The following is a 139373-nucleotide window of genomic DNA, read 5'->3' on the forward strand; positions in this document are numbered from 1 at the left end:
CGCGTTCTAAGTGAATCAGTGCCCGCGTTCGCTATTAAATCAGCGCGAGGGGGAGGGGGGTTTCGTGCTAAAATGCTTACGGCGGGTGGGGTTTTGTTTGCTGAGGGCGGTTTCAGAACGATTACTCTAGTGGTACCAATGTAGCGTTTAAAGCGCTTCAAAATATTAAAAATAATTCTGCTGGATGCATGAAAATGTTTCTGTGAATTTGAGTAAAACACATTAATAAAATTCAATAAATAATATGTCTTAAGAACGGTTTTACTCAATGAAACATTTTAATTGATCCATTCTTAAAATAAAATATAATATGCTAGTATATCGAATATTACTCATAGCGGCTTCTTAGAATCTGTTTACCACATGTAACGTTAGTAACGTTCTTTCAGTAAATTTTACAAAATAATTTCATGGGCCATTAACTTTATTAAGCCCGTAACAAACCGAAAGCTGCTAAGCTATGTAAGCGCTTTATTATTCAGCCAGTTGATAGCATTGCTTCGCCGTTTTGTACTATAGTAGCTTCAGTCATAAAGTGACGCGTGTATCGTGTAGACGCGTTCAGTACGGGATGTTAGCGCGGTGACCGCGCTCTTTCGTAGTTAGTAAGGCGGGAAAAGTTCCCGCCTACATCACCAAAATATTTTCAGACGCTAATAAGGTAATTCATGCGTTTATGTGAAGTACAATTTAACTCGTATTTTATTAGTAACGTTATCCATAATTTAATGATTTTAAAATCTATTATGGTGTATATAATCTAAACCGGTTCAGTGATTCTTAATCTTCATATAGGTACTTACTACGATTATCTATTTGCGATTTATTTCGTATAATAGTTTATCTACCAAAAAGCAAGGATAAATATTTGGTCCGTAACTGTTTATTCGGTACTGGTACATATTTAAAATGGATGCGATAAATATACCTTTTAATTTCTCAATTATACGAAATTAAAATTACTTACTAACATATTATTTGATTCGAAGTTCTCTTTAATTCGACATAGGTATTTTACATTATACAATTCTAGGTCTGGGAATTCCTATATCCATAAATTTGAATATTATGTATCCATTATTTTTTGGATATTCTTAAAGTATAACTATAAAATGAAACCTTATGCCATAAGTATATAGAAAGAAGTAATTTTTAATTTCGATGCTAACTTGCTAGGAGCACTATAAATAAAATTGAATCGCAACAAATGTTCCTAAGTGCTCGAAGACGGCTGGACCAATTGGAGTAATTTTTTTTTTAATTTAATTTTTAAACTGAGGAAAAACAAATTGAAAAATTTAGTTTTATTTACTGCTATTTCGGAAAAGCCAGCAGTTTGGGGTAGCATAGCAAAAGTTCTAAATGTTGGTATGTAGCTACTTAAAATGTTATGGCGAAACGAAGTTCACGGGGGTGGCTATTTATAACTAAATTATTGTTAAAACAATTTTTAATTCAAAATCACTTTTAATTAGTTCCGGTTTCTTTAATAATTTTAGACAGATTGGATCATTGCACTCCTTGCGCTCATCTTATTTTATTAAATTTAATTTTATTCCTCACAGTGGTTGCCTGACAGAGGTCGTTTAAAAGCGATAAGGCCAGTTGTCCTTCATTTTATTTAATATTTTAATCGTACTTCTTTTGAATTGTAATTCTTACGAACGAAGTGTGAATAAGTAAAAATGATTGTTATTCATAATTTCCGTAGCAAATATTTTTAAAATACTTTGGTTTCATCAAAACAGTTTCATACTTTATCATGTCATGCCATGTCATTTTACATTGCAATATCCCTAATCTTACTTATTGTTTCAAGAATAAGTTGATAATAGAAGTACTTTAAAAACCGTGAATTAAATATAGGTTCATTCGTAGCGTTGATATCGCTTGAAATAAAAACTGGCAATAGTAAACTCATAATTTAAAAAAATCTCATCTTCCGTCGGTTTTGAAGTAGTTTTAAAATCTGTGAAATGTGTGATATATTGCATCTACTAATGCTATATCTCGAATCGGCCAAATTTAAATAATAATTTAAGGAATTTTTATTTCAAAAATTCTTGAGCCGCGGCTTATCTTGAGACTGGCCATTTACGATATTTCACAAATGGGCAGACACACCTCTTCTACATGATACTCCGAGGTCTGACACAGGGAAAAGGAGCAGGCCGGATTTTGCTTTGCCCTAATTTAGGGTATTTTGGGTAAAAAAAATCAAAAGCGCTACTACATATCTCAGATTTTTGTAATCATTTTTTTTATAGACAAATAGATGATCGGCGTTCAATGCCTATACATGACGATTACTAAGGCATGTTTTCCTTACAATGTTTTCATCTTAATTGCGCACATCAAAGTCGATTGGTGATACGAATATCAGCCTTGCTATTCTGTAACTCACTTTTAAACAATAAACTACAAGATCCCTCCTTATCAGAATGCCAAATCGTAAAATGACTGCTTCACGACTGATTTGTGCGTGACCGCCGCTGCAAAAACTGCTGTGCGAGTTCGAAAAGTGAGTTACAGAATCGTAAGGCTGGTTTGAGTTGGTTTGCCCTACAATTTCGCGGTGTATCGGCCTCGATGAACACTTATATATCGGAGACTAGACCAATGCAGGAATCCATATAGGCACGTGCGTTAACCAAGTCTCTGCATGGTCTCAATCAGATGTAATAGAATAAATGCCAATAACACGCCGGCAATATTCTCAATCACAATTGTCTTACATTGATATGCAATCTTGGCGGCGCCGAAGACAATTATACGGTGTTTAGATGATAAAGGGCGGAACCGACCGATTTTTCGAAGAAAGAACGTATTCAATGTTAGACTAATAAATAGTTTATGATATAAGAAATTACTGTTTTAGTAATAATAAAATATATTAAATAGTTAATACGAAATCTATGAAACTGTTTGACAAGATTTTAGAAACTATTATAAGAAACCACAAATTATTTATGAGTATTATAGAACCTCTTTGTCCAAACGGACCGGTCATGGTACAGAATTACGACCACATTAAAAAAAAATAAGCACGATATACAAGTGACATCATTAAACATTTTTTTTATGGCAAGAGCTTTTATCCTACAAGGAATCAATGAAGGTGTAGAATTAGAACGAAAACAAGAAAATACTTAGATCTAAAACAGCATTAAAAAAAATTTAATGTAAGATGTAGGTTTATGGCAAATAACTACAATAGAATTTATTAATTATTTTTAAAAACAGCCGGCGCTCATGACGTTTTTATTATTAGCTTGCAGATATTGACAATGATATGTAATTTAAAACTAATTGATTCAGAGTTGCACACAATTTACTTATTAAAAGATACTTTAATTTCACATATCCAAACAATATAATATTAAATCTTATGACTTAGAATTTCTAGTATATTTTTGTGAATAATTTATATTTAATTCCTGTAGAATGAAAAAGTTTCTACGAAATACAGTTACCTCAATCAGGTAAAAAATACCTGAAGTTAGTCAAGGTCTACATACCCCGGGGTTTTTTATAGTACACGGGGGCAAACGGGCAGGACGCTACCCTTTTGCTGGCGTTTTAGGAATTGGTTCGCTCTTATCTTGAAGGAAGTTTTTTTGGTATGTTGGTAGTGCTACGAACCTCTACTAACATCGTAGCTGCTACGATTTCGTTTGCTAATTTTTCTTCCTCATACTGTAGGATTCGTAGTTATTACGAGTGGTGTTTTAGATTCCAAGTATTAGTACTATTACTAAATTAATCGGACGTCAAATTAAATAATTTTTAAAGAGATCAACATTTATTACTTCATCTTGAGTAGAATAATTTTTATATATTTTTTTCCTTTTGTAATTATGTATTCCATCTTTGGATATATATTTAGCTGTAAAATTACGAAATAAATAAACAGTAGTAAAAGGTTTTGTAAACACGCTTTATATTTTGACAAATTCAGATATAATTGTTTAATCACATCAATCGAATAATCCCAGCATAGAGATCAGTAGATTATGATAGCAAACCGCTGATATTTTGGCCTTAGTAAATATTTCCAATCGCAACTTCTCCAGAAAGAATAGCTTGTTATGTACAAAACTCTGCTGCAACCAGTACTCACTGGTCCTGAAACCTAGACTCTTAGCAAGAAGGACGACCTTGCTCTCCTTATTTTCGAGTGGAAGAATGAAGTGATTGTGCACCGAATGGCGGACGACAGAACCCCAAGGTCTTTACTGAACTCACATCCTGGTGGCAAGAGAAATGTCGGTAGAAAAACAATAGGTGTTCGTAGCTTGACGCAAGAATAACAAAATAGTTTTCAATGGCGAAATATAGTTGAGGCATACATAAGCTGTACACATTGATGAAGAGCACATCAAGCTTGTATTCGTTCTTCTTTACCAATTTCGTGGGTTAAATATTATTACGCCAGTGTATAAAATTGAGTATGGCTCGCAATTAGTTTAGCAAAAGTTGTGAGTGGTAAGGACGGGTTGTATTTAACTAATCCTAACTCGATTCGGGTAACTCTGACGGAATTATACCTCGCTTTGAAACTACTACGCTGTAGGCTTTTGTGAATAGAGGAGTAACGTAAATTGAGTTGTTTGCGCGTTTTACATTTTCTTATACTACATTTAATAAAAGACGCAGTGTTGACGGCTTCAGCGTGCGACTCTCTTCCCTGAGGTCGTAGGTTCTATCTTCGGCTGTGCACCAATGGACTTTCTTTCTATGTGCGCATTTAACATTCGCTCTAACGGTGAAGGAAAACATCGTAAGGCTTGACTTAGACCCAAAAAGTCGACGGCGTGTGTCAGGCACAGAAGGCTGATGACATGACTTGCCTATTAGATTGACAAATGATAATGAAACATATACAGCAATCTGAAACCCAGACCTAAAAAGGTTGTAGCGCCACTGATTTATTTTAAAGAGGGATTGATTGTCTGTCACTTTGTTATATAAACGAATTTCTAGGATGTATTCGTGGAGGTACATAAAATACGTGCACACATTATTTCTATATTAATAAAACTTATGAATATAGAATATAATTGTCCTTAAGTACAAAAGCAGATAACATAACATTTATTACTAACACACACATAAACACTCAAAATAATACCTAATCAAAACAGCAAAAATAACAAATAATTATGGAAAGAAAAAAAAAGGTACATTTTACGTGTGTAATGTGTGTGTGTTGTGGTTGTAACTGGCCCTGGCTCAGCATTATGCTGTAGAGCAGACGTGTTCCACAGCGCTGGTCATTCTGCCAGAGACCACAACAGTTAGTTTGCGCCTCAGACGCAAAAAAAGAATGTAAAAAAATAAGAATAATTGTTACTAAAACTATAAGAAATATATAAATAAATATATTTGAAATTTTTTATGACGCTTAAAAAATATATTTTAAGAATTTAGCCCTTTGCTCGCCGCAACTATAGGAATGGTTACTGGATGACGAGATATATTTTAAAAGCACATTAGTAAACGTTAATTTTCTACTTAAAACCCAGCCATTATTCCTAATAAGAATGAACGAATTACCATCTTTAATTGGTCCCTGAAAACAGAGAGTATCCGGAGTTTATTCGATAAACTAACATCAATTGCGTCGCGACATGCATCCGCATTATAATTGATTATAATTGCTCACGTTGAACGTTATACTGGCAACATTCATGTCCAGAATATTTCACATTTTATTCCAACATTATTCTTTCATAATTAAAATCAGTAATACAATCAATAGTTAGAGTAAAAATGTTATAAACGCATATAAGAAACTCATTCGATTTTAGAAAAAATAACCACACTTACTTTCACACGTGTTAGTTTATGTAGATTTTAAATTAGGAATTTGACAGTTGACACAACGCGCACAGAGTAGCGTTATTTCTATAAAATTACCAGCCAGCTTCAAGTTAACACAATAAAAAAATAAACTTTATATTCAACAGGATAAGTTACAAATTAATTTTGTCAATATAAATATTTAAAATGTACTTTGCGATTGTATCGTTGTATAAACCGATTAAAGGCCACAGAGTCCCGTTTACGCAAATTATGAGTGACAGCTCGGCAGAAGTGTAGGGTCATAGCGAATATTAAATCCTCTTTTTATTGAAATATATTTTTTATAAGACAAATTAAACATTTGCTTGAATACATTATATATATGTTTTGTTCATTTGTGTACGTACGTAAATAGAAATTGAATTACTATTTTATTTCCGATCTTTAGTAACAGGATATATATAGGTATATATTAAGAAAAAAAAAAACTGTTTTTAACGGATTAAAGTTATGTATTATTATAAATTTACAATTATTTAACATAATTTTCAATTTATCCGACGTTTCGCGTGCTTTACAGGGTGCGTGGTCACCGTGACCACGCACGCTATAAAGCACGGTGGTCACGGTTTAAAATTATGTTAAATAATTGTAAATTTGTAATAATACATAACTTTAATCCGTTTAAAACAGTTTTTTCTTTAAATGTGTAAAGGTTATGTCAATCAAAGACAATATTAGGATATATATAATTATATATATATGATTTGAAATACATAATTTCCAATGATTTCCAAAATCAATGTGTTCCATTTGAAATATATAAAAAAAAAAACTAAAAATTATGACATCTATTTTGAATACTTAAAATGTAAAAAAATCCACGAATTAAAATTGTATGAGCATTTCACTGCGTCGGATTGTCGTTCGATTGAACCATTAATAGTTAATTTAAAAGCTTCAATTGATCTCCATTACACTTATAAAAGTCTGATATTAAATGAGCGAGCCGTTGTGATCAAATATTATTGATTGTTTGGACCAAAGCGGGTTCTATCGTAAAATAATTTGTTTCAATTTCAATTGAATGAATTTTCATACAATTGATACGATCTTGTTCTAGTTAGTTTGATTGGGACAATTAATTTAGTAGTCAGTGATTTTTTGATTTGAATTCGATATACATTTTCCAGAGGGGACTACAAACGAAAACTTATAACTCATATTGTTTTGCATTTACTTTATTATTAGTGTTTTTGTACGGATATTCCGCTCCGCCATCTTCATAGTATTGCAAATAAACAAAAGAAAACAAATGAATCGTAAATCGATAAACACAGATTATTAATTGATGCAAGATGCACAGATAAAAGATGGACTTTAAAAGCAACTACATGTATATGGAAAGAACCAAAGGAAAGAAGAAGAGGACGCTCTAGAAAAAGGTCGATAGATATATAAGATATAGAAAATAATGATATTTAAACATTAGTAGGATCAAAGGTATTAAAAGCAGTTACGATAGCGAGTAACAAGAAAAAATTAAACAAATTTAAAGTATATTTTGTTAGCTTTTGTAAAAAATTTAATTAAACGGGCTTTATAATAATAATTATTATTATTTCATCTTTATAGTTATTACCACCTGACCGTAAGAATCCTAAATAGGACTAATAAAGCCAGCTATTTTGAGAATAAATAGAATCGGGACAAAAGCAGACACACTCCATTCTTGTAACGGGGGAATTCATTTTATTTTTAACATGAAACTGTATAGGGCTCACACCATTGAATTCGAGTGTTCTGTTCTGTGTTCTATCATTGTAACAAAAACTTTAATAATATATTAGTGTGTCTTGTGTATCAATCCCAAAAGTCGTGAGTTCGTTTCTTGGCTTGAATAGATTTTTCTATGAGTATAGTGCTCGTTGAAGGAAAAAACAGTAAAACCGGACTGAGAATTTCACTCATTTAACATCTATATAATGAAAAATGACCAAGCGAACTTAAATTGTCGAAAAGGGTAGGAAAATCGAAATGAAATCTTCGTTGATCAAACATATCTCGCTCCGCAAACACAATTTACTTTGAAAATTATATTTGTACCAATCGGTTTTCGATGCGACTCGCAGAAATTCGATTAACGATCAACTAATTATGAATATCGCTTTCATGTTGTTTTAATTAATCAATTAACATTAAATATGATTTAATTGTATTATTTGTGTTTCGTTATGATTATATTTTGTGCAAGAATTGACTTTATTGTTTATTTGAGAAGTGTTTTAGAAGCTTGAGCGTTCGAACCCTTCTCAAATCTAAGGCCGTCCATTCGAATCACGGCTGTGCCTTAGACTCAAACATCGACGGTATTTGTCAGGCATCGAAGGTGGATCACCTACTTATAAAAACAAATCAGATCTGAGGTCAAGACCTAAAAGTGCAATGCTACTGATATTTTTTAAGTTATACTTCTGGCGCGTTAGGAAAAAATGATGAGAGTAAATTTTTACGATGCGCGCGCACACCGTCACAAAAAACCGACACCCTGAAATTAGCTATAGTCAAAATTTTAGTTTTTTCTATTGTAAGTGTCGTTTTTTGTGCAAAAAATTTTTTTTTATCTTGTTACGCCAAAGAAGTATAACTTCTAACGCGTGTACATAAGTACACACACTTTTTTTGATAAGTTGTTGATTGATGGTGATGAAACTGTTGATGTTAGTTGATGAGACAATTAACAAATTGGAGAAGATTTAACCAACAATATTTTTTATGTTCAATCACCGGCTTCTGCTCAAATCTTTATTTACAAAAAATATTTTTGGTGGTAAAACGCATTTGATCCAATGAAGTGTTTCACCTTCCATACCAGAGGGCTCGCTAGTTCATTGCCTGCCGGAATTGGTGCGCTTTTCAAGATGGACCCTAGGTCGGAATAAACTCCACGGGCAGCTGGTTCCACATAGTGGTGGTGCACGGCAAAAGATTCCTTAAAAAACGCTTATAAATGTTTTTCAATAAAATTTTATTTAAAATGAACGTATGTGAGCGTTTTTTTGATTGATTGCAATCTTTAATCTTATTAGTTTAATTCAGTTAAGGAACAATTTATCTTAGAAGTAAATCTTTTAAAAAATATATCACTAAACACTTTTCATTACTTTATCTTTATTATTCGCGAATTCTTAATTAATTAATTACATCAAATGTTTTTCAATAAAATTTAATTTAAAATGCACATTTGTGAGTGTTTTTTGATTGATTGCAATTTTTAATCTTATTAGTTTAATTCAGTTAAGGAACAAATAATCTTTGAAGTAAATCTTTAAAAAAATATAATACTAAACACTTTTCATTACTCCTATCTTTATTATTCCCGAATTCTTCATATGTTCCCACACTTAAATCAGAGATAACAAAAATGGCGACGACAATCTCGCCTTTAGTGCTACAAGCATAATAAACATTGTTTTTTTAAACCCAATTCTATAGAACATTCCAGTGTTTAATGAAATAAGTGGCTGAATAAGATTTTATCTTCATTTAGCAGTAGTGAATAGAGGTTGAATAGATTTTTAAAGATAATCCAAATAATTAAATTCTCTGTGGTGTATGGGAACGTGTCTATGGTTTTCTAGATCCGTTTTATTGAACATAGACACAGCTTTTTTGCTAATTATATTAGATATATAGATTTTATCGCGCTTTAGTGTAGTATAAGTTACTCACACACTAAGCCAATTTGATAATGTCGAAATTGAAAATAAAATATTGAATACATAGTATACACAATATCGCTACTGTCACGCAGCGACATACATAATACATATATGTGTAGTCTCAGTAATTTATTTTACATACAAAAGCTTGCCAACGCTCGGCATTTATTCATATGGTACATAAAGAATAATAAAAAAATACATTGATTCATGAATTATAAAAATTAAATATAATTGATTTCAAAGTGTGGATATCCAACTATGGATATGGACTATGGAGTTTCGGCCAAAACGCGTTCTTCTGAAAGGGAATGGGATGCTAATGGGAGCCAAATGGGATGCCTGGGTTATATATTCACAAGAAAATTTAAAATTTAGTTAAAAGGTTGGGGCAATGTATATCTTAAACGCAAACGATATATCTATAAACTTTCTACGATTTTCCAACGACAACATCTCAGAAATTTTGACATTAAAAATAGCAACACCGGTGTCAAGGTTGATGCAGTCGGATGCCGGCGATGGGTGGGTGTAATGTAATGGGCAATACAAATAGGATTAGCGGTTAGGGCCCCACGCGTGCAGACAGGACGAACCAATACAATGCATTGGACAGTTAGATACATGTACGTGCCAATTTTTTAGCTAATCTAACATTAATACTTACTGGGTAAGAGAGCTGAAAGCTCAAAGTTTCGTTAAACTCAAAAACATTTACAGATACCTGCAAACTTCTTGAGCATTAAACAAGGGAGTGGGGGAAAGTTTGCGCATCGCGGGACACAAACGTCAACTGATTTACCAATCACGTGATCGACACGTCACTCTAACGTCACATTTTTACAATCTTCGCGCAAAAATCCTATACTCTGTGGCTCATAATTCCATAGTATATAAGCGGTTTTATAGTCTGTGACTGTGACTGTCAGAATAAAAAACACAGTGAATAAACAATGATTTTCATACATTTCATCCAATGCTCCATACATTTTTGATGAAAAAGCTATATGAATCTTATAAATTAGACGTGGTATATGGGTATTTTTATTATTAATTTTAGGACATTATTTATAAGAAACAGTTTCTGAAAAAAAAATTACAGCTCTGTTTTTTTTACTCACTGGTATTTTCGAGTTGTTTAGCTAGAAATTTTACATATGTATTAATTATAAATTAACAATTAATACCCTCGTGCGAGTAGTGAGCTAAATATGTTTGATATAACAATTGCGTCAAAAATAAAAACAAAAATATCACGGAATTATATAACGGCGTCCCTATACGCTGACGTCAGAAGCATCGTATGCGCCCGCGCATCGTTTAGCCGATTCATAGCTCCATTAATGTCATTTACACGGACAAATCGCCGTCGATCCGCACGTGGGTCACTAATATGTGCAATTGAATTTCATTGCCATTTTCCTCTTAAACATGTGGTTACACTTATTTAAATTCTTATTGCCTACGCAAAATTAAGTCACAATTTGAATGTCAAGAAAAAACACATAAAAAAGAGAATGCTATACTTAGTATAAAGATTTGTATTTTTGTGTATTTGTCACGAAAATATTTAAAACTACTCGACCTATTTAAAACAAATTTGCATTTAGATGGTATCCCAGAGTAACAAAGCTGTATTGATGTTCAAAATAAAAAAAAGGCAGCAGCGTTCCCGAGACTGGCCGGGGTAGTCCTATATACAGATATAGCATAATTAATAACAGCTGATATTGTTTAAAAGCAAATAAAAAGTTTTAAGATAAGCGTACCAATACTTGAAAGGCCGGCAACGCAATCGCTAGTATCAATTAATCGGATGAGCCTTCTGCCTATGTAAAACTTTGTTTGTTTAGTTTAGTATACATGTTTCATGTTTTTGGAGATATTTTTTATTTGCCATTTTCATTACATCAAATGATTAATTTGGTAACGATTGTTGGTAAATTGGTAACATAAAACATTCAATGAAACATCTTAAATAAAAGATTTTCTACAGTTTAAGATACAATGTAAAGTTCTAATCTATGACAATTACGGTAGACGGAAAAAAATGTTACATTTCCTATAAAAAAGAGAAAAAAAATCTTCAACTTAATAATTACGTATGTGGAATCGACTCCCGGTAGGGTCCCCTTGAAGATACGACCTCCAAGTGTATAAATAAACAAAATACTTATTTAAATATTACATGCATTTATTCACCTAATGCTGATAAATACCTAGCGGGTGCCTAACTACGCATTTATAAAATTTATCAGCCCACAACCAAACCAAACCAACTAACCTACAAATATATGAGGAGCATCCATTCTACTCACAGAGAGAAATCCCAGAAATTAAGAAATCTAATAATCTGATGATTTTTAAACATGGGATTGAATGTTAATATTCTTTAAGACGTTATTTGCGGCTAAAATAACGTCTAGATTCCCGAATGACATAGACATAGACATATCATTTACTAGCCGTTTCGCGCCCGCTTTGCTGGACGAATTAAAATAAATTTTATGTTTCATTATTTTATTTTTTTTTCATATTTTTATTATTCTTCTTTTTAACTTCCCGCTAAGAAAATTGAAATATTTCGAAAATCGAGTTTTTAACAGATGTTGACGTTTAGAGGTTCTAGGAAGCCTCCCCGAATGTTTCCGCGGTGAAGTCCGTATGGATAAATTTTCATAAAAGTAAAACAGCAATAAAAAAATGAAGGAACGTTGGAATTTAATAAATAAATAGCCATAAACCATCTCATCTAAAAATTTCGCATCGAATGGTGGTAGTTTCATGTCGATACGATCAGTGGTTTAGGCGTGATTGAGCCTCAAACGAAGACCATTTTCATTATATATATATAGATTACTAACAAAAACACGCATACATAAACACACAAAATAACAATAATCAAAGAAAAATATAAAATAAAAATTATAATGAGAGATATAAAAAAAATCAATATTCCTTAAAAAAAGAAAGAAAAGGAATGTAATAATACTTAGTAGAAAATAATACTATTAGTTAAAGTTAGTAGTGTAAGTCATGAAGTCTTGTGTAAAGGTGTGTAGTAAATAAAATAAAATTAAGAATAATTGTTAAGAAGTAGATTAATAAAACATTTTTTTGATTGTTTTTATCCGTTTTAATATCCTGAGGCGGGCTGATACAGGTTAAAATGTAAGGTATACATAACAGTATTGACAAGAGACAACAATCATCCCGCTGTATAATTTCCTTGCACAATTATTGTCTATTTAGGACCTTGATATAAGAAAGTCACAATACAATTGACAATCAAACCGCGAATTAAATATATGATTACTAGATCCTAGCCGACAAACGGCTGTACATTAGGATTCAAAATGCATTTCGCCTTTGTTATTTGTTGTTTGCTTTGTCGGTCTAATATAAACGTTTTGTTTTTGATACATGTTATTTTTAACTTTCATAATAATAATTAATAATGGATTAATAGAAAATAAAACCAATTTAAATTGTTGGCGCTCTTTTTTTTCTTTTTGCTGGCATTTCCTCGCTGTATTATGATTATTCGTTGAGCGAGGAAAGCACCAGCTAAACTACAAGCCTTATCAGAATGTCAAATCATAAAATGACTGCTTCACGACTGATTTGAGCGCGACCGCCGCTGTGAAAAGCGCTGTGTGAGTTCGAAAAGTGAGTTACAGAATCGCAAGGCAGCTATGGAGTCATCGGTACTACCAGGCGCCAACTTAAATCTTTAATTAGCGCCTGTGCACTTAAACCCCACGGCCCAAGAGTCTCTACTTCAAAGCTATTTTAGCTTTTGTATAGACGATAAATGTTGTATATTATAGATGATTTTTATGTGATATTGAGGACAGTAGTGTTTATTGAATACGGCTATTCAAGGGCGACGTTAGCCGATTGTCAAGGGGTTAATATAGACCAAGGGATGGAAGCTGCATAAAGTATACTAAAATGCTCTAAACTGTGCAAAACATTTTATAAACATAGTGACTAATAAATGTACTATATAATTTTGAGAAAGTAATTAATATAACGTTTTTCTATTCTCTGACAACGGTTTTAGGAACTTACAACAAGATAACTTTAATCGATATCATAACTAAACATACTCCATGTAATAATTATTAGTTTTTTATTAATTTTTATTAACAAAAGAGTTTCATGTTTATCTAACAATGCCAGTTATGATGTAATAATAATAAATTTATTATTAATCATTCATAGCCTCATTTATTCCTTGAAATATTATTCATCTATCTTTACAAAATACACTAAAATTTCATACAGAAATAATATATTATTTTTCCATGGACCTCTTATAGAATATAGGCCTCCTCCAACTGTAGTTAAGATGTATATATAATAATTTGCATTGAATTTGACACAAGGAAAAGTATGAACCAGGTTTGGATGGGATTAGAATAGGATACGGATAGGATGAGATTGGAAGTATGTGAGTATAAATTCTGTATTCTTGCAGCTGGCGAGCGGTGGCGGCGGCGGTCGCGGGCTGTTCTGCTACCACTGCCCGCCGAGCTTGCCGCCGCACCAGCACCGCCTGCCAACCCTGGAGTATCCCTTCACGGCCTCACACCCCTGTGAGTACTGTTACTTTTTGAATATTTGAAATAAACTTTTCGTGTTATAAAGGCAACCCAACCTACAAAAATATTTTGAGACAGCCCTGATCTAATATAATACAAATGTTATTAATCACGTGATCATTTCCATACAAGTATACGTTATTGAAGGTGTCGCAAAATGCTTTTGTCTACGGCCCTTGTTGAATACTTAGAATAGTTGAAGGACAGTCGTAACAAGCTGCCGCATGTTTTGGATATAGTCCCCCAATTTCGGGAAGGACTATAGTAAAACGTTTTATAGTCACCCAAATTCGTTAGATACGTTCACAAGCCACTTTATTCATTCACTCACTCACACATTTGCACCCACACACTCACTCATGCACTCAGGCGTGTTGATAACAGTTGAAATATAAAAAAAAACAAATTAAATAAAAGATGTAATTAAATTATATATAATATTTTAAGGAATTTATAATTAAGTTTGTTATGGAATATCTGGGAACCCAATTTTTTTACTTAAAGGGGTTCCCAAATCTTACACATTGTACTGCATATGTACTTAAAATGAATAAACAAATCAAATCAAATAATAGAATCTAAATAGATTCATTGCCGGGGCTTGAACACACGAACTTAGGGTTGAGAATCTCACGCAACCAATACGCTATTGCTGATATTTCAATATTCAAATATTGTTATAATAAAAAACACTTTATTTAGTATAACATTTGCTTAGTATGACAAACATAATGTTTCTCTTACATAAATATGAACTCTAAAACTAGGAATTGTAACTAGAGTAGCGAATTAGTCTAATCGAGACCTAACCATATCAAGTAGCCGGCTGGCACAAACTTCGCTAATAGCATTGCAGAAGCCGCAAACGACGTTATTGCCTGTTAAGCCATGTTTCGATTGCTAACTCGATTCCATTGTTATTTTGATTCGATTTTAGTATAAAAAGTATTTATAATGCGTTAATAGATAATAAAAATACCACTAAACAGAATGGCTAGATTGTGCGATCTACTGCAGGGCTTAGTTTTGATATTTTTTAAAGAGCTCATCCTATTACAGGAAGGGTATTCTATTCTGTTATCATTATCTTATGTTGCTTTGCTATAAGCATAAGCATAATACGTATAATAGACGGCTCAAATATAAGAGTCTTTCCTCCAACTTTGATTTTGTTCCCTTTGGAGTGGGACTCAAGGGCAGAGGCGCTAATTACAGATTTAAGTTAGCGCCTGGTAGATAGTGCCAGTGACCGCAGAGCTGGTGCTTTCCTTGCTCAACGAATATACACAATACAGCGAGGAAATTCTGCCATTAAAGGTTCTTGAACTTGCTATTTATCAATTTTTAATTATTATTATTCCTATGTAGCTTAAGGATATTATTTGTGCAGCGCACCGCCCCGATTACAGAGGCCACACATTGGTTCTAGTTTTTTATGTGTGGCCTTCTTGGTTGGCCTATAAATAACTAAGTAAGTGAAATGATATGTTCGCGTTTATTATAGGCAACTATGTATTATACATATTTATAATAGTTACTATTTTTTTATTTTTTATCCTACAACTTTGATAAACCTTAAATAGTTTTATAATTTGTTTTGTTAATAATTTATAATGTAGTATTTATTTCCGAATAAATGTAAATCTAATACGTAAGTTATTTTTTATGGAACCCCCTGCAAAGGAGGCTCATCTGATGTTAAGTGATACCTGGACACTCTCAATGCCAGAAGTCTCGCGTATGCGTTGCCGGGCTTTTAAGATATGGTATGGTTCGGAAGTAGTTCAGTGGAAAGAAAACTGAAAAAAAAATTGATAACAATTATTTATTACCAAACAAGATAACAATTTTTATTCGGACTTTATTATATTACCTTCAGTAATAAAAGTTATGAAACACTTTTGAAGGTAGTACCCATGTATTAACTAGATTTCTAAATAAGATCTTCGTAATAAACGGCGTTTAAAATCAGTTTCTTTCGTTATCCCGTTCACGTGTTCGGGGGGTGGTAATGTGCTAATGAATAGAAGGCAAGGGTGGGTTGGGTGGATGGGCGGGGCACCCCAGCTCCCTGGGGATTGGTCGCCGGCGGCGCCATCTATTATTCATAAAATAGTTTTTGAGTCGCGCCGCTGCTCGCTTTAACTCTGTTATCCAAACTAACTTAATAAGGATCATGTCACTTTAGATTAGACACATTTTTTTACGAAACCTCTGATCAAAGAGTAAGTGAATTAAGGTTTTATTTTATTAGTCTAATGCTTATATCAATTTAGTTGGATCTAGCAATATTTTAAATATACAGTTCTTGTATACGTTTTCACATTGTTTTTGACGTGACAACGTCTTATAATTCGATGGAGCCGGCTGCACGCACGAAAAAACATGACTCATGCGGCGTTACCTCGCTCTGAGGCGTTCCATTTAAAATTGACATAATTGTATTTATGCGTACAAATAAATGTAACTTGATCAATTCAATTGTGATTTCCATTTACCTCCTTCTCTATATCCATACAAAGTACCTATCAAACAAATATTTTTTTTTTAAAAATGCAACCATCCCATTAATATTTTTTTATGGCGTTGTCACGTTCAACTATCGTCAGTAAACCGACTTTACAGACAACCGATTTTTTAATTAAGTTTTGGATTTACTTAATCAAGTGGCTTGGACCTACGGGTAGTAGATTTAAATTAAACAGCATTTAATTTTATTTTTACGTTCATAAGTGTACATTGTGTTACTAATATGATACCCGCCGGTATATGGAACCAGCTGCCCATTGAGGTATTTCCGAAGCAATACGACTTTGGGTCCTTCAAGAAAAGAGCGTTCCTATTCTGAAAAGGCCCGCGACGCACTGGTGAGCGCTCTCGTATTGAGAGTGCTCATGGGTATCAATTAACATCAGGTGTGGGCCAGTGGGCCTCCTCAATCACGATGAGGCCTCCAGCCCGTTTGTTCTATTAAATTAATGATAAATGATTTGATTTACTATAATAATTAATACATACAGATTGGTACAATTTGTAAATGAAAAGTATAAAAAATTCCAAAGTACTAAATTTGAATTTCGAACCTTGTCTTTGTAAACGAAGACCAATGTAGCCACAGACTAGTGTAGTGTAATTCATACAAATTTATCGTATTCATTATCTATTTAATAAACAACATAACCATAGAGCATAAAAAAGTAGATACATTTTTACTAAAGCAATAATGCAGTCGCGGCTAGCCGTTTAAACTTTTTCTCGCTGCACTTAAGCCGGCCACTTCCGGCGGATGTTGAACACTTTTTAATTTCCGCCGCCGAGGGATTTTTCTACAGCCTTGATGAACTCTCAATTATTAATATTCAATTATTGCATATTTATAATGCTAAGTAAGAGGCTTAAGTAAACTGTAAAAGTCGATTTCAACAGAAGTTCTTAATATTTCATAAAGTAACCACAGAGCGCTATATTTCAATTATTTTATAACTAGAATTTCATTTAATGTTATTATAATTTTATTTGGGCTTTATTATCATGAAGTTATATCTATGTATATAAAAATGAAACCCGTTTTCCGTTGTCACGACATCACATGAAAACGGCTCGACCGATTTGTCTGATTTTTTTTTTGTTGTGTTTGTAATTGTCAGGAGAAGGTTCTTATAAAAGAAAAAAAGAAAAACTTTGCGCGGAAAATTAGAAAATTCAAGAATACTTAACCACCATACAATTCGAACATTTTGGTGTAACCTTATGGCGTTTAACATAACACAACATTGACAGAATGCGTGCTGCAAATATCGTCAGAGGATGTAAGAAAAATGAATATCGTTCAAAACAAATGCTTCGATCGGAGTTATTATATTGATAATATAATGATATGGGAGCCAGAAAAACAAACAAAGAATGTTGTATAACATAAAGCATTAGAGTAATAAACACTTTGTTTCTGAAATATTTTTTAATTCATTATACCAATTTAAAATCAATATTCATAGTTAAGACAGTTACGTTAATAATAATAATGCCTTTATTGATGTCATATCATAAGTACCTATCAGGCTTATTTAATAGCAAAAATAAATATTTAATTTACAATATATATTTTGTTAAGTATCGCAATAAAGCGAGATAATGATGCCAGCATTGCACACATGCACCAAACTTTTAATTTTTTTATTTTAATTTTTTTTATTAGATATTATTATTACGTAAGTTAAGAATATTGTAAATACAGTTTGCGGTCTTAATTCGACAATTATATATTTCTATTTAGTAAATTATGTATGTATAAACACCCCGTAGAAGATGAAGTTTTAATAGTGGAGTATCGTAATGTCATGAAACGTTTCAATTAATTCATCCCATTAGCGGCGTTTTCCGCTCAACGACGCTTTGATAGCGAAACATCGTTATAGTTAATTATTTTTAATTTAAATATTTATGTTTTTTTATTGAAATACTCGAACGAAATTTATTTAAAATTATTACTAAATAAGACATTTCCGCTACGTTCACACTTTTAGGTGATTTAGCCTATTTCCCTATTTCTTTGTTTTTTGTTGTTGTGTTGGCCTAGTGGCTGCAGCGTGCGACTCTCAGCCCTGAGGTCGTGGGTTCGATCCCTGGCTGTGCACCAATGGACTTTATATGTGCGCATTTAACATTCGCTCGAACGGTGAAGGAAAACATCGTGAGGAAACCAGCTTGCCTTAGACCAAAAAGTCGATGGCGTGTCTCGGGCACAGGAGGCTGATCACCTACTTGCCTATTAGATTGACAAATGATCATGAAGCAGATACACAGAGAAAAGGTTGTAGCGCCACTGATTAATTTAATGAATAATATAAACTAACATATAATATATATAATAGCTGGCCTGGCGAACATCGTACCGCCTAACAGTCGATTTTTTTAATACTTATTCTTCTATTCGGGACACCGGTCTAGCTAGTAAGATAAAAAAAAGAAAGTTTATAATACAACAAATACATTATGTCAAAAAATAAAAATTTACCTTCCCGGAACCCCTCCACTAACACTTGAACTTTATGATATGGTATTAAAGTTCAAATTGCCTTTAAATATTATTACGAATTTTTTGTATGGGAATATAGAAAAGTGTTGTTTTTAGACGTTTTCACTCAATTTTTTTTATTTTTCTCTCCGTAAGAACCATCCTCGTACTTTAAGGTATATTATAAAAAAAGAATCAGACAAATCGGTCAAGCCGTTTTCATGTTATGTCGTGACAACGGAAAATGGGTTTCATTTTTATATATATAGATAACTAAAAATAATTTAAACTAATTGGAGCAACCTCCAATTAGTTTAAATTATTTAATCCAAGTAATCTAACCTATCGACCTCCTAATATCAACATATTAGGAGGTCGATAAGTTAGATTACTTCGTCTAATTCGAATCCAGAACCTTCCATACACCATGATTAATCCAGAGATTTCCAACCAAAAATCAATTTGTCTCAGACAATGTGGGGCGCTAAAGACCGAAAGTTATAAATGTAACGCCATTATTGCCGAAGACAGCTGTAATCCCAAATGTTGAGGGCAATTTTGTCCTATAATGTCCGGAATGATATTATCGACAAGAATAATAGAGAAAGAGTCACCCTCAAGTCATTGATTCTGCTAGGGTCCATATGATTTAAGGTCTGGGATTATAAAGCAAACATTAATTCATAATGTTTAGTAAATATAAAAAATCCAAATAGCCTTTATTCATGTTCAGGCCTTTATTCAAAAACTTTTTTGTTTTTGTTTTCAGCCAGTTCTTAAACCAAGGTAGTCAAGAACTGGCAATGAACTCTCGGTCACTCTTAAATCGCTTAGTTTTTTAAATGTTTGCAACTATTACATCGCTTTATTACATCTTGAAGCGATAAATTATAAAAAAACTGTTGAACTATAATGAGGTACGTAATCACACGGAAAAAAACTAACAGCTAATCTTAGGACTTATGAATCACAATGCTAGGTACTAACATTCATTAAAAAAAAAAACAAGATTAAACAGATGGTAAAGATATGGTTAAGAGGTGTTTATAGGTAGAAGGCTTTTAAAATACCTAATCGGGATCTAATCGGGGAGCGAACTCCATAACTTTTGGCGGATATCCTAAGAGACTTGCCTACGAATGATGAGATGCTGTGAGATGGAATTTGCAAAATTCATCTATCAGAGGAGCTATATATATATATATATATATATATAGGTATATATAGTTACAAGGATATGCCCTGTATATAAAAGAAATATCAAAGCAATAAAAAAACATTTAAGCCACTCAAGTGGTTAAACAGTAACATATTCACCCTACGGGGGTGCCACCTCATCAATTCCCATACTCAAAGAGAAATATATAATAATGTCTGTTAGGGCGGCGATTTAGCACTCCAACGTAATGGGCTGATGTTTCCGGGCTCAATGCTACTTTATTGCCACCCTACATCGGCATTGATATTTTAATTTCGTGTTTTTTTCGGATAAAATGCTTTTGTTTTCAATAAATTACTAAACGTTTAATGTATAAGTAAAAAGTAGTGATATTTACGCAACTCAGAGGTTGTTCGAATCCTGGCTGTGCGACATTGCAACATTATCTAGGGATAAGTACAGAATACTTGCCTATATAGGGCTTAATAACACTTATTGTAATATAAAAAAAGCTCTTTATTGCGTGAAACTCTTACGGGTGTTTAGAATAAACTTGTACAATGTCAAACTCGTTTTTAACTGAATAGAAAATCTAGTATTAACCAATTTCAAATAAAAAGGAGGTTCTCAATTCGAGCGTATTTTTTTAATGTGTGTTTACGGTTAACATCGTGGTTTATGAAGCGATTTCGTTGATTCGTTGGAATGGAGTCAGGAGAACAAGGAGAAATCGAAGCTTCGAAAATATGTTCCAAGTCAAAAAAAATTTTTTTTAATTTGAACCTCATTGATTAAATGTGGAACGTATTTGGTTTAGTAACAGGATTCTCAACAACTAATAAAACTATTTCGTTTTTACTTTCTCACACTGGCAAGCGATCGCTGGCTGCGATAAGGTTGCCCTCCTTTTTGTTTAATTATTTGAATTGTATTGTTTTTTCTGTATTACTGCAACGAACTGTAAATAAATAATGTTAAATTAATGAAAAAAAATTTTATATGGTTTCATTAACATTTTAAAAACTTAATTTATCTTTACAGATACAAGCTATTCTTACCATCCGGCGATACACGATGACACATTCGTGCGACGGAAACAAAGAAGAAATCGGACAACGTTCACCCTACAACAGGTAAATTAATATTTTTTTAATAATAAGAAAGTTTCTTCTAATAAATGGCGGCACTTTGGTCTAATTTCTTTGATTGTTTTTACGATTCTGTAAAATGATTTATATTATAGCCGCTATTATCTTTTTTCTATGAATTAGAATCTTATAATTGTATCAACAAAGGCTTCTTTTCTACAAAGGCAAAGATATTTTTCATTTTTAAATAAACCTTAATACAAAGCGATAAGCGCCATAACAACTCGTTATGATTCTAAGTAATAACCGGCAAAGTGAATAACTATAATTCTCATTTATTAAGAAATGTATATATTTTTTTTTGGGTTAAGTATCAAGTAATTACTGTTGTCTATATTACTATGACATGTGTTGTCAACTTATTAACAAAAGTAATTTAGCGATCTTAAATCCAAGACAATAATCTTTTAGCACAAATTATAATAGTGATCTTGGTATTGAACCCAGTCAAAATATCTTGTGTCTAAAATTTTGGTTTAGAAGGTTTCAGCTATGATATCGAATTGTTGTTCAGAAACTAATACCAAATTCGTCATAACCTTTTGAAGTCTAAGGCAATTGTATTTCTCACAATGTTTTTCTTCCCTGTACGACCGATTTAAAGGCGCACTTAAAAAATAAACCATTGGTGCCGGGTTCAAATCTACGACCATTCGGAAGAGAGTCTCTGATGCCACTAGACCTGTTCCACTACTCTATAACTGTTCTTGATATAGAGGTAATACATTTCTTTACAGTTGGAAGAGCTGGAGACGGCGTTTGCCCAAACGCATTACCCTGACGTGTTTACTAGAGAGGACCTCGCTCTCAAAATTAATCTCACTGAAGCTAGAGTACAGGTAAGAATATCCTTACAATTTGTCAATGTCTTACATAACTTCCAGGGCAGAATGGATAGGATGATGGTTCACACTAACGTCAACTGCTTTTTGAAAACAATTTTGCCACAGCTATCATCTACAGGCATGTTAACTCCGTTGTTCCAATGCTGTCAAAACACACCTAGAGCTGCCCTATCTATAGCGTTGAACTATTAGATTGCACACAAGGTATGAAAGCATACGCAAGTTACAGCATATGCCAAATATAACGCAAACAATTTGTTAATGTAAAGGGACCGTGTACTTCATATTAATAATAAGGAAAGCAATCCGGCAGTACTCCAGTGTCTAAGTCTTGGGGTGCCTGATGCGTTGCGACATCGAGCCGTTTCTATTCGTGTTCTCATCTAGAACTAACCTTAAGATCTTGACACATTCATACATATGTACAGCACACTTCAAATTTTATACAAAATTTACTTTGTAAGGACCTCTCAAAGTGTATAGACTCCGATTGGCTCCACCTCTCTATCTTGAGCATTTTCCTGACGATGTTCTCCACCAACTTCTTTAAGCCCGTCCGCCCACCATGCAAGAGGTTGACCTGGTGGGCTTTTCCATATTACCACCAACTATTTAAGACAAATAATATTTTATGTTAAATTATAAATTTTCGGACACATGAACATAGTGTCAAAATTTTATAGAACACTTAAGACTGTTAATGAACAGGTAAGGTACCTAACCTTAGTTTAAAATGTAGTATTGTAGAAAATTAGGTCAAAATATTATTAGCCATATTTATTGTATAGGCAAGGTTATTCATGTAAAGTCGCACTCTTTTTTTGTGAACTTTATTGTAAGAAAAAAAAAATGTTATGTAGAAATCATAGTGTAAAATACAGTTACAATGTCAAAAGGAAGAGCCTGGCTGCCCACAACACAGGGAATCCTAGTGTGGGGGCTAGTGCACTTTATTTCACCTAAATTTCCTATTATAGTGTATAATAAAGATTTTGCTTTTGTTTAAAATAGAAAAAAAATTAAAATGATTTCGTTAGTTGTCAAATAAAAATTGCATATTTAAAACCCATATTTAATATATAATCACATTGTTCATATGTATGGGAACTGAACTCCACTTTATAGCTTAGTCTCGCGACGTTAAATTATGTAATTTTATGTATCACGTAGTGAAATATAAGGTTCTTGAGTCGTGTAACGTCTCACCTGGTTTTAGGCAAATTGCTCGACGCAACCGTCCATGTTTTATTTATATTGAGGTAAAAATTGCTACATTCCAACGTCAGGGCACGCAGGAAGAGAATTTAGTATCACCGGCTCGGTCGCTGCTTTGAAGGTTTTATGGATGCACGAACTGAAATACGACCATGCATTAATGCATTTTCTAAATAGTTAATTCATTCTTAAATTTGATATACATAGAAAATATAGCAAGACTAATCAATCGAATCTTTTATTACAGTAATAAAAAAAAATGTTATTAATTAAATTCGGATTTAATCACAGTAAAAAAAGTATCACTATCTAAAATCGGTTTTTTATTATGATTATATTTTATATAAATTGTGCACAGTATAACGTCGTTAAGAAATATAATCAAAAGTGGCCAAATTGTAAAAACTCAAATAGCAAGTCAGACACAGCCGTCTCCATAGACAAAAGATAAAACTTGTATTCTGAAATAAAAAACAACATAATATTTTTTTGTTATATAAAGATCTCGCCTTCGATTCTAATGTATAGTCAATTTGATTAATTTTAATTTCATATGTATTGCTTCCGTGGCTTATGTTAGAAAAAATGACGGGTTCGATTTCCGAGCAAATAAAAATAGCTTCGTCTATACTCTGAAATATAGTGTAATAGATATATATAGTTTATTATACCCTAAGTTTCATATATCTTTGAGGTGCCTTAAGTGACGTTTAAATTAAAATAATGTTTCTAAAACGGCATTTTTCATAACCATTCCTCAAAGTTAGCTCCATTTCCTTAATTCGTTAGCAATAAAAGTCAATTTCTCAAACTGTTCTCACAAAAATACCACGATATTTCGGGTTAAATGCACTCAGCGAAACTAACGCCGAGTCCCAGATCAAATTGTCGATCGGGCTTCCATTAGTTAACTAGCATTGTCAAAATACACATTCCATCAGACATTGCTGTCCAGTGAATATGGTTTGATCGGTGTCCTTTTAGGGGTGAGGCAATCGTATGGGTATAATTGGTAGTATTAAAGGATTTTGCTTGAGTTCCTCGTTACGGAATGATTTTGTTTTTCTATGTATTCAATACGGAATGATTTTAACTTTTGAACTAGAACTTACTATTGACCATAAAATACGTGTTATTATATATCAAAAGACAATATACAAAGGCAAACAAATTTAGATAGACAACATGATATATTATTTGAAACAGAAAACATAAGTAAGTACATTAATACACAAACATTTAAATTTAAAAAAACTTAAAGAAATCTGAAATTTAACATTAAACAAAGGACAATTAATACTTAATATTTCAAAGATAAAACTAGATTGTTACTGCTAAATATAATCAAAGTCTACCTGTCTCTTGAAATATTTATTTTCTTTGGTGATATGGAAAATTATTTATTACTTAAGGTGTCATGTGGACACCATGTTCCACATGACACCTTAAGTAATAAATAATTTTCCATTTTAATTGTTGCATCTCCTTACAAACGTTTTGTAAAACAAAAAAAACTTGGCGATGAAAAAGAGTGTCGGAGAGTTTATTGCCAGTTCTTCTCTTCCGTTCTACGCCCTTGATTTGAGGACTGGCAGTAAATGTAAAATTAGAAGCATTTCATATATATTTTTTTTACATTCACAAGTGTACATTGCGTTACCTATCTGAATAAATGATTTTGACTTTTGAGTCCTTAGTAGAGGTGAACTTATACTAGTAACGTGTTTAAGTCCCTCATCTCGAAATTGTATTACAATATACATCTACCCCCTTGTGGATTAAGGGGTGCCACGTTTTACTTGTGGTAGCTTAGCTTGGGTATTAGCTTACAATTGTCATTTTTTTTTAATAAAACATGGAGATTTGACAATAAGGTGTAAAATAAATTTTACTCAACATTTAAAATTCAATTATGTACCTCAAGTATGATGTAACTAATGCTTAAAAAACGTTGTATAAGAAAAGTTGCATAGTGTGGGCTGGAGTGTTCAGAGGATTTCGGATAATACCAGCAGCTGAGGTGGAATTTTGTATTCTGTCACGTGCTAAAACTGAGCGTTTTTTAAGGCAGATTTTGCCGCGAACTACCCACGTGGAACCAACTACCCACTGAAGTATTTCCGAACCAATTCGACTTAGGGTCCGCAAGAAAACAGCGTACAAAATCTTAAAATCATTGCACTTGCGAGCCTTCTGGCAATGTGAGTGACCATGACCGGATCACTAAAGATCAGATGAAAGATCTGGCCGTTTGCCCCTGTTATTAAAAAAAAGGACTACAGGCCTTTTTCTTTTTACATCCATTACAATGTAATTTTCATTCCGTCATAGAGAAACATAGCGACATAATAAACATAGATAGAAAAAGATATCACTAAACACAAAAATTTTCAGAAACGGATCAATCTGAGGCCAAAACCTATTTAGGGTTGTTGCTACTAGATTATTATCAGTTATAATACCACAAGAGCTTCAAAATTATCGGGTATTTCCCGATAGGTTCGTTGCAAACAAATATAGTCTAAACCAAGTCAAACTTTATAGTCGTCATGACGACTATATTTGTTTGCAGGGAACCTTGAGGGAAATGCCCGATAATTTTGAAGCTCGTGTGGTATTCGGGGGATTATTTTTCCGACCCAAATGTCGGCCAATAGAATTGCACCATGATACGAAATGTACAGTTAACAAATAAGAATTTCATAATGAATAAAACAACTACTTAATACTTTTCTTGAAGCAACGACCAGAGAAAATTTTCACAAAAAATTATCAGTATAATACCATGTAGGTTGTACCACGTGACGTCGAATGGTGCAATTCTATTGGCCGATATTTGGGTCGGAAAAATAATCTAATTATATTATGTTCTCTCGCAACGAATTGATATCGCAATACAACGAGGAAATGCATTAAAGGTACACTAAGACACACTGGTACAGGAACCAAACATTTATTTATATTATTTCATTAATTATTATTATTAGTACTATTTAGGTTAAGAATATTGTAAATACTGTATATTATTTGTGTGTTGAAAATAAATATAACTAAGTTGTATTATATTAATATTAAAGTATGCTGTCCATGTCTTCATAATTTTGTTTACTATTGCGTACTACACGGATAAAACAAAATGTTTTTTTACCATCTGCAATCAGCTTCTTGGCTTTTATCTGATTTTATGATATGATTTTGAGGCAATTAGGCAAATCCAATCATTTGTTATCCCTCCGTAATTCGCAAACTATCAAACTGCGGCAAGTCTCACCCTTTTCAGCCGAAACACGCAGTCCGCCGTTTCCAAGACGCCCGAAGCTAGGGCTTTGACGTGTTGCTGAAGTCTTCTTTTGTATTGTTCGGTTGATCTTTTAATGGTTCGACAGTGGTAATTCCCAAATATTTACGGACCACGGCTCACCGCTAATATTTCGCAGTGTTTTGTTTTGTAGCCGCTGTGGGATCGCAAAATATGCAGGAAATAAATTTAAAATAACATATCGTAAATACGATAGCTACGTAGTAATATAATTGAGTCGGCTTTCAATTTGATTCCCTTCCCCGTCGTGCGAGTGTCAGTGGTAATTCGCCCGAAAAATATAAAAAGGCGGGAGCACCTGTCCGCCATATTGGATTACTAGCCATACGAAACATTTCTATAACGAATTGATTTGATATTACGTCTGGGTCTTTAAGCTTATTAGGAGATTGACATTTTGATTAGATATCGATAAATTCAGAACTGGAAAACTGTTTACACAATGGGACAGTTGACTTATAATAAATAGTTATAAATAATTTATTTATTTAGAACACAAAAAAAAAAAAAAATACGATTAATAAAAAAAATAATCACACATATACGCAAGAGAACCATACACAGTGGGGCAATCCAGTCTTTCCGTTATTATTAACACTAGCATGCTGTTAGGTTAAAGCAGTGTTGGCCTAATGGCTTCAGCGTGTGACTCTCACCCCTGAGGTCGTAGGTTCAAACCCCGGCTGTGCACCAATGGACTTTCTTTCTACGTGTGCATTTAAAATTCACTCTAACGGTGAAAGAAAACATCGTGAGGAAACCTTAGACCCAAAAAGTCGAATACGTGTGTCAGGCACAGGGGACTGATCACCCAATTGTCTATTATATTTTAAACTGTCTATTATATGAAACAGATACAGAAATCTGAGGCCCAGACCTAAAACGGTTGTAGCGCCGTTTTTTTATGCTACTATTATGGATCATCTACCACCATGGAAAATGTTAAGCTTATAAAACGAGTCATATTTAATATTTTATACTTTTTTTAATACTATAAATTATTATAAATTGCCATTGAAAATAAAATACAACCAAAATCGGATACATTGACATCTCTGTATTCCAAAGACAATAAACCCTCCACGTAAGCACAGATCTCCAAAACGCTCACCCAATTAGCGCGGAATGAAAAGAAACTCAAATTAAAACAGCGTTACACTCAATTCAGTCTCAATGACATTGACACAACACTCAGCTCAGTTCAAATGCCGAGTAAACACGTAACAAAAACCCGAGGTAACAAAGACTTGCTGGGGTAACACTGATTTGTACTTGAGCTAAACTCGTTATTCTTTACTATTGTTTTGAACAATTGTTTTATAATGATGTTTAAGATAATTATTGTACAGCTTGCCAGCCAGTGGTGAAATATCTAATTTATTTGTAATAAATGTATGTATAGCTTCACTAGATAACACTAATATAAAAATGAAGAAGGCATTTTTAAACACTTTAAATACAGCTCATAACAGAAAAAGTAATTAGTACAAAAGTACAAAGTAATTAATAGAATAGTAGTGATTTAAACGGTTATTAGCTATGTTTATAACAAGTTTTCTATACGAAAAAGGATTTTATGCAAGTTAATCGCAAAGTAAGCGAAGATGTTACTCTATCTACGCAAGTACTACGTGCTACGCGCCGTGGCTGTTTCTAAGCGCCTCACAGAGCGGTTTTCGCAGCGGCGGTCGCGCTCAAATCAGTCGTGAAGCAGTCATTTTATGATTTGGCATTCTGATAAGGACGGAGCTTGTAGTTTATTTTTTATTAGAATGCCAAATCGTAAAATGACTGATTTGAGCGCGACCGCCACTGCGAAAACTGCTGTGAGTTCGAAAAGTGAGTTACAGAATCGCAAGGCAGGACGAGATTTCTGAGCGGTTTCGTGATCTCTTTTTCTAATAGGCAAGTAGTAGTAGGTGATAAGACTTCTGTGCCAGTAACACGGCGATTTTTGGATCTAAGGCAGGCAAATCTTTACGAGGTTTTCCTTCACCGTACGAACGAGTTCTAAATGCGCACATACAAAGTCCATAGGGGTTCGAAATTACGACCTAAGGGATGAAAGAGATGAAACTCACTAGGCCAACACTGCTTTATAAGTTATGACATAAAGAGATATATGAGTCACCTGTCACTTTAAATGCCTTTGTTTTCCAGCACACACTTGAGTTACGCGTGAAGCGCCATCTTTATCAATCAGACACACAGATTATGGGAAATGGGGGAGAGAATGACACTCTAAAACTCTGACGTCTTTATTTATTGGAGTAAATAATAAAATGTATTCTAATTTTTGTGATATATAAAATGTAGTATAATTAGAATTTACACAGTATTAAATATTCTTAACCTACAAGGTTATAATAGATTTTAGGTTTACAGTTCAGAAACAAATTATATCTCTTTAAATAAAAATTAATCGAAAAATAAGTTGCTAGACGCAAAACTCGAAGACGGCTGGACCAATTCGAGTATTTTTTATTTATTCCTTGAGGAAGGTTTCTATGGAAAACAAATTTGAATAAATATAAAAAAAAAAACGGTTTATTTTGCATAGGTTTTTATTTTGGAAAAGCGAATACGGTATATGGGGTAGCATAGCGTAATGTTTCATATGTTGGTGTACTAAAAAGGAAGTCTAAGTAAAAAAGAACATATTATTAAAGAAATTCAAGGCAGCAAAATCAATATAAAAATTCGTAGATTTGACACACAAAAATTTAGATATAAAGTGCGAGTGTAGGAACCTTATTGAAGTACAGATTAAGTAATGAGTATAATAATTAATATTAAATCAAATACGTTTGCAAGGTAATTAGCAAGTAAATACCATAACTACACGTTCCATTTTACGCGAATTACACCACTCTCAACACAGAATCTAATTACTTGGTGGTTGTTCTCAACACGCGAGTGTGTTTAATGGATCTGGTATACGTATAACGTAATAGAGCGGTATAAGTCAAGATTTTATAAGTAAGATGTGTGTGTAATCAACTCTTGTTGTTTAATCGTAGCGACACCCCCAATCTGCTTACAAATTACTAAGATGACTTTATATCCTAAGAACTCCGGCCGCTAATATATATATGATATCAGTGACGCTACCTCTTAAGGTCTGGGCCTCAGATTTCTGAATCTGTTTCATGATCATTTTTCAATCTAATACGCAAGTAGGTGATCAACCTCCAGTGCCTGACACACGCCGTCGACTTTTTGGGTCTAAGACATGTCGGTTTCCTCACGATGTTTTCCTTCACCGTTCAAGCGAATGTTAAATGCGAGCATAGAAAGTCCATTGGTGCACAGCTGAGGATCCAACCTACGACCTCAGGAATGAGTCGCTCGCTGAAGCCACTGCACTGGGCCAACACTGCTCTATATATATATCACGATCTTTACCACTGGGACCTTCGGCCAGTCAGTGGTTAGACTGGTGATCCTCCCTTTAGGTTGGAGGAACAGTACACCTGTACACCATCCTCCCTCCACAGTCAAATGGACGTAATGACATGTCGCATCATATCGTGTGTCTAGGCGGATTAGACTAAAGACGCTATTGACCAATCAGATCAGCCTTGCGATTCTGCAACTCACTTTTCGAACTCTCACAGCGGTTTTCACAGCGGCGGTCGCGCTCAAATGGCATTCTGATAAGGAGGTAGCTTATAGTTTATTGTTTATCAGAATGCCAAATCGTAAAATGACTGCTTTACGACTCATTTGAGCGCGACCGCCGTTGTGAAAACCGCTGTGTGAGTTCGAAAAGTGAGTTACAGAATCGCAAGGCTGGTGTGAAATCGTTTCGAACATTTTCACCCGGGGCCTGAATACTTTGAGACAGGCGTGTACCACCATATCCAGACAAATTTGAATGGTCACGTGGTCCGCGTTAGTGCTTTAACCGCAACAAAAACATCGCTTTTAACAACGCATCCAAACTTTATACATCAGCTCATAAGAGTAACTTAAGCTATAAGTCGAGATCAAGTAGATTTGCGATGTTGCGATGGGATGCTGTGGGATCAATTTGCCCCTAATCACGTGATGAAAAACTTAGAGCAGCTTCATGTTCGTACTAATTATTTATGTACCCGGCTTACAAGTTAGCGAGTTAATAAGCTCCGTATATGTATTGAAGATGCTGAATAATCTTATTAACTTCTACTTATCTCCTACGGGTTATACTTAATATTTTAATAAGTTTTAAATCATCTACTATACAAAATCATCAAGAAACGCAAACATTCTTAGAAAAAATCTATAGGTACCAGTTTATTTATTTTACAGAATAACATAATACAAAGCTCTCGTTAAACGTAAATTAATCAATAAAGCTTTTTATAAATTTGACGAATATTTAAATGATCCTCATCATTGGGATTTGCTCCAGTTCAATCAATTTGTATGTCTCAAAACTTAGCGATTAAAAAAAGGGTCGAAGAGTTTCTTGCCAATTTTTCTTGCCCGTTCTACGCCCTTGACTTGAGAACTGGTAGTAAATGTAAATTTAGAATCTATTTAACGTCTTTTCTGTTGACGTTCATATGTACATGTTTATATGAATAAAGTTATTTTGAGTTTGAAACAATCATAAAATGTTACATTAGAAAACCGCTGTGGTTTGTATAAATGTTCCCATAGCTGTCTTGTTTAGGAATGCGACAAATGCATATAAAAGTAGTTTTTCAACTTCCTTTTTTTTTATGTTGGTTAACGTTAGGCTATCTAAGAACTGATTAGGTAGTCCATTTATTAGCCGCAGTAGCAAATATCTCCGGCAAAATACACAAGTCTACCTCCTAAAGAAGGCGCTTAGCGCTTCGAAACAGCTACGCCGAGTAGCACGTAGCACTTGCGTAGATAGAGTAACATCTTCGCTTAATTCGCGATTAGCTTGCATAAAATCCTTTTTCGTATAGAAAACATGTTTAATTTCAAAATAACATAGCTAATAACTAAAACAAGAAACACTGTCACAAATATAACATTCATTTATAGTAAAATCATTACGTTTTCAAATATGGAACAGACTTATGTTCGCTGTTTAGAGGTATTTTTTTGGAGTTCCAAATTCAAAATATTTCACAACCATTGTGTAGATGATGGATCTACCCTAACTAAAAACCTTTTTATAAATGTTTTATTACTTAGATATTTTTGTTTATTAAAATATTATTTCTATTAAATAAGAAAATTACATTAATACGTCATTAACGTTTCACGTCACATCGCGTCAAACATACGTCGCATTTAACCCGTCGAAGCGACAACCGTTGGTTTTAATACATCACTCGCTTGAGTTGTCACTTACGTGTCTCCTTCGTAATATTATCACGCGGTGTTTTCTTATAGAAATATTATAAAAGCATTTAATATTTTATATTAAACTAGCGGACCCGACAGACGTTGTCCTGTCTTAACTATGAATATTGATTTCAAATTGGTATAATTAATTAAAAAATATTTCAGAAACAAAGTGTTTATTATTCTAATGCTTTATGTTATACAACATTCTTTGTTTGTTTTTCTGGCTCGCATATTATTATATTATCAATATAATAACTCCGATCGAAGCATTTATTTTAAACGATATTCATTTTTCTTACATCCTCTTTGACGATATTTGCAGCACGCATTCTGTCAATGTTATATCAAACGCAAGGTTACATCAAAAAGTTCGAATTGTATGGTGGTTAAGTATTCTTAAATTGTCTAATTTTCCGCGCAATTTTTTTCGTTTTTTCTTTTATAAGAACCTTCTCCTGACAATTACAAACACAACAAAATAAAAATCAGACAAATCGGTCAAGCCGTTTTCATGTTATGTCGTGACAACGAAAAACGGGTTTCATTTTTTATATATATAGATAAAACCACCATTTGTAATGTGCCGTCAAAGAAATTGTAAAGGTGTATTGCGGGTTGTAATGTTGATCAAATAATTACGATATAAATCCAAAAAAAATTTTTGCACTTCCAAACCTTGTACCGAAAAGTTTTGTTTACTTTTTCCCAAAAGTCGGCAACACATCCAGTGTTGGAACTGCGCGACGCTTAGGTACTTAGTTAGTTAAAAATGAGACACACTCGGAATTGTATGTATGTATATACCATCTCCCATTAAATTATTCGAAAGCAATATTTTTTACTTTCCATTTATTTTTAATCATTGCTTATGTGTATAATATGTTTTTTGGATTTTATATACAAACACAAATATTTAAGATCTCCTCCTGTCTTTGACGGTCATCAACTCTCCAGAAATTTTGTCTATGTCAAAAGGTCATAATTGCAGTCAGTATCAGAGTTATTTTCAGCATTTTAAAGCATTCTTATTTTACAAATAAGAAAAATAAAATATATTTAGTACAAAAATAAGCAGTGTACACAAAGCTTATACTAACTTTCAAAGCTCGTATGAGTTTTTAAACATTACATAATTAACTCCAAGACGTTTTCGCTAATGTGTTCGCGACTTTGCGAACACGCTTCAACTGAATTACCGGTAAATTGTTTTTAATGGTAACGTTTAATGTATGTTTTAAAGGGGCGAAAGTGTCGTTCTTAAACATTTCTTAAGGGTTATGAAGGGTGGCAAATTTAGCCATATTAATGTGTATTTAATTTTTTATTTTCGTTAGTATTCACGAGTTACGTAATAAACTATAGAACCTTCTTTTGATTTCTGAGCAAATAAATTGCGTCCATTTAGAAATTTATTTATTTACAAAAAACATTTTTTTTTTTATTGACCCTAAATCAACAGAAATGAACATTCAATAAAAATCACATACACAATAAAGCAAAAAATTGATTAGGAAAAATAAGATTATTTACAAAATGAAAACATTAATTAACGATTATAGTACTAACTAATAAATAGTAGAAATTTTGTTTGTTTTGTAATTGATTGACTAGTCTTGTCTAGGTTAGTCCTAGCTGTGGGCAAATATATATGAAATGTGTTTCCAGGGTTCAGCTATCTATAAAATAAATTTTCAATAAATCCCTAACATTGCTCTCAACTAAAACGATAGCTCTCCAAACATTGTATCGCACAAAAGATCATTATTTCACGATCTATTGTGCATCACAAAAGATGCAATTAACCGTTTCAATTGGTCCTTCACTGAACAATATTTGTTATTATTTAACACTACTAACAAACGCAAACAATCAACTTTTACCGAACAGTAGGTAATTGCACCCTCGTACCCCTGTTATATACAAGATTCAACTGTAACACTCAGACAATTAGATTGATATTTGATTGAGTGCCGTTTACTTAATACGTCCAGTTTAGAAAGACCCCCAATGCTTCGTTAGCCCCCTGCGTTTACGTGCTTTAAGTGGTGGGTTGTAGGGTCGAAGGGTTCATGTTACGATGGTTGATGGGAATCAAATGCGACAGGGCTGTGTTGTGACATGTGTTGTGGAGGTAGGTATTTGTCAGATTTAAGTGGTCTTTTGATACAAGTGGAATTTTTTAAAAATATTCTAAGTTGGAAGAAAATTTTAACATAGATTACGCTTCTGTATTTTAAACAATATTATTATAGTTAAGTTATATATCTTTTAGATTTTCAATGCTTTTCCAATTTATAAAAACGTATCCTTAAATAATATATAGTAAGCAATATCTATATATATCTAGATTATCTTAATAGTAAGATAATCTAGATATATATAGATATTGCATTAATATTACATTAAGGAAAAATGTAATCAAAAAACGACATTACTATCTACTTTCGTGTCAAATTATGTTGTAAAAATTTGACTGTTATAGCAAGGGTAGCTAATATTAATTCTACCCTCGAAACATAAAAATTACTAGGGCGGACATCGGATTATGGTGGGATTATTATTTTAAGTAAATTAGCTTACTGCCGTTAAGGGACTCTTATTCTAGGCCAAAGATTAACTATCAAGAGAGGTGGCATTTGCAACTCAATTTGTTTATAAAACATTTAATTTTAATTAAAAAAATTACTACACTGATAATGAATATTTTTTCCATACTTATGACTGATATAAACAATTGATATTCAGTAAGAAACTGAAATAAAATATAATTTCCTTTATTTTTTTTCGCAAACGAGCTATTTTCTGAAAAATATAGTTCCACCAAATTTATACAGTTATTAATTTTTTAATTTTACTTTGTTAATTCGAGTTTTAATAGAATTTATAATTTTATAAAATCTTGCATTAATAATTCAAACTGTGATATCTCCAACCGACTTGTATCTCTTAGAACATATATATTTTCTTCAATTCCTTAAAATTTGTTAAAAAAAATTACATCACATCTAGAACAATTTCCTTAATCTTTGAAGATCTCCTAGCACTCTAACCTAATAGAGTAACAGAGGGCTTATTAAAAGTAAATTGCGAAAATTGCAGCGCAAATGTGGCCCGCCTCGCCGCATTTAGCAAACCAGCTTATCCACCAGACACATTGAACCCGCGTAGCCTATATCCTACATGTAAACAGAGCTCATTACAAATGGACACTGTTAAAACAACCACTTTATAAATACCTAGTCTCACATTATCGGATTATGTGAGGAAAGGTCACGTAAAATTGGATGGGGTAAGCCGTAAGGTCCCTTATGGAATGGTGTATAATCTTTTGAGTTATAATACGGCAAAATAGGGTTGCAATGCATTATTAACGACTTGTAGTGTTGACAGGATCGTTAGAGAGGATTACGTTTATAGGTTTTGAGATATTGGCCAAATGTAGTTGTTGTATTTAGGCCTAATGGGATTTTAATGGAATACAAACTCATCGGGCGTTATATATCCTATTTAGGGCATCTATCATACGCCTGTCCGATTCAGATATATCTATCTATCAACTTGTATGTACGATTTTGTTATGTTATGAAGACAAACGCGTTTTTTTTTGTTCGAAAGTTCGAAATAGTTTAAAACATACCATTTAGTCATATAATATAGCTTCTTCTAGGAATAATCACATCCAATAAACAAATACTTCAAAAACTTCTTATAGGGAATAGTGGTCCATACAGAAAACTTTAACAAAGTATTCTTATTCTTAAAGGTATGGTTTCAAAACCGCCGTGCGAAGTGGCGGAAAGCGGAGCGATTAAAGGAAGAACAGAGGAAGCGAGAAGGAGTTGATGTTATGGCGAAAAGGGATCCTAATGATGATAAGGTACGTCTTCAAAACATTATAGTCTATAAATAGACTCCATATTTTAACTATATATAACTATGTATGTAGAACATAACAAGTTTAGCTAAAAGTACTGCTTGTCAATATTCCTTCCATTTGATTTGTTTGTGAATTCACGAATCAGGGGTTTGAGTATAAAGTATGTATATAAAAAAAACATATCAATCAAAAATAAGTAAATATAAGCTATATTTTATCCCGACAAAGAATTTTACCTTAATAACACTTTTATTACCGCGTATTTTCATGAGATTATAAAATGATTATTTTGTTAGCAAAACATAAATAACGGCTTAAATTTTAAGGTTATTTATCTTCAGGGATCCTCGGAGTGCGGTATGTCTAGAGGGTCAGGAGAAGTGTCGCCTATGTCAGGTGCAGGTTCCCCCCGCGCCTCACCTCCGGTATCTCCTGGATCTCCGCGTCGCTCGCCGCTCCGTTCACCGCGCCGCTCACCTAATAGGTCCCCACGTTTAGAAAGGTTAGATTCCGATTCAGCCTCTCAAAATTTAGTTTATCGATAAACGCGTAATTTTTTTTTTATAATTAAATATATAGTTTCTTATGATTTTCAATTATCTAATTCAATTAATATACTTTGTCTATGACTTACTTTAAACCCATAACTGATCCAAAACGTAATTTAAGCTTTTGAAAAGTTTCAATGAAAATTTACTATCATTGATTGATAAAAACCCTTTATCTTGAGACTTTAATCATGTTATACGGTATAACGGGACAATTAAACCCTAATCATATAATAAAGCTAGTTAAATTTGCATACAGATCAGAAGCAAGTCCTTCACCAGCTCCATCAGTAGGTAGCGCTGGATCAAGGGAAGCGCCGCCCGAACACAGACCACCGCATCACATCTTTTCCCCTTTTGACCAGTAAGTTCTTTTATTATATAGCATAGTAAGTAATTGCAAAGAGTTATAGCAATTTTACGGTGTTTGTTTACATGCATTTTTCCGGTGTAAAATTTGGTTCAACATTTTCTTTACTATAAGTATAGCACACGGTACAGCACTTAGTCTTGGATTTGACTTAAATTGAATGTATAAAGCAGCCGAATTAATCTTCTAAAGCCACATCAATTGGTTTATTTGCAGCCCAGCTTCAAATAACTTCATCAAAGAATAAAGATACTCAAGTATGATTTTAAGAATTTGTATGTTGCGTGTATTACCATACAGTCTCTTTTGTAGCAGGATATTGTATGTACTTAGTTTAGTAATAAGTTTCTGATGGTGATATAAGCAATAAATTAATACTTGTCATTAAAGTAAAACATTTGACCATGCACAAACTTATAACTAGAGAAACAATAAATGAAAAGAGCCTGCGTGAACACATCGACACGAACTGTCATTTTCATACAAATTTAGTTTTCGACTTTCTACATACACTACTGTTAAGGCATCTTGACTGATGTACATTAACTCAATTATTGAATACTATATTTCTACCGGACTTTTTCGTTATAATACTCTCTTAGATACTTCGAAAATGAAACGATTGTTCATATAGCTAGAATGATTTTGACTAATTATATTCTATAAATAATACTAACAATTGTAGGAAACATCCCTAACAAGGGATTCCTCACACCTATGTGTTAAGCAAGCGTCATAATCTCGGATCTCGAGATCCGGTCAACGAATACTACGTTTTGCTCTCATAGTCTGTGGAATATTGCGGGTTTATTTAACTATATACATGATTATTAAGAAATTTAATAGCAAAAACATACTTTTCTTCTTGGCATTTTATTTATTTTATATAGTTATTGTTTTTCTTAATCTACGGGCAAAGGCCTCCCCCATTGGCCCCCATTTTTCCTTATTGTATACCAATCTAGTCCAGGTCTTAATCTTTTCAGCCATTTACATGATTTCATCGGCCCCCCTTTTTAATTATCTGTTTCTTTTATAGCATGGCATTCTTCTTGGCATTAGATTTTTAGAATTAACTTCTTTTCTGACGTTCATAAGTGTACTTGTTTACCTATATGAATACAGTTATTTTGACTTGACTAGAATAAAGCAAAGTATTATTAATTAATTCTTTAGCGGAGCTGTCATAACTAACACACAGCAACAGTTATGTAAGCATGTAACATAACATGCTTTCAGAACTGCCCTGCGATTCTGTAACTCACTTCACGAACTCACACAGCGGTTTTCGCATCGGCGGTCGCTCTCAAATCAGTCGTGAAGCAGTCATTTTATGATTTGGCATTCTGAAAAGGTGGGAGCTTGTACTTTATTGTTTATCAGAATGCCAAATCATAAAATGACTGCTTCACGACTGATTTGAGAGCGACCGCCGATGCGAAAACCGCTGTGTGAGTTCGTGAAGTGAGTTACAGAATCGCAGGGCTGAAGTGCAAGTTAGTGTATCATCCCAGCTGATGAAAATATCATAATGTTACCCGCTCGACACTGTGAACAAATAGTGCCTATAATTTAGAGATATAGTTTCCTTTCGATTCAGTACTCCCTACATCACATCATTATATTAGTATAGGTAATTTATTATTCATAATTAATAGTAATTTGTTAAACTATTAGCGATCTCAACTTCGAAGTTAAGTGGAACAGAATTAACCCTAACTTATTATTGGTAATTAAGACGAAAATTATATTACAACAATCTTCGGACGAAGTAAGTTGTCTGTAATTGAGTTTGATAAAGAAACTTGATCCTTATTGAAACGGTATACTTATTGTTTGTATAATTTTCTCGTTAGTAAATGAAAATACTTATTTATACAAAAGTAATTTATTCATATTGGTATATATTAATGTCAATATTTAAAAAAATGCAGATCAATATTTACGTGGCGTAACCATTGATATATAAAAAACCCAAGATGCACAATCAACGTCTAAAAAACGTCCTCAAAAAATGAGCGCAACATTCTAAATTGTGCACTCATTTCAAATAGTCTCGCGTCTAATAAGTGGAGTCGATGTTATTTATTTGTGTTTTTTTTTTATAAATAAATTTATGTACTTTTGAACTTTTTTGTGTGTAGTTTTTGACAAATATATTTACTAACAAATTATTTTTTAATTTAAAGAAAAAACTTTTTAACCGGATTAAAGTTATGTATTATTATAAATTTCCAACTATTTAACATCCAACACCTTTTGTCTTTAGTCACCGTGACCACGCACGCTGTAAAGCACCCGAAAAGTCGGATAAATTTAAAATTATGTTAAATAGTTGTAAATAAAAAAGTAATGTTCGACTCCACTCAATACCTTGTCCTACCGACCACGGTCGGTCGTAAAATTTTATTGCTTTAAGTACGTATACACTGCGTTGTAATAACAACTTTAAGAAATTCGCGTAAGGTTGATTTTGCAATAATATATGCTTGTAACATATACTGTTATAGACATACTGTTATAGAAAATGACAGAAATAGTGTTTCGGGACACTTTCGAGCGTTACTTTTATTCGAGACTGTGCATCTTGGGTTTTTTATATATCAATGGGCGTAACTATACCATCTGGGGCTCGTGGCAAATCTTCTTTTTTTTGATGGGGCCCTATTAATATAAATCGTCACGTTGTACTCAGTTTAATTTTAAAAGACTTCGAGATTTTCAGCGTACTCATTTACACGTTGTATATGTCCCACTAATGGCAATAGGCCTCCTCTCTTAAGCGAGAGGGAATGGTCTGTAGTCCCCACGCTAGCCCAATGCGTATTGGAGACTTCACATTCATCCAAGCCGGTATCAAGTATGCCGATTTCCTCATGATGTTTTGCTTTACTGTATGAGCTAGTGTTAAGTGCAAAAATAGAAAGTTTATTGGTGTACAGCTGGGAATCGAACCTACTAACTCAAAAATGAGAGACGCACACTAACAAATCTATAATGAAAAAAATCTATGACAATTGACATAGCGCCAAAACTTTTAGAAATGGTAGAATATAAATTACATACTGAATATTTTTTTTATTGGATATTAAATATGATATTAATAAAGCACTGATGTCTCTCATCACAGCGTTAATTCGTACAAAGAAACAAATATGTTTTAGCTAAAACAATGTAATTCAATTTCTATAATGATAAAATAATAAAGGCAAAGATACAATATTTTCAATTCTACATTTAAAACCTCATAGAGGTAATTATCAAAAATCTAATTTATTGACAGGAGAAATTTAGAATTAATCATTTTTCATTAATCAATTCGTTCACTTGTCTACAAAAGATAAATCTTGTTGAATAAACTAATACGTCATAGATTTAATTCTTCTGCCCTTTAAATTGAATTGGACCACCACGATATTGACACCTCAATTGAGAGCTTTAATAGATACATCTGACCCAAATATTTTTATTAAGTATACAAAAGAATTCATTGCTTTGTTGATGGAATTATGGATCATAAATTCTATCGCACAGCCCTGCGCTTCTGTAACTCACTTCACGAACTCACACAGCGGTTTTCGCATCGGCGGTCTCTCTCAAATCAGTCGTGAAGCAGTCATTTTATGATTTGGCATTCTGATAAACAATAAAGTACAAGCTCCCACCTTTTCAGAATGCCAAATCATAAAATGACTGCTTCACGACTGATTTGAGAGCGACCGCCGATGCGAAAACCGCTGTGTGAGTTCGTGAAGTGAGTTACAGAATCACAGGGCTGCTCTGCTTAGTTACACAGTTATAACTCAGATTTTTATTTTTTTCTTCCTGATTCACCTTGAATGTGTGAAATTCACAGTGAAACGCGAAACCGCAGTGGTTTTCAAATGTAATATACAATGATTTAGATTGTATTATTCTATAAAATAAATAAATAAAAGAAAATTGCTTTAAATGTGATGAGAAAAATCAGTGGCGCTACAACATTTTTAGGTCTATGCCTCAGATTTCTGTATCTGTTTCATGATCACTTGTCTATCTAAAGGATAATGGAAAGTAGGTGATCAGCCTCCTGTGCCTGACACACGCCATCGACTAAGGCAAGCCGCTTTCCTCACGATGTATTCCTTCACCGTTCGAATGTAAAATGCGCACATAGCAAGAAAGCCCATTGGCCGGGATTCGACCATTGCTCAAATGTGATGAGAAGCATGATGTAATGCTTGCAGGTGCTTACAAATATTTTGAAATTACTATACTACTATTACTATGGCAGTTCTTATCGTCCGTTCTACGTCCTTTGAGAACTGGCAGTAAATGTAAATTTAGAACAATTTATTAGTGACGTTCATATATCTTAAGTTACGTACATGAATAAATTATATTTAGTATCGAGTAAGTGGGATGCAGATAATATCGCATTCTAAAGAGCCGAAAAAGAATATAATAGAATTTATTTAATGAATATTTAGTTAACTAAACAGTTTAACGGCGAGATTGAATTAAAGGCGACAATTAAACACTGCAAGTGTTCACCAATTGTAAAGTGTAACGAACCGGTCGATAGGGTTGTGACACGATACTTAAATCACTAAATATGTGTAACAATCAATTTTTATGAATCTTGTGAATAACATTTGTTTGATGTAATGTGGGCAAACTTTTATTTAAAACATTTGATTGTCAATCTAATCCTTGAAACCCATACTAATAAAACTAAATTCTATCACTATTCCTTTACTATGCAAAGTATCCTGCCTTGGAACTCCTTACCTCTTGATATCAGACGAGCTCAGTCTTATAATTTATTTAAAAATCTTCTTTTTCATCATTTATCTTCTGCCTCGTAATTTAACTACTTATATATATTAATTGTGACTCATTAACCAATGGATTAGCTTTTACATTTATTATTATTATTATTATTTTTTATATTTTACTTTATTTTAGCTATAGTTAGTGTTACATGTTATTTTTTTGTTCATTATTTATGCACTTCTTCTAGTTTACCCTCTGTAGGTATTTCTTTTTTATTGTTCCATACTAGGGTTGCCTGGAAGACATCGCTTGTTAGCGATAAGGCTGCCCCTAATAACATGTTTATATATGTTTTTGTATAAGGTAACCAAGTGTAAAGAAATATAATAAGTAATGTTTTAGTAGTATTTGTACATATTATATTAACACTTATGACAGCGCCCTACACTTATGGGGCCGCTTATATTTTTAGGATTTTTTCATGGTACAACAATAACCTTTAGACTAGACTAATAAGACCAAAAACTAAAACTAAGAGTCTAGACTTCTAGACTAATAAGGCAGTAAACTTTCTTTCTATATTTGCAATTTTTTAAGCAATAAACTTTTGTAAAACTATACCGAACGTTCTTCTAAAAACCCGTGCAGTAGGTACTTGTAATGTAACCTTTTATTAAAAAATATTTTTTGTAGTTGGTAACCCTATCCTCTTTTGCGTCAACCCTTGCCCGCATGCCGGTATAATTGGCCACATTAATATGACAAATAGATTTACATCGGCCGGTTTCACCCGCACTCCGATGGCCAAAATTTGATCTTTTCGAATTAAATATACAGTAATTAAGATAGCTTTAATACTTATATTTCGTATTCACATGTGACTGACAGTTTTCATATACAATTGACTTTTAAGTTAATCAAAAATTAGCCTTTGGTATAATAATATATAGTAATAGTAATCTTTGTGGTACCAGCTACCCACTGATGTATTTCCGAACCAATTTATACAACAGTGGGCAAACGGGCAGGAGGCTCACCTGATGGTAAGTGATACCGCCGCCCATGGACACTCTCAATGCCAGTGGGCTCGCGAGTGCGTTGCCGGCCTTTTAATAATTTATTTAGGTTCCTTCAAAAGCGTACCTATTCTTAAAAGCCCGGCAACGCACTCGCGATTTGGCAAATAGAGGTTGTCCATTGGCGGTATCACTTAACATCAGGTGAGCCGTTTAATCTCTGTTCTATAAAAACCACTTTAAAAAGTCAAACACATGCCTAAAGCGCTAGGCTGACACATAAACTATGTCACTCAATAAGTATATGTGTGTGTATATAGTCAACTACAAAAACCCAACTCCAGAGATAATTAAGGACACAAAATGTGCGCACGCCGCTAACGGGTTAAATTCGTTAAGTCCATTTGTCGACGAACGCGCTCGCTAATTCAACCAACGTACCTAATCCTATTGGGCGGCATTCAATGCTGTGTATAATTACGTCTATAGCAAATGTTCTATCACTTTATACAAGTAATTATAAATTCTTCTAAGCGCAATATACCCGTCGATATTTGAAGAAAATGTCTTGAAGATTGTGTCACTAAAAATAGTGTTGATGTCCTCATACTGACTCATTTAAAGAGAAATCTAAGTAATAGAGTTATTTTCCTGTCATAAAAGAACGTCGTGAAAAGAACAAATGTATTAATAATACTGTTGTTAAGACGAGATAAGTATCATTAATTTCTTCTCATCTCTATAAAACTAAGCTAAAATATACTTTTATGTTTGACTTGATTTAAAGTTTTTCGTAAATATAAACATTTAAAAAAATCAAAATGTACATTTACTAGTTCTCAGAACGAGCGTAGAACGGACAAGAAGATCTGGCATCTCTCCGCCACTCTTTGTAAACTCAAAGATTCTATTATATCCATTATAAATAATTCATACTCTTCTATTACTAAACTTAAGTAATACGTGAGGACGACAATGTATACTTTTATACGCATTATGTCTAATGGTCGCTACTTACAAGCATGTCGTAAAACAAAAAAATACATTTTCTGTATGTTTTTTGATAGCGAACTGAACATTGGATAGATATGTCAACGCCCAGTTTTCCGATGCTGTGGCTGTAAGGAGAGTGTCTTCAAAGAAAAAAGTAGCGAAAGGGTGCTTTTAAGCGGAAAACACGTAAACTTTAGGCGACCCCAGTCCGAGACTCGACGTAGCAAAGCTACTCCAGACTCGAGATATTCCTGAATGGCCAATATATAGTCCCCAGTGCATCGTCCGCATAGCAATGAATGTTACTAAGTTTCAATATTAATTACGCTTTTTCCGCTATATACAATATTATCAAAATATTTCTTAAGAATCAATTAATTCATCTTACAACATTATATTCTGTCATTCCTAACTAAAAACAATGTAATTCAAGTAAAGACACCAAGTTCACTGTAGTATCAAATATATAACAGTGTCTTCATAACGTGTAACTCCTCTATCTAATTGTTGACTATTTAAGTCAATCAAGCGTAATGTCGTTAATGAAACAGTGTACCAAGAAAGACGCACTTTATTCATTCAACAAAGGTCTAATAAAACAAGTAATGATCGTTATGGTGACGTCAGCGTATGGATTCTGTTTGAGTTCTATGACGGGACTACTTTAGAATGTTTTCCCTTGAATTTTTAATATTGTTTAACCGGTTTATTTTCATAAAAGTATTTATCTTTATATATATAATACTCGTTCTGCGGCTGGAGCGATTTTGATAAAAAATTTCAAGTTCAAGTGTTCCATTCATAATTCTGGTTCTCTAAACAGAGCAAGAAAATACTTAATACAAGTTTTTTTTATTTGGAAAACACTCAACAATGTACTGACATGATTACCTAAAATAATGTCAAGTAGGTACATTGGGATAAATTAATTATTGTACTTTTGAAAATAATTTGAAATTCTTTCTTTAAATTTTTATTATTTTTAACCTAACATTGTATGTATAATTTATAATGTGTTTGTTATTAAATTAATCTAATTACAATATTGAAATATTTTTTTCATCTCATAAATAAATAAATCTCATGGCAAGACAAGCCACTACGTAGAACCAGCTGCCCACTGAAGTATTTCCGAATCATTTCGACTTAGGGTCCTTCAAGAAAAGATCCTACCAATTCTTAAAAGGCCGGCAACGCACTCGCGATTCCTGTGGCATTTGAAGCGTCCATGGGCAGCGGTATCACTTAATATCTGTTCTTATAATAAAACTAGCGTCAACTCATAATTTATTATAATATATTTAAAAAATTGCCAAACGAGCATGTTCCTTTAAAAGTCAGTCAATATACATAATAATTAAATTTTAATAAATTCTGATTTAAACAAATAAAAATATTTTCCAAATTCACAGAGCAGAGTGATATGTCATGAACAGTAGAGCGGCTCGATGTTCATTAGTGGCATTAATTAATGTTTAATTGAGCCAAATAGAGTATCAATTTAGCGGACGACAATTGGATCATGCATCCCGACACGCTATAGCTAGTATTCAACTTCAATAGATGTATGTGTTTAAGTAGTGTTTCGCTATTATTCGTAAATTTTATTAAAGTATCATTAGTTTATTATATATATTTTTTTAATTTCTATTAGTATTAAGTTGCTGTAAGAATAAGGAAATAAATAAATTTTTCATACTTTTTACACAGCTTCCATACGAGGTGGGTATGTTAGTCCAAAATACGGTAACGAATTGAAACTATTGTATTGATTGAGAAGTGTTAGCCACCACTCTCATCACTGAGGTATTAGGTTCTTACTTGTACCAATCGACTTTCTATGTGCATTTAACACTTGCTCGTACGGTAACGGAATCCAGGAAGGAAAACCGGCATGGCTTAAACCCAAAAGTCATGGGATGTTATCATTGATCTCTAAAATAGATACAGAAATTTAAGACCCAGACCTAAAAGGTTGTAAGCGCCACTGGTTTATGAAACATTGTATGCAATAGTTGAAATTCAATGGTTTATTTATTTATAAGGCATATTTAGAAACTTAAATTGTGTTTTTAATGTATATTAAATAAAAATAACAAACATGCATCGATAAAAAGTATGCACAATACATTACAAAATCAGAAAAAAAAACATATTTTTTTTAACTTTAAAAGAAAACGTTTTTACAACTTACTTAAACGTTTTTTACAATTTAGCTTTTTCGTTTGCGCTACAAACAACGTATATTAATATTGTGTTGCATTCGATAAAAACACTTGTTCAATTCATCTTTCACCATCTTACTTATGCGTTAATGATGTCTACAGAAACCCTTATAATATAAAGTTAATAACAAAAATCACAGTATTAAATAGCCACCGTAACAGATTCCAATCGGACAAAGGCGCTTCCACACTGGCCGTAAATAACGCGACCCGTGGCGTTCAAAACAGCGGAAAGCTTGTCATTAAATCGCTAGGGTGTCGCCCCAATCGGCAATCACTTAACGCTAAATTGAGCCGGTGAATAAACAAAGCTAGAATGCCACGTGACTGCACGAGTGGTACTATTGAAGCTAAATGTACCGTAATTAAATCTTGGATTTGTCTTTAAGTCATTTGAAGTGAATTAGAGCGTTTTGTTTACATGTTTGACATTTGCAGTCCGTTTTGAATGGAATATTTTGACGTGCTGTTCCGGGTAAAGTCAAATGTCAATATGAAAGTGATGTATACTGGCTTGCTTACTAGATTTCTACAACTTTTTGATTTATAATCTATAAGTATTTAAGGCCCGCATTCTGGAACGTCAATTAAATCTAGTTTGCAAGAGAGGTCCTAGCATTTCTGTACGAATTTTGACATATTTTACAGTACTCAAGACAGGATTGAGACTTGATATACGAGTTAGAATTATGTTAGTGTTGTACACGTACGAGTAGATATGTCTGTGATGAATCCTCAATATTCGACTATTTATATTATACAAATACTTCTCCTTATTGTCATAGATTGGTTTGTTGGCATCAGCCATTTAATATCGACATTGAGAGTCTACTGTTTAAAGGCTTCTGCTTAGTTAGACCGCTCAATCGAACTGAGGGCCACACCAACCAGTTCCTGTATTTAAGCAACCAGCATTTGTAATTAAACAGTTTCGTGACATTTCGTGTACTCGTTCCACGACCGAACCCGAATCGACCACAGAGTCGAACGGCAGTCATAGGAACGAGTGTCAAAGATTACTTTAATATTTATAGTCATTGATTTAATATTTAAAATTATGATAAATAACGTTTAATAATAATAATGACTATGGAGTCATTATTATTATCGACCATTGAATAGTCATTTCGAAATTAACCATTCCTATTAACGGTTTTACACTAATTTGACTTGACGTTATTCATTTATTGATGTGCCTCCGGAAAACATACAGCATTGTATAATGAAGAAGCAATGTATACTTAGCCATGAAGTGCGATACATACCGAGTGAAATAGTTCCGCTTAGATAGAATAGATGGCGCTGTAATCGCCTCAACTTCATACTTATCTTAACCAGCTAGGACGGTGTCATTTCTACAGTCATAGCGTTGTGTACTTTCGCCGCGTGCGGTCGAAACCGAAACAACTCAATAACGACTTAAAACCTTATAGTCTTTCTTAGTGTTAATTATTAGCAAAACGCATTATTTATACATCACAAGTGCGTAATGGACTCACGATGCCGATAAGGCCGCCGCCGGGGCCGATTAGGCAAGTAGTCTAAAAAAGTGTCGAGCAAGGTCGCGAACATGACAAAGAGGACTCCACGTGCACCAGCAGCGCGTCTGATAGCGACTCGGAGCGCGTGGGACCGCCACGAAAGAAAAGGAAACGAGTAGCACAGGTAACGGTCGATCCCATGATCGACGCGTTATATAATCAGGTGAGTTTCCTCACAAATTTTATAATGCATTAACGATATTATGTACCAAATGTCAACGCCAGTGCGTCCAATGACGAGGGTACCCACTGACCGACCAACTACTATAGCCATTTTTTATTAATCCGTCGACCCGAAAATCGAAATCTCTGGGCTTGGTATCACAAATATTGACGATAAAAAGATTATTAAGAAGGCCGATAAAAAAGAAAAAAATTACAAAATAAATATAAATATAATAATATATTAAGCTTTTAAAACTCCTATGTCAAAGGGAATTACTACAATCTGGATTACAAAAAATCATAAACTGGACTCGTAATAACCCAACGGAATTAAAACCCGCGATTAAATCTTATCACAAAAATATCCTATATTGTTGGTAATGAATCACCTTCTTACAAATTGCATGAACAAACCCTGCAAATTGTATGAGGAATTTTTATTTGACAAAAGTAAGCTCGCGTCCCTAATACAATCCCTCGGTGGGCCGCAATTCTGGTTATCTCCGCCACAACCTTCAAGAGTAAGAGAGTTTTTTAAACCTAGATACAAAGAATCGTAAGCGTCTACATCCAAATACAGACACCAGGCACAAAATGGAAAAAATAATTTTCGTAATACCCACCTAAAACAAGAAGAACGTTTAACAAGAAAATCGATAGTCATAAACAACTTTAAAACTACCCGTTATCTAAAAATGACGGAAAAAAATTACTATCCAACATATTTCAAGGATTCCGCATACCTCTGTACAAGAAACCGCCTTTGTTAATGCCAACAAATCGAATAGTAAGTTAATACGCAACCGAACCGTCACCTACGACATCGCAGATAATAATCATAGAACTCCTGAATCAAGCAAGGTATCCTACAAACAGTTCTCAACAAAACCCCCAGTTTTATATCCAAAATGGTTCTTCGCAGGAAAAGCGACGGCACGATGCGTTATATTGTAGATTTGCGAGAACTAAACCGATTCGTGAAGACAAAACATTTTCGGTTGATCACCCACGGGTTAGTCCCAGACTTTCTTCAACCAGGGGACTGGATGATAAATAGATTTATCACAAGCCTATTTCCATCTACCGGCAGCGAGATCACACCGACCTTTCTTAAGGCTCAGCTAAAAGCCTTTTCTCTGCAGTATCATGTTGGGTCGCGGAGACCTTACGTGCGAAAGGATGTCGAGTGCTAGTCTTCCTAGACGACTACCTTCTGGTCAATCAAGACCACTCCAAGTTAAATTCTCAGGCCGCGGAGGCCGTGAGACACTTGGAACACCCTCCAAGTTATATTCTCAGGCCGCGGAGGCCGGGAGACACTTGGAACACCTAGGTTGGAAAATCGATTACCAAAAAAATCCTTATTTGTACCAACCCAAAATTTAGAATACCTAGGAATTCGCTGGAATACAATGTCAATGTGATGTCGCTACCCAAGGTAAAAATACAGCGCAAAAACCATAGTTATGCATTGTATTCGCGAGTTACAAAGCTTTGCTAGGGCAAGTAAACTTCGCAAACTTTGTCGTGCCCCGCGGGAGGCTTCACTGTCGCCAGGTACAGATCTTTCTGCGACAATTCAACAAGATCCGACCCCGTCGAGGTCAACTGCTGCCTCAGATTGTAGGGCAGGAACTGATGTGGTGGCTCGGAGCTACTCATCAGACGACGCCTATACACAAATAACCTGCAACCCACTTCCTAGCGACGGACGCCTCGGATTGGGGTTGGGCCCCCCCATCCCCTTGACGGGAACCTTGTCAGGAAAATGGTCATACCAACAGAAAACGTGGCACTGCAACAAAAAGGACTTATATGCAGTGAGGGCCGCAAAAAAAATAAATGTAAAAATATTACAAAACACACACGTGTTAATACAATCGGACAAATGAAACTCTGATTGCATACATTCAAACTGAAGGTGGAACGAAATCGATAGGGTTACTTACACTTACCTTCAAACTATTGCACCCGACGGACAAATTCAACATAACTCTGTCGGTACATTACCTACCAGGGTGATCATAGCAGACAGATTATAAAGGGGAAAAAAGGCTGCGTAGTGGCACCTTCCTCCTCTAGCATGGGTGTTTCCCCCTCCAAGTCTGTTACCCTGAGTTTTAGCACACCTAAACCGGGCGACGGGAACCTATCTGATAGTTGCTTCAGATTGGCCGCAAGGTTTCTGGCTGCAGGACCTGAAATCCAGGTCTCTAGATCACCCCCACGAAATTCAACACCTATCGCAGACACTCCTAGATACGACAATTGCACTGTCTCCTTCACAAATACAAGCATTGACCCTAAAAGTTTGGGAAATTGGGGGTGGGGTGCCCAAATAAAAGACTGGTCCACACTCGAAAAATATCTACTTCTGAAAAGTTGGTCACTCCACCTGTCCACTTATATACCTGCAATCAAAAGAGGGCTGTCATGGTGTGACAACTCTCAAGTGAACCCAAAATCCCCTCAAACAGCCAATATTGCAAAAAATTTAATATCACTTTTTCTAAAAGAAAATTTATTTATTTAATGATAAGTAATCGTACAGCTAACATACATAATATTACAAAACAAACACTTAGACAGTACAGAAAGCCAAAACGGAAATTCATCCTATCAACCATCCTTGTTCGCAAATCGGCAATTTTAACTTTTTGCGGTCCCCATGTAGAACAACAAACATTTTCAAATTTTATTATTAAACACACCCTCAGGGTATTAGGAGTAACTAAACCAAAAGTCGTGAAATCATCCGTCACGTGGGACCCGCGAATAGTATTAGACTGGCTTTCTTCCAACCCTCCTAGGGACACTTTATTCGATACGGCTCGCAGAACAGCCACAGTATTCCATTTAGCATTGGGCCGCAGGGTTCACTTTATTAGAAATTACTAACGAGCAATTCGCGGATGATGGTGGTAACATTTATTTAACACCGGTATTCGAATCTAAGACAGACACTCAAGACGCTAGTCAACATGGAAACTTTCTAAACACCACGATAAAACATATGCCCTATCACTTTAGTGAGACTTCAGTTAGTCCTGACGACTCATTGGTCTAGTGGTTAGTACCCCTGACTGCGAATCCATGGGTCCCAGGTTCGATTCCTGGCTGGGACGAACATTGATGTGATGAGCATTTGGTGATGTGCTTGGGTCTTGGGTGTTTAAATATATAATTATATGTCTATCTTTCTATAATATGTATGTATATCCGTTGCCTAGTACCCATAACACAAGCTTCACCAGCTTAGCATGGGACTAGGTCAATTGGTGTGAACAGTCTTTAAAAAAAAAAAATTAAAAAAATGCTTTGAGTAACAGGTACAAGAAGATCTCAAGTAAAAAATCTAAACAATATTTTTTTATCCATCAACAGCAAAATAATTAGGTCGAAAATCAACCAATAGATGAAATTTTTTATTACACGGGGTAATTGGAAATCTTCAAATACATAGATTCTTTAATCATTACTGCCGCGAGATAGACTCTCGTAGAGAAAACTCATCACTCTTTCTTTAATACATTTGCACCATCGTAATTATAGAAATACCTTGTTGTTATGATAGGAAGTTTATATTATTATGTTAATTGTACATCTAAATCAATATAGTTATATTTATACCGTAACTAAGAATAATAATTGCTATATACTTATGCTTTGATTAAGAATATTGGCAAGTAAATAAAATAGTTATATAAACAATAACGGCTTTAGCTAAAGCCCTGACTTTAATTCTTCATAATCATCATAGCGTTGTGTTTTATACTGTACTTTATACATCCACCAGCAGATAACAAACACGTCTTCATTATACAATGCTGTATGTTTTCCGGAGGCACATCAATATGACGGTTTTACATAACAATAAAACCGATATTATGTGCCGAGAAGGAAAACATACAGCATTGTAGGAAGCTCTTCCTGGTGAAGACTCTATGACTGTAGAAATGACACCGTCCTAGCTGGTTAAGATAAGTATGAAGTTGAGGCGATTACAGCGCCATCTATTCTATCTAAGCGGAACTATTTCACTCGGTATGTATCGCACTTCATGGCTAAGTATACATTGCTTCTTCATTATACAATGCTGTATGTTTTCCTTCTCGGCACATAATATCGGTTTTATTGTTATGTAAAACCGTCATAATATGAAAATAATGACAATGGCAACTGACACTAACACCATTGATTCAAAATACTATTAAATTACTACAGACTATCAAATAGCCTGTTAATTTGTAGATCTTAACTGACTAGACTTTGAAGTTATTATATAATGAAAATGGCATTAATTAAAAATAAACGTGATTTGAATAATAAATTTGTAAAATAATAATAAGTAATCACAAATTCATTACATGTCGTAATATACAAAATATTGCTGCTTAAATTTGTTACATTGTATTACACTGTAAAAAAAAAACAACACTATATTGAACAAATAGTTCCTTATTTCACCTTTAAAGATACATTTAATCACGAACAAACCCTCACCTAACGATTAAAAAACTTCGCAACAAACAGTCAATGGGTAAATAATAGCCAACACCCCGCTGCGACAATGTTGTGGCATCACGCTGGGCGCGCGTGTCGAAAGCCAGTGTGAACGCTGCTTAATAGCCGGCAAATATTTGCATTATAAATTACTATGTTTTTTGTATCTTTAAAGTATTATATACGTAGTACGATAATTTATAGTAGAATTCGGAAGAGCGATCATAATTAACTATTTTATCATATTGTTTTATTGAATTAAACTCTTTTCATCCTAAACACTACTTGACAGAAAGACACAACTGAATAATCCACTAATGTCGTTTATAACTAGCTGTTGGTAACAATATTAATCCACTAATGTTGTTTATAACATAAGATAAGCAATAGCTGTTGTAAACAACATTAATATAGGTCCACAAAGTAAAAAAAATATACTGTACCTGCATGTTACTGAATAATCAACAGCGCTGGTACTTTGTAACATTCAATAGCGATTGCGATCCCGAAATCAATGTTAAGTTTTTGTTCCGCGCTTTCCAGCAGGAAATTGTGATAGCAGCGCTACGGATAATAAGAGAACACCGAAATTTCATACAAAAAGGACGGGATTTGATATTGAGAGTTACACAGGACCAACATAGTTGCAGGTTAGCGAATCAATAGATATAATAAGACAAGAAAACTTGGACCATACTTCATTAAGGATATAAGCAAGCTTTTAGGTCTGGGCCTCATATTTCTGTACTGTGTAGTGTTTTTTCTAATAGTCAAGTATCAGCCTGTCGGTCATGTTGTGACTGACACGCCGTCGATTTGGGTCAAAAATAATTTAATCATGTAGGGAACACATTGTACACTTATGACTTGTCAGTAAAGAAATACATATTAATGCTTCTAATTTTACATTTAGTGCCAGTTCTCAAATCAAGGGCGTAGAATGAAAGCCAAGAACTGGCAATAAACTCTCCGCCACTCTTTTTAATCGCCATGTTTTTTTTTTTCTAAGGAATGCTCACGTTTTCTCATGTTTTCCTTCACCGTACGACGGTGACCGCGTGATATCGGCCAACATTGCCTAAATTTTTAAAGAATATTTTTGAAAGGTTTAAAATCTCAGTAAACCCTTTTTGACAAGATTAGCAACGCCTGCATAGCACAGCATTTAAGCGGTCATAAAAAATAAATCATACAGAGTCGATCGCGTCACCCCTTTGGTGACCCCATGCGGGTAGCACCGGTCAGATTAGATCTTAATAGATGTTTAAATGTCAATCGAGTGATTTTAGTGTTTTTTAATTATCTTTACGCGAGTGTTACAATATTTTTAGTGTTAAGGAAAAGTTGGTATTGATAATAACGCAACAAGTTTATACCCGTTTATGTCTCGTAAATGATTTTTAACAAATATAAAACAAAAATAAAAAAACAGTTATAATATTGAAGCACACAAATATAGTATTTACAATAAGAATATTGTATTGAATGTTGTTGGGTTAAGAATAACCCAAATAGTAATAATAATTAAAATTGGATAAATATAAAATTAAAGTAAATTTGTGTACCTACCTTTAATGCTGGCAGCATCTCATCGCTATATTGTGATAGGTACTTGTTTGTTGAGCGAGGAATGCACCAGCTCTTAAGTATATAGGAATTAAAGAGATATTTTTTTCATATCTATTTAGTTTAACTAGGGTTAATTAAAAAAAAATTGCATATGGCTTGGTCACAGTTTACCATTCCATCAATATAATTTATTTATTTATTTATCAGGTCTAAAACAACGTGTATGCATAAAATTATACAAAAAAATACGACATCACAAATTTTACACACACAAGCATTCTAGCAAGGGAAAAAATTCAACAGTTAAACAAGCAAACACAAAATAAAAATATAAATTGAAAATGTTTATACATAAAGACGCTAATAGAAGAGTAAACATGTATACTCAATATCTATATCTCTACTCAAATACAATAAACATTGTATAAATACATAGATAGACCTAACTCAACTAAATGTGCTGATTCGATTGGGCCAGTTCGTTAATATAACGAGTAATGTGAAGGACATACTCACAGAAGGTGGCGACAGCGATATTAGCCAGAAATTGATTAAGTACTAACTCACCCAGCAAACATTGTTGTCGTCATTATATATCTCCTGGGTTTTTTGTAATTAAATCCTCTAAACAGCTGGATTTTGATGAAATTTATGGATTCAAGTGGATTCGAGAATGGTTTAGAATTACGATTAGATGTTTTTCTTGGATTTATGACGTGTGTACAGAACAACGTCTATCGGATCCATTAGTCACTTAAACTTTTTTGTGGGCATTTTCAAGCTCTTCTTGTCTAGAACTCAATCATATATCTCTCATCGTTAAGGCAGCGTTCGTAAGAAAAGATTTCGTTCAACCGTTTTTTATCCGACGTAGGTACTTTGCAAATCCGACAACTACGAAAAAGTCTCATTAATTTTTGGTATCAATATATGTGCCTAAACACTCACAAATAACGTGGCTTTCTACTGTTAAATGGATTTTCAAAATCGGTTTAGTAGATTAGCGACAACACAACACAAAAACTTTACCTCTATAATAGTAGTATAAAATGTGGATAAATTTATTTTTTACCATTTTACTTGATTCGGTATTAAATAGGAAGCGTTTTTTGTATAAAGAGCTAAGAGTGAATAAAAAACTACACGAACTCGTAAAAATATCTTTGTGTTATGAAAAGTCTAAAACAAATCGATATATCAAGAACAACAAAGGCACCGAACAGCGAACATTGCTTGAAGACTGATCTTCGATAATGGATATAGAAGAGGAAACAAGTAGTAGCCCCGCATCTTATTCTTCGGTCTTTAGCAGTGGCGTAACAATAGGATGGCAGTGCTGGCAAAATGCCACGGGCCCTCGACCTAAGAGGGCCCCTGCCCAAGAGAAATATCTCTTGGGCAGGGGCCATCGTTATGTTCATATGTTCTATGGATGAATGTGAAGCCTATTGGGCTAGCGTGACTACAGACCATTCCTTCTCGCTTAAGAGAAAGGGCCTATGGCCATTAGTTGGACATATACAATGTGTCATTGAGTACGCTGAAAATCTCGAAGTTTATTAAAATTAAACTGAGTAGAACGTGACGATTTTTACTGATAGGGCCCCATCAAAAGACTTTGCCACGGGCCACAGATGGTATAGTTACGCCCCTGGTCTTCAAAACTGCTTTTAGCATTGTGGTCTAACATAGACTACACAACAAGCAGTATTGAGTTCAATCGCTTTATATCTCCGCTGCTATAGTACTCATGCCTTTATCCGAGTAACGACTATAATAGTGTTATTTCGTTTGTATCCACCCGTTCACAATCTATCTCATTATCCCATAAGAACGTGATCTCTGATGATGTTAATGATATTACGTACTTACTATATACAAAATATAGGAGATTCTAGAATACAAACTAAAAAAGGTGGAGAATGTATGTTGTTTAAAGACAAAATCAATAAAAAAAAGTGATGGCGTCTGTCGAGTGTTTAACTCGAGATTTCACTCGAATAATAAGTCAACATTAAAAAGAGTGGCGGAGAGTTTCTTGTCACGTGTCCTTTCCCACTCTACGCCCTTGACTTGAGAACTGGTAGTAAATATAAGTTTAGAATCAATTTTTTAATTTTCTTTTAATTGATAAAAAGCTTGCCAACGCCCGGCACACTGATACATTGATAAAATACAATTTTTAATGTGACAAGCACTTAAAGGCAAACATGACATACATGTAGAGATCATACAAATATTAATCAAAACAATTATTATTATATATTATAATATAGCCTTTAAATTCCGAAACTCTGTCATTTTATATATCTGAACTTTAATATATTTTCACCCCAGTATATCTCGGAGTTCGGTTTGCCTCTTGGCAAATGCCTCCTCTAACCCTTTCCACTGTTCTCTATCTTTTGCGACTCTTCTCCAGTTGTAGCCTGCTATTAGTTTCAGTTCGTCCTCCCATCTCTTGCGTGGTCGACCTCTTCTTCGTTTTCCGTCAGACGGAAACAATTATTAAACAAACATTAAAAAAAACCATTACTAATAAAATAAAAAATTACATTTAACAGCTCGCGTGAGTATCCCGAGTTCCGAAATAAAAGTTCCCAATTCTTAATCAACAAAAACATTAGAAAATTTCGAAACAATCCAGACAAATGAATGCAAGTCATATTGGACATTTGCATAGTAAAGTAAATAAGACGAGCGAACAAATTATGGTTGCGGGAAATGACGAAAGTTGTAAATGGATCAGCATAATAATTTTTATTAGGTAAATCATTTCGAGCGAGGGACGGCTAACTTCACTGGCTCGCGGTAGGAGCACTATGATTATATAGTTTGTAGGATAAGGTGATATCTAATAAATAAAATTCTCGTGTCACAATGTAAGTTCCCACACTCCTAAGAAACGGCACGACCGATTCTTATGAATTTTTTTATGTATCTTTAGTAAGTCTGAAAATCGGCTACTATATATCTTTCAAACTCCTAAGTGATAAGGGGTGTCCATACCACAAATTTTATTTATATTTTTTAGACAATTTCTTTATGATACAGCATACAAAAATACATAAAACCCCTAATTTTCACCCCTCTACGATCAACCCCTATTTTTATTATTGTAGATAGTTATTTTCGATTTTTTTGCAGTTGGTCTGTCTTGAGCATGCGATACTCATCCCTAAGGTTCCAAATCCGGTTGTGTGCTTATGGATTTGATATGTGTGCGTATTGTGAAGAAAAGCAGCCTGAAGAAACCTGGACGCGTTAGATCCAAAAACGCCTTTTAGAAAAACCAAATGATCACAACACAGATACTGATCTTAGGTCAAAACCAAAGGTTGTAGCGCCACTAGCTCTTCAACAGAATTTCCGATAAAATGTTAGAATCACCGTGCACTTTTGATTAGGGTTAATGACTCATCACTGCCCTGCCTGCTACAGTTTATGTAGCAGAAGAGAATTTTGAGTGAATCGTGTCCTACATTGAATTTTATTTACAACAATATATAAATACAATTTTAGCTAAACACACTTTTCTAGCCAGTTGTTTCTATTCCAAATGTATATTTCACATTATAACTATTCCGTTAAAATTAGCCTAAATCGCTATATCGCAAATAATGAGCACTTCTCTGCTTCTTCTTCGGTCTTGGAAGTCGTGTTTACGTTTGGCATTACATGACACACAATTTGTACCATTTATCTCAAAACACACAGGTACTTAGTCACCCTATTCAATGCAAATCATGAAGAATGATACCAACTCCGTACAAATTACTTGACGAAATTTTAATTTGTTATTCGGATCCCACTCAATTAGATGCCTTAACTCGCAACCCGGGGCTGTGGGTTCGAGTCCGATTGATGGATGATGGTGTATAAATCTACATAATCTCATTAATTATATACAGATGTCTTAATAACTTTTAAATTACATGACTTTGTAGTTTTTATAATTTATTAGCTGCCCCCGCGAACTTCATTTCTCCTTAATGTGATTTTACTTAGCCTACCTTTTTAGTACATACCAACTTGGAACGTTTTGCTATAATACCCCAATCTGTTCGATTTTCTGGAACTTTTTATTTCTGTGTATTTTTCTCTATATATAAACCTAACAGTTCAGCCCTGCGATTCTGTAATTCACTTTTCGAACTCACACAGCGGTTTTCGCATCGGCGGTCGCTCTCAAATCAGTCGTGAAGCAATCATTTTATGATTTGGCATTCTGATAAACAATAAACTACAAGCTCCCACCTTTCAAGAATGCCAAATCATAAAATGACTGCTTCACGACTGATTTGAGAGCGACCGCCGATGCGAAAACCGCTGTGTGAGTTCGAAAAGTGAATTACAGAATCGCAGGGCAGGTCATACGATTTTAATTAACAAATAAAAAATAGGAGTTGATCGTAGAGGGTTAAAAATTAGGGGTGGTATGTATTTTTGTATGCTGTATCATAAAAAAATAAGAACAAAAATGGCCAAAAAAGTAAAAATAAAATGTTAGGGGTGGACAACGCTTATCACTCAGGGGTATGAAAAATAGATAGTAGCCGATTCTCAGATCTACTAAATGTGCATATAAAATTTGATAAAATCGGTCAAGTCGTTTCGGAGGAGTATGGTAACTAACATTATGACAACACAATTAGATTATGTTTTTTTTTATGGCAATAGTTTTAACTGTAAGCCAGAATTATTATGATTAATGCATTGCTGTGTTGGCCTAGTGACATAAGCCTACAACGTTCATCCTAGAGATCTAACCCGGGCGTGCACAAATAGACTTTTCTGTCTGTGTGCACGTTAAACCCTCTCTCGTATGGTAGAGAAAAACTTTGTGACAAAACCAGCATGTTTATATCCAATTCAACCTGTATCAGGTACGAAAGGCTGTTCGCCTACTTACAACTATATGTTCGTGATTTTTTTTAATAGACAACTATTAAAAAAAATCACGAACAGATACCTACAGAATTCTAACGCAAGGATTGTAAGGCGCCATTTTTATAATAATAATAATAGTTGTTGAAACACTTGTATCGGATTTTGACACACGAAGGGATGATAATCCATGCTAGTACTGGATCAGATCTCCCCTAGCTATTACTAAAAGCCAATGGCCCGGTCTGTGAAGGATACTTGCTGTGTCAAGTATCTTTACAAACTATCGCATGTTGCGAAGCGGATAAGGCCCTGCTGTTACCGCATCTCGCCTAAGGCGATTGTTGCTGGCACCTTGGGGGCACAATGGCGAATCCCACATAACCCTCCCGCACTAAGCAGTCGCGCCGCATGCGCATGCGCAATGCATTTCCTCCAGTAAAAAAAATGAAGAAAAAGAGGTTGGACACACAGTACTCTATATATTTTGATGTAGACGGCCTGTATGTACTCGTATAGGATAACGAAGCTTTAGTAGAGATATCTTGAAACCCTCTGACAGTTGCTTATCAAATCCTCGTAGAACAGGTAGGCATTTATATGTTTCCGTCATATGTCCCTAAATAATCCTAGTAATTAGGTGGGGGTAGATCGATATTCTTATTTTTTTTCCACCGTGTTTCATCGGTCGAGTCAGAAACGAAACTCCACCCGTATCACCTAGACAGATCGTTCTATAATAGCGCGTTTTTAAAGCATTCTTTGCCTCGCACCACCACTATGTGGAAGCTGCCCACTGAAGTATTTCCGAACTAGTTCGCCTTCAAGAAAAGAGCGTACCAATTCTTAAAAGGCCGGCAACGCATTCGCGAGTTTTTTTTTATAGAACAGGGTGCAAACGGGTACGAGGCTCACCTGATGGTAAGTGATACCGCCACCCATGGACACTCTCAATGCCAGAGGGCTCGCGAGTGCGTTGCCGGCCTTTTAAGAATTGGTACGCTCTTTTCTTGAAGGACCCTAAGTCGAAATCGCGAGTTTCTGGCATTGAGAGTGTCCATGGGCGGCGGCAGTATCACTTAACATCAGGTGAGCCTACTGCCCCTGTTCTATATAAAAAATCCATATAAGTATTGAATTTGACCTTAGTCATACGTAAAGTACTTTGACAGTTTAAATAAAGAAAGGTTTCCATGTGAATATCTTTGTATATTATTTACGTGTATATAAGAGTTCCCTGTATCATAAAACTAAAGTGCATAAGATAAATAACAAGGAGGGAAACACGAAAAGGGAGCGATTATGAAAAATCGTAACGCGTTTATTCGCGGACGTTGTTGAATTATTCATAAGTGAAATTGCTATTCAGTTCGCTACTCACCTGACTCCTTGTTATTTATAAACGGTGGGGGTGGCCACGCCCACTATTGGATTTTTTATATCTTTCGGATTATAAGTTTATGATAAATAACACAGATTTATGGATAATAGAACATTAATTGTTTTAATTATTACCGACAGTCAATAAGATCAATTATACCCAAATAAGTTTTAGATAATAAAAAATAATTAAACATCATAACATATAAAGATAAACATCATAAATAAACTAAGAGTACAAAAGCACCAAAAAGTCAGTAAGGAGTTTAACCTGAAGGGCTACAACACAGTACAAATTCTCAATCTAAAGACTTAATACAAAAACGAAACGAAAACGGAGAGAATAAAACGTTTAACGTTTATGTTATATACCTATATATAACATCTATCTTTAAATATATAGAGCTAAGCAATCTCATCCCAGATTGACAAAAAAATATCTTTTGAACCATCTATTTACGGGTTTTATTTTGAGAATTATGAAATGATTTGAAAAATAAAAATAAATCAGTGTCGCTACAACCTCTTTAGGTCTTGGCCTCAGATTTCTGAATCTGTTTCATGATCATTTTTCAACCTAATAGGCAAGTAGGTGATCAGCCTCTGAGACACGCCGTCGACTTTTTTGGGTCTAAGACATGTCGGTTTCCTCACGATGTTTTCCTTCACCGTTCGAGCAAATGTTAAATGCGCACATAGAAAGAAATTCCATTGGTGCACAGCCGGGGATCGAACCTACGACCTCAGGTATGAGAGTCGCACGCTGAAGCCACTAGGCCAACACTGCTCTATACTGCTTCATACTATTTTGAAGTATTGCAAAATGTCGAAACTCTAAAGATTCTTTTCAAAATACTTCAAATCAATACAATATACTTGCATTAAATTGTAAATTGATCTAACCATATTCACGAAAATCTAGAAATCCTTTACGTCGATACAAATTGCAGCCCAAGTGTATATGTGATTGAATTTTGCCTCAATCGCGATCAGTGTCGACGGTGGAATATCAAAGAGACATAAGAAATCGAGTCACGATGCGACATCACGGCCTAACGAGTTTACCGCCAAACACTCTTGATTGCGCCTACATTTTGTCAGGATTTTATTCTGAAAATTTCTAAGGGAGTTATAGTATGCCCAAACCTTTCTTCGTTATTTAAACAAATACTAGACTGTTTGACAGTATGAAAAATAAGACTTGCCGTTAAAAATGGATTTAAATATATTGTTAATGTAATTTATCAACAATTAAAGATTTATACGTCAGTCACGTGACACAAAATGGTTACAGATTAGTCGAATCGACTTAGCATGCTTGTAGATAGCTTTGCCTGTCTAATCTTAATACTGTCTTGGAGTTTAATTTCGTTGGAGACTAGTTTTGATCAAAATATGTATATTTTAATATTTAATAAAACTTGACTTTTTTTTGGTGTGACGCCATCTTGAGAAGTTTTTTTGGCGGGTTTTTGTAATTGAAATGTTTAATTTGAATTATTAAAGCCAATACTTAACACAATTAAAAATAACAATCATCAATGTCCAAAAACTCCGCGATATTGTTGACGTACTGCGTTATAGAACTCAGACTATAAGTCTCTTTCTATCACCACGTAAATACTATTTGCGAGAATGAAACAGAATAGAATAATTATGTTCAAACAAGTACGTATAAACTGTTTTATATCTATCAAGATATGAAGATCTATCTATAGATTTTAAGTATCAAGAAGAAAGATAGCTATAGCATTTGTCATAATAACTGGATTTCCGAAAGCCGTCATCTCTTACGATTAGAGTAACTCAGGATTAGCCGGTCTCCGTATAAAACGATAATCCTCTCGCACTCCGCTCGCTCACCGTAAGCAAAAACTCAATTATCATATTTTATACCTCATGATACTTACGAAAAAGATATTCAATTATATAATTTTCTCTGTGAAAAGGGATTCCCTTTTCATTTCTCATTTGGATTTTTCTCTTAAGCAATTACGAGTGCGCCTCGGGGATCCGAATACATTTCCACGTCGGATGAGAACATTCTAATTTATCTTTAACAACGAATGGAATGTTATGTTAACTTATGCGCGGACCGCGATGGCTGTGTTTTCGTTTAATAAAACTGTATTTCGTGGATGATTTTATGAGTTTTCGAGTTATGAATTTATTTGCGAGCCGAATAGAAATGAGCTCATTCACGTTGGATTAACATTATTTATATGCTGTAAATAAAAGTTTGTGCTGTGAAATGAGCCTATTTGCATTCTTTCAAACATAAACATAGCCTCAGAAGAGAGCTAGCCTTGTCGGTGTATATATTTAAGATACTTACGGGTCGGGTTCATAATCCGGATATAATGGAGAGACTGAGTCTACGGGTACCAAGTAGAAACCTGAGGCGGAAGTCTCAACTTTTGGATGTTAAGCGCGCACATTCCAACTTGGTTAGCGAAGCACCACTCACGCGAGCAATACACATAATAAATAAGATTTCTGTTAAGGTAGACCTATTTGTTTGTACACTGGCTGAGTTCACAAGAGTTGCTTCCTATAATATTAGTTATAAGATGTAGGTATATAAATATATATATATTTTTAATGTCTTTATCTAGGTTAATTGGTGTGGGTATAAATGTTGTGTCGTTCTATCGAATTACTAATTACTGTAATGATAGAATAATGATATGAAATAAATAAATAAATAAATAAACGAAGTTCTGGATCCGCTCAAGCGGTCTCCGCGAATTGAATTCCGGCAACTGTCGGATCGGATTCCGTAACTCGGGTAATCGTATTGCGCGGGAACACAAATTATTCGAGCGCCGAAACTCGGTAACTTCGTCAACCCGTAAGGCTTAGAACAAAGAACGGCCACAATTGGCCATACGGCGGTGAGGCTACCTGGTTCGATGGAAGTTTTAAAAATGCCGGCTCTTTGATACGAAACTCGATAAGGCCTCCCCACGGGACGCGTAAATACAATTTGCCAGGAATCGTTCGTGCCTTTGACGTCGCGACTGTTTCGTTTGAAGTTTGCTTGTTTACTCTCGCTATGTGCTAGGTAAATAGACAAAAAATTTAATCGTTTACACTTGTTTTATGAGGGTACTGTTTTGCATATCAATTGTATATTATACTCGTTTGATTGGTACCATAACAACCAGATATATCGTATGCGAAGACCTTACAAATGTTCTAATGTTTCAAAACTAACTTATATGATAAATAGAAAATAATAAACGGCTCAAATATCTTTCCTCCAACTTCAATTTTGTTTATGGAGTGGATACTCTTGGGCCATGGGGTTCAAGTGCAGGCGCTATTTAAGATTTAAGTTGGCGCCCGGTAGATAGTACGGGTGACCCCAGAGCTGTACTTGCTCAACGAAGAAGTATCACATTACAGCGGGGAAGTGCTACCAGCTGCCAAAGGGACCAAACTTTTTAAATATGTTTAAATTTTCTTTTAATTAATTTTTATATGTTAATATTACTATGTAGGTTAAGACAATAGTAAAAACTGTATATTTGTGTGAAGTATAAAAACTTCAATATTATTAAAATCGATTACTTATAATGATTGATGAAATCTCTACGACAGTTGCATGAGAAAGATTCAAATGCCAAATATTATTTATTTTGCGTCTGAATTCTAGAAGATTATCTGTAGAATTGTCATAAACTATAGAACTACATACCAAAAACACACGTCAAAACCCTTATAACTAATAAGTGTCATTGATATTAATATTATTATGATAATAACCCATATAAGTATGATATTAGATGTAGGCGTTTTGTGTTATTCAATTTGCGATGGAACCCTTTCGAGACTCACTCTAATTAATACAATTAAACGTGTAATTACAGACTTACGTTGTAACAGGGCCGACAATCGTGGCTCTCATATTAATATTATTTCACATTCTCTTTATACGGATTAAAAATAATGACAAACAGCTGTACTATTTTGTAGACTAAAGATTGTTGCATGTTTGTTACCATAGTTACCTTGTCATATTTAATACTTACAATCATACAATATATAATCTATCTCTCGTATTCATCCTTAACAAAATTATTTTCTAGTTGTTTAAATAAATATTGTACGAAAAATTATTTAACACACACGAAAAGTTTAATTAAAATATGAATTAGGTGTAAAATAAAGACAATAAATATACTCTATGGCACACGTACAATCTGCTGCCGAGAGTACGATGACGTCATACCCTGAATCGCGCTAACGAAGCATTTCCGATTAAGCATATATACAATAACTCGAAATCAATAATATTCTTCAAGTGTCCCTCCATGACGTGGTCCGAGTCTCGCAGGAGACACCCTCGCTCTATTCGTGGGTAAAACCCTCCTTATCCAGCTGAACGTATGAGGATCCAAAACAGCCCGAGCTCAGCTCAGTCAAGCCAACAGCAAGATTCCATCCTAAAAATCCAACCACTAGGGTATTCAGATCGGAGTGGTTAATGTGTAGAATTCCTTTAGTTTAGAGTAACAGCACACCTTCATGCCCCCTTTTTACACGCTTTATATTAGCTTCACCTGTATGTATGTATGTATGTATGTAACCGACTCCTTCGGACTCGATTTTGACCCACTTTAAACGGACAGATTTTATTCAAACTTGGCGCACCTGTCAAAGATCGATGACAATGCAATAATCCGAAAAAAAAATGAAAAAAATAAAAAATAGATATAGTTGAAAAAAACTAAAAAACACGCTTTTTAGTTTTTTTTAAACTATATTTTTTATAATTTAAAATGTGTCAACCCTAACACAATTAACAATAACGCGAATTGTCGCTCGCATGTCGCTTACAGACTCATTGTACACATTAATTTATACCTTTTTTACGCAATAACATTTAATTGGAGTTTATTCATCATTTAATTTTTCTAATTTGATAACTCTTGAATTGGAATTTATGACTCAGGGTGACGTAATGTATCAATTTAAGCGCGTAATACGAACAAATGCATTTATATTAATTTGAAGCATCTACGTCTGTTAAATGTTTTAAATTTGAATATCCATTAATAATAATAAATTTCCTATCAAAAGAGTTTTGTTTTTAGTTGTGTTAGCAATAATAATTGTGAGATGTTTTTTCAAATCCTGGGTGAGATTCATATTTTTTTTATTTATTTATTTCACAGAATAATAAAATCTAAATCATCATATATTACATTTGAAAACCACTGTGATTTGCATTAATGTAACAGTAGCAGTTTTTTACACGCTTTATATTAGCTTCACCTGTATGTATGTATGTATGTATGTAACCGACTCGTTCGAACTCGATTTTGACCCACTTTAAACGGACAGATTTTATTCAAATTTTGCGCACCTGTCAAAGATCGATGACAACGCAATAATCCGAAAAAAAAAAAAAATTTTTTTAACAAAAACATAAATAATCGTGGGGCGCTCTGTGCCATATTTTTCGTCCATAGAGCAACCGACGCTTTTTCACAATAATACCAGTATTTTTTGTTCATTACCATTTTCAGCCTAAATTAGGAATTATTTTTCACTTTTTAGTTTGATGTGTTTTAAAAGCGTGTTTTTTAGTTTTTTTTTAACTATTATTTATTTAGGATATAAAAATAATTCTTCATCTTTTTTTATGTTAACGTTAAGCTATCTTATTAGATCTAGATGGACTTCCCGGTCCATTATAGTCCATTTATAAGCCACGGTAGCAAATACCTAAACGTTCTCTCTATCTACGTTGTTTGCTCTCGAAGTACAGAGCGGAACTTGCGTTACAGCTCGGGTCTTATTTGTTAATAAAATAATCATATGGTTTTTTGTGACAATATTATCAATTGTATAATTATATCGTGTTGGTATAATATGTATAAATTGCGTTATGCGTTTATTATGCGTTTAAGAGACCTTAGGAAAAGAAAAATTTGGAGTCTAAATTAAAGTATCACAAAGTGATTTAATATCTACCTAGACAAAAAAAAATAATATATGAAAATATAATAAAAGTTTTATCGTTATACGTCCTGATTTCGTAACATACCAATATCTTAAATGCCGAAATCGGACTTTTGTAAAAAACTAAATTACTGCAATTTCTTAGTAAATAAAGTCCCGATGCTGTATTTGATATTTTTATATTGCCATTTTAAAAAAGTACACAATCAAATATGTTTAACAAATCGTTGGTGAAGTTTACATATGTACTAATAGCCAATAATCCTTTTTCGGAAAGCTTAAAAAACGCCCCAAAAGCTTTCTTCGGAGCTTACAAAAGTGGGATGTTTTAAAATAAGCAGTTTAGAGTCCGTCGGGAGTCAAGACACGGTACATTAGCTTGGATCGACGCAAATGTTATTTTCTCTTAGGATTATTCCTATTACGATTTTAGCTAGCATTTAATTTATACGTGGAAATATTTTTTACATTGAATAAATATTCGGGCACAAAAAGAAGTCAGTTGGAAATTTACTTTTATTTTCAATTATATTGCAAGGAAGACAATCAGATACTTCTGAATATATGTTATAGGGAGGATATATATGTGTGAAAATAATATGAAAACTTAAGAAAACCCAAGTGCGCAATATCGCAGCACACACCTCACAAGGGGACTCTTTGTATTGAAAAAGTCGCATAGATCCGCCATGCATTTGCGAATATCCAATGTATAAATAATTATGTCGGAATAAAAAGATAGCAAATAATTAGTGTAAATTACTATAAAACCAACCATAAATTAGTTTTTAATTAAAGATTGACGGTTGGAAAAAATCCTAATATGTTATATTTAATTTTTTTAAACCGAGTGCCAAATCAACGGACTATTTCATCTTTTTTTTCTAGGCGTTCATCTATAGAGGTCTTAATTACAATTATTAAAATCCAAGTAACGTTTAATCCAATTACATTTGTACCTTTTGAGAAGTAAAAGGCCGGAAGAGCGCTTGCGAGCCTTCTGGCAGTGTAAGTGTCCATGGGCGGCGGTATAACTTAACATCAGATGAGCCTCCTGCCCGTTTGCCTCGTCTAGCATATATAAAAAAGTAACATATTTTTGTTCAAATTTATAGAAACATATTTTTTATATATACGAGTATTTACTATGCAAAATGCATCAAGAAAAGTTCTTTATTCAAATAAAATAAATTCAAGGTGAAAGATAGAAAGTGTTGGGTGAAATGCTAGCTTATTCATGCCTTCGTCGCGAGCACATTACTTGATTACAGAGTGGTCTGCAACAAGACTGTTTCCATTGCTACACGAGAAAATCATACATTATACATCTCATATATGGGTAAAGTAAATTATTATTCACTTATACTTATAATATATGTATACTGTTTGAACTGTTAACGTACACATTGACAATAAACCATAACCAAACGTAGCTAACACACATTATACACAATCATATTGGTAAAATTCATAGAAACTTTAACATATTGTTCCGTATTAACTAAAGTATTCATCTCTTTCTGGCAAATGGTGTTAACGATTTAAGGAAATGAGTCAGTTAGGTTTTCGTTAAACGGCGTAACTAACCTAGCTTTTTATAAAGCACTACGCATTTTAAAACAAATAAAGGACTCGATCTAAAATTTTTCGTATAAGATTATTATCATTCCGAAGTAGGATTTGTTAAAACTATGATTATATTTTCACATCTTCTTCTTATAGTGCCATCTCCTTGCGAAGGTTGGCGATCATCATGGCTAATTTAATTTCTTCGTGTCTAATACATCCATTTAATGAAAGTATACGTCCTTTTCTGGCAAAGTGTGTTAACGATGTAAAAAAATGAGACAATGAGCTTTTCGTTAAACGGCGTAACTAACGTAGCCTTTTATAAAGTACTACGCATTATAAAACAAATGAAGTAGTAGATTTTAATTCAGTATTTAAGATATTGTTATCTGCCGAAAGCAGGACTTACGTTAAAATTATGATTATGTTATCACATACAATGTTTTTTGTCTAATTAGATAATAAACTTTATTGTAAATATTGGAACGAAGTTCCTTATCGCGCGTTGTGAAAGGGGGCTAGACGGAAAAAATTCTTACGAAAAGTTGTCACGACACTTTTTTGCTATTTGCTATTGTAATACACCGGTTCTCGTCCGATCACCGAAGTTAAGCAACGTCGGGCGAGGTCAGTACTTGGATGGGTGACCGCCTGGGAACACCTCGTGATGTTGGCTTTTTTTTTTTCGTCGTAAGAATGGTATCGAGAAAATATATCATACTGTTATGATACCAATTAACATATAAATTAATCGAAAGGAATTTCGTTCCATCCGGGTGTCCCTTGACACCTCTAAAGTTTTATTTTTTTAACTTTCAGCTGCCCATGCCTTCAATATTTCCGCTTTCTTGCCGTAGGTTTTAAACAATAAATATTTAACTTAAAAGCAAACGTTATCTAAGTAACTCGGTACTAACCCCACAACCGCGTAATTCCACAAATGGCTGTAACCCGAGCCGCGCGGGTTTAAAATTGAAATTTATATGCACGCATTATATATGAGGCGGGATTATGGCTCAAAGAAAATGATTGTGGACTCGCGTCCTCACCCAAGAGACCGGATAGTTGACTGGGATAGTAATTCGAGTGGATTACATACGAGATATACGGTACAAAATTACGTGTCACGTGCCGTATGAATTTAGTAAATTGGTTTTAAAATGCACTGTTTTTTCGGATGTGATTTTTTGACAGTTTATTTAACATGTACAGCCCTGCGATTCTGTAACTCACTTCACGAACTCACACAGCGGTTTTCGCATCGGCGGTCGCTCTCAAATCAGTCGTGAAGCAGTCATTTTATGATTTGGCATTCTGAAAAGGTGGGAGCTTGTAGTTTATCGTTTATTAGAATGCCAAATCATAAAATGACTGCTTCACGACTAATTTGAGAGCGACCGCCGATACAAAAACCGCTGTGTGAGTTCGAAAAGTGAGTTACAGAATCGCAGGGCAGATGAGGAGCGGAAATTTTAATTACTTATCGTTAATAAAGTAGATTGCCCGAATGTCTCATCCTGCCTTGCGATTCTGTAACTCACTTTTCGAGCTCACACAGCGGTTTCCACAGCGGCGGTCGCGCTCAAATCTGTCGTGAAGCAGTCATTTTACGATTTGTCCTTCTGGTAAGCAATCGCAAGGCTGAGGTCGTGTGAAGCCCGTAATGTTTCTGCCTTAACATGCCTTGGACACAAAAATATATGATGAATTCAAACACAGGCAGGTGATTCTATAAAAGTATCAATGAACAGATACACAAAGCTCAAACTGATTCAAACGATTTAAAAAAATCAGCTATATTCCAGTCACTAACGTGCTATGACGACGATTGGTGCCAGTAATGCACTATTATAATTTATGACAGTATTCTGTTAAGAGATTATGAGACACCAAAAACGCCGTAAGAGAAATATAGATAGGAGAGAAAGATCAGTTTAGTCAGTTTAAGAAGTGGGCCTGCTCAAAATCACCTAATTTTAAACATAGGGTTATGCCCAAAAATTGCAACCTTTATTTTATACTGTTGCACAATTTGTATATAAATAAAAGTCGGAAAGGGTCGAAAGAAAAATATTAATAATATTAATAATATTTGGTGAGAGGCCTATGTCCAGAGCTGGTTCAACCTGAAGACGTTAGTGTAACGCAGCTGATAAAATTTATTTATTTATTTGAATTATATATTAATATTATTTCCTTTATTTTATTTATATTATATATTATAATATTTATTTATATATATTTAGATTATTTAATAATAACTCTATCTGTTTCGCCAGCAGGCGTACTAAAAAAAAGCCACATATCATTCTTATTGCATTTCACAGAACATCAAAATTTGCCACAGAACAAAGCAACAAAGCAGCACAGATCACAACAGTAAATGAAGATCTCGATAAATAAACTGTGTAATAAGTTTTAAAGTATTAATATTCCATTTATATAAAAAGCGCGAGGCGTCCGCGTCTCGGTAATTTCGTGAGGGAGAGACGATTACGCCGATTAAATATGCATTAACGAATTTTTCTCCTTAAAAGCTGAAAAAAACTGCGTAAAAGGAAAATTGGCAATTAGGGCCGTGCCGTACCTACCTTTCACTTAAAATTAAATTTTCTTCTTAAAGATACACAAAGTGGTGTTATTTTTTAATGTCTTGCCTTTTAAGCTTTATTAATTTCTCGTCTAAACAGTTTTAATAACTTTATCGTTTATATTATTAATGTCCTTCAAGAAAAAAGTACACAAATTCTAACGCATCGCACTCGCCCTCAGGGATTGAGAGTGCCCATGGGCGTAGCACTTAACATACGTTGAGACTCCTGCCCGCTCGCTCCCTGTAGTAGACTTTCGTAGCGTTAGCATTTGTCGAACTAGGCGATGATTTTTAAAATTATTTATTTGATTTTATGCCCATATATGCATATAATCAAATAAATAATCTTTAGACTACTAAGAGAGAGCAGTGTTGGCCTAGTGGCTTCAGCGTGCGACTCTCATCCCTAAGGTCGTAGGTTCGATCTCCGGCTGTGCACCAATGGACTTTCTTTCTATATGCGCACTTAACATTTGCTCGAACGGTGAAGGAAAATATCGTGAGGAAACTGGCTTGCCTTAGACCCAAAAAGTCGACGGCGTGTGTCAGGCACAGGAGGATGATCATCTACTTGCCTATTAGATTGACAAATGATCATGAAACAGATTCAGAAATCTGAGGCCCAGATCTAAAAAGGTTGTAGTGCTTCTGATTTATTTTTATATAGGACTATGAATATCGTTATTTAAAATTTTATTGCTAGGTTTATTATGTATTTACCCTTACATAAACGCATGAAATTGTGAACTACTATAATATAATTAACGTGATTTACTGATGTAATACATATATTACACCCATATAAGCATTTTAAACAAACCAAGACTTGATAATATTCGAGTTCATTAATACTATAAAAACTCATACGCAAAAATACCCAATTTCGCGCAACGAATTCCACAATTTTTCATATTATCATAAATTGGAAAAAAAGAAAGTTTAAACACATGCAAACCACATTACTTTCCGTTCTTGCCCTCGCTAACATTACCGAATTGTATCCTTTGATATTCAACGATCATGAATAAATGATCAAAATATAGTTGTAACATAATACAGCGTGTTCACAAAATGAAAATTAATTATGCAAAGAGATAAATTGACAGTAATTCGTGGATACAGCGGCGCGTATAAGTGGGTGTTAATAATTATATCAGCCGCAGAACGTTTTAGGCTTGATGAAAGAAGGTTAAGACGTTAGCTTTATAGCCGTTAGGATGTGACGTAATTAGACGTTACAGGTGTTCCAAATTTAAATTTTAATACTGTTCATTAATTGATCGTTAATCGCTATTTATACAGTTTTTATGCTTAGAAGTTTATTGTGTATTTTTATATAAAGTAATAATAAATATATATGTGTGGTCTATTTGAGAATTTAAAAGTTTTAATTACTAAAATTTTTGAATACTTTTATTTAATAAACTATTTCTCCAAATTTCATAATTAGAAGACTTTCCCAATTTTTTTACTTTACGAAAGTATTCAATAACTTAATTTTTATCTTTCAAATTAGTTCGACTAATGTGGCCTTTATTAAAAAGGTAAGATTACCCAATACATCAATATACATAAGTGAACGATTATTCAAAGTTTATGTAACAAACTAAAACAGGGGGTTACCTCCCCCAGTGTCGCTATAATCAGTTAATTGCATGAATAATTGAACAGTCATTACCTACACTACACCTAACACTCTGATAGCAATCTACACAACATTAATTATAGCTGAGCAACGTATATGAGCATATTTTATGCGTTTATGCATATATTTTGGTCTAATGCAAGTGCTTATACAAATTGCAATAATCATATAGTTTTGTAGTCTGTATTTTGGCTTTGGCTTAGAATATAATTGTATATAGGTATGATTTGAATGTACAAAAGATTAAATGACTTTTGAGAATGTAGTTGACCAGAATACGATTGTGTTTTGTTTCAAAACAAAAGACCAGATGGTTTTCGTCTGTTATTCGTCCATCCATCCAAAATCCAAAAATCCAAATTACTTGTCGATTTATGAAACCACGTAATATGGACATCGGATTCAATCATATTCTTCAACATTTATACTAGTCTCCCAATAGAAAAACTTGTTTTATAATAATGTTTAGATGCAGGGACACGCCCTCAATGGAATTGTAAAGTAGTAAAGAGATATAAGATAAGAGATATAAAGAATTAGAAAAACCCAGATCCAATACACATTAAATAACTATTACGAGTTCACTTTATAGAGATTATTTAGGTTATTCGAAGGTTAAATTGTCCCAGCCTAATCAAAATAATGATTAACACCATTAAGGCTTAGTATTCTCTTTGTTGAATTCTAGTTGAATATTCATATTAGAGAATCTTTAAGGAGATATTCCCTCTCGGAGTGGAAAACCAATTAATAGAGGCACGGTTCGTTAGGCCACCCTGTAGGGTTGACCCGTGCAGATAATGGAGTTTTCTACTTGTGACGTCGTAATATTTGTGATCTTTGGCTTTAATGAATGGAGGGTGTAACTTAATAAATCGAACAACTGGAACGCGACAACTTATAGATACTTAAACTGCTTACGCAATAGTATAATATATATTTATATATAATCAATAGCAATCTTTAGAGAGAGAGAGACTTTCAAGAGAGGTTTCAACAGAGGGTACTAGTTTTTTTATCCATCGGGCAAATGATCTACTGAAGTTAAGTGTTATCCCCATGGACATTTACAATGGGCTGCAAGTGCGTTGCCGGCCTTTTAAACACTTTGTAGCACTAAACATCAGGTTAGACCATTTGTCCTTGGTCGATAAAAATCTCTGGAGAATGAAAACACAGCAATCCAGTTAAAAATAATTGTGGCAATGTCAAACAGTCGTAACAAAAGTATAATGAATACGTTATTCATACAAATACTAAAAAATGATTTTGGAAGTTGTCAAAGTGAAAATATAATTATATAAGGGCAATCAGGGCAAGAGAGAGCTGAATTACGATGTCAGTGTGCGGTGGCCGGTATGCTGACTCATCAATTATTAGCACTTGTAATGAACGCAAATCCTTTGATTCCATTGAACGAATACTCGGGGGAATTTTGTGTGTAGGGGATGAGCGGTAGCGTAAGAGGGCAATTGAAATGTGAAAGATAGAAAGAGAGAAGAAGAAAGAAAATTTTTTATTAGACATAATAAAAAAAGGATGTTTAGTTAAAAGAGAAAGTGCCTGTACCGTGGGAAGCTAGTCTTCACCATTTGATATATAAAAGATTGAGTTAGGTTATCTATAGCACATTGTTTATGAAAAAGAAGTGAATAATATTAAAAGAATATTATTTTCTGTTTTATAACACCATCAACGTGGTTACACTCGTAATTATTAATTTGATTACTGGAACAATCCCAAAGGATTGTCAAGTTCACAGAGAAGTAAAGGTAGTAATTAGCATCAGAAAGAGAATAACATTGCTTTTCTCCTTCTTTCCTTCTATGTGTCGTTAAAACATTTGAATAAAAAAATGGCTGTCTGTAAATTCGGTTTACGGACTATAGTTTAACTTTATGACGTCAAAACAAAACGTTGAAGAAATGATTGCATACTTTTATAATTAAAATTGAATAGCTATTCATCACTATTTTGTATGGATACAAAGAAGGAGTGAATCCTCAGACGCATAGGCCAATCGAATGGAAAAGAGATAGATGAGGCGCAAGCGTACAATGAGCGTAACGGGACAATGAATCATGCTTTTACGTGTATAGACGGCATTCTTATTAGACGTTGTTACGTCAAAACAATTGAATTAAACTGTTTGAGCATAGATAACTTAACAATCATAAGTATCCTATACCAAGTTCAATAGTGTAGCCAAACGTAGCCTCTTACAACTTGTACCCGTATCGCGTCGGAACATCAAGTATGCACTAAGAGAATGTCGTAGCAGCGCGACACCTCGGCCGCCGTTCATTTCATTGTCTCCAATCTCTGACGCGATGTAGTGTTTTGAATTTTGCAACACGAGACACTCTTGACACTTTCTTTGTGCTTGAAGTCATTTTGAGCAATTCATTTGTGTTACAAACGTTTGTCTTTTACAAAACAGATTAGGAAATGGTTTTTTTTGTTATTGCTCTAATTTTTTATTCGTAATTTAAATAAAATAAGTCAATAGAATTGTAGTTTCAAGTAAGCAAATATGTACTGGGTACTTGTTGGATTTTTTTGTAACGCTATAGTTTTTCAACGTATTATATATAACTCGTACGAATTGTTTCATCCAAAACTATTTATCAAGCAATTCTGTACGCTCTCATAGTCAAAAGGTGATCCATGAAATTTTTATGATAAACGCATCAATATGTACATATCTATTACGCTACGGGTTTAAAAAGGTTTTAATAAATAGACAAAGACAGGCTGGCAGAAAGTCCTTATACAGTCAAACCTGGATAAGCGAGAGTTCAAGGGAGCACAATCTCATTCTCACTTATGAAGGTTTCTCACTAACCCGAGTTTCTTGCTAATGCAGGTACATGGGTAGCGTTTCTCTCTTATAGAGGTAAGGAGGAGCAAGTACGAATATAGTAAATATGTAATATGATAAAATTATGTGCATAATGTGCACAACATATATATTTTATTTTATTTAGAACTAATTTACACTAAAAAAAAACCGTCAATTTCGTTTGGGTTTCTGTTTTTGTATTTTGAATGTTTATCTCTAACTGATAAATTTTGTCGAATATTGCTTGATCAACAACCGCCGCGCCGCGTTTTCTGATGGGGACTTAAAGTAATATAAATAAATAAAGCCTGACTGTCGTTTATAGAGGTAAAGATATGTAGCATAGACCAGTGCAGATAGCCTTTAAAATAAATAAAAAGTGAAAAAAATTACAGTAGGATGAAACCCATTAGAAAAGCAGGGGAATATGATCAAAATGAAAGGAAAAATAAATTACGGTCGATCTGAGGTCGGGAAGGGGTAGGGGGGGAGTTTTAAGGGTAAAAAACGGTTTATCTCGATTTCCGGCAAAAGTAAAAGTCCTATTGAAGAAAGTTAAATGGCAAAGTTGTAGGTAATAAAAAGATCTAAAACTTTTGTATTCACACATTTTTCACATAACCTCAAAATTTATGTGAAAAATTCAAAAAACCAAGTTTTTGGTTTTTAATTTTTATCTTTTACAAAAATATTTTTTTTTAACGAAATTTGGTGAAAACTTACCTTTCTATGTCCCAAATACGCTGTAATTTATTTGATTAAAAATATTTATTTGTTCACCTTATTTCGAATTAATATCGAAAAAACACCCTAATTTTCAATCGAAAATTCTGACGTCAAAATTTCAGCTTTTGTAAAAAAGTTGGTGTGCTTTCAGTTCGTTGAAATCTCTACTTTCCTATGGTAAAAAAATATATATATATTACCATAGTAAATCTTCTCAGAAAACGCAAAAAATCGTATGCAGTAACGCCCAGACCTGTCATCCCCTTCCTTACTTCTCTATGAAATACGAAAATTTTAGCCCATCTAAAGGCTAATTTTTTTTTAGGTCACTCAGGTATATATAAGTTATCTTAAAATAGTAATAAATAGGCATCTGATTATAATTTAAAGAAGATTCATAGAGAAGTAAGGAAGGGGATGACAGGTCTGGGCGTTATTGCATACGATTTTTTGCGTTTTCTGAGAAGATTTACTATGGTAATATATATATATTTTTTACCATAGGAAAGTAGAGATTTCAACGAACTGAAAGCACACCAACTTTTTTAAAAAAGCTGAAATTTTGACGTCAGAATTTTCGATTGAAAATTAGGGTGTTTTTTCGATATTAATTCAAAATAAGGTGAACAAATAAATATTTTTAATCAAATAAATTACAGCGTATTTGGGACATAGAAAGGTAAGTTTTCACCAAATTTCGTTAAAAAAAAAAAAAATTTTGTAAAAGAGAAAATTAAAAACCAAAAACTTGGTTTTTTGAATTTTTCACATAAATTTTGAGGTTATGTGAAAAATGTGTGAATACAAAAGTTTTAGATCTTTTTATTACCTACAACTTTGCCATTTAACTTTCTTCGATAGGACTTTTAGTTTTGCCGGAAATCGAGATAAACCGTTTTTTACCCTTAAAACTCCCCCCCCTTCCCTTCCCGACCTCAGATCGACCGTAATTTATTTTTCCTTTCATTTTGATCATATTCCCCTGCTTTTCTAATGGGTTTCATCCTACTGTAATTTTTTTAGGTTTCAAAAATTATCGGCACTGGTCTAGCAGTCTCACTTACGGAGGTGCATGAGGGAAAAACGACTCTCTCTTACAGAGGTTTTGTTTCTCGCTAATAGAGGTTTTGGGAGTTTAAAATGACGGTTCCCGGTTATTACTCTCACTTGTAGAGTTTTCTCACTTACCCAGGTTTGATTGTATATACAAACATCTTTGTACGCTGCGTTTCAATGTTACGTCACAGGCTTATGTATTCAAATATAACAAATGTAATTGAATGACATGATTTATTGTTTCAGTACCGGGGCCTACCGCTCGTCGACGGCGGGTTCGGACGCGCCCCCCGCACCTCCGCTCTTCCTACCCCCGCACCTCTCGCATCTATCGCAGCATCTCAACCATTTGTCGCAACCCTTCTTCCCCTTGAAAGGTATGTGTAGGTATATTTAAGCATGTTTTATGACCTCTCAAATTCGGAAAAGGGCAGCGCCGCATCGTTATACAATGTATTATTTTAAATAGTGTTTATATGTATTCATAACAAAATATACATGATTTGTAAAATAAAAATTCCATTAACCTACATAATAAAATAAACAGTATTTAAAATTAATAAAAAGATAATTAAAACTAATTTAAAAAGTTTGGTTCATGTGGCAGTGAACCTTTAACGCTGGCAGCATTTCCTCGCTGTATTGCACCACCAGCGCTGGGGTCACCGGTACTATCTAGGCGCCAACTTAAATCTTTAATTAGCGCCTGTGCACATGAACCCCATGGCCCAAGAGTCTCTACTTCAAAGATAACAAAATCGAAGTTGGAGGAAAGACTCTTACATTTGAGCTATTTATTATATTTACATTGTTGATATTTTATTGAAATTCATTACGATAGTCTGAACTATCATCCCTTACAAGCAACGTTTTGATTCATTTATATCACTGTGCTGCAGAAAATATATGAGTAATATTTGTCAATTTATTTATTTGTTTTATAAGGTATGCTATATGTAGCCCTAGTTTTATTAAGTACCAGTGGTTCCACGGTGTCAAAATATGTATACTCGGCGTAATGTAGAATTAATTTTGATATAATGTAGACGTGTAAGAAAGCAAACAGCAGCATCGAGCTGCATACTTTGTAATTAAATATTTATTGAACTTGGTTTTTCGAGACCTCCAGAGGCAACCAACATTATTGGTATATAACAAATTCTAAATAGAAGCTCTTAACAAAGAAAACCTTTATCCGTTAACAAAAACAATTCCCGTAGCGTCTCGTAGAGGCTCTACGCAGCGAGACAGGTGGACATTTTAGTAAGGAAGTCTGTCTAGACTTGGTTCGTTCAAATCGATTAAAACAGTGAGGCGATTAGTTTTAGCTTTGCTACTAAATAGCTTTTGAGTTACATACAAAATATTTGTTACTCGTATTCTACGTATCTATGATGTACTCAATAATTCGTGTTATCTGCTCATACCAGAAAATAATTCGTCATTTGTTTTATCAAGAGAGCTGTCAAAAATCTTTTTTGAAGTTATACTTCTTTAGGCGCGTTATGAAAAATTGATGAGAGTGAAATTTTACGATGCGCGCGCACCGTGACACAAAATTAACAGAATGAAGTTGCCCACGGAAGATGCTACGGCATTGGACATAATTTAAAAACAACATTCGAATAGTAATAGAATTTAAATGACTCCTTTTCCAGTCTTTTATTATTTAATTGTAATTAATTACTTGCATGCAATCAAAAACTATTTTTACTAACGCCAAAGAAGTATAACTTCTTTCGTGCGTACATAAGTACACGCACCCTTTTTTAAAGTTTGACAGTGCTTAAAATGAGATTGTGACTTGAAATACGGATTCGAATATGGGCCTTAGGTTTCCAAGCTGTAACAAACCTATACGTATAAAAATATGTAAGCTAAAGCTAAGCCAATTATGATAAACGTTTTTGTGACCATAGACTATCATATCGAGTATGTTCGTTTTAATTTGGTAACATTATATATGTTCGGTTTATACTATACAATTTACTAAAACTTCTTTAATACTCAACGATTGAAATGTTTTTCAACAATCATCTCAATCATGCGTTTAGGCGATAAGGAAGTTTTATTTAAAATTTAATTTATACAGATGGATTTTAACCTCATTGTGTAATTGCACAATCTACAATTTTTTTTTATTTACAGGTTGGGGTGCCCCCTGTCCCTGCTGCCCCAAAGAAGAGGCACGTTCAACGAGCGTAGCCGAACTCAGACGCAAAGCACACGAGCACTCAGCAGCCTTATTGCAATCTCTCGCCAACTTCCAATCAAGAGCTCTTCTGCCGTTACCACTACATCTTCCCCCCCTATCGCTGTCTCTCTTACCACATGATGCACAGCCATCAACCACGCAGGCGGAGCCGCAGAAACATATAGAATAATAATCCTTGTATCTCATTGATTCCAAAATGGATCTGTTTCAATCGGTCAACTATTTCAGACGATAATTCTAATAAATATAAAATTTCATATTTGGTAGTTGGTTAATTATATTTGCGCTTTATTGCAATCTAATAGTGAATACATTATCTAATATTTTTTTCATCCAATACATATCTAGTTCATTGCGATATATTTATTGTTTTGTAAGGGAATCTACTATTTCTTTATCCAAAATAGTGTTTTAAAATATTAGTTATTCAAATTACTTCCTTCGCTGACTTGACATTTATAGTTGGTCGTCACAAATACTCCTAGATAGAGACAACAAAGAAAGATACAGTAATAATATCAGAAATAACTATAATAGTTCATCAACTATTATGAACAGTTGTGAACAGTATATTATGTTCACGCATGTTATCTTTGTATTTAAAGAATCAAAATACCACGTCGTGAATTTTATGCCAAATATATGCCTGTGCCATGGTATCATAATGTTAGCCAATTACAATATCAATATTTTATTACCAGTCGTTTCCTTTTCATGTCAAAACTTTGTTGTAAATTTCAGAATAAATAGTAATCAGGCTATACGATTTGCAATATTATCAAACAAAATTTAGTTTTGATTGAAGAAACAATTTTTTTCTGTTAAACTGTATATTTACGAAACTAGATATAACATTTTGAAAGTAGAACCTAGTTGAATATATCTATGTACATAATGAGTTATTGTAACTACTTAATCTTGACAATTATGTATTAAAACTAAAGCTTACGACGGGTATCACTCCGCTGCTTTTATATTCAAATATTTAACGTAGACCTATTTTATTTCATTTAATCTAAAGTGAAAGCAGTTCGTCGTCAGCGTGCGACTCTCATTCCTGAGGTCGTAGGTTCGATCCCTGGCTTAGCACCCATGGACTTTCTAACCAGTCTGCGAATTTAACATTCGCTCGAACGGTGAAGGAAAACCTCGTGAGTAAACCGGCTTGACTTAGACTCAAAAAATCGACGGCCTGTATCAGGCACAGGAAGTTGATCACCTACTCGCCTATTAGATTGTCAAATTACCATGAAACAGGTGTACAGACATTTGAGGCCCAGACCTAAAAAGGTTGTAGGGCCACTGGTTAAAATTCCTAGTTACAAGATTTTTGACTAAATTAACAATTCTTACAAACCTTAAACGTCATTACCAAATGTCAATAATTGTTAAATGTAACGTTTAATACCCTGTCAATGTCATGGTAGAGTACCATAGGTAATATTTATGTTACCGTCAGTATTTTCGACCAAAAACTGTAAGAATTTTTTTTTTGAAATGTAAATAAAAATACTCAATTTTGTTTAAAGTTTTAGGATAATTCTGCTTATAAATAAATATAGATTAAGTCTCGTGATGTCATTACCTATTTATTGACGTGATAACGTCTTTAAAATCGTTTTAGTCGGGTGACATGTTCAGAAACTTGTGTCACACCAAAACCTCACGAGCGCGATCGCAGGTATAACGAGAGAGAGACGGACCGATCTCCCGTCTCATCTCGAGCGCTGCCAGTCATTCCGTGAATGTATGAAGAAAAATGTATATCATAGTCGAATAAGTAAACTTGTCATTTTACACCCGAAATTTATCATCAAAAGTGTGAATAAAACGATAGATGTAATTTAAAATTTGAAAAAATTGTTATCTTCATTAATTCCTTACTTCCCAAAAATTTATATCACCAATAAGACGTTATCACGTAAACATCTCGATCGTAAACCTACTTTACAAACAACCAATATTTTTTTATAAAGCAATAATTTTCGTAATTTTTTCTCGAGAAAACGAAGCATTATTTAATGCGTAAAATTTACACCTAAATATTATTATGGTATTAACTCCAAATTTTTAATTTTTAATATATTTATTTAATGTATAAATTTCATGTGACAGAACATAATTCGATTTATATTGAGTGATAAACGAATAAATTTAAGGTAATATAATCCAACACATTAATGCTTGTATAATTAAGTAAATCTATTTCCGGTGTGTCTGTAAATATTTACGAATGTCTGAACTACTGCACCATGCACGAGTTAGGGAATTGTTGTCGCCGGTTGTATATATTTAATTTTATATTAATATTTAAGCACAATGTATTATAATACACGTAGACTATTAGATACACATGGCTAGTTGTTTTAATTATTATCAAATAAAACATTTATCAAAATTTCAGTGTTTCATTCAAATCATCTCTGTAAACGTTAAGGTGTGAGAAACGGTTTAGAAATTTTAAATGCAAAGAGTAGAAAGCTCTTTGGTTTCATGTTGTGTTAGGATCTCTCTGTACTGGTACTCCGTATCTCCCAACAGTGACAGCTAATTTAAATATTTAATTCTTGTACCGAACAATCTAAAGGATGCGACCTCGTCGATATTGATAGATTTTTATCGAAATTGCATACAGGAACATCGGATGGGAATCGCTATTGGAGTACCGAGTTTCTTTACTGTATCGCACATAATTAACTCCTAATAACACTAGGAAGAAAACAATTGGATTACGCTTTTATGTTATGCCGCTTTTGTTGCAATTTACTCTATTTATATAATACTTAAATAACTTCATTGATTTTCCGCGATTCTACCGTCTGATACGGCCCAAAAATTTAATCCAATTTCGTTACGGTTACCCAATAAAATGATCCGCCGCAAACAGCACAGAAGATACTAAGTAATAATGCTAAGTCACGCGTCTAACTAGTAGCCTCACAAGTCACATATAATACATAGTAAAATGGTGGTCCACACTGGTGGAATTCGAAAAGCAGTAGCGTTCGTTTTAACTGTAATATATTAATTTTATAATAGTTTCACTGTCCAAATACACTGACCGTTAAAACACGGAATATATAATTAAGGAAATATAAAGCGAAAGTATAAAGAGTACCGCGTGATTAAATACTAAACAATTATATTTCATTAATTTGTGAAATTAAACCATAGATGTCAAAGTGGTGACACTGGTACTGGGATAAAATTAGAAATACTTATATCATTAAATAAAGTTAATGTATTACTTCGATACGGATAGTTACATCTGGAAGTAGCTGAAATTTGAATTATTCAACTACAACTTCTGAGATTACCAATTGGAGGTGTAATAATAATAACAAGGATTATAGGAATGGAAGAAATTAAGAATTAAATAGCGTGTCATATTACTCATACGGGGTTGTTCAATAAACAGTTATAATGTTGTAATAAGTAAGTAAGTTTGTACACTTTCTATATATTTCCCTTTAAAAAAACCTTCTTTCAAAAGGGATTTGTACTTACAATTAATTTATACTCAATTATTTAAGGTCTGAGATACCGCGACGACTACTGCGTCATCATCAATTATTTGACTCCTGAGATGTTTTTTTTACCGCAGAAATATATCTACGTAGTAATCACTGGAAGCTAGGTGCAGTGATTACGGAGTATTTTTCATCAAATCGAAGCCCACTTTTTGAATGACACCAAATGCAATTATAGTCTTGTGCGCGGGGGCATTCATTATCTAAGTGAAAGAAAAGAACTTTAGGGAGTTTGCCACGCCGTTGCATGAGTAAATATTGCCTCACTGCACAGAGGCAAATAGGCAAGCCAAGGCAGTATAGAAGACACAATGTTATTATATTCAAACCAACGTAATGAGACAGTAGCCAAGTTACTACTATTTACTATTCTTAGATATTGATGTCTTATAAATTTTCGTAAGCATAACGTAGAGTTCTAATAGTTAAGGAATTTTACGAATGAGCGCAATAGTTTCGAAGCCTAATGCATACACAATTAAATCTTTCCTCTTTATAATATGGATAAATTCTACATCATGAGGACATTTTTTTTTGTATGTTTCAAAATTTTTGCGTTGGAACAAGCATCACACTTAACTATTACTACAGAATTACTGATTACCTCAGAAATTGCACACTAAGAAACCACTATTAGATTTAAAAAATCCTGCGTTTTCATGAAAAAGACATTCAAAAGGCATATTTTTCAAGGCTATAAATACAATTAATTGTTGAGCCCAGTAGCTTTCGACAGGTTGAAGTAATTTTTAAATCGGTTCAGAGGATTATTGTTTATTTGGTATAAACAAAATATAAATAACACTTACCTTTCCTCATTAAAAAAATACTTTATATACAAAAGTGTTTCACAGTAAAAGCAAGTGAATTGAAAAACTTCTGGTTCATAAATTATAACTTATGCATTTTAGTGACAGCCGTTATTCTCGGATTATTGTTGAGAGGTTCATAAAATATTTAACAACTTTTAGCAATCCTTTACGAAGAACAAACGTATATCAGAAGAACAATTAATCATTGAAGTTAGGCTAAGATGTATTTATGAAGAAACTTTTAATTGTAAGTGGGTATGCGGTGATTAAAATTTCATCCTTGTGCAGACAGTAGAAATAAATTGCTCATCTTTATGGATTTAAAATACAAGATATAAAATTTGCTTTAATCCAACGATGCTCGCTCCTGATTGTTATTAACCGTACTCAGAGTCGGATTAAATTATTTTTAGTTGTAGATTATTATCTAGAGAGCTGTGCTATTTAATGCGAGATCTTGTAATTTTTCGTTGGATCTACATCTAAGAGTCAAAAACGAGACTTGAAGCGAACTAACCCGTTTGTCAAAATGTATAGATTTTTCAATTCTCACGTTTCTTATCTTAGCGTTAGCGATTTTAATTTAATTAAGAGCTTTTCTACTGTGCCAGATGGGAAGTCTTTTACTATAGATGCAAAAGTTCATTTTCAATGGTAATTTGACTGATATATATATAGATAGCCAAAAGGCGTTTAAGTTGTCAATATTTCTGTACTGAATTTGAAAACTTTTCGTAAAAAATTTTTTTATAATTTTTATATATTTAATTATCATCTCATAGAAAAAGAAAAACTGAATAAAGAAACAACGATTTATTTTAAGATTATCAATTAAGCTAAATTCATGAAATAAAAATACAAAAAATGAAACATAATTTTATTTTACATTTGGTTTTAAACCTTAAACAATAAATTATAATAAATCTCGCATCCGTACATTTCTTCGTACGGCGTTATTATAACCTTCTCTGTACTGGTAGAACACGTTGCTCGAAGATATAACATCTGACACCGCATCTGTGGACAAAACCAAATATTAAAAACTGTTTCACACGTACCAATTACGTACGTATTACGTAATTGGTACGTACGTATACGTATGCAATTTAGTAGTTAGCGCAGAGGGTCGGAGGTCCGGTTCGATTTCCAGCGACCGGTTTAACGTAAAGTTTGTCAATAAAGCTATTAAAGAACAACAAATGATAATAACTCTTTAGTAATATTTCTATTTCTTTAGTAAGAAGTAGTATTCTAATATGTCTTTAGTAAAAAAATATGTAAATTTTTTAAGTTTTGTAATATTTCAGCAATAAATAAACTTTTATGTAATTCTGAGGAGTTTGGAAGCTGATTTATAATGAAGAACAAACCAAATCGGGCCGTATTATCCGAGCCCGGAATTAATAGCATTTAACTAAAATCAAGTAAGGACTGGAATATTATAATGAGAAAGTTAAGCTGGTGCCACACTAAAATATACTATTATAACAATGCCTTTAGCATTCTGTATTAAGATTAGATAAATATTTATTTGATATATCTAGATCTTAAGTCGTAGCAATTAGCACTGATATAGTGTTCTACTTGTAAGACATGTTTTTGCCAGTATTACTTTAGGTCATGATCTCCAAGATAAGGGTCTCACTTTATCACAAAAAAAGAAGAACAACAGACTTTGTTAGTGGATATTTTGTGTTTAAAAACAGTTATATACTTCTTCATACAAATTTTGAGTTTAAATGTGCGACCTATTTGACGCGAACACGCTTTCAAGATACTGGTAAAGTCACGCCTGCCTAAAGCTGCCCATTTGATCTCTTCTTAAATAGCATATGTTAAGAAAGTATGATTTTAGTAAAAATTTGCATGCACCTAATAAATTTCGATCTCATCTGATCTGAGCCAAGTTTAGATATTTATATGATGCGTACAAGACCCCGTTCTATGGAATATCATAGTAATTATGCTTAAAATTAGACCGACCCAATCAGACAGAATCCCTCAACCACCACAAATATTTAGAAGGTGCAATAACATTTCCTTACTTCATTGAAATGTCTTATTTACTGGACGAACATTTTTACTCCACAAAGAATTTTTAAGGCAGTTTTTTAACACCACCACAATGTGGAACCAGCTGCCCACTGAGGTATTACCGAATCAATTCGACTTGGGTCATTCAGACAATGAAAAACATTATTTACATTTACAAAAAATTGTAAACAAATGAAAAATGAAAGCGTATTTTTTCTCGAAAATTCGGACTCACATAAAGTTATTATCACTATATAGTTTCAACTATCTTAGCATTTGATGTAGAAATGCCCTATATAGCCCGTTAAATCAAACAGTAAGTCGATTTCGGCGAGAACAATTAGCTTAGAGGGGCTCATTACAACTTGCCCTATTGTCTGAATTGTTTCATTTCAGGATTTACAAACGCTCACTGTAATTATTCTGAGTCTACATGTTACATGAATAATGTCTGCGTTTAATGCTCTGTGTAATGGAACATTTGCAAATATATGACATACAATTTATATTGTTTTTAAATTCTATTTCACTTTAAAAATATAGAATAATTTAAAACTGATAAGGTAAATTAATTTACGTAAATTGCCTCAATTTCTCAGACGAGATTAGCTGGTGACGTAAAACTCTGTACCAAGCAAGTTTCATATAATAGCCATTTTCTACGGCAAAAGGCGAACGGGTAGGTTACTTCTTCTTGGTTACGGATCCTCCAGCGGACAAGGGTCATGTCTGTGGAGCAATTATTTAGATAGGAAGGAATATTGTACTTTAATATATAATTATTTTGTAATTAAAAACATCACTTAATTTAAAAATAAACATTTTCTGCTTATGTTTAAAACGTTATATCACGTCGAATTACTGAAATAATATAAGGTATAATATCAATTAAAAAAAAGGGTGCATGTACTTATGTACGCGCGTAAGAAGTTATATTAAATAATCTAAGACTGGAAAGGAGTCTTTATAGTCAATAAAGTTCAGTTTACATTTGAAAAATTAAATAATTAAATATTTATTATTATTCTCTTACATTAAGTGTAACATAAATTCTATTATTATTCGAATGATGTTTTTAAATTATGTCCAATGACGTAGCATCTTCCGTGGGCAACTTCATTCTGTTAATTTTGTGTCACGGTGCGCGCGCATCGTAAAATTTCACTTTCATCAATTTTCCATAACGCGCCTATAGAAGTATAATTTCAAAAATTAATCAGTGACGCTACAACCCTTTTAGGTCTGGACTTCAGTTTTGTATCTGTTTCATGATCATTTGTCAATCTAATAGGCAAGAAGATGATCAGCCTTCTGTGCCTGCCACATGCCGTCGACTTTTTGTGACTAAGGCAAGCCGGTTTCCTCCCGTTTTCCTTCTAGAATAGAGCGAATGTTAAATGCGCACAAAGAAAGAAAGTCCATTGAAGCACAGTCGGAGATCAAACCTACGACCTACGCCTACGGCCAACACTGCTACAATATCAATACTATGGACTACTCGTTCAGCGTTAAAAATAGCGGTGTCTAATACTCAACCATATTACCTTAGATTAATATGAAAATAGCAGACAATCGGTCCGATTACCGGGTATCAGGTGTTCGATGCTCGTCGGGTGACAAGAATGAATATTAACAACCCTTGCCGGCGATATAATTGAAAATAATAGGCGGTTACATTATTTAAGTTACGCGATCAGTTGTATTTTGGGCTCTGTAATGTATTTTGGGACTGTGTCAGTTAGTGCGATTAAACTAATTTATATATTAGGAAATTGCACTGTTTTATTTATATATTTATTTATTCAAATTCCTGAAACAACATGTATGCTAAAAATATACACGAAAAGACTTCACAATTTTTACACACATATACAAAGAATATGATTAAAGGACTGGCTTATGAACACACCTTACGCAGTGTTGTAGATGCTTCTGAGACCTAATAAGTAGTTACACATATCATTCATTCACTCACTCACTCACTCATTCACTCACATGCACTCACACACTCACTCATGCACTCACGTGTGTTGAAAACATTTAAAAGATCAAAAACAGAAATAAATAAAATAAAAGATGTAATTAAATTATATATACATATAAATTTTAAGTAATTTATAATTATGTTTCTTATGGACGAGGTGGGATCCATGACACGTGTATTGCTTTACTTAAGGGTATCTTACACATTGTAATGCATATGTACATACTTATATAATAAACACATTTCTTTTTTAAATCGTGTGGCACTCGGAGACTGCCGCGGTAAAGCTATTGCATAGCATTTTTTATCAACTTATACAATTATAATTTTAAATTTTTTTTTTTAAACAAAGTAAAATTACGGTAAGTACAATCTTCCTATTGTAGTAAATTATATCAATATTTTTATTATATTATTAATTACGTTATAAGAGCGAGCCTATTATAGCCGTACGTATAGAAGACATTTATTTAATTTGGTTTAGGAGCCTTTAATTTTTTTTATTAGATTGAGTTGAAATTGTGTGTTGGTATTGGCCTTAGAGTACTGAGCAGGAGAAAGGGTAGAGGCGGATGTTAGAAACAATGATAGACGCGTAGCTATATATTATGCTAGAGCTGCTATATATTATGCAGCTTTGAAATGAAGCCTTCATGTTACAGGTTTTGACAAACTAAAAAGGCGTTTCAAAGTAATTAATCTGTAGAACTGGCGTCCATGGTATTCACACTGCCAGAAGGTTGCAAGTGTGAGTCTATACTTGATGTGATTTTTTATAGATTTCTACATTTAACATATGAATGTTGAATTAAACATGAAATTATTTCACTAGGAGATCAACGTTTTGATACGAATTTAACTATATAATTGCAATGACAAATCCAATTTATATACAGATAATTATATATATTAAATCTAGATATACGAGTATATAAATTAGTTACCATACCTTGTTTTTGAACCTGTGATAAAGGGACGATACGACCGAAGAAATCTTTGTGTACCTGAAACACAGATACATACTTTACACAATGTTTTATATTATTAATATCATTAGTATCCTCAATGCATTTGAAGATTTTATTGTACCAATTCGACTTAGGGTCCTTCAAGAAAATTACCAATTCTTTAAAAGCCGGCAACGCACTTGCGATTCCTCTGGCAATGTGATAGGCGGTGGTATAACATCAGGTGAGCCTCTTGCCAGTTATATAAAGAAATCCACAATAAGAAATTTAGAAATTTATCCTTATCTCTCTATCAATATTTGCGACATGACTGATCACAAAATTATGCAATAATGCATTGCAATAAGTACTTATAGTTAATAATATTAGCGAAACAAAAGTAATTAAGATGCTACCCCACTGCTGTCTGGTGTCTGTCACCACCAAGTGTATTCGAATTTTAAACACATTTGACATATATAAGTGTCAGACGCAAAATTATGATTTACGTCACTCAAACACGACCCGCGTCAACAATTAAAGCCTTCTTTGCGCCCGCGGCGTACACCCAATTAGATGTACACCTTACAACTCTACATTTGCTAAAACTATACACGGGACTTAATCTCCTATCCCTTAGTGTTACGGCGTATTTTGCTATGTTTATTAGGATTAAGTTGAAATTGCAATAGTACATCGTTAGTGTCGATTGTGGCTACGATGTTAAGGACTGTCTACTAGACACGCGCTTCTTTTAGAACTCATTAGGCAATAAGTAGTGGTTGCGCGTGTTAAAGCGACTAGACTCTGCTGATATTTTATTTTAGTTACAGTCAAAATCGTTTATGACGACATCGTTTAGACATACCGGTTATATTGTCCAAAATCAAAGGTGCCGGCTGAATTCTATTGTATTAAATAAAATAAAAAATAAATCAATGGCGATCGGATCGAATCGAAGGAGGTGATCAGCCTCCTGTGCCTGACACATGCTATCGGCTTTTTGGGTGTAAGGCAAGCCGGCAAGCAAAACTATTTGCTATTATTATTCTCTATATTCCTTGATAATTATGTTACTCTTTCACCCAATAGACTTCTTCAATACAATGTGTCAGGCACAGGAGGCTGATCACCTCCTTGCCTATGACAAATGATCATGAAATAGATTCAGAAATCTGAGGCCCAAACATAAAAAGGTTGTAGCGCCACTGATTTTTTTATGTTTGAAAGCAAAAATAAAATAACTTGATTATTTTTAAACCCAAGTTATCGTTATAGACCAGTGCCGATAATTTTTGAAACCTAAAAAAATTACAGTAGGATGAAACCCATTAGAAAAGCAGGGGAATATGATCAAAATGAAAGGAAAAATAAATTACGGTCGATCTGAGGTCGGGAAGGGGTCGGGGGGGGGGGGGGGGAGTTTTAAGGGTAAAAAACGGTTTATCTCGATTTCCGGCAAAACTAAAAGTCCTATCGAAGAAAGTTAAATGGCAAAGTTGTAGGTAATAAAAAGATCTAAAACTTTTGTATTCACACATTTTTCACATAACCTCAAAATTTATGTGAAAAATTCAAAAAACCAAGTTTTTGGTTTTTTATTTTTATCTTTAACAAAAATATTTTTTTTTTTAACGAAATTTGGTCAAAACTTACCTTTCTATGTCCCAAATACGCTGTAATTTATTTGATTAAAAATATTTATTTGTTCACCTTATTTTGAATTAATATCGAAAAAACACCCTAATTTTCAATCGAAAATTCTGACGTCAAAATTTCAGCTTTTTTCAAAAAGTTGGTGTCCTTTCAGTTCGTTGAAATCTTTACTTTCCTATGGTAAAAAAATATATATATATTACCATAGTAAATCTTCTCAGAAAACGCAGAAAATCGTATACAGTAACGCCCAGACCTGTCATCCCCTTCCTTACTTCTCTATGAAATACCAAAAATTTTAGCCCATCTAAAGGCTAAATTTTTTTTTTAGGTCACTCAGATATATATAAGTTATCTTAAAATAGTAATAAATAGGCATCTGATTATAATTGAAAGAAGATTCATAGAGAAGTAGGGAAGGGGATGACGGGTCTGGGCGTTACTGCATACGATTTTTTGCATTTTCTGAGAAGATTTACTATGGATTTAATATATATATATTTTTTTACCATAGGAAAGTAGAGATTTCAATGAACCGAAAGCACACCAACTTTTTGAAAAAAGCTGAAATTTTGACGTCAGAATTTTCGATTGAAAATTAGGATGTTTTTTCGATATTAATTCAAAATAAGGTGAACAAATAAATATTTTTAATCAAATAAATTACAGCGTATTTGGGACATAGAAAGGTAAGTTTTGACCAAATTTCGTTAAAAAAAAATATTTTTGTTAAAGATAAAAATAAAAAACCAAAAACTTGGTTTTTTGAATTTTTCACATAAATTTTGAGGTTATGTGAAAAATGTGTGAATACAAAAGTTTTAGATCTTTTTATTACCTACAACTTTACCATTTAACTTTCTTCGATAGGACTTTTAGTTTTGCCGGAAATCGAGATAAACCGTTTTTTACCCTTAAAACTCCCCCCCCGACCCCTTCCCGACCTCAGATCGACCGTAATTTATTTTTCCTTTCATTTTGATCATATTCCCCTGCTTTTCTAATGGGTTTCATCCTACTGTAATTTTTTTCACTTTTTATTTATTTTAAAGGCTATCTGCACTGGTCTATTACCACATAAGGTTTTTTTGATTAAATTCAAAACACTTTTAACGTAATACAGATGATGCAGAGGGCATCATACCATCGTAATCTCAATATCCATATCGCAGTACAGCGATAAATCGCGAACGACGCCGCATAAACACAATTTCGCTCTCATAAAAGTTACCTTTACGTGTTCAATATTGCTTATTGACAATCATCTGCTGATTTAGATGATGCGATAATACACTCTTATTACGATCAGTACAGTAAACCCCCTGATAACACGCATTTTCATTTTACGCGATTTTAGGCCCTCGTTTAAGACGGGTATTGTTCCATATAACGCGTGGATTTCTGTACTGTGACATTTATAATGATTTGTTATACTTGTTTCTTTCTACTTTGTGAAAAATTAAACGTGAATCATTTGACATAACGCATTATATGGGCTCATACAAGCGCGTTATGCGAGAATACTTCTACAACGCGTTTCCTTTAAATCAGAACCAATCTACTGAATTATAGGAGTGTTTACTGTATACAATTCTTTATAAAGCGGCACTTGTTCATATAATTTAGATTTTTATATATAATCATTTTCATAATCACAGTCTATGAGAAACTTTTTCATAATACAAGTATTACGTTGAAAATTATTTTAGTTGTCTAGTTACATTTACGATGCTGTAAGTCAAACTGTTTTAAACATGTACCATGTACCACGGAATAATTGTTTTCACAACATATTTGTCATGAATAAAGTTTTTATTATACTAAGCAGCAATTTTAAACGCGGAAATAAAATCAAGTAGCGCGTAGTTTTACGCGACTAGTAAATAAGCCTTCTCCCTGACTATGATTGCTGAAAGGCACTCGCATATATATGTTAAAGATATCTTTAAAAATATAAAGTATCATTTGGCACCCTTATTAACTATTATATCAACCGATGCTTACATTCCATCCCACTAATTTCAATATTGACAATACTCAAGTTAACCCTCGCAGGCGATATTTTTCCGGCTGGGGAGACTCCGCCCTACAAACAATACAATCACAGCCAATCTGCCGCGCAAATAGGAAAATAGAGTGCGCCAAGAGCCAGGGCCGGTCTTACACATTTTCTTAAAGACCTCTTCTTATTAAACAATTATGGTATATGCGAAGAAATTAATGTGTATTAAAATTCTAATAACTATTTATTTCGTTATAAAATCAAAATCATTTATTAATATAGGTGTACACTTATGAACGACAGAAAAGAAATATATAATAAATGCTTCTAATTTTACATTTCTCAAATCAAGGGCGTAGAACGGAAGAGAAGAACTGGCAATAAAATCTCCGCCACTCTTTTTAATTGCCAAGTTTTTTGTTTTACAGAATGTTTGTAAGGAGCTGAAACCATTACAACATGTTCCACATGATATCTTAAGTAATTAGTAGTTAATCTAAATAATAATAAAATAAATTAAAAACACGGATTTGTCCTATCGGCAGGAGGCATGGTGAAATAGGAGCACGCACTTACATTCTCGTGGGAACAACACGCAAATACATAGTCGAAATAACTAACATCACCGCATACACAACCTCAAGTACGAACAGTCACCACAAGGAGCACCCGTTCACGAGTATGACGCATGGCCGGCCATCGGCCCATATTTTAGCGAGAGAGACAACCCGACGCATGGACGCTTTTGTTGATATTTTTTTAATATTATAATACAATACTCCAATAAGCAATAATACTATAAGCAAGTGTTAAATGCGCATCTATAAACAAAAGTCCATTGATGCAAGCCGCAAGAGTCGCTTCAGTCACTAGGGCAAGGCTGTTCGTAACTAAATAGTAAATACAAAAGTAATGCTTTCAATCACATTTGTAGGGTACCGTGTCCCGCTTTGACCATCACTTTTCCAAGTTGATAAAGAATGGTTAATTCATGCTTTGTACATAACGCACGTACACAGAGCCTGTATGGTAAAAAACATATTACCACCAGATTTTATAAAAACTTTTCATATGTGTTACCAGAAGGAAATTAGGTCTATAGAAAAATTGCCATTCCGAATTAAAAATACTGAATATTGATTTTTTTATAAAAAGCCAATTTAATTTAGTTTTACAATACGGTCCTACGTTATTTCTACAACGTTAATAAATGTAGATTGCTTCTTAGTACGGGGCGATAAAGTAATTTCTGTTCGTGGTACGGGGTTGGTAAAGTAATTTGCCGGGAATGAGCGCATGATGAAAGAATAATTCGCTTGTTATGTCGTTAGTTTTAGTCTGCTATTGTGTAGAATATAAGAAAGATTTCAAATATTTCTTAGAACAAATTTAAAAGCCCCTTTACTGTTCCTTTGAGAGGATTAGAAAAGATTTTCACTATATTTTGATAGCGATAGCTCATATCTTATGAGAGCCGTGTTGGCCTAGTGCCTTCAGCGTGCGACTCTCATACCTGAGGTCGTAGGTTCGATCCCCGGCTGTGCACCAATGGACTTTCTATGTGCGCATTTAACATTTGCTCGAACGGTGAAGGAAAACATCGTGAGGAAACCGACATATCTTAGACCCAAAAAGTCGACGGCGTGTGTCAGGCATTGGAGGCTGATCACCTACTTGCCTTTTAGATTCAAAAATGTTCATGAAACAGATCCAGAAATCGGAGGCCAAGACCGAAAGAGGTTACAACCTGTAGCGCCACTGTTTTTTTTTAAAGGTATGAACACTCATCATGAACACTAGTAAGTAATCTTAAAATAAGTAAAATATATGTTATTTTTTTCTCTCTATACAATGCTCAAATGCCTGTAAAGGTAAGGTAGGAGTAGGCACTTACACAACAGAGACATCCTTTCTTGGGAAGATCTCAGCGGAGTCCAATCCACAACTCATTAGTTTGTGAAAGATGAAGAAACTGTAGATTTCTAGCTATTGCTTAATTAGGTTCAATCCTATTGAGATTATATGAAACTATATAATTAGGTATTAAAATGCTGATTGTCATAGTTGCATGCAACAAAGATAATCATAAACTAAAATTTAGATTTCCCTATTCTGTATACGTTATTCATGTTAAAACAAAAACAAACGTTGCTTTCACCACTGATAATCAGTGCGAAAGACAATTTTGAAATACACACATTAAACAAAATGTTAGTACAAAAATATAAATCAAAGATCCGTCCCCCAATTGTTTCTCAAGTGAGATCGGCTCGTATCGTACGGGATCTTTTCCAATCCGCGCAATTTTCCGCCGGTCATTTTTCATTGTTTCCCGAATGCCCCGGGCGAACGATACTTATTTGTTCGCCGTAAATATAACCTCCATCGTGTTTACGGCTTCGTGTTATACAACTTTTTACGAGAGAAGATAAATTGACAAACTGCGAGATAGGGTTGAGTGGATTTCAGCTCTATTTCTATGGTAATGCTTTGTTGTGACTTTGGTGGCTTATAAGCATCTTTTTCATTTGAAATATTATTTATCATTTATTACTTTACTAACGATTTTGAAAAACATCACTATTCGATTTTAAAATATTATTCTTAGTTAGCATATTTATTGTTCTTTGGTTTTGACTTAAGTTAATTATAAATTAAATAAAGTGTCCATTGGGAAATAGAGTTTAGTAAATAATGTTAGGTTTTGAATCGGAACAGGTTGACATTTAAATTATTGTTAAATACTAGTTAATGTTATTATTTAAATACTTGTAAATTTGTTATTAACTTTACTATCCTAAGAATTACACAAACACAGAAACAATAACTGTATTGGTATTTTACCAATAATTTTGCGCTGATAAAAAGGTAATCACCGAAACTAAACCATAGTTCAAGGCCAAAGACAAATCGTACTATAAACAATGGTATCAAACATTTAATGACCGCCTAGTTGAATTGTTTTCTAAGGCACCTATTTAATAATGAAATTCATTAAAAAAAAGATTTCTTTTAAAGGCCTACGAACTTTTCAGACCACCTACAAACATTGCTTATTGTATGCTTTCTTTTATATCCGCGAATTATTAAACATTTAAAAGTAACAGTTGCGTTGCGGTAATGATCATACAGCAAACATGTGGCATATTGCTGTGCCCTATCTGATTAAGGCAAACACCATTCAATGGTCTCTTTGGCCAGAGCGCCGGCGGCGTAATGACTCGCTCATAATGCAAGGGTTAATAGCAATTTGTTTGGGGGTAGATTTCTTTTATAAGCTTTAATAGAGTTCCTTACATGCGATGAATAGGTTCCATGAATACGTTTAGTATGAATTGCTTTTGGGTAAGTAATTCGTTCGTCGTTTGGCGAATCTTCGTCGAATCTTTTGGGTGATAAATTGTAACATATACTTTGACGTCTTGTGTTTAACCAACCAGAAGATAAACCACTCCTAATATGGTAATTGTATTCGTTTTTACAACAAACTCTCATGCGAAATTGGAGAATTATCACTAAATAAATTCAAAGCCCTCGTTAAATGTAAATTAATCAATAAAGCTTTTTATAAATTTGACGAATATTTAAATAATTCTTATCCTTGGGATTGATTTGCTCCAGTTCAAACAATTTGTATGACACAAAACTTAGCGATTAAAAAGAGTGGCGAGAAGTTACTTGCCAGTTCTTCTTGCTCGCTCTACGCCTTGACTTGCGAACTGGTAGTAAATGTAAATTTACAATTAATTAAACTTTTTTTCTGACGTTCATAAGTCTACTTGTTTACCTATAAGAATAAAGTTATTTTGACATTGACTTAACGATTAAGTTTGACGTTTTAATAAACAATTTATCAATCAATCTTAATTAGGTGTAGAAGTTTAGATTTTTTATTAGTTGGCACTTTTTTACATAAGGTGATGATAGCCTTACAACCCCAGAAGACAGCTACAGTTTTTTTTTTTGTACATATTAAGTAAAATTGTCAGAAAACAGAAATCAGGGTTCCAGACCTAGGGGTATGTGGGACTCGACCCAAAATCTCTGCTATTCAGAGACTGGGTGAGCAATACCCACTAAAACCACCTCGAGTAGTTCCAACGAAGCCGCGTTACAGAGGCTCCGAGGTCGCTGTCGCATTCTACCGGGACCTCAACGGCATGTTACACTCAGAAACTTCCGGTGCAGTATACACTACATAGCTAACTAACTACGCACAACGGACCAACCACGAGTCTAATTGCGGAGAAAGGAGTCCTACTACCCCCTACACTACATAGGAGGTAGGAGATGGACATATCTTCTCCTATTTACTCCCCGTCTTCTACCCCTAGGATTTGTCCTAAAGCGCTCCCTCTCTCGTTCTGCTTTCTCCTTCTTTATCATAACATGCTTACAGAAGGACCACTGCATAGAGTCCTAGACCTAAAAGGTTTTAGCGCCACTTGAATTTTTCTTTAATATTTATAATAACATCTTTAGTACCTTATCCAATTATTAATTCGTACGAAGCCGATTATAGGCAATCGATCATTCACCACGAGGGAGTATAAATTCACAATTTTAGAAATAGAAAATCCTTCGCAAATGTAATTTAAATAATTACACCACCTATACTTTATATATTGGCTTTATGAAAGGCTATATGATAGAAATTCAGTGAGTACTTCACTTACTACATATTTTTGTCACTTCTGTTTATTTTGATATAATCTTTTAATAACATAAATGTATCAATAATATTGTAGAGCTGTCTACGATGCTACGGCGTAGCATTGCTTGTATTTACATACAAAGTACACAATACAATACATAATTTTTTTTAAATACGATGTATTTAAAAAATTGTTACGCTACGGCTCTCCAATTATTTAATCACCTTCCTAGAAGTTATAGATCACTGCCGTGTAATCCTTTAAGGGGAAGAAGTTTATTAAAAATGGGAGAGTATTTAGGCCCTAAATTTTTTGTCATTATGACATTATGATAATTAATAACATTCGCATGCCTGTTTTTATATGGCTAATTGTGCGGTTTTTTATAATGAATCAATCTGAATGTACGACTTCCTTTGCAAATAAACAATTTATTATTATTATCTACCTTCATTTTAACGATACAATACTCACAAATCAGAGACCTGTTGTAATTCTACATATCACCAGTGTATTAGTAGAGAATCCATTGTAAGCTGCAGAAAAATAGTTAAACCCCATATTTTATATAACATACGTTCAATAAACTCATACATAAACGAAAAATACCCTAACATACTTAGCGTCTACGTTATTCACATTAATTCTTGGCACACGAACCCCTTTCATATTAAAGCGTTTTCTTGAAAATTATATCTCATCTCGGCTCCAATCCGACCGCATGAAACCAATAAAAGCATTTATTATCTGTGCATCCCGCCCGAATATATTAGCGTTACGCTCGTTTAAGTTCACTGTGGGTAGACTCTGTGGCGCCGAAAAAATAACGCCGGAGGCACCTCATATGGCGCGTTCGAAATTCGAAAATTACACCCGTGTTTAAATTTCGAACCGCATTTGACAATTTGAATTTGGAACGCTTGTAATCGGACAGAATTTGTGACAAGATTAGTTACAATGAGGGGTGCACATAATCCTGCTAATACGGAATAGGAATTGTTAGTTCAATTTATTTCACTGAATATTTGTTAATGAGCTTAACAAATATATAAGATAAGTATAAAAAATACACTGAATGTGAAAAATACAATGAAGCGCAATTTTTATTAAAGACACTTAGTCAATGGAAACAACGAGGCCGCTTTATATCTCATCGTTAGATTTTTTATATGTTGCCTTACATATTTAAATATTCAAATTATTAATAAAATCTTTGCAATATTATACCGTAGCGTACCGTGGCTTGTCTGAATTAATAGAGCGAAATTTAAATTGAAGTAGTATAAATTTCTTTTAATTAGAAACTAAATTAAATAAGGAAGGTAAATATAGAAATGCTATGATCTACAGATGTGGGCAAAAACTAGCTAACAAGCCGCACGCGCCCGCGGCTTCTATATAGAGCCAGGAGAATAGCGGGTTATACATAGTTTTGCACAAGTATTATAGTTTGTTTCGGTCTGTTTTGTATAAATATAAGGCCTTCTTGTGAAATCATCTGTTTGTTTAAGACATGCTGATCAAGCTGTTATTCTATCGACATAGAGTCCTTCAAGTAATAGTACCAATTCTTAAAAGGGCGGCAACGCATTTGTGAACCATCTGGCATTGAGAGTGTAGATGGGCGGCAGTGTTACTTGACATCAGGTGAGCCTGCTGCCCGTTTGTGCCCTGTTTTATACAAAAAAATACCCTGTGCTTAAAGAATATTCAAAAATCCTACCCATTATGCCATGATAAAAGTTGACATTGACAAAAAAATCATGATATTTTTACTGACAGTACAAAAAAATAGATTAACAGTATAAAAAAGGGTGGAAGTTATACTTCTTTGCATTCTTTGCATTATTAAAAATAGTTTTTGATTGCATGCAAATAATTAATTACAATTAAATAATCAAGTCTGGAAAAGGAGTCATTATAGTTAATAAAGTTTGGTTTACATTTGAAAAATTAAATAAATAAATATTTATTATTTTCTAATATTAATTAGTATTGATTTAAATATTCAATTTAAATCACTTCCGATTATAATTCAGACGCACATATAAAATTCGCACTTGTATAATGAAAACAAAATGAAAACACGTGTTTTAAATGTAGAAACTCAATTTTTTTTTCAACTCCAATACAACTAAAGCTTCAATAGGATTTATAACCAAAATTCTAACAAGCAATACTTAATATTACCTATACTTTGAAATCGCATATCTAATGCCCCATACTCTAATTCACAATTTGCTGCACCACCCGGGAGCGAATTCAAATTTCAACACCGCAAATGAATCCGTTAGGAAAAGACAATTTGTGTATCGTGTATACGGTTACTGCAAAGTACTGTACTGCACTTTGCGAATTATATCGTGTTATACATTTCGTACTTGTTACTGATTGCTTTGAATAAGCTTTGTGTTGTTTTTAGAATTTCAGTTGCATTCGTACAATATTTCTGTATGTCTTCAATTTAGACAAACTAGCGGACCGAGAACTAATCTTAAAACAATGATAGGGACAATTACAGGCCATTAACGCCCGAACCCAATAATCAATCCACAATCTCAGATTAAAACAATCTGAGATCAGACCGTGACAGTAGATCGATCTCCTCTCAATAACCAAACCCAAATACAAAGACAATCCATTTTTGCGATGGATAAAATGCTCTTTGTCGTTCCATTTTACCGAGTTTCACTCATATTTGATAGTCAATGTAAACCAAATAAAGTAAATAAAACTGTACAAATAACATTAAAATATATATGTGTAGATTTAAAACATAACAAACAGTTTTTTTTAATTATTTAAAAAACCGGTGTAAGTTAAAATCTGTTAAAATAAAACTGTTGAAATCGAGCTTTCGTCAACTGTCATTTTCATACAAAGGTCTATCCACAGACACCGATACGACCTCCCATGGATAGCTTGTATCTACAGATGGCTATTACAATCCGTCGATTGTTTATTGGCACACTTGTTCCAAGATTTGGATTAAGATTACTTCCTCAGATGTTGGATTGAGATAGGTTATTGGGTTCGGGCGTAAGTCCCCTTTATATACATTTTTTTGTCCTAAGCAACAGACAGCCTCATGTGCAGAGTCTATTTCAGCGCAGAGGTATCAGTCACCCACGTAGTCCTGGAATGCGAGGCTGTGGCTAAACAACGTACAGAAATATTCCGAGCAGTGAGGTCGCTCCGTGAAGCCTGTGAAGTGCCCAGGAGACTTCTGTGCTTCTGGAAGTAGCTAGGCTGGCTTAGTTAGCCAGGACAGCACAACGGATCTAGTGAGGGTTAAAGACCGGAAACTGAGCCCACCAACCATACCATACCATTCCCGAATCCATTTGAACACACTCAAAATATTTTATTGAAATCGGTCTCGCTTTTTAGGAGGAGTTTAATTACAGTAATCCCCCCTATAACCTTAAAGGAATATTCTCGTAAAACCGTTTTTTTTAAACTAGGAACACGAATTTAATCAAGTTATTTAGTTTAATTTTATAACAAAACAATTGAAACAGGTGCAAATGACAAAGGTATGAAAAACTAATTATTGACTTGACAAATAAATATAAATTTCACACTACAGAAATATAACTAGAGAAATCTACACGTTATAGGGGGATTACTGTACAACAGAAAATTTATATATATAGATAGATCTAGAAGAAAAGAGCGTCAAAATTCTTAAAAGGCCGTCAACGGCTTGCGAGCCCTCTGACAATGTGAGTGTCTATCATCGGTGTGTAGGGGCAAACAGGCCCCTTGTTACATAAAAAAAAAGATTGTCCTTCCTTTTTGACATGTATTTTCTAAGTATGTTTGCCTTCACAGTATGAGGAAGAGTTAAATCTGCATAATACCTCTGTTATTGACAAAATAATATTCAAAAGCATGACGCAATATATTTTTTTTTTTATAGGGAGCAAACGGATTCCTATCCGTTCCGGCTCACCTGAAGTTAAGTGCTACCGCCGCCCATGGACACTCTCAATGCCAGAGGGCTCGCGAGTGCGTTGCGAAGGCGTTACCGGCCTTTTAAGAATTGGTACGCTCTTTTCTTGAAGGACCCTAAGTCGAATTGGTTCGGAAATACTTCTGTGGGCAGCTGGTTCCACATAGTGGTGGTGCGCGGCAGAAATCGCCTTGCAAAACGCTCAGTTGTGGAACGGCGGACGTCGAGGTGATACATAGGTCATTTATATTATCACTAAATATAAATAACCGATAACACTAATCTAAATTTAAAAAAAAACATTATTGTATTTAATATTATTTTTAAATAACTGTTATTTATAATCGAACAAAAAAACATTTGATTATCTTTTGTTTTATCATGAACTCGATACATCTATTTACAAACATTAAATAGACCCAAGATCCAAGATATAAAAATTAATGATAAAATTAATAATGTATTGTATAAACTATACGCCGGGCCTCCAGTGTAATCCTCTCATGACGGATGGAACAGCGTTAGTGAGCCGACGTGGAAAAATCTCACTACTTATAAGGGTAAGGTGTACACGTTTTATGAAATATTTATGTAAAAATTCTTAGATATCACGTATAAATAAAACTGTGTATGTATATGTTCAAATGTTCTAGTATATTTTTTTCATTTAAACTTGATTAAAAATATTAATCATTCCTTAATATGTATGACAATCTACAATTAACCCCCTTATAACACTGTAGTCTTATAACGCATTTTCATATTACGCCGATATTCCCCAATATAACGCGGATTTGTCATGTTAAATTTCTTTACTGTGACATTAATATGATTTGTACGCTCTTATTTCGTTGATAACATAGTTTTTTCTTAATATTCGATTTAAATCCCCTTAAACGAGTTAAACGTAACGAGATAACGCGTTATACGGGGCCACACAAGCGGGTTACGCGAGAATACTCCTACAAAGCGTTTACTATAACGCGGACCCAATCTACCGTGTCATAGGAATGATTACGTATACTGAATGATATATTCAAGATATCTTGATAGGAAAAGCAATCAGTAACTACTATGACTCGTATTTTAAGTAAAAAAATATTGGTTGTTTGTAAAGTAGCTTTACGATCGAGATGTTTACGTGATAACGTCTTATTGGTGATATAAGTTTTTGGGAAGTAAGGAATTAATGAAGATAACAATTTTTTCAAATTTTAAATTACATCTATCGTTTTATTCACACTTTTGATGATAAATTTCGGGTGTAAAATGACAAGTTTACTTATTCGACTATGATATACATTTTTCTTCATACATTCACGGAATGACTGGCAGCGCTCGAGATGAGACGGGAGATCGGTCCGTCTCTCTCTCGTTATACCTGCGATCGCGCTCGTGAGGTTTTGGTGTGACATAAGTTTCTGAACATGTCGACCCGACTAAAACGATTTTAAAGACGTTATCACGTCAAAAAAATTGCAGCACAACTATTACGAAGTGCAACCAAGGCGTTGCTGAGAACATTGCCATTCTTTGACTTTAAAGGAAAGAAGTCAATAAAGTATGCAATATATGTAATTAAATTAACTGTAACTGTTTATAATTGAGACATATCACAATGTTACTAATTTGTCACATACATTTCGATAAAATATTCATTAATTCACCGTTAATTTTTTACGTTTTTGAAGTTATACTTCTATCGGCGCGTTATGAAAAATTGATGAGAGTGAAATTTTACGATGCGCGCGCACCGTGACACAAAATTAACAGAATGAAGTTGCCCACGGAAGATGCTACGGCATTGGACATAATTTAAAAACAACATTCGAATAGTAATAGAATTTATGTTACACTTAATGTAAGAGAATAATAATAAATATTTGTTTATTTAATTTTTCAAATGTAAACTGAACTTTATTGACTATAATGACTCCTTTTCCAGTCTTTGATTATTTAATTGTAATTAATTATTTGCATGCAATCAAAAACTATTTTTAATAATGTCAAAGAAGTATAACTTCTTACGCGCGTACATAAGAACACGCACCCTTTTTTTTTAAATACCCGTGTCTTCACTGAGACATCATAGAACATCACGATGTAGGATTAACACTAATATGTAATTTGTCTAACCTAATTTACTTAAATTACTTTACCGTTATACGTACACCAAAACGAAAAAACAACAAAATCAACATCCCAGGTCATGCAAACCCTAGCGTTAAACGAATCACCCACGAGGGGGCGTAGCAGGCGACTTACACCCGCTTCCGATTGGCCGCCACCCCGGAAGGATATGACCTATAGTTTTTCTTCTTAAGAACTTCCTCTGGCATTGTGAGCTTGATTTATATCGGGCGGCACCAGATTGATGACTCCTAGTATCCGGGCCTTGGCAATCACATCTGCTCGGGCAATTTCCGAGCATATTCGTTTACGGGGCGCATTAGGGGGCATTAGGGGGCAACTCCTTCCGTCTGAGTGTTATTACGTCTATTATGAGCGGGAGCTTAAAGCTCTATACTTCATATTTGTCTCTGACATTTTATAATAATGCAATTATCGAAATGTCAACATCTTACATGTAAATTAGCCTCAGTCTATACTTTAGAAGGAATTTCAGCTTATAATTTACATTATCCTAAGTAAACATTGGAAAACAAATCCCCCCAAATGACGTCCAAAACACAAAAGGTTTTAAAGCGACAAATAGAGGGCGGTAATGAGGCGCGCGGTGATTAAGGCAAGTTGTTAACCGGACAAACGACCTACTCTACTCTAATGGCGCCTGATTCAATACATTTTATTCTATTCGGAAGTTGGCCATTTTCGCAACCGGAAGTCTGGATTTAAATTTCGAATATTGTTTTAAAACAAGGTTTTTAAATTTTGCGTTCATAATCGTATACATGTGTGTATTACATCTTGTTCCATGAGATTAATTAGATACTTATAGAAATACACCAAAAGTTGTAAAAATAAGGTCAAAATAATTTAGAAAAGTTGTGATATTTAAACTCGTTAAACCATTTAAACTGTTTTTTTTAAATTGCATTAATATAAAAAGATACCAATAAAAAACAACTTCTTATCAAAATTAACATGTTTAGCAAACTGTTTGTCGAAACAAAAAATCTCTTACAGTGAATATCATATTCATAAGCCTATCGAATAATACTTAAACAAAAGCATTAAAGTGAAACCTCTATTTCCTTCAAAGGAAAAAAGGGAAAATGGCGAAAAGGGTCAGTCTATTAGCGAGTATTACTGCACTCAGCCAGGCCATTACCCGGTCCCGCCCATATAATAAATTTACCAGCCATTCTCCTTTACGCTCAACGATTAGTTAGCGTAAAACGAATAACCGTTGGTATAAAATAGGTAAGTACGAAGTAGATTTAGTAATGATTAGCATCGGTCGTCTTCCAGACGTTATAATAGTAACTTATTTTATTTCAGATTATATTTCAGGCATGGACAGAAGTTATGCATCATTTAAACATTTATTTTCTTAGTAAATGATATCGTAAAAAAAACATCGCGATATCGATATCTGAGAATAAAAATCTTCAAAGTGTGTGAAGTAATCTACGTTAAAAAGAACGGCTCGACCGATTCTTATGAAATTTGTTATGCGTATTCATTAAGTCTGAAAATCGGCTTCTATCTTTCAAAACCCTAAGTGATACGGGGTGTCATTTTAAATATTTTTTACACAATTTTTTTGTTTTTATTTTTTTATGATACAGCATAAAAAATACACACAACCCTTAATTTTCACTTCTCTACGATCAGCCCTTATTTTTATTTGTATATTAAAAACTATTAACTTGAACTCTGTGGTTAATATAGAGAAAAATATACTGAACAACCTAAAAAAATTTCATTCCGGAAAACTGAACAATCTCTGGGGTAGTATAGCAAAATGTTCCATATTGGTATGTACTAAAAAGGTAGGCTAAGTAAAATCACATTAAGGAGAAACGAAGTTCGCGGGGGCAGCTAGTAATTAAATAAAAATGAGGCTTTATCGCTTTCGAGCGATTTCATCCAGGCGACACTGAAACTTGTCTTCATATGTATACTGCCTATATAATTATCAGAATAATTAAAGATTAAGTGATAATTGATCGCGCCCATGACTTAATTGGTAACGCAATCTGCTACCAGAATACCCCACAAAGGTTGAAAGGACTTGATCACTTAGAATATATGTAACTGAAATAAATTTTCCCATACACCCTTGTGTGTGTTACACATAGTTATTGATAAATATATTATTGAAAGGTAAACCTAATACCTAGGGTAGGTATAAGGTTCTAAGCGGGTTAAATATATTCCTACCGTGGTATCATGAAAATGTAATTCTAAGACTTCCCTCACACCAAGTCAATATTTGTTTAATTATAAAACATCTGTGAACCCCAAAGACATTAAAAACGACATGATCCCCCTAATTTCATTTTTAAATAACTTCTTCAGAAAGACATTATTCTTTGCGAAAGGGATTTTGAAAAGAAATTGACGTCCACAAGCCGTCCGCCATTAACTGGAGCGAAAAACTTACGGGAGTATTTGGGGTCGCGGCTCACTAAGCTTTCTTTTTAAAACTCCTCGAAATCGGGACAGGAACAATCGTGACCGACAGGTTGGCTGACCAAAATTGATATCGCAATCAAACTATACGCCATATTTCTCTACCTTTTTGATACTATTTGGCAAATTTGTGAAGTTTGTTTGCTCAGTTTGTATGTTTCCTAATAGATTCATATTTATTTGTATAGTAAACTTAAGACCAAGTGCAATGGAGTCTGTATCTTTAGCTTTACTATCACCCTTGGACTGGTCTTGAGAAAATAGGAGATGATCGGAGTGTTAAAAAAGCATATCGCGGTATACCGACCAGCCGCTGACCCGTCGACAGGCCTAGATGTCGCTGTAAAGACAATATAACTAAATTTTCAATATAGCCATTGCAAATCATATTTATTCATTTATTAAGGCTTCTTGAGCATAAGAAAATTAGATAAACAAATAAACGCAGACATAAGAGCTAGAACAGGTGTGACAGACATTCTCACTAAGATTGACCAAATGAAATGGAGATGGACGGGTCATATGCTACGGAGCTCTCATGAAAAATGGAGCAAAATAGTGACGGAATGGTACCCTAGAGACGGAAAACGAAGAAGAGGTCGACCACGCAAGAGATGGGAGGACGAACTGAAACTAACAGCAGGCTACAACTGGAGAAGAGTCGCAAAAGATAGAGAACAGTGGAAAGGGTTAGAGAGGAGGCCTTTGCCAAGAGGCAAACCGATCTCCGAGATATACTGGAGTGAAAATATATTAAAGTTCAGATATATAAAGTGACAGAGTTTCGGAATTTATAGGCTATATTATTATTATTATTATTATAAGGCTTCTTTGCATTAATACAGAAAAACAGTATAATTAAAATAGTTAAATAAAAAGGATGGCAACTGGCGGCCTTATCGCTTTCGAGCGACCATTGTGAGGAAAAAAAATAGATACGGTTGCAAGACAAAGTTACTTAGACAAAAGTAATGTAACAAAACAAAGTAATTAAATCATATGTAAACAATGAAAGGGAGAAAAACACTTTACTTTTGTCCAAAATATTTTTTTACGTATTTTTATCTGACTGTAAGCTGAACTTTACAGCAGGAAAGGGAATTCTTTACCAAGTTTTTAATAGAGTCGGCCGCAACCCTTTTATTGTGATTAGTTATTGTATTTGCGAGGGGCAACACCGAACATTGACAATTTTATCTTTTAATGGATATTAAAAATTGAAATTTGACGGATATTCTTTTTGACAAAGAATCTCAACCGCGACTTTGAGAGTTAATTTTTTTTATTTGACATTGTCTCACTTAGTTTGGTAAGAAATTAACGACAATTTGAACATGTTTCGGACAATTAGCTAAGTGTTTAGGTAGAATGTATACGTAGTTTTACGGCGTAAAAACCCAATAACTGTAATTTTAAACTTATTATTTTATTTAAAGTAAATTAAGTTATAACTCGGTTAGCACTTAGAACTTAATTTTATGAATATAAAAATAAAGGTAATAAATGATTTCTAAGATGTCATGTGGAACATGGAGTAATGGTGCTCTTTACAAACGTTGTGTAAAAAAAAACATGGCGATTAAAAAGAGTGGCGGAGAGTTTATTGCCAGTTCTTCTCTTCCGTTCTACGCCCTTGACTTAAGAACTTCTAACTAAATAACTTTACATTTAGTGCCAAATGTAAAGTTAGAAGAATTTCATATACATTTCTTTTTAGACGTTCATAAGTGTTCCCTATATGATTAAATGATTTTTGACTTTTGACAACAGAGTACAAACTATTTAAAACTATGCCAATTTAAACAAACATTAATCTTTACTAAAAATCATTTCGCAATGCCTTTATTACTAATAAGTATCATTCTATAATAATATAATGACACTGGTAACGAAGAAAGCATGACTATTTAACCACCATAAAAAAATAAAATTAATCATTGGCGCTAAAACCTTTTTAGGTTCTGCCTCAGATTTCTGTATATGTTTCATGAGCATGTGCGGCGAGTAGGTGATAAGCCTCCAGATACACATCGTCGTATATATTATATATTACATACCGAAATGGTTTAACAACTGCTGAAACTATATTAGATCATATTGCGGACCAAACTTCGTAACCCATTTAGGTTTTTTTGACGTGACAACGTCTTATAATTCGATGGAGCCGGCTGCACGCACGAAAAAACATTACTCATGCGGCGTTACCTCGCTCTGAGGCGTTACCTTGCTCTGAGGCGTTCCATTTAAAATTGACATAAAATTGACGTATTTAAGCGTACAAATAAATGTAACTTGATCAATTCAATTGTGATTTCCATTTACCTCCTTCTCTATATCCATACAAAATACCTATCAAACAAATACAATTTAATTTTTGTTTTTGAAAAATGCAACCATCCCATCAATATTTTTTTATGACGTTGTCACGTTCAACTATCGTCAGTAAACCGACTTTACAGACAACCGATTTTTTTAGATGAATATTTAGTCATCTAAAAACCGTATCGAAAATCTAAATTCAAATTATATTATTATTTTTATATTATTTTTATTTTTATTATTGTGAATGTGAAGACTACGTGGATCATTGTTTTTTATTTATTGAATCCTTTTCTCAGTTTTAGTCATAGTCTGACAGTTTGAGTAATTTATGCGGCCTACCCAAATGTCTTGTCTTTGGACTTGACAGGTCCACTCAATCTGTGTGGTTCTTTCCTCAAAAGACCATTTCAGACTACAATCTACATGGTCTTCACATAATCTTGTTAGTTATGTCTGGACTTTAAAGGAGACTGTGACCTCTGAGTTTGTTTCGGCGTTTCTTCTCAGAGTAGTCAGATAGGAAACGTCGATCTCATCTAGTTTAAAAAAATATGTTTGAAGTGTAAAAGTGTTTGTAAAAACCTACTTACAGAAATAAATCATTTATCATTTATTACATATAGACTAAAATACAAATATAACCTAAATCCACGTTGTATGTAACAAATGCGAGTCTAAGCACATGAAACATAGAAACTCAAATAAAAAACAAATTAACCAATGAATAGCAGTTGGAGGTGAAAGGGAGCCATTACGCGATGAAAAGAAGAGTCGTCGCCATGATGGAATATATTAGTAGCATTTGATATAGTCGGAATGAGTTTTCTTGTTCCGCGAGTGTTTTATTAGCAGAGTGGGTTTTCACTTGTTAATTAATATTCGTATAGAAGATGAATTAAGGCTCTATCCCAGCACGAATTTCTGTGTCAGTGTCTCGGGGTGGACTGCGGTGCGCAGTGGAGAGCTGGAGCACTGAGGCCGGCCCGTAATAACAGTTAGTTATGTAAAACATTAAATTAATGTAATTTTAATAAAAGAAAAATTTGAAGTGAAACTTCTTTATCGGGGTTGGAAAAAAATTTTGTGTAACATTTTTTCGTTACGCGTCACATTTTTCCGTTACGCGCCATCTTTTGAAGTGAAACTTCTTTATCGACGTATGGGAGAAATTATGTAGCAGGTTACGCGCCATGTTGCTTTTTGAAGTCAAACTTCTTTATCGGCGTTGGAAAAACATTTACACACATTTGTCACATTTTTCGGTTACGCGCCATCTTTTTCTTGTCCCTACCACGGTTGATCCGAAGAGATTCGAAGCCATTAGTAACAAAAATATATAATAACGATAACAATGATAGTAATACTAATAATTCTATTACAATTAATGAAATTCTGTAATAATCTTAGTACTACATAGTAGTACAGTAATAAGTTAAAATGAAATAATTGTATTTGTATTCATGTCTATGATAATAAAAGCCCTTGTTAAACTTTATCTAATTTAACTTTATTTAACCAATTTCTGTAAATTTGCATATAGTAGATCATTTTTCGAAAAATAAGGTCATAAAGAAGTTTAACTTCTTACGTGTGTACACCTATACACGCACACATTTTTTTTTTTTAATTAATGTGCCCTCGACTTCGTCTGCGCAGTATTAAAATAATATATGCCCAAATGATGTAGCGTGAAAGACATATTTTATCTACTTTAAATACCAGAAGCGATATTTCATTCAGGAATCATATTATTACTACTATTATGGCTATAATAGCTTACACATAAGACATAGATATATACTGTGGCGGGCTTTTTTGTAGAATTATTTAACATAAACAGTTCCATCATTACATATGTGTAACTCTATCGTTTTAGGCAGCGCACGCCAGAATAGCTCGCAGATGGTAGATTTTTTTTCTACGTACCTGATATTTTGGATAATTCACACAATATCTTTATAAATTGTAGCCTATGTTTATTAAATTTTTTATTATAAAAGCTACGGAATGTATATTGTTGAAATACATTCCGTAGCTTTTACGTGAAAGAGTAACAAACATCCATCCATACTTACAAACTTTCGCGTTTATAAAATTAGTAGGATTTATATTATAACTAGCAAACTAGGCCAAGCGTTGCTATGGCTAAGGTTTTATAGAAGTAAGCTATTCGAGGGAAACGGTAGGAGAATACCAGTCACGGGGACCACCATGCTTTTTTGGTGGTTATTCCATTAAATTGTAGCTTATGTGAAACGTTGGTACTTTCAACACAGCGCCATCTGTTAGAATTGTGACTGTCAAATAATAAACAAATAAGTTACAATAAAATAATATAAATTAAGATGTAAGCTATTCTATCTTTTAAGTTAGATCAAACTACACACGGTGTGCAAATTTGATTGAAATCGGTTAAGTAATTTAGGAGTCCATAGCGGACAAACAACGTGACGCGTAATTTATATATATTAAGATTACCTGAGGTGTTGATTTTTCTACAGCCTTCGGTTGTAACCTTTGCAAATGATTTGGAAGTTTTACTTCAGCTTTAGGCTTCTCTTTTCTCGTGCTCTTCGATTCTTCAGTCTTCTTACTATTTCTTGTCATCTGTGTAAAAAATTGAACATTAAAATCACAGTTCGTGGGTTCGAATATCGGCTGTGCCCCTTGGACTGACAGTATGATGAAGATAAATGACAAAAACGAGCAAACAGGAATCGACCAAATGTGTCTGCCCCATGCCCCATCGAGGGGTCAAGGGCATATAAAGAATTGTCGCATCTCTGGATAGCGTTACGTTTGATAATATTTACAGTTGAAAATTAGAGAGAGCGCTATGTGTACTGAAATCCATATTCTAAAAAAAAATTATCTCACAATCTAGTCTTAAGCGCTATCAAATAGACATAGACATAACATTTATTACTAACGAAACACACAAAATAAGAATAATATTTTTTTTTTAAATTACGAAAAAAAATATTTTTTTTTTAAGAAACTAGGTACATGTTATGTATGTGTGTTATGGTTGTAATTGGCCCTGGCTCAGCATATATGTCAAACTTCATACAGAAAAAGACTTGACAGCTCGTTACACTAGATTTAAGTTAGATTGATATTCTAGAATACGGGCCTGAATCTCCCGGCTGTGTGTATGTCAAACTAAAATGTAAAAAGTTGTCAGACCATTTTTTTAATTCCGTTGATTTGTCAATATTCAAGTAAGGATTGCGCCTTGAGAATCTATTGGAATACGGGTCTAAATTTTTCTTTCTAGCTTAAAATATCTACAATAATTATACATACCATTTGATCATTTCTTCGTATAATTTCCAGTTGTTGCTCTTGCGCAATCGCTTGACGCACTGTGGGATTTGTCTTTACGCGATCTGTGTTTTCTGATGAGAAATTATTTATTTAATTTGTGTTTAAAAAAAATAACACATATAGGTTTAAAACAAATCGTAAAACTGGTATTTATTCAAAGTTGAATTTTAATTTAATAATTTGACCAGAAATGCTTAGATACTGTTTCAAAATTGGTTTGCTTTTGACTATAAAATTATAAATTTAATTTACTATAAATACAATATATCAAATTCCACTAAGCACTAAATATTAAAACAAAACATAATATACCCATAAATGCAACCCGAAGTACGTCTGGCTCAAGTACGAACGCGTACAATCCTTCAGGTGTACGTTGTTGTACGTACTGCAGTCCGTAGTCGCACATTGCGCCCGCGCATATTGCTACCGATTTCTTTTCGTTTTCACTACAGAGCTAAATAGACAATAATCAAAATGTATATATTTCCAACACACAAATAAACAATGTTTAAATATTTTATTAAGTTCCATTTCGAGTAGAGACTCTTGGGCCGTGGGGTTCAAGTGCACAGGCGCTAAATTAAGATTTAAGTAGGCGCCTGGTAGGTAGTACCGGTAGCCCTAGAGCTGGTGCTTTCCTCTCTCAACGAATAAGTATTAGAATACAGCGAGGAAATGCAAGCATTAACACTGCCACAGGGACCAACCTTTTTAAATTAGTTTTAAATTTTAATAATTATTATTAAATTCAAAATAAAAAAAAAGAATTGAAATTTTTAAGTCCTATACTTTTCATATACGCATTATGTAAAGCTCAAGAATTATGGTTTTGCAACCATTTTATCTTGATACACACGCATAGAACAACTGTAGCTACTGTCACTAAGGCCCTGCTAACCACCAGGGGAAATCTGAAGTCAGTCTGGGTTGACATTTTGGAGGTGGTGTGCCAGGTTTCGGTAGGTTTCAGCAAGAGTCGAGAAAAATCTTTCGTTCATACTACATAGTGGACTCCCAGGGATGGAGATTCCGTCGGTGCTAGTACCTGTATTTTTTTTATATGATAGGCAAACGAGCCTTCGGAACGGCCAAGGGCAGTCATCATGAACACCCATTTTAGCGGGTGCGTTGCCGGCCTTTGAGGGAAGAGTGGGTCTTTTTTAAACGATTGGAGGCAAGTTCGCTTATTCGCAAAAGAAAATGTCTTGTGCGGACCATAAAAGACTTCCTTCGGTGGTGATGCTGTTGAGTGATGCAGATAAAATTTAGCGTACCTGTATATTCGCTGATCGCAATTGTGGCGACAACAAATACGGCAAAAGAGGTATGACGTCCAGTAAGAGAGTTTTTCTCCCGATCAGTACAGATGGAACACTTCCCCGCCAGACTGAGCTCACTATACTTTCGAGTTCAGCCTTTTTCCGGAACATCTGGAAATGAGATAAGAGATTATACCTTAACGCGTAATCCTGCACTTCGTTGTTATGTCAAAACATACTATGTAGTCTTATATGACAATATAGTATGTGAATGAAATATAAACAGGGTTATCGGTAGTTCCATGTATTCCCGTTAGGTTAATGACTATTTGCGATAACTTAAACCTCCTTTTTATCGTTTTTTGTCTCGCGTTTATAAATTTATATATTAAATTTTATGCAGTCCGTCAAAATACGGAAAGTCGCATTCTTTTTATAGAACAGAGGTTAAGCGGACAGGAGAACCGATAATTCAAATTACCAATAACCCTGTATATTACAAATACATAAATATATGTTATTGGTAATAAAGAAAGTCCGATTTTTTTTTATTGAATCAATATTTTTATCTTTATGAAATAATTGAATGAATATGAGTTTTATCATACGTGAAGGCAGAATACAAAATACCATACGTATCAACTCGACGTCCGTCGTTCCACAACTGAGCGTTTTCTGAGGCAGTTTTTGCCGTGCCCCACCTCTATGTGGAACCGGTTGTCGACTGAAGTTCCGAACCAGTTTGACTTGTACCAATTCTTAAAAGGCCGGCAACGCACTTCCGAGCCTTCTGGCAATGTGTCTATGGGCGGCGGTATCACTTAACGACAGATGACCCTAAAAGTCAAACTGACCAGTTTAAAACCAGCAGTTTTCAAATACTTACATCTTGCGCCTGCAAAGGAAACTTGACCCTAAAAGGCTGCCGTGACGCGAGCACAGTATGACATCTCGATAAACAGTAGGGCAACAATCCGTACAACGAATAATTCTGATTTCTCAAAATCCACGCGTATACTAAATCGTATAGACGAAGCCAAGACGTCGTCTTACAGGCGATGTGTAATCGTGCATCTACCCTCGCCGATAAATAATTTTCGAATATACCCTCAGCTAATCTAAAATAAATTTCAGTTCATTGATAAGTATGTTCATATAAAATATATTTCAATTTTTTTTGCTAGCGATATAAATATACAAAATAACAGCGTGTATTATTTAAAAGAACACACTTGTGCCCATGATTAAATGACACAAAGCAAAGAACTCAGAACTCTCAACCCTGAGATCATAAGTTATTGGTCCTTCGAGCCGGATTTAAACTATCAGAAATACAGTAAATTTAAATTATATGTTATTTTTTTTAATGATTACAATAAAATGAATACCTATCATATTCACCAGCTGCCTGTATTATCTTAAGAGCTGCATTCGGGTCTTTGTCGTTGATTGCGAATATTGTCTGGAGTGCTTGCATCATTGTCTTATTGCAGTCTTTCATCCCGAACGATGTGTTTTCTATATCGTCTATGTTTAACTGAAAAATATAAAATCCATGTAATTAAAAAGTGAGTTTTTTTTAAAATAATACGGGGAAATCGGGCAGGAGGTTCATCTAATATTTAGTGATGTCATGTGAGTGCCAACATTGCCAGAAGACTCGCAAGTGCATTGCCGGCCTTTTAAGAACTGGTTATATGATGCGAGAACTAAATCTTAACCTTAAGGACCGTACGTAAAATTATATATGTAATAGTATAGAAACAACAAAATTATCTATAGAAACCGTAAATTCTTACTTAAACGTTGCAATGCTTAGTTAAGCAAGCAATATTGTTACGTGACCTGTCAAAACTGACATTATCGAGTTGATGAAACAATCGTAAACTCTGTGTCACTCGTCTCACATAATTTATTTAAATTTATACTTTATAAAAGGATATACTTACAGGTTTCCCTCTCGCTCTACAAAAACTAAGCACGTGTAACGCACTGCGCACGTCGCCCTGCGCACGCGCAGCCAATGCGGTTAACAGCCGCGGATTGATCGTTATGTGCTCACGCTTCGCCACTACTCCTAGACGAGCGGACAGACGAGCCTGGCTCACCCCATTCACTGTTACTATCAGTGCTATTGGTCTGTGGAGTAAATTTATTTATAATCTATATAAAATTTATTTCGGTTTATTAAAAAAAAGATATTCACATATACATACAACATATACAAATATTTAAATATGACTAATAAAATGGACCTCGGTTTGATGTGTAGCGTAGTAAAATGTGCACAAAAGACTGATCTTTCGCCATAACAATGTTAGACTAATTTTCAATAAAAGGCATCAAAAAATTATAAAATAGGCACCAAACTCGTAATGTAAGTAATCGCGAAATTTTCAACTCACTATTTATTTATTTACAGTCCCGTTGCAAGAAAATAACTATATAATTAAATAAACTTTATGCCTTATCGCTTTCGTGCAATCTCTTCCAAAATTATTTAAATAAATGCAAAACTAAAGAAGGTATACAATATACATTTACTTAGGCATAAAGAATGGAAAAAACAACGCAATAAAAACATATGCAGACGATGAAAAGACAATGAAAAACAGGACACATGAATCACGATAATTTCAGTTAGGGGCCGTTCAAGTATTACGTCAGCAGATTTACTGCAATTTACCCCCCCCCCCCCACCCCTTGTCAGCAAAAGTAAGCCAAGCTCTCAAAAATAATAATACATAAACGTATTATTTTTTTGTAGGAATCCTCGAAAATGTATTTCGTTTTCAAGCATAAACAATGTGTAAAAAAGTAAATAAAGTTAGTACAAAATCGTAAAAAAATTATTAATTTTTGCAGAGATAATAATTAAATTTGACTATTTACCTAAGTTGTCGCAACGAAGTCGCATATAAATCGTTACAAATAGCGATAACTGGTCGCCTTAAGGGATGGCTTTTGCCTTTCTTCTTGCCTTGCTCCTTCAAACTTGCCGAACACCATTTTACCAAAAGCTCCACTGTTTGCGTTGGAGCGCCATCTATTTCATCTGAAAATATTTAGTTGGGGATAACAAATATTACACAACATATTAATAAGTTTATGCATATGATTATGTATATTTTATGTGTTTCCCTATTTATTCACTATTACTAGTTCAGTATAGGGGGATAGACCCCCGTCTTTGATTTTCTTATTTGGTGATTTCGTCAACAGTAATTATTTACTTTTTCACAAATATTACCCACACATTGTCTATGTTCGAAAACCAAATGCATTTTCGAGGATTTCCACAAAAAAATAATACGTTTATGTACAACATATTTTTTGCGAGCTTTGCTTACTTTTGCTGACAAGAGGCGAGGAGAGGGGGGAACAACATTAAAACTACAGTAAATCTGCTTTAATGGGAGCGTTCAAGTACTACGTAACGCAATTTTTGGAGATTATTGACCCCCCCCATGTAACTCACCGTAACGTTTTTCAGTACCGAAGTACAGTACTGTACCCAAGTATAGTAAAACGTTTTTTGACCACCTAGTGACTCTTTAGTTACTATTATGTGGTGTAAGTAAAAAAATATTAACAATAACGCGTAATTTAATCCCCGCCCCGCATCGTAACGTTACGTAATACTTGAACGGCCCCAGAAGAGCTTCCTTTCAAAAACAGAATAGTTTTGTAAGCGTTATACAGGTTTTTTATTTGTGTTATTAAACAATACTTGTATAACAAATAAACCTAAATGACTCTTTACCTAAAATAAGACAATTTGGTCGTTTATCAGCATCCAGGACAGATCTCATAAGAGTGGCGCTTTGAAGAGCTGTTTGAAAGGCTTCCGTACTTCGCTCGTCCGATGCATTCAGTTCCACTGGCCTGTAACCTGAAAGAAGATTGTTTAAACAAATTTATCTATTCTTTATAATGCTCTATTCACTTCTAATTATTAATTATTTATTTGTGGAATACTGTGGGTTTTTCGTGAGATGCCCATAAATTAGGGTTGCCATATTATATGCCATCCCTTCAAAAATGTACAAAACAATAAATATCTGTAATATTATAAAATATTAATTACCATATTGTTATAAGAAAAAAAATATCATTTGTTTACAAATTATATATATATATTTAAATGGAAAAATATGTATATTATTAAAAAAAGGGTGCGTGTACTTATGTACGCGCGTAAGAAGTTATACTTCTTTGGCATTATTAATAATACATACGGATAGTTAACTTCAATTGTATTGCACAGTTTTTTCACAAATATTTTCTAATATTAATTAGTATTGATTTAAATATTCATTTTAAATCACTTCTGATTATAATTCAGACGCACATATAAAATTCGCATTTGTTAAATAAAAACAAAATGAAAACACGTGTTTTAAATGTAGAAACTCAAAGCATGTGGATAAATATAAATATAAATACACAGTGAACAGAGGCGGCGTGCGTGCCAACATGCGCCACTAACTTCATTCTGTTAATTTTGTGTCACGGTTACGCGCGCATCGTAAAATTTCACTCTCATCAATTTTTCATAACGCGCCTAAAGAAGTATAACTTCAAAAAACACAATTTATCTTATGTGTGTATTCGCTGTCTACAATACACACAGGATACATAACCACCTCCACCTCCAATATGTATTCAATTATACATAGCTATTATTTCATTGCATTAAATAATGTTTTATCTGAATCGAAGATCTGTTTAACGTAAAATTAATTTGAAACTTATTTAATGACTATAGAAAATTTAAAATCTAATATATAAACTTCTCGTGTCGCGGTGTTTGTAGTAAAACTCCTCCGAAACGGCTTGACCGATTCTCATGAAATTTTGTGTGCATATTGGGTATGTCTGAGAATCGGACAACATTTATTTTACATTATATTACATCTATTTTTTATGATACAGCATTAAAAAATACATACAACCCCTAATTTTCACCCCCTACAATCAACCCCTATTTATTATTATAAATGATATACATGGCAAAACGACGTTTGCCGGATCAGCTAGTAATATTATTATTATTATTATTATAGCCTCTATTCGGACATGCCAGTAATTTTTCTTTATTTTTCGTATATTGTACTTTTCTTCCACTTTTGGGTGTCCGTTTGCCAAATGGCAAAGGCCTCCTCCAACCTTCTCCATTCTGGCCTTTCTATGGCCACTCTACCCCATGTCGTTCCCGCGACTTGTATAATGTCGTCGTCCCACCTTTTTTGTGGTCTACCTCTCTTTCTCTTTCCATCTCTTGGGTACCATTGTGTGGTTATTTTACTCCATTTGTCCTTTCCCCTGATCATGTGGCCTGCCCATTTCCACTTTTGTCTTCTTATTTTCAATGTTATGTCCTGTACCTTAGTCTTTCCTCTGATGTTGCTACTCCTTACTTTGTCTTGTCTTTTGATCCCAGTCATGCTCCTTTCCATGGCATGTTGACATACGGAGAGTTTATTTGTTACGTTTTTTGTTAAAGCCCATGTTTCGCTCCCGTAAGTCAGCACTGGCAGGATGCATGTGTTAAATAATTTGCTTTTCGTTGAATTGTGTAGGGTCTTGTCTTTCATCACTTCTTTTAGGCTCCAATATTTTTTCCAGCCGTTTGCAACTCTTCTTTCGACTTCTTTGTTTCCGTTGTCGTCTGGAGACATCAGTTGGCCGAGGTATAAATATTCTTCCACGTAGGGGATTTGGTTCTGTTCCACTATTACAGGGTCTTTGTTGCCATTGGTCATGATTTTTGTTTTTTCCGGGTTTAGCTTCAATCCGGCCTTTGCACTTTCCAATGCTAGATCATTTATCATCTTACTTAGATCAGCTGGTGTTTTTGCAAATAATACGATATCATCAGCGAATCGTAGGTGCGTTAGCGCACGGCCATTAATAGTTATGCCCATAGTAATATAATATAAATTTAATATATGTAATATAATCCTAAGAACATTTAAAATTAATATTACCTGCAAGTTTAGCCAGTAAGTGGGCTAACGTGGTTTTACCCACCCCGGGAGGTCCACAAAGTAAAGCTATTTTGTGATGAGGTCTTCCATCTTCATCCATTACTACTTCTGTCTCTTTCTTCCCTTTCCACTTATTTGTAAGTTGAAATTGTCCAGTTCGCTTTACAAATTTATTCTGCTGTTGTGGTTCTTTCACTATTACATCCTTCTTAAATACTATCTGCAATTAAAAAAAATGTGGTATAGAAAACAGAAATATTTATAGTCATTGTATAGTATGGAATGAAATAAGAAATAGATAACAAAAACATTGATATAATATTTAATCTATTATTATAAAACACAAACATTTTTGTTTTAGGTTCCCAGTATCTTCTAGTAGCAATTGTGATTGCGATCAATATGTAGTATTTCTACATTATAAACCCAAGGTTGTGAGATAATATCTATGGTTATGTTGTTTATGAGAAAACAACAAACTACAAAATTTAGTACAGAAACAGGGATTGGTTCTACAGAAGTTACAGAGAACCAACGCAGAGCTTTCTCTAATTGATTGCTGCTCATATTGCTTTAGGCGTTAGATATAACACACAAGTGGTGTTGATAGTGTTTAAGTTACTAAATTATTATTTTCACTGGCAAATGAGCTCAATTAAAAAACATGTATTTAATATACTTTTTCAATAATTGGCTTGACATACTATATATGTATACATAAAAACCTATTTACATATTTGACAAAATTTTACTATTTATATTTATTGCTTTAATAAACTTTAAAGTGGAAAGGATGCCAATTCAATTTAGCTTTTCCTCCATCACCAAATAGTCCAAATAATATTAGATAGTAAGGCTTTATTTTAGAATGATTGTATTTGAATTTAAAGGTTGCATAGTTCTTGGGTCATGGGGGTACTTTAAATAATAGGTTTTTAGTTTTACTTTATGTTAACCACTCGTATACAACAATAGAATATAAGAAAAATAATTAAATGTTAATTGCAACAGTTGCAGAGAGTGCTTACGTCTGGCTATACTCTGAGGGTGTAACTCCGACAAATTAGGAAATTGCTTAGCAAAATGTACAGCCTTGGCTCATACACAGGTATTTGATGACAATTCAATTTTATGTTTTTATACAGTTGCGCAAGATGTTCTGTATTTAGCACTTACCTTATCCCACAAATGCAGCCAATGCAATAAGGCTCTATTCACAGGTTCTTCTGAGAGAAGCTCTATGTATGAACTCGGCCTGTACTTGTCTACCCAAAGGTCAACATTCTCATTTATGGGTGTCTCGATAACATCTTCATCCATTTGATTTGACACTTGAGTTTTATTTTCTAACTGGAATTCAAAATATTTGTTTCAATAGACTCAACATACATGCAAACTTTTTTGTGTTAATTATCCATATCTAAAATTTTACTTTAATAAGAACCTAGTGTATTTTATATGCAAACTGCCATTTTTATATTTCACAATAAGTCTTGGTAATGTTTTACTAATGGCAAATACTGCTACAGAAAAATTGTTCAAATTGAAGGAACATAACATCTTTGAAAGCTAAAAAGGATAGAAGAAACTTCAAGCTTTTGTAAATGTATGTCAGTTACTTATACAATTATACTTATACAACACAACTACAAGATTCTTTAAAAATGCTTACTAACAATTTTCCTAGCCTCTTCCCATGCAGATGCAAGAGAAGCATGTAATGATAATTCATTGGTACAATTATCCAGTGATGTATTCCAGGAATCTTCAGATTCTAGCTTTACATAAACACGATTGCCATCTGAGTTAGTGAAAGCCATAAAAGGCCAGCTGAAATTAAATATAACTATAGATTATAAATAGTAACAAAAAACAGAAAAAAATTCTAATCTAATATTGTAAATAATTTGAAGCAGTTGAAATCTAAAATAAATATTTGTTAGAACATACCTTATGTTAAATAAGCTTTATATATATAAAATATAATATAAACAGACTAAATCTTTTTAAACTGTTTAAATCACAATTTACAATTAAATAAATCACATTTAAATCACAATATTAGAATAGATTCAAAATTTGGAAATATAGCACTTATTTAAACGAACCTAGGTATATCTAAAGACAAATTCTCTTTTACATTGTAGAATGATTTGGTATCTGCTTGTATTCGATTACTTGGTTCAGTTAACATTTGCCTCAATCGCCGTCCCTCTATTATCTTACTAATCAAGTCAAAATCACTTTCTTCTTCAGTTTTTTGTTTTTTGTTTGGCAATTGTAGACTTTCAAAATCAATATCCCCAATATCACCAAATAACTCTTCTGCAGTCCTCTTATGTGATAGTCTATCATCTTGTGAAATAGTATTGTCATCAATGTTAATAAGTACTTCGTCTGTATTAGGTATGTTTATATCTTGATTTAATGTAACAGGAGAATTTGTTGGGGTACTAGAAAAATCAAGAGATCTTTTAGCTAGATTCATCTTTTTTCTAATTGGATCTGCAAAAATAAGGTATAGTAAGCAAGTTATAATACAGTCAAAGTTAAATGAATAAATTTACAACTAATTCAGAATTTTTGGACTGTGTTGAAACCAAAACTAAATTGCATTTTAGGGTAATATGAGTACAATATAAAACTTGGTTCTGATAGTAAATTTTCCTGGGTTTTCACAAATGTGTTTTATTTACCAACATGATCTTCGACTTCTTTCATCATCTCCAATTCATCTGAGTACATAAGTTCATATTCTTCATCAGGATCAGGATATTCACTCATTGTGATATTTTAAGATATCTTTATAACAGGGGATTACTTCTGCTTAAAAATGTATTTTAAAGAATAAGACTAACTGAATAAACTATTTATTGAAACCTATCTAATAACTCGAATAGAACACGCAACAATAAAGTTTTCGTAATTTTTTAACTAAGAATAATATTCGATTTACTACAAAATTTAAGTTATTATGTATATATTACATTCTATAAAAATAGACAGAATACAAATAAAGAAATAAACAATTAAACAGTTTTACGCCTTGGCGCGCCGCGATAAACTACAAAGTATAAAGTAATAAAAGTATAAACTAAAGAGTAAAGACCATAGAATAAGATTTTTTGAGACCACAGCAAAAGCTCAGATTTACGGTTACAGGTTTACGCGGTTAGCGCTTCGACTAAAGGACCATGTTATGTTGTATCCATGATCATGTAATAAATTAATAACGCTTGGCGCTCTACGCAGTGTTTGTTGTTTTACTGTGAAAGATCCGAGAGCTATGTGGATGGTTCATTTAGGTACTTGACTGACTGTCCCAGTTTTGGAAGAGCCAGGTGCAATCTAGAGCTCGGGACTGGCACAGGAGCATCCCGGTATGGCCTATCTATGTTGTTGCAAGGGTCCCGCCAGCCAGCGGGCTCCAACTCACCTATAAATGTCATGAGGATATTCCCGGAGTAGGCTCGCTCGACAGACATTCCCCAGAAGTTTAACTACTCGGCCACAGATATAACCATCGCGTGGTTAGTTGACTTAATACTGGTCTTAAAAAAACTGTCGAAGAGCTAATATTATTAATATAACTAGCTATGCCGGCGAATTTTACTGAAATCAAATATTTAAAAAAAACTTTCGGGCTGTTGACTATCTAATACAAAAATATTTTTTTCTGAATTTACAAGTATTATACTTAAATACACCTTGTGTATAACGTAACCAATTGGTTAATAAAACAAATAATTGTATATACGAAACTTTTTTAATAATTTGGTATATTTACAGAATGGTAATAACAAATGTGAGTATGAGAAAAGAAGTTTTCATTGTACCATTTTAATTACTAACGTATTCACACTTGTAGGTCTCAACATTGCTTATTTTTTTTGTTTATTGCACTAACAGATCATTATATAGCTTAGAGCCTAGCACGAACAAAATCGAATAGCCATCGTAAAAGATATTTGTATGTAAAACTTAAGTAACGCTCTTTATTTGGATATAAACAACATCGTTTTTAGAATATGTGTTGCAACTTATACAAATACATGACGATATTATCTTACCGTTCGTGCTAAGGTCTCAGGTGTCTTAGACGAAATAATTTTGCGACAAGCGTGATCACAAACACAATAGTCTCGGCATACAACTTGGCCAGATTTCACGTGACTATTCCATATAAATTCGTCAAACCTTTAGAATTACATTTGAGAAGTAATACACAATTTTAATGGTGAGCTTAACAGACTTATATTTTATTAATTGGAATGTACAGATAATTACTTAACTATATTCGTTCGTTTCTACATATTATAAGAATTACACCTGGAAAATAATTAGAAGCGAATTGGACATTTTGGTCAAAAACCATCCTCAAAACTTCGAACTCACAGCTCCATCTCACAGCTGCAGACTCGTAGCGGTGTTTCGATCGGTAGATTACTTTGTATGCTAATCACAGCATGATTTGATTTTGAGTCGATACCCATTGAGTACACTTACAAAACAGTCAAATATCAAAACTTTTAACATTGAACATTCGAAAACGTATCTTAACGCTGGAAACAAAAACGACCTCTTTCCAGACAAAATGCAGAAATCTAGATTAGACTAATAATTCACGTTTTAGATTACTGACCTAACATTTAGTCTTAATCTAGACGTGTTGAACAGCTTTATTTCCTGAAAGATTACATGAACCAGACCATGAGTGTAGTTTATGTATCATTATCAAATGAATAAGACGTAAACGACATCTAATGTCATTATTTTGGTATTACACAAGCTTTACCAACAAAAAGCAGGTCCCTCCCGCATATATTTCATGGAGCACTTAGCGCTGTGGATAAGATCCAGAAACGATTTATAGCTAAGGCTGACTCCCTTACGTCAAAGCTCGCGCCAAATCTTGTTTCTGAATGTCACCCTTTTTTTTAGCGCGGCAAAAACTACCTTAAGAAACGCTCAGTTGTGGAACGACGGACGTCAAGTAGATACGGATGTTATTTTGTATTCTGCCTTGACGTCCGATGGTGAAACTTCGTCTCTGTATCTCAACCTAGAATTCTTTTCAAGATAGTTCTTAACTCAACAGAATGTCAATTATTATTAATTAGCTAACTTTTATTCTATTTTCAAAAAGACCAAAAGAGATGTCATTTTTATTTTGTCTATGTTCAAGCTTTGCTAGTCGCCTGAAATAAATTTAATGTTACTTTCAGTACTCGATCTAAGATACCTCAACTCTAAATTCTTTATAAAATTGTTATTAAATCCAGAGAGATGTAGATACCAACGAAATGTGCAGCATAATACTAATATTAACCTTATCATTACGCTAATAACAAAAAAATACACGAAACAATACATACAATCAACTACCTTACACGAACAATTATGAGTTTAACTGAGATTCTATTATTACTTAGTGTTAAAATGACTAGATGTCATTGGCACTCGGCGGATTTTGGACAAAATTTAAATTACCGTTCATCAACCGTTTATTGACGTGAATAATATCGTATAGGTTTTAATAGCTCGTTTTACTTGGTATATGTTTTAATTATGTAATTGGCTATAATTAGATTCTAGTACGTAATTTCTATCCGTCCTAAATTCTTCTATAAGCTGTTAGACTATTTGAGTACCCCGAGTGCCATTCGAAGCAATTATATCGAATCGCCTTTAAAACATTAGTTCCCATAGAACAAATGATCTCAAGACTTGTTTTGGGAAATAATCTTTTAAAAGACTATACTTAAGTACTTATTTTAACGTTATCTGTACAAAACATCGCAAAATTTGACCTATATTTAACTTAGACCCCCGTCCGAAAGTGCTAATTGATCTTGGGTAATGTAAATAACGCCTTTTAAAACGAATGTTAAAAGAACAAAGAGATGGCAAAATGCGATACCACACCTTTCTCCCACTAGAATTAGCACTTGAAGACGGAACGTGCTTTGAGCCGGTCGTACGTACTTTTATCTGAAGGACTTGACCGGATATCCGGAGCCTTATTGCAACCCCCCCGCCTGCTTTTTCCTATTATCTAACTAACTTTCAATACGATTCTTCTACTACACGAAACTCTTATTGGCTAACCGCTGATCTATTGGACTAAGACTGTTCACGTTAACATGACAATCAGATATTACCTAGAGTATTGTATAGACATGAATACGTAACTACAAGAAGATACTAATGCACTTGTATGGAATTATTAAAGGTCCCAGGTAAACGTATGTTGACATTGTTGTTCATAATTCATATTAGTAAATGATTTATACCACAGTATTACAATTATTATACATATTAAAATACGCACAGTATTAAAGATAAACACAAATTTAAAAATACCTAATGAAATACTGTCTGTATTTACTGCAGAAACACTTAATGTGATTTTTAATACACAACTTTAACAATAAGTCCATTATTACGTTTAATACATATGTATTAACAATATATACATACACATACGTGACTCCTGGGACTTAGGTCATTCATTCTCATTCGTTAATGATTTGAGGATCATCATTACTTATAAATTCGCTATTTAATTAGCTCTTTCATTATTTTTATCACAATTAACTTGAAATTGCATCGAGACGCTAAAATATGCGTTTTGATCAAATTAATATACTGCTTCGGGTCTATGGTCAATCGACGAATGTAGTTTACAACATCACACTGAGTATTGCTACGGCGTAGAACGTAGTATTTTCGTAGCAATGGATTTATCAACCAAACGAATTTTACCACAACATTAAGAATATACCATATGGCAACATTTAACAGTGCAAAGACCAAATCTTTTCCATTTCTCAAACAAATACTACTCACGAAGGTTGCATTGCCTAAGTGTATTTAACTTGACTTTATTTGTAAGTATTAAATGTTTGCAACGCGATTATAAGACCATTCGTAGCCAATCGCCGATCGACCAAGACTCTCAGCAGTTAGAAGCCGACATCAAACACGGCTGGGCCTGTCTGTCAACGCTAGCCTCAAGACAGCGACCTCTGTATGTCAGGCAGCCGTTAAGGCGTGCGGGGGTGCGGGGGCGGGGTGGGGCGGTGCGGGGGGAGGGCTCTCAATAGCCCCACAAGCCTTTAATTCCGTGAACACCTCGGTGAAGAAACCCGGCTCGGAATTGATTCTTAACATGTTAAAAGACAGTCTATCGACGATTAAGAGGCAGCGGTCCCAGAATTTATCTTTGGAGTCCTCGACGAGGAAAGGTTTGAGGGGGTAGGAGATCTCGTTGCCCATGTAGGAGTATGAGAGGTAGAGACATGTCAAGACGACGGCTTGGAGCTCCTGTGGCCGAGCTATCCTCTCCCCGTCGACTAATTCCCGGACCAGCATGTAGACGAAGACCACATTAGCTGGATTGATGAACGCCACGTCCTGAAATTAGAAAATGTTGCTTTATTAATTTAAATAGATGAAAGAATCGTGAATTGACATTATTTTAATGAGAGATAAACGTCGTAACGGAATAAATATATATATTTTTTTTATTACAATAGTACTCTACTGCCCTGCCATTGTGTCCAGGGACTTTTTCTATTACTTATTTTTTTTTACTAAAAAGATCCAATATATAAATTACAATTAACAAGTCGGAATAAATATATTCATGTCAAATCTCTTCATAAATAAATTAGGTAATAATTTATTCAAAAACTCTGAGGAAGGTTTCTATGGAGAGAAAATTTGAAAACATTTAAGAAAGATTTAGTTTTATTTAATTCTTAGGTTTTTATTCCAGAAAACCGAACAGTCTAATAAAATGTTCCATAAGTTGGTATGTAGCTACTAAAAAGGTAGGCTAAATAAATAAGAGGAATCAATGTGTGTGGCCTCTGGCAGAATGACCAGCGCTGTGGAACACGTCTGTTTAATTTTTTGTTATTATTACTATTATTATTTTGTGTGTGTGTTGCATTAGTAATTATTGTTATGTTTATGTCTATGTCTAAACAAAGCTAGTTATAAATAAAACTGTTATTAAAAAATATACCAATAAAAAAATTGTTTTTGCTTTTATCAAAATTGATAAACAATCATTTCGACACTCCGTAACCTAATACACATGAGTCTCTAAAACTAAGTATAATATTGCAAAGAGGGTGGATATTGACACAGGAAATATGAGACAGTAAAAGGTATTTTACACTTAATCCTCGTGAAAAGCATTTGTACATTAGCTAGAACTAACCTTTTAAAATAATTTATATAAAATGTTAAAAAAGTTATATATTATATTGTATTACGTAAGTCAACGAATAGCATAGGTTAACGGATCGATTTTAGTTCAATATAGTATATGTTCTGTTATTCGTTGGTGTCTATTATAATTAGTAATTATATTTTTTAATTATTCTTGTTAGTAGCTAAGTTTTTCTCATTTCATCTCCTACATTTAATAAAGGCAATATTATGTTAATAGATATATATATATATAAATATACCTAATTTTGTAATAATGAAATCAAATAAATAAAAAAGCATTAAATATAAGTGAAACCTCAAAGTAAGCAGTTAGGAAATATTTAAAAACCCTATTCTATTTATAAGGCGTTACGTACTCAGTCCTAATTGTAGTAATTAAAGGTTTCTTTATATAAACCTTCTTTATATAACAAAAATAAAATTGGCAATATAATCAATATTTCTATGGAAAGAATAAATAAATCAATTAGTAAAAGCTAAGGCCGCAGAGCAGGCGGAAAATAACAAACGGATCAAAAATATGAGTCTTTACTCCAACTTCGATTTTGTTCCCTTTGGGCCTCTTGGGCTGTGGCGTTTAAGTGCACCGCAAGTACCGGTGACCCCAGAGCTGGTGCTATCCTCGCTTAACGAATAAGTATCGCAATACAGCCAGGATATGCTGCCAGCGTTAAGGGTACACTGCACAGGGACCAAACTTTTTAAATTTGTTTTAATTTTCATTTTATAAATTTTTAATTACCTATTATTATTCTTACTATTAGTAATTAACTACAATACAATATATATTAGAAACCCTATTATTTGATAAAGTTCACGTGTTTGTAAGTGGATCACATTATTCATTTATTAAGAATTATTATGCGAATAGCTTCTACGAATTAATACATTCTAATGTAGGGCAACGTTCTAATTGTTTCGGTTTTTATGTCCGCAACGTGTATAAAATCGTTAAAATTCATTAATTTTAATTGCTATACATACATATAATAACGTGAGTAACGTATATACAAAATGTTACACAAGTATACGTCTACCGTCAGGTTTTTTTTTTCACCGTCAGGTCATGTGTTCGTAACCCCGGCTGAGGCTCTTTGGCAATTAATATAATCATTTTTTTAGTGTAGCATCAAAGTACAGAAACATAGTCAATGTGCGCTAGCTTAATGGGTATTACATACTGCTGGTAACCTAGGTATATACTTACAAATATTGCCAATATAACAGTTACAGAAATGTGAAGGAATACTAATATCGAATGGTATCATATGATTCCGTAATAAGAAAAATTATTAGGGTTTTTCGAACATTCCTAAATTAATTAGTTAATTGGTAATAAATGGGTGTTATGAAAAACTTTTATTCAATTGTTTTTAGCATTATTTCTTTAAACAAACAGTTGCGAGTCTAGTTCAGTATTAATCTTTAGGATTTTTTATTTCGTGAAATTTAAGTCGCACCCACAAGTATTCTATCTTTTTATGGCCTCATAGACTAATTCGCGACAGTTATACAATCACAAGACATTTCATAATCTGTGAGAAACACCCACGCATATTCTCACAAATACTGCTGACTGTTTAGCTCCAAGTCTCAAATAGTCTTGAGCTAACCATTGTAACCGTTTCAGTTTTAATTATATATTTTTCATAACGCACCAGCGCGACCTCGCCTTTCGACTAGATTTTAAATGAAATCACAACAAACATTCCCTCTCTATCCAAGACAGTCCGTCCCTTTCTAAACAAACCCTTATTCATGAAGCGAGACGTTATTGATTGGGACGTGTAGCGACCTCTTCATACATATTGAATGAACCTTGGCGAGACCCAAGTCTTGTAAAAGATGGCCAGAGACAATCTTGAGATAATCAGGGCAGCGAGGTTATTACAATGTATTAAGTTTTACCTTAGATCTAATAGTTTGTTATATCAATCAATATTATGTAAATTCGTTCAATTATCGAACCGATAGAGATACATATTTGATTGCCTTCTGTGCCTAACCTGAAATTATTGATATGTGCATAACTAAGGCCCTGAAGTAGAAATAATACTTATACGATCCGTCAGGTTTATAAGTTTTAAAGTCGCTTAGTCATTGATTGAAAAAGGAAATTAAAGATATATTGATATCATACTATATTTTACATGTATTTAGTAATTTTAAACAATTTTAATTGTAAATTAATTCGACTTCCTGGTGGACAGAACTAAGCATACTTTGTGTTTCGACCACAATGCTATAGTATATATGTTACTGTAAAAGCTCGAACTGCAGTAAATCCTAAGATATTCCAGTAAAACCTAAGATCTCCCAATTCCTAATGGTAAATGTCCCAAAAGGTTTGCGATTCGAACTCTTACCACCATTTCGTTGGTAAATCTTAGGATTTACATTAATGGCACGGTAAATGTTGAAAAACAAAAATAATTATTAAGTTGGACTAGCTTATGTAAGCATTATGTTTGTATTTCGTTGTTAAATTCCAAATAGAGAACTACTGATTCAGTTAGATATGATAGAGATTGAGATATTCAGAGATATACGTTATGTGTTTTTTCAAAATAATTTAAATAAGTTGGTATTAGTTTTTACTTATTACTAACATACGATACCTTTATAATACTATGTACTTGTTTTGTCTAATAGTACATTAAAGTAAATAATTAGGAATTACTCATTGTTTTATTCCTAAAACCAACATCTACCAGCTGACAGTGGTAAAACCTAGCATATACTGAATTCGAATGGTAAAAGCTCGAAAAAATCGTCGTATTTTCAGAAATACTTACATTTACCAACTCATGTCGGTAAATCCTAAGACTTACACTTAAATCTTAAGATTAACCGTAGTTCGAACTTTTACAGTAACATATATACTACTTAAGCCCTTTTTTAAAACTATATATATTAATAAAGATACCGACGAGCTTACATGGTGAATGCCATGAGAGTGGATGAAGCGAGAGAGGTATGTCAGGACCGTAGCAGTGGAGATCCATGGTCTCTGCCTACCCCTTGGGGAAAAGACTTAATAATACAAATAAATAGATAATAAACATAATTATAACGGCAATGAAAATCGTGGTTATTTCTTTCTATTAAACTTTCATTATATTCTAATAGAAATATGGTCAAAAATATAATAACAAGTTATATAAATATATTTTTATTTTATTTATCTATGACAAGCCAATAGTTACTAATATGTTTATGTATTTTGTTAATCTGATAGGAAAAATTTACCACAAACTTAAATCATACTGAGATAACACTTTGAGCTATTTATAAATAAATATAATTTAAAATAATCTAGTATTAAAATCCTAACTATTTTGTTTGTCTTCTGAGAAAAAATAAACAAACCATGACCGTGATCAGTTTGGACACGTGGAATTAAAATAACTCTTCTAATTTAAGCGTATTTTATTTGGAATCTATCCCAATCATTAATCTATCATAGTAATTTTTGTTATTGCAATAACCTCCTATCATTGAGTGTGACGAGAAATCTATTTTTATTAATATAATATAATATTACGAAATCACGAATCAAAGAAGCGTTTAAAAATAGAACAATTACTTTCCACAGTCGTTTGAGGGTGTTCAGTTTAGAAGTCAGTATCACCTACTTCATCTATCTAATATAATATCTATAACGGCTCGATGGCTGGCCATGCGTCATACTTGTGAACGGGTGCTACTTGTGGTGACTGGTCGTACTTGAATTCGTGTATGCGGTGATGTTAGTTATTTCGACTATGTATTTGCGTGTTGTTCCCACGAGAATGTAAGTGCGTGCTCCTATTTCACCATGCCTCCTGCTGATAGAGGACAAATCTTTGTTTTTAATTTATTTTACTATTGTTTATTACTTAAGATGTCATGTGGAACATGGTGTAATGGTTGCAGCTCCTTAAAGTTGTGAAAAAAAAACATGGCGATTAAAAAAGTGGCGGAGAGTTTATTGCCAGTTCTTCTTTTCCGTTCAACGTCCTTGAATTGAAAACTAGCGGTAAATGTAAAATTAGAAACATTTATGTATATTTATTTTTCGGCGTTCATAAGTGTACATTGTGTTACATATATGAATAAATGATTTTTGACTTTGTCTTTGACTTTGAATATAAATAAGGAAAGTCTCTTTAGCTTTGAAGTAAGTAGCCTTGGACACCATGTCCTCCATTGCCAAAAGGAGGTTTTCATCGTCACGCCGCGCACAACGGCAGTATACGCCACTATCTTGCCTCCGTCAATGTTCTAGCTATTTTTAAGCCTGGCATCGCTAAGGATAATGGCAGACTGCAGGATGGTATGTGGAATTAAATGCTACTTTTGTGGACACGTGAGCCTCACCTCCCTCAGATAATTAGACTAGACTACTAAAATTAACGGTTGAAATAAAGTCTTCTCCAACATTGATTTCGTTCCCTTTGGAGAAGAGACTCATGTGCCGTGGGGTTCAAATGGCATTAATTAAAGATTTAAGTTGGCGTCTGGTAGATAGAACCGGTGACCCCAGAGCTGATGCTTTCCTCGCTCATCTAATAAGTATCTCAATACAGCGATGAAATGCCTCCAGCATTAAAGGTACACTGCTATAGGGACCAATCTTATTAAATTAATTTTACTTTTTTACTTATACATTTTATATTGAATATTGTAAATAGGCACAATTATATAATAACATTAATATTAATGTTTGGGGTACGGTGAGTAATCTCTTTTTCCCGCATGTGTGCGCAGAAAAAATACCTAGTGTCTTCTTTCTGCACTTTATTTTTCTATAAAACTATCAGGCCAGCTGCAGCTGTTTCATCAAGAATCCAAGACAGTATTCACTGGTTTGATAATCTTACCATTTCTTTTACGAGTTAAGAGACACACACACACATGAAAGTGATTAGATGATATTTTTGACAATTTTTGTTCGCAATTATGTAAAATCTCTACTTTGTTTAGAGGGTAGGTTTACGCTTAACCTACTTCCAGTTAAAGAGCTCCGACCTCATTTTCTAAAAATACTCCTGTAATTATTTTTAAGTCTGTAGTATAAATTATAGTCTTATGGGAAGTAAATATAAAATAGAACTGCATAATATTGACTAATAGGACAATTTATGGCTAGGAAATTGTAAAGTGTTTATGAATACGACTTCTTCGATACAAAAAGTGCTATCGGGATTTGTGTGCGATATTCCAGCCTACTCGATTGCGATGACGTTGCATGGAACTGAGCTTAGCGCTGCGCCTGATTCGTAAGTTCTCATGTCATCATAATATGTATGTCTCTTGTCTTACATCTTAATAAATTACGCGTCACGTTGTTTGTCCGCTATGGACTCCTAAACTACTAAACCGATTTCAATCAAATTTGCACACCGTGTGCAGTTTCATCTAACTTAAAAGATAGGATAGCTTACATATTAATTTATACTCGCAATATTATTTTATTGTAAATTATTTGTTTATTATTTGACAGTCACAATTCTAACAGATGGCACTGTGTTAAAAGTACCAACGTTTCAAATAAGCTACAATTTACATGACTGGTGTTCTCCTACCGTTTCCCTTGAATAGGTTACTTCTATGTAATATAACTAAAACCTTAGCCACAGCAACGCTCGGCCGGTCTGCTAGTATTGCATAATTGTTTGAATAAAATAAAACAAAAAAGTTCTCTGTTGATCATATTAATTATGTCAAGGTTCTTAGTAACAATGCCAGCAGCGACCCCTGGCGGTCCTTCGAGTAGTAAAACAAAACAAGCCCGGACAAGCTTAATCTATTTAAGGAATTTCTTAACGAATCGTTAAAAAACGTTCAAAACCAACCTTAATTGCTGATATACACTAAATATTACATTGAAATTAAGATTTTTAAAATTATTTAGTGTAATTATAAATTTGGCTAATTAATTAAGAGAAACCCACTAACTATCAGTATCTTAGTTTTTCAATTCAATGCAATATAAACTGTTACGTAATAAAAACTTAACTTTGAATAATTACATATTCTAATATATTTCTACATCGTCTGTATATCGTTAAGTGCAACGGGTAGAAATAAACAAACTAGAAACTCACAATAAAATTAATAACATTTTCAAATTTATTCTCTTGTCTTTGCTCAAGAGTTATAAGGCTTTTGTTTGTTTACTCCAATGAATGGGGGAGCGAAGAACAAAAGAAAATTGAAAAATCAATACGTAACTTGCTTGAATATAATCTAGCTACGGATTAGGGAAAATAGACGATCTTTTTCTTTACATACAACGTTGTTATGTACGTCTTATCGAACCAGTGACTCATTCTGCGGTATACTAGACATTTAACGCATATTTCGATTATTGACGATACAATGCGTGCGCATTACCTGCCAGCCTTGGAGTAGCAATGAACGGTCCACCGTCCGCAGCCACATCACAGCATCTCCCGCTTGGAAGTCCCTTAGACGGTGACATCGCGAATGGAGGAACATCCCCAGGCACTTGAGCAATTCCGAGGTAGAGGCTTGTATCACCGTCTTCCTCGGCGCCACCACCGGGGCAGTCCCGACGGCAGTTGTGGGCAACTTCTCCGTGTAACACACGTTATTGTTGAGGGCATTGGTCCGCGCTACCTCCGTCGGCGGGGGCACCACGGGGGCCCGCGTGTATATCGCGCCCCCGACGCTGACATTCTTATTCCTATCGAGCGGCACATTGTCAGTCAGCGGCGCTCTGAACGTCGTCACGCTCTTGCTCTTGCATTCCAACTTCTTCTTGTTGTTGTTGGCGGTGGAGAATCTCTTCCACGAGAGTGCATTGATGAACAGCGAGTGTTTCTTGAGGTTTTTCTCGAGGGCCGTTTTCTCGGAAATGATTTTGGCGGCATCGTCGAGGGTAGCTCGCCGTTCATCTCGCGTGAGTTCGCGGTTTTCCCTGTTCTTCGCGTTGTTGAGTCTTTCGTAGGAGTAGGCTAGGGCGGCACGGTCAGGCGGCGGCGCGGCGGTGGGCGGGCGCCGCTCTCGCGGGCTGAAGCTCAGCACGGTGCCCATGAGGCCCGCGCGCGTTGTCCCGCTAAGTTCCCGCATGCATCGCGTGTAAGGCGCGCGGTGGCGGCGGCCAGTATGCGGGTTCGATAGTCCCGCGCCTGCGTGGAGCCTCCCGGGGCCTATCGACCGCGGCGCGCGCACCCAGCTGACCGACACGCCACTAGGGGTGCACGATAACGATAACTGTTGCAATTTGCATTTCACCCCTAGATTCTTGTGTCTTGAGTTAAAGAAGTTTTTTTAATATCAAGAAAGCACTAGCGCGATCAATAGAACGAGAAAACTAGGCAGAGAATTACAAAAAAAGTACCAAATAACAATAACACCATATTTAATAATTTTTCACTTTATTTCAAAAGAATATTATAAATAAAGAAGGTATAAATTTATCATTTTATCGAAATTAAAAATCCAAGCCGTCCAAAGCCAACACTAACCACGCCCACCCTGATAAACAACATCCCCACTTGGTCACGGAATTACTGATCACAAATCTCAATTAACTACCTATCTCGTGCCGATCTGTGTCCAATATAAACAAAGGTGTGCTAAATGTGCTTACAACAACAAAATGGCCACAAAATTAAAAAAAATTGAAAGCTCATCTCAAATAGTTTTACTATATTATATATTTTAAGTAAGAGATCCAATAAATAAATAAATAAATAAAATAATAAAAGCCTTTAATGCTGTTTAGCTTATATAAAGTAAAGTCCCTAATCTATAATATCTGTCGGCAAACGGTTGTTTATTTATTTACAGCCAGTCGACAAAGGCCACCTCAAAATTTTCCAATCTAGGCATTCTCTAGCGGTTCTTATCGACATTGGACCCGCTATTTTTTTGTATCGTCCTCCCATCTTCTGCCTGCCTGCCTGAGAGATATGGTAGATACGAGATCCAAAATTCAACTTTAAAACTATAGGGGTAGTAGGCGATCAAAATGTAACAATAAGATTCAAATCAAATTGTGATTCGAATCAAAATGTAAAAGTTCGACAAACTACCTATACCTATTGTAGTGGTTGCTTATAGTGACCATAATTTTGTAAAAAGCTAATAACTTTTTTAATACTTTTAACACATATAGACAGTGTGAGTGTTTATAGAATGTCAAGTCCAAAGATTACTCCCACAAAAATAAGAGAAATGAATGTTATGATAAATTTCTTTTCATTTTCTTTGATTTTCTTATAAACCACTTTGAGACTTGCTAAATACAGCCACCGTCTCCTTTGTTGCACAGACATCCTTTGGCTCGGTGAATACTGAACGGCGCGCCTCACTCGATAGATCAATGCTCAATGTGTGGACGAAAGTTTAGCTCGATCGAGTAATACCGTATGTGAGTACTGACCTTAAGGCGAAAGATAAAATCTTTGAAAAGATTTTTATCTTGTTACGCCAAAGAAGTATAACTTCTAACGCGTGTACATAAGTTACGTTAAGTTAAAAGAGGCAAACGGTCTGGAGGCTCACCTGATGTTAAGTGATACCGCCCATGTACAATCACATTGCCAGAAGGCTCGCAATCGCTCTGTCGGCCATTTAAGAATTGGTACTCTCTTTTCTTGAAGGACCCTAAGTCGAATCGGTTTGGAAATACTTCAGTGGGCAGCTGGTTCCACACTTAACACTAGACGACGGACGTCCGGCCTTGTAGTTCCCAAATCTGCAAACATTACATAATAATGCGGTAACCATCTGTCTCGATTTTCCCTATAATTGAAAATCCAGTTATTTTCCCGGTTTTTCTGCGTCAAAAATCAACCTAAATCCGCAGTGGCTGACCTGAATACAATTTTCATTACGCCGTTATCATGAAAAAGACTCGTCACATTCCCATTGACACCTAGCTTTTATTCAAACTGAAAATTGGATAGCTTTTGCTCTTGTAAACATACAAAAAGCTTTGCATGCCCTCAACCCTGAGTTCATACATTAGAATCATGCCAATGAAGTTTTGTGTCGACGTTCGCTATTAACATTTGTTAGTAAGGTCTTTGTTTAGACAGGACCGCGTTATCTTAGACCCAAAAATCAAAATGTATAGAAAATACAAACTTAGGAAACTGGTGACTTATAATTCAAAATCATTTATTCATTTAGGAAACACAATGTACACTTATGAACGTCAATAAAGAAATACATATTAAATACTTCTAATTTTACATTTACTGCCAGTTCTCAAATCAAGGGCGTTGAATGGACGAGAAGAACTGGGAATAAACTCTCCGAATCTGAAGATCAATATAGAATTGTAGCTGGATTATTTTTACTAAGTAGTCAATCACGGTACAGCACAGATTCGTGTTTCAGTGATTCTCCCCTTCAGGTCTATTATATATTATTTTCAAACGACAAAGGTGTACTTTAAAGATATATATGGAAAGGACCAAGGGGATGAAGGAGATGAGGGCGCCCCAAAAAAAGGTGGATAGAAGAAATAGCAGCGGTAGCAGGAAGCGAATGGAGAAAGAAAGCCATAGAAAGAACTGGAAGAAGACTTTTCCCGTGAAGGGGTTCCGATCGAAGGTACTAAAGGTAGCTAGGATATAGGATAAGAAGATATAAATAATGTAAAATGTATGTAAAAAATCTAAGGTGTATATTTTTTTGTCATGATTGGAAATTGAACGGGCTCTTTATTATCTATTATTATCAAAGGTGTTTGAGTTCATGCTGTGGTGATGCAACTACGATATCATTATTCTTCATACTAGGTGTCCCTATTTAAAACAATCTGAAGTTTACATTAGAAAAAAGGAACCCACGACCAAGTTTTTTAATTTTTGGATACGATAAACTTGCAATTTAACTCGTATATATTTTTTCCTGTGTTTAGAACAACCAATCGTATGGAATTATTATTCCATACAATCGTTTTTGACAAACAAATGCTGCTACAACAAAATACTACGCATTAAAATTCGTAACGCATTAAATCTCTTGTGTAATTTCTTAATTATAACAGAAACCAGAAAGATAACGAACATAACATAATAATAATAAATACCGATTTTTTCCAATGTTTATACATAATTTAGATTTGTTATATATTTTTTCTTGTTACTCGATTCGAAATTCCATCAGTACCTACCATTGATCGGTGGCTTCCTGCAACCTAAACTATCATACTCTATAATTCCCTATATAGATCCCTTCACTATAACAACATTCCGAATATCTACAAATATATTTGCGCCCCCAACTTGTTTCACCCCTTAAATACCTAGTTATAGTTATAATTCAAAATTGACTCTTGTTTCGCTGTTTTAAAAGGGGAACATTGTTTTATTAACATTTATAGAGGTGCAAAAACACATGCAGAATTGCAGGTTTTTTAAATGTAGAGGATCACCGTAAACATTCCTTAAAGCATGCACAAAACTTATGTTTACGCGAGTAAGACAATACACGGATTTTGCGAGAGTAAAGCAAAAGACGAAACTATGCCGAGTTTCGTTTGATTGTCAAGTGGAAATACAGATCGTAAAGCGTGTCTCAAAAAAAAATCAATATAATGTATTCATATCGGTAACAATGTACACTTATGAACGTCAAAAAATAAATATATATATGTAATGCTTCTAATTTTACATTTACTGCCAGATCTGAAGAACTGGCAATAAACTCTGTGTCTATGTATGTGTCTGTATTAGAGACACTGTCGGCAAATCATAATCAATCGAAATATGCCATTATTTTGTCGATCGCTTTACAGTGATAACGCGTAACGTTGGTAGAGTTTTAAGATTCTTTGTCCATGCACAAACACCCATGAAATTATCAGGCGCCTGAAAGTGACCCCAGAGCTGGGGGCTTTACTCGCGCATCGTATCAACATCGCAATATTTTAAAGTTATCATTGTTTTATTTTTATAAAAAATAAACAACTTCGTTTTATTATCTTGTAATTAACAAACGTTATTAAATGGTTCAATGCTAAAATTAATCATTATAAAGACAACTTCTAATTATAATTGTAATTAAACACCTCTTCGTTAAAATGTTTAATGTTAATATGTTTCGAAATATGCAGATATAAATGTAAAATATAAATTGTCTGTGGCGGGTGAGCAAACGTCGGCTCCTATTTGCCATTTCACCCCACTTCGCCGGCGACACCCCTTTATCTGAACGGCTTTGATGTGAACCGACACTCAATAATTGGACGGGAATAGACATGAGTTTTCTGCGGTTTTCATTGACTTTGCTATTTAATTATTGGGGTTTTCTTTAATAAAATAAATTATTTGGCACCTAAGGAAATTAACATCGTCGTTTCCAGTTTTTTTGGAAAATTGTTCCAGGATGATGGGGAAATAAATATAAAATTTGTATCTAAAAAAATATCTATGTAACAGCAAAAAGCATTTTTTACCTCATGGCTTGAACGTGGGACTCTAACCCCCTGAGGTCGTAGATACAAACCCCGGCTATGCACTTATAGACTTGTGTGACATTTAACACTCAAACTCAAAATATCTTTATTCATATAGCTATAGGTAAACAAGTACACTTATGAACGTCAAAAATAAGTTTTTGAAGAATTAATTGTAAATTTACATTTACTACCACTTCGCAAGTCAATTATATTTACATTACATTATTATTCGCATTATTTATCTTCATAATATTAATTGAAAGTGACAACTACATAATAATTATATAAGTGAGGTTAATAAGTTTTATATCAGTTCCCTTCAACTTCAACCTTATTCCGTATAATGATTATGATTATATATACATATATATAAATATATATATTAGCTGTTTTCGCGAATTTCGTTTCTCCTTAAAGTGATGTTACTAAAAAGGTAGTACATAGCAACATGGAACTTTTTGCTATGCTACCCCAGAGACCGTTAGATTTTCTGGAATGAATTTTTTAAAAGTTTTTCTGTGAATTTTTCTCTATATAAACCTCAGAGTTCAAGTCATAAGATTTTAATTAACAAATGAAAAGTAGGGGTTAATCATAGAGGGTAGATGAAAATTAAGGGTTGTATGTATTTATGTATGCTGTATCATAAAAAAATAAAAACAAAAAATGTTGTCTAAAAATAATAAAATATTTTTTGGGGTGGACACCCCTTATAGTTTAAAAAATAGATAGTAGCCGATTCTCAGTCTTACTGAATATGCATAAAAATTTATAAGAATCGGTCGAGCCGCTTAGGAGGAGAATGGGAACGAACATTGTGACACGAGAATTTTATATTGAGATTTTATTACGAGATTTTATACCGAATCGAGTCGTTTTCTTTATTCATTTTTTTAGACCCATAGACACCCATTTTATTGGGTGGCCGGCCTTTAAGGGAAGAGTATTAAGTATACTCTTTTTTTAAACAATTGAGGTCGTATCTTCCAGGGATTCCCCCACCGGCAGTACACAGTTCGCTAGTTCGCAAAAGAAAATGTCTTGCGACCGGACCATGGAATACTTCAGCCATCAAGGTGATGTGGATGAAATGTTGAGTTAATACGGCTCGTACTGTGTAGAAACGGAAAAATGAACAACCCAAACAACTGTTCAGAACACACAATGAGATGAGACGTGAAAATTTGTCTTAATTAATGAAAAGAAATTTTACATAGTACATAAGTAGTTACATTATTAATCATATCATTCATTGTCAATTCTTATATTATTTTATCAAATTAATATTAATTAACGTTTAACTCAAATAATCATTTACTTATATAAAAAAAAATCTCCAAAAGTAGTTCATTAAGTACCTAGATTTAAAAACTCTAGTAGGAAGATATTTGAATGTTTTTGGAAAATTATTATGAAGCAAGTGTTTTTCTAATACAATTATAGATAAATTATGGCATAGCAAATTTCTCCCCAATTCAACGGCAGTTGTCCATTCTAGTTGACTTCAAAATATTTGTTTTTGTGAACGAATAAGGATATTTCTAGAATATTCTGATTGTGGTTTATATAATAAAAACCAAACTTGCTATATAGCTTATAGAAGTATAGCATAACTACAAGCGTACATACTACATATTATATTCCATTCCAGTTGACTTAAAAATATTTGTTTTTGTGAACGAATGAGGATATTTCTAGAATATTCTGTATATAGCACTTGCTGTATATAGCACTTGCTGTATATAGCATAACTACAAGCGTACCTACATATATTATTATTTATGCAAAACCTATTTCTCCGACGCTACAGCATAACACAATTTTAAATTATTTTATAATACAGACAGAACCAAAAAGAGAACAGAAGAGACCAAAGGCTTTGCCCCTGCATGGAATATTTTCAGCACTATAATGGAAAATACCTCTTTCGCGGCATTGAAGTGTTTAATTGTAGTTAATTCTATGTCGTAAAAATTGTTAGGTCAAATAAAACTCGTCATAATAAAACAAAAAAGGTTTTTTACAAATTCATCTATC

The 139373-nt window shown here is 33.8% G+C and overlaps 3 protein-coding genes across 3 annotated transcripts; 1 reads left to right on the top strand and 2 right to left on the bottom strand.

The window, feature by feature from the left end:
* Positions 1–601: 601 nt before the first annotated feature.
* LOC125060960 (WAS/WASL-interacting protein family member 1-like) lies at positions 602–79160 on the top strand. The gene is made up of 9 exons (XM_047666093.1): positions 602–661; positions 14011–14128; positions 21349–21440; positions 22193–22294; positions 35911–36024; positions 36366–36526; positions 36832–36936; positions 76624–76754; positions 78526–79160. The coding sequence occupies exons 5-9, from the start codon at positions 35995–35997 to the stop codon at positions 78759–78761; spliced, it is 663 nt and encodes a 220-aa protein (XP_047522049.1). The 5' UTR covers positions 602–661; positions 14011–14128; positions 21349–21440; positions 22193–22294; positions 35911–35994; the 3' UTR covers positions 78762–79160.
* Positions 79161–83797: 4637 nt separating this feature from the next.
* On the bottom strand, positions 83798–120725 carry LOC125060925 (chromosome transmission fidelity protein 18 homolog). The gene is made up of 16 exons (XM_047666040.1): positions 120364–120725; positions 119776–120172; positions 119344–119497; positions 118844–119017; positions 117668–117887; positions 115441–115569; positions 114570–114732; positions 113627–113816; positions 113066–113214; positions 112564–112795; positions 111693–111848; positions 110728–110872; positions 110395–110486; positions 109567–109695; positions 87902–87956; positions 83798–83951 (listed from the first exon to the last, which is right to left on the bottom strand). Exons 1-16 carry the CDS (start codon positions 120449–120451, stop codon positions 83848–83850), a joined length of 2577 nt encoding a protein of 858 aa, XP_047521996.1. The 5' UTR covers positions 120452–120725; the 3' UTR covers positions 83798–83847.
* A 689-nt stretch (positions 120726–121414) lies between these two features.
* Positions 121415–133008, bottom strand: LOC125060883 (cyclin-dependent kinase 5 activator 1). Its single transcript, XM_047665995.1, has 2 exons — positions 132290–133008; positions 121415–125083 (listed from the first exon to the last, which is right to left on the bottom strand). Exons 1-2 carry the CDS (start codon positions 132986–132988, stop codon positions 124703–124705), a joined length of 1080 nt encoding a protein of 359 aa, XP_047521951.1. The 5' UTR covers positions 132989–133008; the 3' UTR covers positions 121415–124702.
* Positions 133009–139373: the final 6365 nt, after the last annotated feature.

This window comes from Pieris napi, chromosome 22, assembly GCF_905475465.1.
Source record: "Pieris napi chromosome 22, ilPieNapi1.2, whole genome shotgun sequence".
Lineage (NCBI taxonomy): Eukaryota > Metazoa > Arthropoda > Insecta > Lepidoptera > Pieridae > Pieris > Pieris napi.

Excerpts from the sequence above, each read along its gene's own strand:
- LOC125060925 (XM_047666040.1), bottom strand. The coding sequence starts at position 120,451 with ATGAGTGAATATCCTGATCCTGATGAAGAATATGAACTTATGTACTCA. Across the intron at positions 119,498-119,775 it reads TTGTCTTTAGATATACCTAG|CTGGCCTTTTATGGCTTTCA; the intron begins GTTCGTTTAAAT and ends ATTTAATTTCAG. Across the intron at positions 119,018-119,343 it reads GGGAAGAGGCTAGGAAAATT|TTAGAAAATAAAACTCAAGT; the intron begins GTTAGTAAGCAT and ends TTTGAATTCCAG.
- LOC125060960 (XM_047666093.1), top strand. The coding sequence starts at position 35,995 with ATGGCGAAAAGGGATCCTAATGATGATAAG. Across the intron at positions 36,025-36,365 it reads GGGATCCTAATGATGATAAG|GGATCCTCGGAGTGCGGTAT; the intron begins GTACGTCTTCAA and ends ATTTATCTTCAG. Across the intron at positions 36,527-36,831 it reads AGGTCCCCACGTTTAGAAAG|ATCAGAAGCAAGTCCTTCAC; the intron begins GTTAGATTCCGA and ends ATTTGCATACAG.
- LOC125060883 (XM_047665995.1), bottom strand. The coding sequence starts at position 132,988 with ATGCGGGAACTTAGCGGGACAACGCGCGCGGGCCTCATGGGCACCGTG. Across the intron at positions 125,084-132,289 it reads TGCTACTCCAAGGCTGGCAG|GACGTGGCGTTCATCAATCC; the intron begins GTAATGCGCACG and ends TTCTAATTTCAG.